The 144,179-nt window shown below is 40.9% G+C and overlaps 1 protein-coding gene and 1 non-coding gene across 4 annotated transcripts; both read left to right on the top strand.

Moving 5' to 3' along the window:
• Nucleotides 1–59,445: 59,445 nt before the first annotated feature.
• On the top strand, nt 59,446–59,553 carry LOC137163193 (U6 spliceosomal RNA). The gene has a single exon (XR_010922661.1). It is a non-coding gene; the product is annotated as a U6 spliceosomal RNA (small nuclear RNA).
• Nucleotides 59,554–73,806: 14,253 nt separating this feature from the next.
• On the top strand, nt 73,807–137,979 carry MME (membrane metalloendopeptidase). Of its 3 annotated transcripts, none has more exons than XM_067549690.1 (23): nt 73,807–73,946; nt 77,668–77,837; nt 78,893–78,928; nt 88,740–88,901; nt 90,135–90,215; nt 91,019–91,114; nt 91,216–91,334; nt 92,758–92,823; nt 96,199–96,333; nt 99,430–99,531; nt 103,531–103,667; nt 103,767–103,860; nt 106,946–107,074; nt 108,278–108,376; nt 111,452–111,532; nt 112,667–112,770; nt 118,581–118,639; nt 123,267–123,386; nt 123,934–124,067; nt 126,803–126,868; nt 130,270–130,365; nt 130,731–130,807; nt 135,150–137,979. In XM_067549690.1, exons 2-23 carry the CDS (start codon nt 77,678–77,680, stop codon nt 135,247–135,249), a joined length of 2,253 nt encoding a protein of 750 aa, XP_067405791.1. In that variant the 5' UTR covers nt 73,807–73,946; nt 77,668–77,677; the 3' UTR covers nt 135,250–137,979. The 3 variants fall into 3 exon arrangements, 2 of the variants coding, with proteins under 2 accessions (XP_067405791.1, XP_067405681.1); XM_067549580.1 differs by lacking the exon at nt 73,807–73,946 and adding an exon at nt 76,888–76,953; XR_010919906.1 differs by lacking the exons at nt 130,731–130,807; nt 135,150–137,979 and having other exon boundaries at nt 73,817–73,946; nt 125,818–126,868; nt 130,270–130,347.
• The last annotated feature ends 6,200 nt before the right edge of the window (nt 137,980–144,179 follow it).

Below are 144,179 nucleotides of genomic sequence, written 5' to 3'. Positions count from 1 at the left end.
TTCTGTAATGGTCTGAGCAACAGTATCGGAATATGGTTTAGTCTCTTATGTTATGCATGTCTCTAGTGTAGATAAAAACATCCTGGTTTAAAATATGGGGTTCTATAGTATGCAGTGTTGGTGCCTTTCAGAGAAAGGTCATGATGTATAGATATAGATGGGGAAGCTGCCTTATGTAGTGCCAGAACAAATTCAAAACTTATAGGGTCCCTTTGACTTGTAGCATGATATTCAGATAAAAGACATGCTTAGATTTTGATCCCATCTGCTGTTCATATGAGTGTTGACTTTGGGTCTAGATGAAGCATTTGAAAAAAATCTAAACTGTTCTAAAAATAAAACAATGGGTTGTTTTACTTATACCCACACAACATCAGTAAAATTTGGATCTGGATCTGGTACATTTTAAATCTCCATGGTTCCACTGAGAAAATCTGACCAGTTTTCCCAAAGTGGTTTAGCCATTTTTAACTGAGATTACTACATCTGAAGGACTGAAGTGATGAGGAAGAGTGAGACAGCAAGCTAAGTAAGTTATTATTAGAGCTTCATGCAGTTCAGTGGTTTTCCTTTGTAGGGTCACATGCAAAGATTACATTTGCTTCCACCGTCCATCTGGCTTTGCATCCCCTTCACATTCTACTCTGTGTTTCTGATTCAAAATGAACCTTAAAAACTCAAAGCAAAACTCAATTCAAACTGGGTTTCATGTCAAAAACCATGAAAAAAATGTCCATTTTGTTTGATTCTGATGCAAAACTGTAAACCAGCTTAGGTGTGGCACTTAAAACTGGGCTCAAGACCATGCAAAATGTTTGGGAATCTTAGTGACATTTTCAGCAAACATGGGCTGGGTATGGAGCTTGTGATGGAGCCTGAAAAGAGGGGAGTTTTGTGTGGTTTCACTGTAAACATTTTGCATAGTTTGAGCTATTCTTATTACTTCATTAGTCCTGGAAAGTCCTTCTTTATCTAGGAATAAGGTGCATTGGCAGAATTTTGTGAGAAAGCTTGTATAGTGCTCTCTGCACTGTAATTAGCTACTGCCATTAGTTCTCCATGTCTATGAAAACCAAATTTTTTTTCCAAGAAGGTGAGTATAAATAAGTTATTTATTTTATTTTTATTAATGTTAAACACATTCATAACAAAAACACTTTAGGGTCCAATCTTGCAAGCCCTCTAGGTGAGATTCACTATTAAACGGGAGCAGAATTAGGCTTACGAACCCTGAAATTCCAATAAACATGAGAATTTAGAATATGGACTGATTTACCACACAGCCTGGCAGACAGGACTAAAGAAGCAATCTTTATGCTGGCCTTCTGTGCCAGGGTGAATTTCACCCTCTCTGCATGAAATTCCCTTGTAGGTCCTTTAAATTCTGTCTGTAGAGGTGTAACAGGGTTTGTTACTCATTGCTAGGGTGCCTCCTCCTGGCTGCTCTGGGGATTAGCTCCACCCAATCTGATGCCCCTACCCCCTCTTTCATTCCTGCCCTGCAGCCTCTCTCTCTCTCTGTCTCTCTCTCTGTAACTCTGGGTGCTTGCTCTCTTCACATCTCAGCCCTCCAACCAAGTTGCTATATGTATGTCTACACTGCAATTAAACATCCTCAGCTGGCCAATGTCAGCTGACTTGGGCTGAGTCTATAGGGCTGTTTACCTGTGGTATAAACATTCAGGCTTGGAAAATATGGAAGGTTAAAATCAAACACTGACCAAACTTTAAATTAGCAATGCTGTGCATGCAAATATAGGTCACACATGATTGGTTCACTTCTTGGAAGCCTATGGGTTTAACAGACACGCAGATATACTGAACACAAATATCTTGAATATTTGAATCCTACTTGCCACTTCTGGCTATGTTTCTGCATGTAGATTCAAACAGTGAGGCAAAGATAAATCCCAGCGTGTTTTGGCAACTGAGAGGCAATATATTGCCTGCCTGCATAATTAGAGTATTGTATACTTGCCCTGTGTTGTAAATATGCAGCAAATGTTATTCTTGACTAGTTATCTCTACGTTATATACACTGTTTTTTTCTCTGATACCCTATCCCTAGATCATACAGGTCCTTGAGCTTCCCCAACACAAGCACATGCACGTGCATGCATGCACATACACACACGTGTAACTCCATGCTCTCTAACTCTACCTGCACATTCCCTTAGAAAGGACAAGGAAGGAGGTAAGGCTGTGGTCCACTCCCCTTCCCATGCTGGCCAGAAGAGCTGCTTTCCTAAGGGACCATATGTTGCATTCCCTAAAGGTGAGTAACAGCAGGCACTCTGCATGCCAGAGGTCTATGGGAAGCACAGTGGCTCTGGGAAACCCCACTGGGGCAGGTGGCTCCAGTCACAGCCCCCAGTGCAGGGCTGTGACTAACTCAAATAGAACCCTATGTCTGTTAAACACCTTAAGTGATGCATGCCACCAGACTGGGACTGAAATGAGTTTTCTGGGCCTCAGGCTGTCAGAACTATTGCCTTTCCTGTCTGACTGAGATAATGGGGCAGTGGAGGCAAAAAACCTAACTAGCTTCCAGACTGAGCTTTATACATTTATGGAGGAGATGGTATGATGAGGCTGCCTACAATGGCATGTAGCCAATCTGTGACTGCCAGCAGCAATATCTCCAATGACTGGTGAGGGGACACTAGCTGGGGCGGGCTCTGAGTCACTTTCCCAGAATTCTTTCCCAGGGGACTGGCTGGTGGTCTTACCCACATGCTCAGGGTCTAACTGATCACCGTATTGGAGGTCAGGAAGGAATTTTCCTCCAAGTCAGATTGGCAGAGACCCTGGAGGCTTTTTGTCTTCTTCTGCAGCATAGGGCACAGGTCAGTTACAGGTTTAAACTAGTGTAAATGGTGGATTCTCTGTAAGTTGAAGTCTTTAAATCATGACTTGAGGACTCCAGTAACTCAGCCAGAGGTTATGGGTCTATTACTGGAGTGAGTGGGTGAGGTTCTTTGGACTGCAATGTGCAGAAGGTCAGACTTGATGATCATGATAGTCCCTTCTGACCTTAAAGTGTATGAGTCTATGAAGTCCAGGCTCTAGGTCCCACTGGGCCTGAACATCTAAACCACAATTAAACAGCCCCGTAGCAGTAGCATGAACCCCATGAGACTGAGTCAGCTGACATGGGCCAGCGATGAGTGTTGAATTGCAGTGTAGACATACCCTATGTGTTTTCCCCTCTCAGGGGGTATCAAAGTACCACAGGACAAGCCATCCCAGGCAGTCTCCAACTCCACTGCCCAGACTGTGCCACTTCCCCAGTAGCTGGTAGGGGAACCCAGGTCCCAGCTCGGACCCTCTAATCAGCAGCCGAGGTCTGCAGCATTTCACCTTGCTGCCATGTCCCTGAGCCTTTTCCTACTCTGCCTCTCATTCCATCACCCTTCTGCATAAACCATTTTTTCAGAGACTGGATCCCCAGGGTTTCCACCTTTCCCTCGCTAATAGCCAGCGTGTGACTGCAGGCTTCCTCCCTATAGCCCTTTTCTGCTGCCAGCTGCCTGACTTTAACTAGCCCTGCTTGTTCCTTCTCAGCTGGGCTCCATCATCATTCAGAGGTCATTAGGCCACCTAACTCTCCTCAGCAGTGGACTATCTGGTTAATTGCCCCTTCTCAGTCTCATTAACCCCATATAGGCTAGTGTGGAGTGAACCCCCCATCACAAGAGGGCATGTAGGATCTTATCCTTTATGATATTAAAAATATAAATTTTGTTAAATAGGCTTAGTGTGAAATAAATGTTTATTAATACTATAATTTTTAATCTCTGGGAATGTGTTCACGTGTTTTTACTAAAGTGTTAATTTTATAAAAAGTTTGTTTTAATGAGCTAGTTCAGGGGATGATTGTCCCTAAAGTTATTGATTCTGATCTTAGATGCACTGGTGTAAATCAGGAATAACTCCACTGAAGTTACCAATTACAATGAGTATTAGAGAATCAGGCTGGTTGTTTTGTGGGTTCTTTTTTGGCCCCTAACAGGGAAATAGTAGTAAAATAACAACCAAGAATGCCTCCTTGGAACAGCTGGACTTGGGGTTAATTATGAACCTCAGAAATATATTGCAGAAAAATTGTGTGTGGAATGTTGTCTTCAAACAAACAAACAAACATAGGCCTAACCCTTCATTTCTTACATGTGCAAAACTTCCATTCACTTCAGTTAGGAGAGTAGGATCTAGCCCAAACTTATAATTTAAAAATATCATCCTGATTAAGCTTTAAAAATTACATAAATATAGTGCTTGCTTTTTGCCCCTCACATAAAGGCCCTTCATATGTACTGACAACCATGAGGGTAAACATGCCATATATAACAGGAATATGGAAAAGATGGAGTCTGAAAGCCTGTTATTTTATGGAGATGGGAAAGTTTAGCTCAAGAGAGCTAACGTTCTAGGAGTGTAAGAAACTAGCATTCAGATAAAGTAGAGGCAGGCATAGTGTGATGCCTCCCTACACTGTATGCCAATGATGTAAGTGATGACTTGGGGTGGCTACTCTTTCTGGGGGTTGTATGATAAGTCAGTACACACTGTAAGTCTTCTACTTAAAATACACTGCAAAATATGCCCATAAGTCTGTGTGTTTGTTTGTAGTCGAGGGAGAAGGGGGAAGGAAAAGTGTAGCAAGTTAGTACTCAAAAGAAAACAGTCCAAAAGATTTTAATGAAGTGAAACTTCTTCAGATTGGTTTCTAACTGTAGCCAGATGTAAATCAATGGCAAATGCACTATTTAATAAACAGGAAATTACCCATTCTGCCTTTACTGACTGCCTCGTACCTGTTTTCTGTGCTTCAGTAATTCTTGCAGCTGTGTCCAAGAAAACATCAGAACACAGAAAAGAAAATTAAAGAAAATATTACCCTAAGATGTTTTCTTGTGTGTGTGCACGCGTATGTAGTGTCATAACTAATCACTTTTACCCTTAAGAGTTAGTATGCTGGCTGACCTATTTTTTTTAACTTTTCTCCTATGTAGAAAATGCTTTTATTTTATTTATTTATTTTTAATGGAATTATGTTTGAAATCCCCAATGAAACACTGTCATTGTTCTAATTCCAAAAGAGCTTCACAAGATATCAGTTGTGTTCTGAGCCAGTACCTAGTATTCAGTGCAGAGAAAGAGTAAAACATGACCTAAGGGGGTGGGAAGAACACATGAAGAAAATTCTTAATTACCCATTCAGTTAAGTTATATATATTCACTTTACGCTCAGTGATATAAAAATATTGTTTTACAAAATAAATGGATCATTTGCTTTTCTTTTTTCCTATGAATAAAGGAATCCTGTATTATTCAAAGGATTTTTGTAATTAATTTTTAAAATAGCTCCTGATGGTAACAAAATTATTGTGTTGCCTTCCTTTTTATTATCAAGTGTTAGTGATTGTTTTCTCTTTCTAACACACAGGGCTAATGTCTGTTACTCCTTTCTCATGGTGAATAACATCTTGCTCTTCAGGGAGGCCCCTGATTTAAATTAAATAGGGGTGAAAAAAAATCAGGCCCAACATTCACAATCCCCTCATCAAAGGCCTTCTCCAAAGCTCCTTGAAATCTACAGAAGTTTCTCCACTGATTTCTAGGGGGTTTGGATCAGGTCTCAAAAAAATCACTAACCAAAAAAAGAACAAAGAAAAACCCTGATCCCTCAAGTACTGAGTACCATGGGAAGCCCCTTTAAAGTCAGTAGTGTTCGAAGAATTGCACCTAAGCCAATATACAAACAACAAATGACACAGACATACAAAATCCCTCTCCTCTTTAATTGTTAGTATGATGTCGCTTTGTAAGATGTCTTCTGAGACAACATGTACATCAGATGGTGCATTATGCAACCGTAAAATTAAACATTCAAAAGGGTTATTTTCTACAGTGGCTGGTTCTCTTAATTCATTTAGAAGCAATGTTCACCCAAGGTTCTCTTAGCAAACTAAATGGGGAAAACTGATGAAGCATTTTTCATGTGTGTTGACAAAGGTCCAGAATGAATGTACAATTACATTAGTTTAGCTGGGGCTTGTCCTGAACATCTCCAGTAGAAATATTTCCCTCTTTTATCATTTAAGGCCTATATTTCATTTAATATTTGATTTTGCAGAGAGAGTGTGAATTAAATACGAATTTAATTGTAGAGAAATCCAGTTTTCAATAACTTTAGTACCATGTGCTGCAAAACCATATTGGAAAATCATGAAAAATGAATCCAGTTCATCTGATGTTTCCTTTACACTTAAAATACATACAATTCTTTTGCTTGTTTGGAAGGATGAGGGAGAAAGAAGGAAGAACATTATGGTCTGCTGGTTACAGCAAAAGGTTAGAGAGGGTAAGGATCCTGGGCTTAAATCCAAGATATTCAAATTCACAACCTCTTTGTGACTCAATCAACCCAGTTGTAAATCTGGGTTAAAGGCGGATCGTACTGAAAAGCACATATTGTGTAGGAGTTGAAATATTCCAAAGGTGCAACACTCCCTTGTGATGCTGCCCCAGCTAGTGACCTGAACGGCAGCTGCTATGACTCACTGAATTCAGTATTGCCCCTAATCTGCTCTATGGCATATTACAGGCATGCTCCCAAAAGACAGCCATTTTACTGGACCACACCGTCCATAATCTCTTAGTGGCTAAAAATGTGCTCTAGTAAATCACAGCAGTGTTAGCCAAACAGTCAAGTTCTTAAGATAATCTAACATACTGTAGTATAATTTGTATAGATAGCAGGCGAACCAATTACTGCCACCAAGGTTTTACTTCTATATCCTGCTAGCAATACACTGCTAGTATCCACTGATATGAAGGACAAACCCCTTTTCACCAACTAGAATCCATGTGCCTTTTATCAGTGCCTACCACATTTTTTCATTACTCTACTAGCCATGACTTTCTGAATACCTCACTATGTTAGTGACCTTCAGTCCTTAAATCAGTACCAGTGTCTCTAGCGCCTTAATTTCTTCTGGAAAACTCACATGTTCTCCAATCTTTTATTATTCCTTTTAGTAGCCATTTATTACCTCCCCACCTAAGAAAATCATCCCAGAGCCCAGGCACTTGCAATTTCCCGCCCATCCCAGAGCCCAGACACTTGCAATATTTCAAGGCTCACCAGCCATTTTAGTTCCAACAGGGATGACTTCTCCAGCCCAAAATAAATTGTAAAACCTATTTTAAAACCTCTTTGCTTCAGTGCTACTCTAATCCTTTGCCATCTATGCATTGAAATCTTTAGCTGAGTGAATGGGAGTTTTGGGTATAGAAGGGTGGAGAAATCTCATCCTGTATAGGTATGTTCTGAACACAATGATTTGCTGCCCAGGCGGGATCAGGATACCAGGAACTCATGCAGGAGGTCCACATTTCCTATGAGCCATGGAGCAGAGTTCTGCAGAAACTCCCTGCATTCTAGTTTAGAGGCAAGGGACTAGCCAGTAGAGGGACAGCTCCAACGTTACTCTGTCTCCTGGGTGATGGATTCCTTTTGCATCCCACATTCTTGCAACACATCCCTTAACAAAGTCCAAATACTCCTGCTGTGCGCAAGTTGCAAGATTTTCCCCAGGTTGCAGAATCTAACTTAAGAGATTTACTGAGATAAACATTCAGAAGGGTAGTCATCATGTTTGTGGGGAAGTTGAATAGAATTCAATAGAGAATACTAACCTTTCTGTAGGATTTTAAACCAATGTATAGAATTCTATATATAGCAAGGATATAATTAACTCATGTTCAAAATTCAACAGAAAGATATATTCCTCTAATAAATTCTAGGGTATTTTAGAGTAGGTTAGAAGTTAGGGTTGGGAATGGTAGTGCAAGGCAGACGGGGTGTCAATAAGTGATGGCCATGGGTAAGTGGCTGGATCCCTTAATTGTTCGTCCCTGGTTTTCCCACTGTTGGGAATTTTTGTTGAGGTTTTAGAATTTTTCTAAAGGCAGTGTAATTGAGTGTAAGCCAGACTCCAACTAAACACACAGGTAACCTTAACCTTTTTATATAAGTGTTTGTTTATGAACTAATACCAGTGCAATATAGCTCTTGATTATGAACAGACTTTGTTAAAATGAACAACTTTAAATCATCTCTCCTAACAGACTGGTAATAAAGGATTTAAGGTTAAATGTAAAGAAAGGGAGAAGTCCATTCCGTTACAGCTAGCCTGAATAAAGTAATTATAATACAGAAATCATCCCATTCTCTGCTTTCTTATTTACTATTATTATCCCTCAGTATTACATCATGGGGATGTGTTTCTTCAAACAAATAGCCCTTCAGAAATATATAAGATCTTTAAACATATGGAAGGGGGAGCTTCTGTCTAAAATTTATCCCCACAAGTCACCAATACATCCAGACCATGGACAGACTCTGTAGGTTTGGGCAGTCAGGAGTTTTATTAAACCTTCCAGAGAATTCCTGTATTTCAGGTGCTCAAAGGCACTCATTCTCCTCTGACTTTCCTCGACATTCTCTCAGTGCCTGGAAGCATGGTCTTCTGGAGGTCGTTGTTTTACATTACACTTCCTGTGTCATGGTGAGTTCTGCAGTTACAGCCAAAGAAGAGAATGCCATGAGAGGGTAACTACAGATTGTTGAATACTTTTGAGGCCTTGAGTCAGTTCAGTAAAAACTGTGGATTCAGAAACAAGCTGGCATGGGGAAGCAGAGCAGGCAGATGGCTGGTCACTAGGGAAAGTCTTCCACTTTTTTATCATCCTCTTGTATTGTTTTCTTACTTACTGTTTATGACTCCTGACAATCAAGGGCCCAATCATACAGAGTGCTTGTATTCCTACTGAAGTCATTGGGAGTTGAAGTCACTCAGAACTTCCTAGAAGGGGAAATGGCAGGTTACAAGTTAGTGGTAGGGCAGAGAGGAGGGCAAATGGGCTCTGCTCAGGGGTCGTATAGACCATTCATCCCCCCCTCCACTGAAGATGTTGGAACAGGATCATGCTTTGCAGTGAAACTCAGCACTGAGGTGCTCTCTGTTGAAGTCACAGAGGGCAGCAACCGAGCTGTCTGAATTCTGCTGATACCCTCCCTGCTCAGCATCAAATAGAGCTGAAATCTCTGCAGCAGGGTTAAGTGGTGGAATCTTAGGGCTGGGATCAGCCAACACTTTACCTAGTGGCTGCAGACAGGCCTGCCCAAGTGCATTCTGGAGCTACACTAACCACTGACACCAACCAGGGGGAGGGAGTAGTTCAGCGGGAAGGTGGAAAGTGACATGTTAAAGGGGCATTTGCCTAACAGATGTTCATACTAGCTGGTGGGGAATTGAGGTAAAGGACAGCTCCCAAAGTAACTACTGGTGTGAGGGTTTTACTTATGGTTCCTATCAATACACTGCTGCTTTACTGTTGCTGTTTTCTCAAGTTAAGGCTGTGTCCTGTGTCCCTTAATAAAGCTTTTCTTGTTTCACACACAGACTCGGTGCTTCTGGAGTGAGGAAGTATTGCCTATTAAGGGTGCCGAGGGAAGGTATTTAGTTTCCTTGGGTATCTGGGTAGGGGCTTGAGCCAATGGTTTGTTAATTTTAAGAGGAATCCCTAGATATTTGAACCTGGACCCTGTTACTGCCAACACCTGGCAGAAGGGTTACACTGTATTATAATCCCATCGACAAATTAATTAATGCTGAATTAACGCTCTGTCTCTCTCACAGATGACCCTATCCTTCCCTTTCTTGTCCCCCACCAAGCTGCAGATCTCTAATCCTATAGAAGAAATTCAAGAGGGATGGGGCAAAGGGACAGCCCCCTATACACTTCCATTGTGTAGGTGGGATCTGCATATGCAGAAAGATGGGGGGCTCTTAACACTTGCAGACCATCTGACCCACAACTAAAGAGTCTACAGGTGATGTAAGAAATGGATTTTTTCAGAGAAAATTTAAGACAAACCCAAGATGTTACTATGGAAAGACAATTTGATGAGTTCCCTGTTTACAGAAGCTAAAGCAAAAGAGATTGCCAGCAAGATAACAGTAGCACATGCAAACCTTACAGAAATCTTCTGTCCATATAACTCCATCAACCATTAGTGTGTCATGGAAGATCATTTAATTCTGCACATAAAGCCACGCACATTGTGCTTCTTAGATTTTCCTTAATTGGATGCCTTAGTGCACAGTGACTGTAGTCCATCTAGCAGCAATTATCTTTATGCAATAACCTTCATCCTCCCGTTTTTCTTCTGTTCAAATGTTATGCTATTGACAACATCATGATAATAGTTATCTGTAAGAATAAAAAGAACAATAACATTCATACTAATGTGTTAAATGGAGTTTCACAATGAAACACTCATTTGAGGGAATCTGCCCTCAGTTACACCCATAATACCCCCACTGATGTGATGGGTTTGCACAGCTGTAACAGAGCAAAATTTGCCCCATTATCTTTACGGAACGCAACTGTCAAATGTGAGGTATTGATATAAATACTACTGTGTAGGCTGGTGGCATGGTCCAGCCGGAGGCGTTGTGACCCTTCCTTGGGCCAAGGCTCCGAGGAAGGCCACAGAACCTTTGTCGAGGAGAATAAGCTCCCTGTTTACAAGTCTGTAGCCCTCGGCCCTCAGGTGGGGCAGGCTGTGCTGGCAGTCTGTAGCCCCCTGGCCCTCATATAGGGAAAGGCTGGTAAGGAGTCCATGACTCCTGGCCTTCCAACAGGCAGGGTAGGGGAGCAGTCTATTGCCCCCAGCCCTCTGACAGAGTGGGGCACGCAAAAGAGTCTTTAGCTCCTGGCTCTCAAGCGGGGCTGGAAAGTACAAAGGTTCGATGGGCCCCGGCCCTCAAGCTAGGCGGGGCTGACAAGCAGTCTGGTGCCCCCAGCCCTCAAGTAGGCGGGGCAGGTACAATCTATAGCCCCCGGCCCTCAAGCTGGGCAGGGCTGGCGAAGTAGTCAATAGCCCCCGGCCCTCAAGCGGGTGGGACAGGTACAATGGTCTATAGCGCCCAACCTTACAGTCAGGCGGGGCTGGCAAAGCTTGGTGTCCTCTGGGAGCAGTGCAGAGAATGCCAAGCACTCCCAGGGTGGTTAGGGAAGCAGGGAGAGGGACACAGGCCTACCCAACTCCACTGAGTCCCAGCCCCGGGCCCTATCAATGGCAAAGTGTTTTTCCACTGAGTCAGCAGGGATCCAGCCGCAACATGCTGACTGGTCTGGCCATGCACTGAGCCACTCTCTAGTCAGCTGTCCCTGGGCTGCTTTCTCCCACCCAATCCCTGGGTACCTGCATCCATGTATCTCCCTCCAGGTCGTTGGGGGAGAAGGCGAGCGGGCATCTTGCAAGTCCCTCACCGTCAACCGGTGGCAGGTTCAGAAACTCCTCAGGGTTGTCCGCAGAGGGTAGCTCCTCCAGGTGACAGGGCCCCAGGGGTTCCTCCGGTCCATGAGGTTCAGTCCACTTCAGTGGGTCCTCCATGGTAGGCAGCTCCTCCAGGTCAGGGCCAGGCTCAGGGGGTTTCTCCCACCCAGCAGGCTCAGGTAGCTGCTCCCAGCTACTAGGGTCCAGCAGCCCTCTCCAGTCACTCAGGCCCGGCAATTCAGGCAGGCTTTGGAGGCTCCGGTCAGCAGGGCGGTTGCACCAAATAGCCGCAGGGCCTGGGTCAGGCCTAGGCTGCAGCCTCTGAGGAGAGACGTCTGCCTCTAGCAGCACCTTCCTCCTGACTGAGCTGCTGGGCCTGCCTTTTATACTTCCCTCCCTGGCCCTGGCTCTGCTCTGCTCCTCTGCTTCCAGGTTGCTTGGCCTGCAGGGCCTGGTTCTGTCCAGCAGGACGATTGTGACCCTTCCTCAGGTCCAGGCTCCGAGGAAGGCCACAGTGCCTTGTTACATACCCCAAGAGGCTGTATGATTTTGATTGTCATCTTATGTGTTACAGTATCTACCCATTAACGAGCAAGGCCCATTTCTTCCCTCTCTTACATGGGTGCAATTCCCATTGATATCAGGAAAGGCAGAATGAGGCCCTTGTAATAAAAAGTAAGCTTGAAGAGATCTTAGTACTTCATATCTGTAGGACACCAGGGTATGTACCCCTTATCTCCTTGGCACAAACTATATTCCCGTTAAGCAGAACATTTCTAGTACTCTTCTGACTGCTCTTCAGATGACATTGTCTATCATTACACTAACATGATTCCCTGAGAAACATTCCAGTAATATGTTGGTCCTGGCTAAGTATGTCTGGTTTACATGGCATACACCCTCTATGCAAAGCTAACAATTTACTGCTGATCAGAGAGACAACTCTTTTAGGTACAGTATTACTGGAGAAAGCATGTGTCAGCCTATTTTTACAAGCAGGTAAGCAGGTAAACAGGTGTAAACAGGTTTTATAGTAACTACTTCAGGTAGAAAATTTCTCTGCTTCCAAGAATTTATGTCATTTCACATTTCCAGAATGAAATCCCCAATGTTTCTCCAGCAGGATTCAGCCACAGCTGCTTTACTGCAAACCCAGCAAATTAAAATGGGTAATGAGGCAGTTTGGCTAAACAACACAAGGCTCTGTTTAATTTCCTTTGTCTGATCCAACTGCAGAAATAACATTAATGATTAGAAAGCTACAGCTCTTTTTCACAATGTGTAAATGGAGGGAAAGACTGGCCAGGGCAAAGGAAAGAAGCAGGGTGGCAATAAAGCAGCCCAAATGATTCGAGATAATAAGACTTGGTGGAGCCAAAGGGGAGAATTAGCGAACAGATAGAAATAAGGTCAATGAAGCCAAATAAAAGATAGGGAGAGTGAGAAGAAGCCCTATTCCTCCAAATAAATGTGATGGAGGAAGAAAGATCACATACAGCAGCCTGAGAGAGCCATAATAAGGAAAACACTAATGGAGCCACAGAAAGGAGAGAGGAGAGCTGGAAAAGAGAGTGTAAAGGAGACAGGGCTTCAAATGCTGAAGTCAATGTGGTTTCACTGGCAGCTGAGAAGAGAGTTGAGCTTAACCAGTCCAAGAAACAAACTACTGTAAGAGAAAAAGCTCAATAAGGCTTAAAAACAAACCAACCTATGGCATTGTAGTGCTTCCATGTCCAGCTATTACACAATTTAAATAAAATTCTTCTGAGGTGTCCTGCCTTCCCTCCCTCAAGGTGCTACTCCTGAATCCTACCTAGTCTATGTTACAAATTCTTCAGTTCCTAATGAAATGCTTTTCTAATGGGAGGTACGTGCACATCCTTTCCGCAAATAGTCTACACAGGATGGAATGTAGTTGCAATGCATTGCAGATCTTAGTACAGACTTACGTTGCTTGCAGCACCACTGAACTTCATTCCAACAACTATGGTTTGGGATTAATATTAAACCCAAAAGGAACATAGATGCACATGTCATGAGAACGGTTTCTTGTTCTTATACAACTAACCAAACTGGAAACTGGCCATTCAAAATAAAAAGCCCTAATACAAGAAAATCTATTGGGCTTATCTCTTCCTGGATAAATGCTAGACTCACACTGAATACATTTCTGGTTAATAACAGAAAAATAAATTGTTATTCCTGGTGAAAAATTTGTTTTCTCTTTCAGTGCAAACAACCAGATAGGAACTTAATGGTGAGCTGTCAAAGAAAGGAAGCAAGTCTATTACATTCTCAGCTGTCATGTGCATATTAATTTTGTATTAACAGTGACATGGGGTAATAAAGCTAACACAATTCATGAGTTGAATATATGTTGGTGTGAACTAATAATAACTTACAATTCCAATTTGTGAGCAAAATAGACTCCCTGTTCAGATAGCCCTGACAAGACTCTCTGATCTGCATGTGTGGGTCAATGGCTCTGGCATGAGTTTCACCACATCCCAATGAAATGCAGCCACTTCTGGGAGGGAAATATGGCAGTAACTCTGCCAGCAACACAGCAGAGCAGTAGGCCTGACTTTTAGAGATGCTGAGTACTCACAGCTCCTGTGGTCTTCAAAGCAAACTGTGGGTGCTTTGGTACCTCTAAGAATCTGATCCAGAATTTTTTCTAAGAATTGAGTAACCTCTTATATAAATGAAACTGCAGGGGGTGGGGAGTAGATGCGGGTAGCACAAAAATACAATTTTCCAAGACAATAAAGCCGTGGTGTCAGGGCTCAAACTCCTGTTTGTGCATTAAATGCCACAGGATCTATAATGAATGCAATGGGTAAGCTTTTCATCCATAACTCCACCCGTAAGTACAGCACCCCAAACATTATCTACTACAGCACCTGTGCTACTTAAAACCTCCAGCATTCCCTTTGTGGTTGTCCAACCAAACACTGATGACATTTACCTTCTTGCTTACCTACACAAACTGGAAAGCTCATAGCGCAGGATGCTCTTGCTGCTATTAGTTTTGATGTGCTAGTAAGACAAGATAAAAAAAGAAAAATGTAATGCACTTTTGCAAAATACAGTAGTCAACAGACATCCTCTGTTGGCCCTTTTTTGCCTATGGACAACTATTCGACTGTAATCCAATGAATAACACACACCACCTCAGAGTCAAACTGCTTCCCCAAACTCTTCTCTGCCATATGTTGCCTAAGTCAATGGGCTTTTTACAAGAGAATCTAAGAGGGGCTGGAGGTAAGGAATCCTCCCAGTCTGTGCAGCCACTCTCTTATAGTCCATAGTTTGAAACAGAAGGGTTCCTTGCTTGTGCTCTACATGGGGGAGTTAGGTCTGTGGATCCACATATTGATAGATGCACTGGTGACTTTCCAATCAGTCTTCCATGCTACCATGAAGAGAGCAGGGTGGGGGATGCATCAGAACCACTTGACCCTTAAATTTTATTATTTAGAAGTTTTGTTTTAAGAATTCTTGTTTAAGTTAAATATAATGAGCCAAGTTTTGCCCTTAGTTACACCCAATGGGAAGGGGAACATGTCCCTGTAACCTTTGGCTCCTTATTCCTGCCAGGCCTTGTATGCACCAGCTCTCCCTATGTCCCTGCTCATAGCAGTCAGTGTCTGGATGGCATATCTAGAGGCTTGCCTGAACTGTGTGCTCCAAGATAGGCACAGCTTTTCCCCCAGCTTCCTCTCCTAAGAGGTCAGAAGATCATCCTCACTTCAAGGACGTACCCTCAGTGATTTTTTATCTCAACACAATAAAAAGGTCTGATTTTTTTTAAAAAGAGCAAGATTTATTATGAATATACAGAGAAAATCTACCTAAACCAAAAGACACATACTACAGAACACACCCAGTATCATAGCTGGCTTGAACGAAGCTATAGGTAGCTACATCGCCTTTTCTCTTGCTGACACTTTCAGACATTCACCCTGTTGGAAGCACATATCTAATGGTTTCAGGTCTGCTCTCTTTCCCTCACACAGCCCTTTCAGGTTCCTCTGACGTAACTGGCATATTATAACACCAGTCAGCTCCCCACACCCTAGTGGCAAGTCCCCGGGTCTGTCCCCAGAACCATTCTTGGTTGTAATCTTTGCTGTGCCCAAACTGTTCAAATCCTGTGTTCCTGTTCCACCTTTGCATCTTATCAAAACACTGGTAAACAACTAAGTATACCGTGTTTACAACCTGTCTACTTTTTGCACAGCTCTTCATGGCCAGGCTTTGGTATATTTGTTGGATGTGTCACACTGACAAGCTCTCACTGCTTCTGAAGAAGCAAGGGAGTCTATTATTCATTCTTAACATGAATTCTACTGCATATCCAATATGAATCATGGACAAATTAATTGGCCTATCACAGTCCATAAGAAATGTTGATTATGTTAAGAAAGCTATACCAACCATAAACTCCCTGGGCCTGATTTTCGAGACCTCAGAAGCCCAGGGCTCTAAGGAAATGTGATGAACATGTGAAAATTAAGCATTTTTGTTTGGCGCCTTTGGCATCATTTATGGAAATTAATCCCACCGTACGCTAATTAAGAAATCTGTTTTTGTTCAGGCTGAATTAAATAAATATGACCTCCCCATACAGCCACCAGGAAATATGGTTTAACTAAAATACCTAGTAAACATTTATTGCCTTGAGCTCACATAAAGGTGTACCTTAGTGGAAGCCATTGAACAATGGTTGTGTATCGTTGAGGAGCCATGCTGAAATAGCTTAAACGGCAAAACTGCAAAGAATGGGTCAGGCAAACCCCTAATACTGGTGGTTTTTCTTCCATAAGATGTACCAAGCCAGCAACAAACAGCTTCTGATCACCTCACTGGTTATTCAGAAGATAAAAACACAGCTCCCTTAGAGCCAGCCAGCCCTTTGGCTAGCACCCAGACAGCCAGGTCAAATATGGTGGGGATTACTGAAAATCTTTATCCATCATATATAAAAAAAGTTCTACCGATCCCAAAGGATCGGACACAGTACCAAACAGATCAATGAATAGTTCAGATCTTATCCAAATACGTGCTTACAGCCGACGTTTATTAACTAAACTGATATTTAGAGTAGTGGTTAAAAGATCATTTTATATACACAGATGAAGATAAAGTTCTTAGGTCAGTTTCAAAATAGAGATGATAAACTGAATTGCAAAGTTCTTAATTTGCAAAGTCTCTGGAAATTCCCACACAGTTTGGGGGTCATCAGTCCTTGTTTAAAGCTTCCTTGTTAGAAATCCAGTCCAGAGAAGTGAAGCAGGAAATGAAGACCAAATAATCCATGTGCATAGGTTGTATAATTTCTTCCATGGGAAATAGCAGGGTGAATCAGAACAAGCTGGGATCCCAATCTTGAAATCCAAACTCCCCCTATTGAAGCTTGGACAGATTTGAGATAAAAAGGATCAGGCCCGAAGCTTCCTTTATAGTTGAAGCAAGAAGGGCGCTTGCAGGTAGCTCCATCAGGTGGGCTTTGATGAAAGCTTGCCAACAGTTTGATCTTTACTCAGTGGGTCCTTGCTCAGACAATACAGTCAGCAATAGCCATTTAAACTATACAGACAGTTCATACATATTTCCTTGAGTGGAGAAGAGTAATGCATATTGTCTTGAACATAAAACCTTCATTTCCTACGCACACGCACACACACACATCGGTAATTAGCTGCATTAGCACATTTAATAGACAGTTTACTTAAACCTCAAAGAGAAATACAGGCAAATGATGTCATTACACCAAAGGTTCATCTAGATGTTAATAATCCCTTTTGATCTCTTAATCAATAGAACAATAACAACAGACAGGAAAAGCAGTTTATCTACATTGTTAACCTCTAAGAAGATATATGTAAATAACATCAAATAACTACCAACACTACACTTGCTTATCAAAGCTCTCGTCAATTTATAAGGAATGGCCCTCGTTACCATTTGTATTTTCATTTAATATGTCTTTAAAGGTTGGATTTGGGCCACACAGCTTGTGAAGTTGCTTAGTCCTTTCTGGCCCAGTGTCACATTGTCTAAATTATTTTTAATCTGTCCAGATATAACAAGAGTATTGCTTTAAACATATAAAAGTAACTAATAGAATATGCTTAAATTTTAAGATGAATGACTCCAACTGATGAAAACAAGCTAATAATTTGACTTGAGACCCATCATCATTCAATCTGCAGCGCTAACCTGGATTCTTACAAGTGAACATAATAGAAGAAAGAAAATGAAGACACTATTATGGCAGAATGCAGACATATGTTCAAGTCAGAATGAGAGGGGTTGCAATTCCATACTGTGGTCTGTTTCCCACACCAGAGTGAATAGCATCACTGGTCCCATAGCTGTAACTTGATATTTTAGTGCCCCAGGCGAGCAGGCATATTTACGCTTTCAACCATTTTTTAACTCCATTTTTTCACCCCTGTGGCTTTGCGTCGTGGGTGGCTGCCCCACTTGCCCTGCCCTGGCTATGGCCCTAAGCAGTCCTGATTCAGAGAAAAGGTCTCAATTAAGTCACATAAGCCTGTTTACAATTGTGTTCTTTTATAACATTGACATATGAGAAAGACCCAAATGAGGGACACACAAAAATAATAATAATGCTTTTCTTTAAACGATGTAGGATTCATTCATTAATTTTTTCTACAGCTGAGTCTCATGGGTTTGCTTTCTGAAGAATGTACCTTGCAAGAACATATACTAATGACAATAGGGAACACCAGACTTGTGAGACACACAGGGAAATTTGGGTCTATAAAGAGTGACAGCTGCTTTAATGAAGGACAATGAACCCTTTTAAGCAGTGACAGATCAGAAGGGCTGGAATACAAACTATCAAAGAAAGCCAAGGGTAGGATTTTTTAAAGGCACTCACCTTGGCCAACTGTGCTCCCCACTAGAGTCAATGGGAGTTGTACCATTGACCTCTGTGGGAGCTGAGTTATGACAATGCTGAATACTTTTTAAACTATAAAGTATGAGGTAGATATACCCACAAAACAGATATTGTAAGAGTATTTTTGTTTAGCTCATTCAGGATTTTTTTATTTGTGAAGCATTTATAAAGCAGGCCTCTCGCTACAAATTGCATTTTGTCTAGCCCAACAAGACCTTCTTCTTAATTTCTTTGAAGGTAAATAGTTTAAATCTATTTAATTTTATGTTTTCAGGCATTAAGATCCTCCAGGAAAGCATCTTTATTGTAATTTCAGATTGGAATCACAGAAGAACCATCTAATAGCTTGCATCAACAGATACATTGAGGTGCTTCCTATTTACAAGTTAAGAATGTCTCATTGGATAAATCCACTCCAAAAATCAGATTTCCATTATCCCAGTACTTCATGGAGATTAGGTGGAACTGAAGATCCCTGGAGTTCCTCCCAATAAACATTAGTTTAAGTGAGTTTAGAATCAGGCTCCATGGCAGAAACCAAGATGTATATTAGTTCAGGATAAGATTTTTAGTAATAAGCTAACAGGAAGCACCCTTGTTGTTATTAAACAGAAAAAAGCATTTATATGCCTATTACATTATATATACTCTTTCTTTAATTTAGAATGAGAAATATTATGCTTCTGTCATCTAGACTAAATTAGAAGCTGATGAAACCTTTTTCGTAATAAGCATATGGATGCTGAGTTCTCAGAGCTGTAGGGAATCATGATATAGATATTTGCATGCTTACTTAAATCTGCCACAATTGTGAGTCAGTATCTATGTAGTATATTTTGGCTCTGATTGGCTGAAATCTCAGTATCATCTTAGAATTACTGGGTTGGAATAGACCTATAGAGAATCACCTACTCATCCAGTTGATGAAGCAGCATCTCATTCATATAAGATCATATGGTCCATGGTATATATCCTTTGCCCTTTCAAAACTACTTGGAGAGAGGCTCGAGATTACTTGATAACCATCAAAGGCTATTTTAATGGTCCTCTAAACCCTAAGGACAAAACTACTGGTAGCAAGGCTTTCTTTACTAAAATCTTATATCAATGGAGTGTTTGTAGTGAAAAATATCATGCACATCCTTTCTGCATTACCTAGATGTTGGTTCATGATCACAAAAATGTAAAGGGACATTTAGATACTATGGGCCTGTTTCAGATCTCACATACACCAGATTTATATTGGTATGATCAGTTGACTTCAATGGACTTACTCCTGATTCACAATGGTATAAATGTGATCAGAAAGAATAAGGATATATGTGTAGTACTGGATTTAGAGTGTATTGAGCTGTAGAAGTCCTAGCAAATCAAGTAGTCAATTTATAACTCCAGGAAGAGCTAGCTGGAAATATTACTCCAAGAAGACAGAACATTATTATCCCCCAGAAACAACTTTATTAACCTTAAATAACACCTGGTTCCAATGATCAATCTACAGCTTCCTGGCCATTTCAGAATAAGTCCCATACAGGTTTACATGCCAAGTACCATACATTTTTATAATATTTTCAAAAAACAAAAATGGTTTTCAAAAAGTCAGACAAACAATTATATGTCTAATTTACACATGCTGGTACCACTAATGCATAAGCAAATTAGGTGTCCACTTTTATAAATGGACATTTAGATTTGCCTATATAGTCATGATTAACTGTACATATAAATTAGCTGTGCAATTAATGAGCCTGAATTGTTGAAGACCAGACTAACTCTTCTAACCATCGGTGAAGTACAAAGCCATCTCAGTGTGGAAGACCTCTGAAAATCTTTTGCAATAAGTGAAGCAGTTCACTTTAAAATATATGCAATATTTCATGCAACTCACCAATGGCCCACAAAGCAGCACTGAATAATTTCCTTTCTGTTATACTCCCCCTTTTGTAAGGAAACCATTACTTGGATCCATGAGCAGAAGGGTTATTATCAATATCCCTGGAATAATTTTTTTAAGTCTCTGACAATAGGATTTTACAAGTCTCTAAATAGCATAGCAACTTGCAGACATTAATGCTTACATTTACTGGAGTCCTGAAAAGACCATTTTCTTCATGACTTTGAGTTATGTGAATCACAGCAGGAGCCGGAGCAGCAGCACTCTGGCAGTGCCAAGCTTGGTGATGGCATGGAACAAAGCTTGAAAACCTATATATGTTCAATGGAAATCCCAAGACTGCTGTTACTGCCATTGTGCAATACCCATGAAGCTCAATTTTTATTTTTTCCTCTTCCTCAATTGTCATTTTGAACCACGGGATTCTACTGTAAGGGGGGCTCATTTCCAGATAAGGGTGATGAATCTCTGGATATCTCTTAGACACCCAGGATCATTGTAACTTATTTCTGTTATGATTTGGAGCCAGTTTCTGTACAACTTATTAACTGTATGTGCAGTTATGAACTCTGTATTTATCTTTGTCAAGCTGCAAATTCCATTTTGAACGTGCAGTTGCTTTGCCTTTGCTCTTGTCCTTTACTTCCATGTTGGATTTGCAGTTCCAAAAGGTAGTGGATAGAGGGCTAAAATAGAGAATTAGGATAAATCTGGATGGTCCTCTATTCAAATAGAAGCCCTCAAGACAATAGTCTGTCTCCTACTCAGGGGAAATAATTTATCAGGGGAGAGGTTGCCTTGCAATAAAGTCACGTGGTAGGGGTCTGTGGTTACTTGGTGAGGCTGATTAGGGAGTCACCTGACAAAGCTAACTGGAGGTTACAAAAGAGAGGGTCTCTCAGCGGCCATTTTGAGAGAGAGAGAGAGAAGAGAGGGGGGAAGGACAAAGACAAACCAACACCCTGAGATTCTATATTCTGGATGAAAAACAACATGCAGGAGAGTAGGTGGGAGAGGAAGGATATGGACTCTTTCTAGGACTCTGGAATATGCCCAAAGAACTCTCCCAAGTGGTGAGGGATTTAAGTAGGGGAAATGTGTATCCTTGTGTTTATTATTTTGTACAGGTCTGTGTATTTCCTGTTCAACCTAAGTAAAGAATAATAATGTTTTAGAATCCTGTGCAAAGTCTGTATCTGTTAACTTTCACTGTCACATAACCCTGAAGAGGTATTCTGTGAAACAGAAGGTTCACACCTTCAATGGGATTCCAGGGAAGATGCTAGAGCTGACTGGGAGCCTTGTGGGAGACAAACACTAGTTTCAGCACCTATGCAATTGGACCAGGGAGTCCCTACTGCCAAGAGGGGTGTCAGACATTAGGTCTGTACCTGGAACATATGCCTAGAAACCCAAAGCCAGAACAGTGCCTAAACTGCCCAGCTCCAACAAGTTAATGGCATGTGGCATTCAGCATTGGGATCCAGTCACAATAGTCTGGGGAATGTCCAACAGAAGGAGTGCGACCAGATCTGTGACAATTTCTTCAATGGATGCAAAACAAATAATGAACTTTAAGATCCCACCCTCAGGTGGTGCAAACTGGGATAACTCCACTGATTTCGAACAACTGAGAATTTAGTCCAGAAATTCCAGTTCAAATACTGATCTTTACCACTATTTGATAGACAGTAGTATGAAATCATCCAAATTATAAACTAAAATCTCATACAAGGAAATAATTCATAATGTGATACAATCCTGCTCACTCAAGACAATGATATTTCATGAATTGTTCAACCAAAGGAGTTTTGCTATGTCTGGGTGTTTGTGCTCTCTGAGGCGTAGGCTGCCAACCACCTGCACTTGACCCAACTACATGTGCAAAAGAATCATTTGATTATGAGTCAAATCAGTTTGGTCAAGTGCCAAACACTTAGCAGCCAGCTGAGTACTAAGTGAAAAATGTCAGTGAAGATTCTGCTTCTCCCTCAATCACCGTTATGGTTTGTAGGCTTCTTCTTCACCTATAAAACTGCATGGCAAGTCTGAAAGATATGTAAATTAATTCAATACAATTCAAGATTTTCATATATTGTATATAAAGCCTTCCATAATCTGCGGTTTAAAGTCTTGAATCATGCCCTCTCCATAAGTCTCTACCCAGTAGTTAGTTAATCAATCAGTGGATGGGGGTCTTGGTCCCTAAATCCATTCAGAAACAGGACTAAGCCAGCAGCACAGCTTTCTTGTTCTGGGTCTTGCTTGTGGAATTCTCTCCCAGGGGAGAACTAGGAATCCCTTGATGCGGGGAATAATGGGGAGTCAACAATCCTGACTCTGTCATTGACGTCGTTGGGGTGAATGGCAGTGAATGTGATGTGACAGAATTAGACTTCTTCAATTTTGCTTTTCTTCAATATTTTGCATGTGAATTGAGCATTGTTGCATTTTATTTGACAAGATTGCTTGCCTGAGAACTACAGTATCTGCCCTTTGATTCTGCCTGTTTGACCTATTTGATTTTTTTATTATTATTATTATTGTCTTTTAAGTTGTTATCATCTGATTCTGCTGCACTTAGATGATAGGTGCCTTATAAATGTATTAAATAAATAGTATTTTTTAGAATTAGAACATCTCACCATCTTAAAAGCTTAAATGAAAAGCACCTAAAGACACCAATATTCTGACCCTTATGTTCTAATAGCTATGCAGGTATAGTTGATAGACTTTACCTGAGCAAAATGCCGGGTAAACAGGAAGGCTAGAAAAAACTTCAGAGTTGCCTTCTCAGGCTATGTTCCAACATGTTTACTTCAGTGATGCCACCAGGGATCAAGTGTAAAAGTTACTTAATAACTTAAGTTATTCCTTTCCTGTAGTGCAGCAGAAGCACTGGTTAGGCTGCTAGTCGTTTTTTGATTGTGCCCTTCAGCTTTGAAAATGCAGGTCAACCTGTTCTGCGCCTGTGGTACCAACAATATTTCCTCTTCTAATTTCACTCCAAAAAAGGGAGAGGTTGTGGTAGAATTGCTGCCGAAATGCAGTGCTCTGACACCCCGCTACATAAGTGTAATGATATTGTTGACCTCAGGGGGAGGTAGAGTGATCAAATAGCAAGTGTGAAAAATTGGGGTGGGGGTAGGGGTTAATAGGCGCCTATATAAGAAAAAGTGCTGAAGATCAGGATTGTCTCTATAAAATCAGGACATCTGGTCACCCTAGGGGGAGGATAAAAGTGGAGTGGAGGTGTGCACAGGTGTGTGAATACTGGCCTGTAGGACATCTCTGAAAATTGAAAGCCTTTCATTAAGCTCAGTTATTCTTCACAACAAGATGTCACAGCCACATCACACATTTTGACTCTTATCTGTCAAGCTTACTAGAGGGTTGCCTGCCTGTCACTTTCACCTTTTGATAGATTGATTCATCATCTGTGACTATTCTATGTCTGAAATTTAGGAAAATAGAACAGTTTACCTGAGGTGCTGAATGGAAATATAACATTAGTACATCCCTGAACATTTCTGGACAAGCTTCAGACTTAATTAAATTCTGTTGATGATAATAGAGAATGAAACTCTATTGCATCATTTTTGACATTAATACATTTCCTCTTTTTTTGTTCCTTGATAAATAACTTGGGTATGTATCCATAAGTAATGAATGCCTCATAGGCCCTTTATTGTCACTTGCACCACTCTGAAATTACACTGATTAATACAATACCTATAATTTATTGTTGAGGCAGAGGGGGAGAAGAGAGTTGGTCTGAGTGCCAGCTTTGACTGTTTTTTTTTTAAGGGTATTGGAACATAAGAGTTGCCATTTTGGATCAAACCCATGTAGGTAATTACAGAATAACCAGTCCATAAGGGAAGTTACTTTCTAACCTCCACAGTTAGAGGTTAGTTTATGCCCCTAATCATGAGACTTTATATCCCTTATGTTATTTTATTCTATCTAATATACCTACAGATTTTCTCATTACCCGTATAAATATTGAATCCCTTTTTTAATCTTTCTAAGCCTTTGACCTCAGTGAATTCCTATAGCAATAAGTTCCATGGGCATATTGTATTGCAGGAGAAAAGAGGGGAAATAAAGGTAACTGCCATCAAGATTTTATATTTTTAAAATAACTGCTGTCCTTAAAGATAGATATGGAAAATTCCCTTTACATCTGTGTTTTTGCCCACATAAATCTGAAGCATTGGAACAGATACCTCATTATCTTTTGGATTATAGAATTTCCAACTTCTGAGAGCACACTGGATTTTACCTCTTTTGTATAAAAAAGCATCTATCACTATATCAAAAGATAATGTTTTCAATATTTTCCTCTATCGCCAATAGTAATTATATTGATGGCAATTTTTGTCCTTTTAGCATTGTGCCGACAAAGAGAGTTTTTAAAATTCTGATTGACATTTTAATATGTTATTTGTAGTATATGGATGTTGGGGAGGGAGTGTTTTACATAGTGTATGTTTTTTCCTTTTGTATTTGCAAAAGACATATGTCATGTGTGATTTAATAAAATTGAATAGAAAATACCGGTAGTATTTTTAAAAGTATTTTCTTTCGTCAGTTTTAAATGTTTCCTTTAAATTTCATTCAGTGCTTCTTGTTCTTGAATATGAGACAGAGTAGATAGAGGACTGCCTGATTTACCTTCTTATGCCAGTCATTATCTTCTCTCTAAACAGTCCATTATTTTCAATATTTCTTTATACAGAAGTTTTTCCATGCCACTACTCATTTTTGTTATCCAACTATGAATCCCCTCTATTTCTTCTACAAATGACAGCTGGTAATGGGTGTGTGTGTGTGTTTGTGCGCGCGCGCCTCACCAATTACATCAACTGCCCTTTATTTCTTCAGACAAAAAATCTCTTTCCCCTCTTCTCTCCAGCAATATAATGGTGAGTACAGCAGGGAATGGGGTGGAGAATGCTGATGGTGGCATCTAGAACTTTCATTACCACAGCACCATTGAGATCCACCAGAGGCGGCTGATAATGAAGTCATAGATGAGAGTTTAGGCACTGGGGATAGAACGGATGGACTGGATTTGGGTGCTATTGTAGAGGCAGTAGTAACTGAAACTGGCAAGAGCCTGGGTGTGACTCAGTGACCCCTTGGTGCCAACTGGCAGAGGGCAATGGGGTGCATAGGGTTTTACAGACCCCCTGGGTCAGACATATGTGTAACAACTCACTTAAGGATGGCAGGTGAGGTCTCTACCAAGAGCCCGTAGCCCACTGGGCATCATAATCATTGTGATATGTATGAACAAGTTATGCATCTATATTGAAAATTGTGTTCTTAAGGTCACCAGGAAGTGACATACCTCGGAAATGTTCCTTTCAGGCAGGAGGTAACTGACGCCTATCTCCCTGTCTGTCCATTTGTGTAGTGTATGTTGGATGCCTCACACTGTATGCCTATATGCATACTGAGCCAGGTGCGGAATGAGAGATTGCAAATCTACAACAAAGGAAATTTACAAGATGAAACAAACAGCAGGGGGTGTCCTGCTTATGATTAAAAACAAAGGATTGTTCTGAGATAGCCCAGAATACAAGAAGACGCATGTTATCCTTCCCCTAGGAGGCAAAGTGACAGCGTGTTTGTTTCATGAAAGGAGGATCACCACCAGCCTGGCTACAAAGTGCTGCAAGGATTTTGGGTGATCAATACTCTACCCATGAGGGGCTCTTGTTAATTAAGTCTTGGCGCTAGAATGTGTGTTATGATTTTATTTTTTGTGTAACCATTTGTGTCCAATACTTCTTTATGAATCTTTATGCTTTGTGAAATAAACTTATACTTGTTTTCCCTATATACATATCTAAGTGCTGTGTGTTAAATGGAGCGATGATCTGATGTGGCAAACTGGGGTCCACGGCTTCTTTAGAAGCAGCAAACCTGTGAATACTGTAAGTGTCCAGTGGACCAGGGCCTGGAGACTCCAAGGGAAATGCTCAGAGGGCTGGAGGGTTGGTCTGTGCCAATCACTAACCTGTAAAGTAATAGGTGGGCCTCGAGGCCAAGAGGGGAGGGCTTGTGCTGTGTGTGGCTGGTGGAGGGGGGCAGCTGAGGCTTCCTCATGATAACGGCAGGAGGTAGTGAGGTGCCTCACAGCCCTGGTCACCCCCGGGAAGCGTTACACTAGGTGTGAAGAGAGAGGGGATGAGAGGAGTCAACAATGATCCCAAAGCTGAGTGTTGTGGGGAGGAGAAAGATGGGGCTGGAGAAAGGGAGAGAGAGGCCTGGATATAGGAGGGAAAATTAGAAATTCAGTTTATTAGAGGAAAGTGAGGGAACAAGGTAAAATTTCCCTCTTGCTCTGCTCTTCCAGTATGCTGGCTGCATTGTCAGAGATAGCGCTGTCAGAAAAGAAAGCTTTGCACATGTTTAAATGTTCATGGTTCAGTATTTCAGTTGCCATGTAAACGTTTTTTTAAAGCCAGAGGCCTAGATCTTCGACTAGTTTAAATGGAGCTATGACCATTTATACCAGGTGAAGATCTGCCCCAGAGATGCAACTAACTGTTTATATTTGAAAGGCATCCACCATTTACTGCAGTTAAAGGGCCAAACATTTTCCTATTCGATAGGCAGTGGCTATATGACTATGTTTACACGCACTTTGTTTTTTTAACAAGAAGGCCTGATGCATAAAGCTGCCAGAGCATTCCAGTGAATGGGGTCCAAGGAGTTATCTCATCAAGGAAGATCTTAAAGCTCTTTAAATGTTTCAAAGCTTGTTCTTTTAAGTTGAATATAGTGGTGTCCAGAGGAAGCACTCTGCAGATTGCAAAATATGTTTGTGGTGGTATCTTTAATTATTAAACTACATAGCCACAGTCACTTCACATCTGTTTAATTTAAACTACTTAAAAGAAACATACGCTCTACATATTTTAGAAGACCATTCAAATGTTTACAATCAATATCTCTGATATATTTTAATACCTGCCCATATATTGAATTATGCTAAGAAAATACTTGGGGCTCAGACATCCACCGGGGAAGATTAAGAAGCTGCAGCACACCCAAGAGAACTTGTGGAAATATTGGATTTTTACCAACAGGAAGGGGAGTGAGTGCACCTGCTGATACAACTTTCAAGGTGTTGCACGATAATCCCCCTGCATCTGCCCCACCCCTTTTTGGAGTCTTGTCCTCTGTTGGCTGCACAGGGAGAATAGTGCATAGCTGCTACACAGTGATCCGAGCTTCTGCACACTTACCCTCCCTCCTTGTGCACCTGCGCAGTAGCTGGGCACAGACTGGCCTTTAACTGTTAAATCCAAATGGCCTCAAATTTAGCTAATAAAAAAGCTGAGGGAGGAATAGACTTTTTTAAATTTTCCATTAAGAAAATCGCAGAGCATGTTAGCCCTCCTGCGTCCCTGAAGAGCATACTGAAATCCTCTGTCTGAAGTGCAAGTGTTCCTACTCTGCCAATAGGCTTCAACCCTGAATCGGAGGGGAGATAACTTGTAAAAAGAACAATTTATCCTTTGTTCCTATTCAGTCCTGGGCTTCTCTACTGACACTGCCCATGAGAGTGCCAATGGGTGTCCGTTCTGGCAGTGGGTCTTGTGATAGACACTGGTCCACAAGCAGTGGAGAGTACTCAGACCTAAAGAACTCATTTGACACAGGGCTCTGAACAGCTGGAGGGTGCCGGTTTGTCACTAGGACACGAGCCAAAGTTGTGCCAGACCATGTGATCCAAGGTTCTTTATCTAGGCTTTTTTACTCGCTATTACAATTCCCTAAGAGATCAAGGTTATTTGAGTCACTGACCAAAGTCAGCCATATCTAAACAAACAACTCCATCAACATCACATCCGAATGTGTCATCAAAGTCTATAACGGTTACCCACAAGTAGTACTTTCCGTTATGTTTTGGAAGACTGAATGACTCTGATATTTTCCCTTCTGCTTTCTTGTGCCCCTCAAAGTTAACAGTTTGCATGGTTTGCCCAGTGGTTGTATTGAATTCATGTACTTTGCCTTCAGGCCACTCACTTGATGGCTTGATTTGACTCCAAAATGATCTTTTACTTGGCAGCCACTGACCATTGATGCAGTAACCCCTAAATGTCCTCATGCTTAGGTTCACTCTCAAAGTCGTCAGATTTTACCTCTACCATAATATCTATGAAATCTTGAATAGTGGAACTTGTGTGATTCAGTTGTCTGCTCTTGATGCCCAGGTGGTGGCTATAGCAGAATGTTACTTATCATTTGTGTGTATCTATTTCTATCCAATTGCCATGATTAATCATGCATTTTTCACCTCAAGGCTGCATTATGTTCTACGTGGGGATGCATTGTGGGATCACTTGGAGACTGAAGCTGGTGCAGAATGCAGCTTCCTGCTGTTTAAGTGGAACTTCACTCAGAATACATAAAACCGATATCCTCTATAAGCTGCTATCGCTGTCTGGATGGAACTTAAGATGTTAACTTTAACCTATAAAGCTCTAAATGGTTTAGGATGCCGCTACCTAAGCGATCACCTTTCTCTCATACAATACATCCACAGTTGTGATCCTCAGGGGCATTCAGCACAGAGCTCCCTTGCTGGAAATGAGAGGAAGCTGCTGTCAGGATATTCTCCATCAAGGGCCTTGACTCAGGAATGTACTTCCCCTGGATCATCTGGAGACCAGATTTGTTACCATTCCATGCATACTGAAAAGACCATCTGTCTCTCAAGCATTTCAGAAGTGCTTTGACCTTAATCCACAGTCACTAGCTGGTCAGCATTGGAAATTGTTGTGGGGTTCTTGGCTACTGATGATTATATTTAACACTGGTTGTGACAGTATGGATGTGCCCACATCTATGTATGGCATCTTCTTCATCTAGAAAGAGAAATAAACCAATAAACTAAATAAAGCTAGAGTCCTTTTGTACCATGAGCTGAATTCTACAGATCAATGAGGGAGAGAGAAAAAAATATAGCTGACCAATTCTAAACACCTCTAAAAATAGGTTTTCTATTAATAAAAACATCACTATGCTAGGCTGGAGGATCATGATATATTTGACCTTAAACTTATCAGTGGTCCAGCACAAAATATTGGTACTTTGAGTTTCAAGTCAGTGTATTTTATGGAAGGAAATTCCATATTTGTGCAGACAAGAGGGAAATATTGGCATATTACACTCCCTGGGGAATGTTAGTAAAAGTCCCAGAGGTTTCTGGGTTATTATGCGCAGTGCAAGTGAGCTGGTCAGAAGTTCATGATAAATGTAATTTGATATAGCACTCTGTAATTTGTCACATGGATATCACCACCACATAGTTAGTGTGTATGTGTGTGCAGTATACATATATACTCACTGATTAATCAGTGTCAGAGGCCCACAGCAATTTGAATCCTGGATGCGTCCCCACTTATATCACAGACGCTACCTTAGCTGAAACAACAAAGACTGAACTAGGGACCTCCAGAACAAAAAACATGAACTATAGTTTGAGCTAAACAACCAAGCAGCTCGGGGGGAAGGTGGGGGTGGTTTGGAGCTGTAAGAGATTCCTATCCTCCGGGGATCCGGCATAGAGGGGGACAAGGAAAGCAGACTCACCCATGGATTAAATACACATGCTGCTTTTTTAATACAAGAAAACAATCTGATCTGCTTCTTTACATTTGCTTTAAAATAAAAACATTTCTTTAGTTCTATTTAGCAGACATTTAAAACATTTAAAATAAACTAAACACTGTGCTTTTACATTTATTTGTCTGAATTTTGTAAAACACCCTGGGCCAGGCTTCAGGTGCCTCTGTCACCAGTTTACACTAGAAAAATTATTACAAAACCAGAACAGCACCACCTTCCTCACTATTCATAACACTATCAGGCTGCAAAATATTGCCCTCCCTTCATAGACACAGACATTTTGGTTTGATGCTAATTGATATTAACTGCAAAATAAACAAAAATTTCTTCATACTGGGAAGACTCACATCAACAAGTGGAGACAATCCAGATTAACCAAGGTAATCACCCCATCTGACTCAAATGTGCTGAACAAGATTTCAACGGACACTATGCTGACTGAGGCAAAGGGTTAACAATCTTATCTCAATCTCTTTCCCTCTGATGAAAAACAGTGTGCAACTCATCATGTCCCAGACTCTGTCTTCTTTTCCCCATGAGCCTCAAAATTCTATAAGTCATTAATATCCTTCTAAAAAAAAAAGGTGCTGTGTATTTTTGTCTTGTATTCATGTAACAAATTTTTAGTGTTAAAATTAAATAGGTAGGGCCAGATATTTGGAACTAGGTCTGTTATTTATTTATATTTGTGTAGCATCTGGCATAATTTGGGGCCCAACCTGGTGGAAGCCTCCAGATGTTACCACAATGTATGTCTTAAACAAGCAACAGCAGTTTAGAGGAAGAGGAAGAGTTATTTTTCAGTGCCTCCAAGTGTACAAGGCATTTACTGGCCACTGAAGTCACTGGAGTCACTGTGGATTTAAAGTAAAGTCTCTTAGATCAGAATCTGTTCTGAAATTAATAAGAAATTAATATAAACCAAGACAAATGCTCCCCAGAAAAACTAAACTTATTAGAAGTGCTCTTTGGGCGGTTGAATACAGGGTTTCTTCTTCACAAATGTATCTAACGCTCAGATAAAAGCACTGACAGGATAATGGTTCTGTTGGGGCTTAATACATGCTTTCTCCTTTCTAAGTCTGTGTGATGTTCAAAAATTACACATCCACAAAAGTCATATTGAGAACTAGATCATAATGCGATGACCTGATTCTGACTAAAACTACCTCAAGGTTTTTAACAGCTCCATTGCCTCTTGCGCTTAGAATGGCGTGAAATGGTTGGGCACCTGATTTCACCCTAGTGTGACAGAGTTCAGGTCTCTGAAAAACAGGTCACTGCATTTTTATGGAGCTATTTTATGGAGTTTAACATGTAAAACAGAAACATAATACAGAAGAGTAACAAACCAAGTCCAGTATCAGTGTTAAAGAGGCTATGATGGGACGTCTCAGTGGGAAAAGTGTTTTATTTACAGATAAGTAAATAGTTTTATTTACATCAGGGCCATCGTTCACAGCAAGCTAATTTTGCTATATTAATTAAAAATATTTGCATAAATGATTTATAATCTTAATTAGTAAAAAAAAAAACTGTCACTATTCAAAATGCAATTATTTTATTAACTCTCACAGATTTCTCTGGGAACAGAACTGGACGTTTAAAGTAACTTCCAGAAATAAGAACTATTATATGCACTATATCTATTCAGTTAGACTGCTAACATGTGGTTATGAGAGCTGTGCCCAGTACAATTATCCCTGGGCTTATATACAATGCACACCTGCACACCAAAGTGTGAGCTGGGAAGAGAACTTGAGAGCCCTAAATCACACTACCGTGTGCTGACCTCTGCATCTCATAAGCATGCTGAAAGGTAGTTTTCTTTCATGGAATGTTTTGTTTCTAACACCAGTAGGACATACACCTATGCTGACTGCATTGTCAAAGACAGGAAAAACTGACAGGTAATCTAAATGGTTGAGGACTACGCATGATGGGAGCCTAACTGAGAGACAAAAAATAAGGCTAGCATCTGAGAGAACTCTAGTCCCTAATACAACATTGCACAACAAGGAAGAGCATGCAGGTGGGGAGAAAAGAAAGGGAAACCAAAGGTATTTCCCACTTCTCCATGCCTTCCAAAAGAAAAAGAAGTGAAATTCTGTGAAGGATTCAAGCCACAAAAGTTAACCTGAGAGATTAACTAATACAAATCCTCAGCACAAACTCAGGGTCTCTGCAATGCCAAGTGTTTCCCACAAGGTGCAGAACCCTTCTCAGCTCCCAGTAGAGCAGCTGAGAATGGAGGGCACTCTGCAGGAAGCACTTGTGTCTCACAGGACTGAGTCATGCATGGCAAAGCTTCTGCCTCTGTAAGAATCTCTCCCCCACACACACTCCTTTCCTTTGTTTCTTGTTTCCAACCACTCCAATGGAAAATGGAAACTGTCTGCTGTTGGGAGTCTGACATCCCTGACAAGGAATGTAGGTGGTGCCTTTATACTCTCTTGAATAGGGCTGCCTTTAAGCACAAGCAGAGCAAACAGATTTTAGTACTCTGTGTTCTGATGGCTCAACCACCCATGCAAGGTCTCCTATCTCAGAGTCCAGCCCTATATCTCTCTCCTACAATGGTTGGAAATGAATTATTTCCTGACACTCTTGTCTGCCACTAGGACCAGAGAGGAAGGAACCTTGTAAATCACAAAGACTGGCTGTGCTGAACACTGTGACCGGAGAGAGAGAGAGAAAACGGTGAGAGATTTCAGAATAAAAAACCAACTGGCCAGTTTAAGGATTTCAATTCTCCTGGCGTTCACATCCAATCTGGAGGTGTCAGTTGCTAACCAGTGCATGTGAGGCCATTCCCAGCTCCGAAGTGCCAGACATTCCACAGGCAGACCATGGGGAGCCATCCAAACCTACTTGTCATCCCAAATGCAAACAGCCTGTCATGCTCTACTGAAAAATAACCCAAGATAAGTGACAGACCGAGCATCGGGGCTGTCGGCGGAGAATTTGAACTTTTTGTAACAGCATCAAGTAAATCCCATTTGATATTAGATTTAAAAAACTTTAAGATTGACATTGCAATTGTTCCTGAAATCATCACAACCCAGCCCTGCTGTCAACAACATTCGAGTCTGCATCATTTGACTTCCTCATCTTCTTTTGTGGAAACCCGATATACCTATCGCAACATGCGTTTCAAGTATTTGCCGTGATGAGTACTCAGCTATACCGATGGCAAAAAGGATCCACACTTGCATGTAAACATTGCAGCATGAATAACACTTTGATTAACACGTCTATTATAAGACACTGGGTTTTGAACCAGGATATAGATTCTTTCATATCTAAGTCCCTGGCTAGAAACCAGTTCAGGTTGGTGGTGACCAAAAGCTGTTACTGTCTTATGGTTCTAAGTCTGGTCTTTTGTCAACACATGGAATGGGCTGGGTTTGTGCTTAACTAACCATTGAAGCAGGCATGGAAATCTTACTCACGCTTTTATCAATCAAGTGATTAACCTAATTTCAGTGGTTACTCATTTGAATTGCTCCAGGTCCTACAGCCAATAAGGAGCACTATCCTGAGAGTGATTTGAAGATAAGAGGAAGAGACAAGCACTTCATTTTCTGCAGGATAAACTTGCCCTAATGCTCAATGAGGTGCTGATATCTGACAGCTCATTGTCTTCACAGTGTGATGTGAAATCTGTTATCAGGAAAAAGGACTTCTTGTTCTCTTACAAAGAGGATTTGGAATTCTTTGATACGTGCCAGTATTTGGTTTTATTTTCTATATTGTATGCCATGATTGGGCAATATTAATATTGTGTTTAACTTTGATGTCATTTTACTATTTCTTAGTTTAAGAGCCTAAAATAATGAACTTCAATCTCCACTCTCCAAACTTAAGTGCTGGAGAAAAAATTGTATGGAAAATGATTATGATGGAAAGATGAGTGTAAGCACGTGAAAGAGAAAGACAATCTCCTGACACTAAACAATTAACTAAAGGCTCAGTATTCTAACCATTCAGTAGAACTACTTGTTGATATTCTTTCCATTACAGTAGAGTGAGAAAATGATGGCTATGCTGTGTCATTATTACTTAGCTCCTTAGATGGGTCCCTATATATATACACACACACACACACACACACACACACCTGAAATGGAGGCCTATTGGTGCAAGCTGCCTTAAAACCAGGACCCTTGAGTTGTCTATTGCAGTCTCATGCATGAGAATTTTAAATAAATGAAGATTTTAAAGTTGCCCTCTGATGATGGAATTCTTTGGAAAGGGCAATATCAATATAAGATTCACTGTAATCATCTAGCCTGATTTCCTGTATGTCACAAGATATAGTGCCTCCCTGAAGTAATTCTTGTTTAAATTAGAGCATATTTTTTAGAAATATATCCAATCTTGATTTAAAAGATTCCAGTGATGGAACATCCACCTCTACCCTGGGTAAATTCTTCCATTGGTTAATAATCTTCCCTGTTAAAAATTTATGCCTTATTTCCAGTTTGAATTTGAACTTCAACTTCCAGCGATTGGATATTGTTATATCTTTGTCTGATATCTTGAAAAACCTGTTATCAAATATTTGATCCCAATATAGTTACTTAGGGACTGTGATCAAATCACCCCTTAACTTTTTCTTGGTTAACCTAAACAAATTGAGCTCCTTGACTCTATCACAACGAGGCATGTTAGTCTTCAATTCTTTCACTAGTGTAATTACTTCCACACATGCACAGGGGGATGCAAATTGCACTCCCCTAGGCTCCATATCTGTAGAGTGAATCTTGCACATTATTGAGTGATGTCTCACAAAACTGCATAGAAGAATTATCCCTATTGCACATGGTGAAATTGAGCCATCCTGAAGTTAGAGCCAATATTTTCAAATGTGGTCAATGAAAACTGCACATAGCCAGACTACTGGGGTACTTCTTAGAACAAAGAAAATCTCAAGAATAGAGCAATCAGTCCATGGAACCTACATGCTCAAGCATTGCCTCTTTCTTAAGGTTCACTTTGGAACCCTACTCATTTGCCTTACCACCTGTGGCCCAGAGCCTGAGTTGCTGGACATATACAAGGCCCAGATTAAACCATAACTCCCCCTTTGGGTTTTTCTGCTTTAGATTTTTTTGTTCAACTAACAGTCTGTGGCCACATTCCCTTCATACATTCCCTGTAAACTCTGCAAACAATATAATACTAAACAAAACTAAAATGGGAGCACTCTTTTTCCTCCAGAGCTTCCAGGTCTAGCTTCTACTTAGCAAACATCTCATCTCTTCAGGCCAGCTGCTTTTCACCCCCTTTTAAGAGTCTGAGCTCAACTACACTCAGCTGCACCTGATTGCTTCAGCTCTGAGAGGCACAGCCAGCTGGGACTTTGGAAGCCCTGCTGCTATGTAAATCCCCAGCAAACCCGTCAGTGAGCCCCCTTCTGTGGCCACTAAATAGCACCCAATGACTTGTACACCTCACCTAATCTTCATGGCTTGGTGTCACTTACTGCTTCTTTCAAACTGTGAAACAGTGAAATGTTTGTGTATATAAACCTAATCTGAGTTCTTCATTTAACTGTTAGAAAGCCTGCTAATTCAAAGAGCTGGTGACCAGTATACTTCTTATTTATGGGAATCAGTTAGCAGTGAATGAGCTTTTATAGATAATGCTGAAGTTATTTAATGCAGACCAGATCAAGCTTTTCCTACATCTGCTATTGTACATAGTACAGTAGTATCAGACCGAAGTTTTTTCCTATTTTCTACCAAAAATAGAAGTATCTGTTACTTATCAATTACCTGTTCAAAATAGGTCACCATACTTTGATTTAATCTGATCTGTGCATTCCATTTACTTGTTTTTCTTCCAATTTGAACTACTGCAAATTGCATAATTTTTCTTAATTGTTTACATATCATAGTGAAATAAATTCTTAATATTCAGGATAAATGGGCATGAAATGTCAAGTTCAGATCCAGAATTTGTGGTAACTCTAAATTGTACCAGAATTCAGGGGTTTTTAGACCCAGTGTCCAGGCATGGCTCAATCTATAACACAGATTCCTATTTCCTCTGTCACGAGATTCCTAAATATAATTGCATGAGGCTTCCCAGCTATCTTGAATTCATTGCATATTTGAAAATACTATATAGTATTTTACATAATAGATGTCCATGATATGGATCTTTTAAATGTGACTACCTACAACAATAGCTCCATCAAACAAATTTAAACTAACAGATGGTAAATGTTTGTATTGCATGCTTATGTTTTAAGACCTCTACATAAATCACTTTGGCACAAACCATTTTGTTTTATTAGTCTTTATTTTGTTTCCAGATAAAGAAAATGACAAAATTCAAACATAATAACAAATACACTCTTCAAGGTCAGAGCCACAGCAGTACAATGCAAAGCCTTGCTCTGAAGATATTTCAGACATTAACATTAAACTAAACTATATCTGTGGTACATTTTCTTTAAGTAAATTAAATAGGTAAATGTGGAAGGGGCAAAGAATGAGACTTGAGTACATAGCCAAATTGTAAGAGTTTCATGTATTAGCATATTTAATTTTTAAAACATTATTCTACTGATGTCACTAAAATGTTATGCAAATAGGAAAAGTGATACTTATCTCTGAAAATAGTATTAAAACACATTGGAGAGCATGCAAGGATTTGTAAATAAAGATTGGGCTTTTTTTTTAAAGTGTTGTAACTCTTTGTGAGGCCATGTTAAAGACCCACGTCTGATTTCCAGACCAATCTTCTGGTTTTCTGTGCTTTAGAGGTGAGGCCCGTAGTGGTCAGAGTGAAAGGTGAGCCTCACATAACAACAACAGTGCTAACAACAATGGGGTTTGAAAACACCACTCTGTCTGCTGAAAGTTGGAAGCTGGACTTATAGAAGGAGAAACTGAACCTACGTCTCCCACATCATAAGTGAGTGCTCTAATCATTGGGCTAAACACGGTGAGGGCATCACCGCTTTCTGTGGCTGTTCTGTGTGGGTTTAGGGTAGCTCTGAGAACACCTATCAGCTCAGGCCCCGAAGGTGAGATAGGTGGGGGAAGGCTAGTCTGAGGCTCCTGCTGGGGCTTAGGCATGAGGTAGGAGTGTGGACACTAGACTGAGGTCGTTGTGGCAGAAATCTACGCACCCACAGAGCAAGGCATCCACTGAGTGGAGGTTTTGATGATTTCAGTGTTGCCTAAATGTTGGACTTAGGCACCCAAGATGGCAGTTAGGTACCAAAGTCTTTTTGTGGATCTAGTCCTAAATGACTAGCCTAAGGTCACTCAGAGAACCTGTGGCAGTGCTGAGAACGAATCTAAATCTCTGTATTTTCCCCACAAGACCACTTTGCCCATAAGAGAAAATAAAACGCAGAAGAGGTTTTCAGGAGAAATGTGAAGGACAGTAAGAACATTTGGCACACTGGAAAATGGGTCCAGCTCCGAACATATGCTGTTCCATTCTATTCAGGGCTTATACAGCCTTCATCACTGTAATAGCCGAGCACCGTCCAGAAATGCATTCAGTAACGTGTCTCGCATCTGTCATCCTTCTTTTGCTCTTCCTCGCCCTCAGGATAAACATAGGAAGATAAACAAGGTGCATATTAGTGGGAGAATGGGGGGAAAATGCATTAATAAGAAGGTTTAGGCAGATCCAAACCTTAGAACAAAAGTTATGGGACGTATTGGTCTTGTAAAAAAAACCCTGGAGAATCCTTAGGGAAAAAAATCCGAGACTCTGGACTGGGAAAAACTTGTTGATTTGAGACTGTTGTATGATTTTCATATCTGCAGGGCACTCTGATGGGAGTGGCAGGGGCACAGGACCTATTTAAACCAGGCCATTGATTTTTAATAAAACAATAATCTAGAAATCGAGGTGTGCTGGAGAAATGTAGACTGTTGCTAGCTGTTGAGACTAAATTCTGTTTCCACATCACTGGTGGTTTCATAAATAATTTGCCTTTCCTTTGCAGGTAATGGAGTATTCCTGCTTTATAGTCCCTTGTAAGGGAAGACTCTTGTGTTACTGAGGATTTTGACAGTTCTTACTGGAGCATGAAGAAAATTCCTAAAGTAGAATCATAAAAATGTAGGGCTGGAAGGGACCCCAAGAGGTTATCCAATCCAGCCCACTGCACTGAGGCAAGACAAGTACACCTAGACTATCCTTGAAAGGTATTTGTCTAACTTGTTCTTAATAACCTCCAATGATGGGGATTCTACAACCTCCCTTGGAAGTCTATTCCAGTGCTTAACTATCCTACTTAGAAAGATTTTTCTAATATCTAGCCTAAATCTCCCTTGCTGAAGATTAAGTCCATTACTTTTTGTCCTAACTTCAGTGGACATGGAGAACAATTGATCACAGTCCTCTTTATAACAGCCTATACCGTATTGGAAGACTGTTCTCAAGTCCCCCTCAGTCTTCTTTTCTTAAGAATAAACATGCCCAGTTTTTTTAACCTTTCCTTATAGGTCAGGTTTTCTCAACCTATTATCATTTTTGTTGCTGTCCTCTGGACCCTCTCCAATTTGTCCACATCTATCTTAAAGTGTGGCACCCAGAACTGGACATGATTCTCCAGTTGAGGCCTCAGCAGTGCGAAGTAGAGCTGGACAATTGTCTTTCATCACAGTATGTTGCATACAACACTTCTATTAATACATCTCAGAATATCAGCCTTTTTTGCAGCTGCATCATGTTGTCGACTCATATTCAACCTGCGATCCACTATAACACCCAGATATTTTTCAGCAGCACAACTGCCTATCCAGTTTTTCCCCATTTTGTAGTTGTTCATTTGATTTTTCCTTCCTAAGTATAGTACTTTGCACTTGTCTTTATTGAATTTCATCTTGTTGATTTCAAACCAATTCTCCAATTTGTCAAGGTCATTTTGAATTCTAATCCTGTCCTCCAAAGTGCTAGCAACCTCTCCCAACTTGGGTATAATTCATAAATTTTATAAGTAAACTCTCCATTTCATTATCCAAGTCATTAATGAAAATATTGAATAGTATTGAACCCAAGACAGACTTCTGTATGACCCCATTAGATATGTCCTCCTTTGCTGACAGCTAACCATTAATAACTACTCTTTGACTATGGTCTTTCACCAGTTTTGCATGCACCTTATAGTCATTTCATCTAGACCACATTTCCCTAGTTTGCTTATGAAAATGTCATGTGGGACTATGTCAAAAAGCCATACTAAAATTAAGATATATCATGTCTACTTATTCCCTTCATCCCCTAGGCCAACAACCCTGTCAAAGAAAGAAATTAGGTTGGTTTGGCACGATTTGTACTTGACAAATCCTTGCTGGCTATTAATTATAACCCTATTATCCTCTAGGTTCTTACAAATAGATTGTTTAACAATTTGTTATAGTATCTTTCCAAGTATTGAAGTTAGGCTAACTTGTCTACAAATTCTTCAGGTCCTCTTTATTCCCCTTTTTAAAGATAGGCAAATGTATTGCCTTTCTCCAGTCCTCCTGGACCTCACTCATCATTCTCAGGATAACTGCTAATGGTTCTGAGATTTCCTTAAAATGCCTCATTATTATTTCTAATAACCTGATTTACACGAAATTAAGGCTAGACCTCAGTTTGTGTAAATCATCCTTAAGTCATTAAGTTACTGTGGTGTGGAGATACATGACATACCCTCCTGTCCAAGGCCACTTTTACCATTGATGGCTTTTTTAATTTTACACTAAGTTAGAATGTTTCCACTGAAGCTATCCCAAACAGCTTTAGAATCAGCTTTTGATATAGTTTGGGCCTGCTTCTCAGTCCTTCTATTGTGTTGCTAAATGAATCTGACACTACTACAGGAAGATGCCCTTTCACAGATGTTCATGCACTGAGGCAGTGTCCCCTCTTTCAAAAGGCCCCTTTTCATTTCTGGAAATGTCCATGGAGAATTTCAAGGAATGTTTATATCAGTTCATTCTTTGATGTTCTTATGCAGCATCCATTCTATAGTAGCTGGGCATCTCACATGCAATTAAAACAAAACTGCTAAATACATTCCAAGAAACCACACAGTTAACTGAATGAAAACAAAGACAAACCCCTCATGATGGTGGTGGTTGACTGATTAATTAAGAGCCTGATCATACCATATTCTGAAGATAGCTGCACTCATATTCTAATAGACCATCAGAGAAAGCAGAATTTATAGGAGATGAGTGGAAAGCACTTAAGTGACCAAGGAAGTTCTATACAGGAGGTCAGACTAGATTATTGCAATGGTCCATTGTGTCTTTACAATCTATCGATGTAATCTATGCAGTCCCATTGAAACTCAGTGGGACTCCTGCTATAAGTGACTACAGCTGTTGAAAATCCCACCCAAGAGTTTTAAACTGAGAATGTCTTGCTACCTGTTCCTGTATAATTCCATTTCAGGAAACAGCAAGAATATCCCAGTTGTGACAGGAAACAGGGAAAAGGCAATCTCTCAGATACCTAAGTCCTAGACTTTAAAGGTTTATCAGTATCTTGAATTGCATCCAAAAACAAACAAGAAGCCATAGCAGGTCATAAAGTACTGGAGTCATATGTTCACAGGGACTTTCATCCCACTTAAGAGTTAAGCCACTGCAGATTTTCAGACCTTCTTGGATTGCTTTTCTATCCCATAGGAGACTACAGAAAAACTTCAGGGGTGAATATCTTGGAAAAAATTGGCACCATTAGGGAAACCTCCAGATGTATTAGTAGGAGCATTGCCAACAGATCACAGGAAATGATCATTCCCCTCTATTCGGCATTGGTGAGGCCGCATTTGGAGAATTGTGTCCAGTTTTGGGCCCCCCACTACAACAAGGATGTGGACAAGTTAGAGAGAGTCCAGCTGAGGGCAACAAAAATGATGAGGGGGCTGGAGCACAAGACTTATGAGGAGAGGCTGAAGGAACTAGGCTTGTTCAGTCTACAGAAGAGAAGAATGAGGGGGGATTTGATAGCAGCCTTTAACTACCTGAAAGGGGGTTCCAGGGAGGATGGAGCTAGGCTGTTCTCAGTGGTGGCAGATGACAGAACAAGGAGCAACTGTCTCAAGTTGCAGGGGGGGAGGTCTCGGTTGGACATTAGGAAAAAGTTTTTCACTAGGAGGGTGGTGAAGCACTGGAATGGGTTACCTAGGGAGGTGGTGGAATCTCCATCTTTAGAGGTTTTTAAGCTGCGGCTTGACAAAACCCTCGCTGGGATTATTTAGCTGAGGTTAGTCCTGCTCTGAGCAGGGGGTTGGACTAGATGACCTTCTGAGGTCCCTTCCAACTCTACGATTCTATGATTCTATGTAGTGATGGAGTTACAGAGATACCTCTACATATGTGTTATACTGGGGCTGAAAACCTTTGTGCCTAATATTTTCAAATGTGGGGATCTACTCTTCCAAGGTGTTGGGAAATCACAGCTCTCACTGACCTCAATGCCAGGTGCTCAGCACCTCTAAACATCCAACCCCTTATTTAGATATTTGGGTGCCTAGTGCTTAGCACCCACATTTGTAAATATTGTCCTGGTGTATCTTATGTTTCTGACAAACTGTCCCTGCAGACCTTCGCATGAACAGGGATGGAAGAGAATTCCCTTGAAGGTTATTAAAGAGAAGAATTTCAAGGAAAAAAAAAATAGCTGTGTTTCCAGAAGGCATGAGTTTCCACTCACTTCCATCCTGAATCCTATTTGGCTTTCATGAGAAAGGGAGACACTGTGTGTTTCAAAGGAACAAACGCCAACACTTTCCTCGATGTGGTATTTTAAAATGATTCCATTTAGTTAAATTGATTAGTCCCAGCATAATCATGATTTCACAGCAGGGCATTTAATGCAAGTTTTCATTAAAGCGTATATACAATGTATAAATTATGCTAAAGAAAGGAAGGGTACAATTCCAGTTGTAAGCCATGTTTATATTATAGTGGCAAACTTCCATACAGGTTTTTCCAGCTGCAATTAAAATATCATTTATTTATAATGAACAGCACATAATGTGATGGAATATTGTCCCACAACACAAAAGTGAAGCAGAAAAATGAACCAAGATCATATGTAAAGAGCTAAAGGGGGCATTAATTCACAAGAAATAAATAGTTAAAAACAACTAAAACACAAACTGAATTGACAGAGGTTGTTGAGAAGAAACACAAGGCAGTGGACAGGACATACTATTAGAACACCAAAAGTCAATTAAAAGACAACTGTAATTTTAAAATGAATGCAGATAAATGAAGGTTACAACAGAGCTCAAAGCTATTACTTAGTTCAAGTTGGAATTTTTCACAGTACTTTTTTATTTTCAGTTGTGTACTGTTAATTTCCTTTCCTTCTTTTTGTTTAAAGTTGATCATTTTCAAATTAAATTTCAGTTTGGTATTGCAACGATTGTGATTACTGCTGACATCTGCTGTTCAATATTCCCTGGTGACTTGGACAGATGACCTGAATCTTAAACTAATGCAGATGTGTCAATCTGATTTTTCATTTTGGCATCTAGTGAATTCTATGTTTCTTTGCGTGTGTCTTTATGAGGGTACAGGGTACTTTCAAGAACTAAGCTGGACACCAAACACAAAGTCAATCAATGTTCTCTCATTTTGGTTGATGGTTCACATTGAGTGCTTCCCACACTGTTCTTTCTGTTCCTTGATTGCCATATCCTACTTCAGCATTAAAGTCATCCATCACAAGGGGTAAGTCATGTTTAAGTATTCTGTCAACATACTTTGGAGGAAACTATAGAACTCATCTTTATCCTCATTGCTATGTTCCTTTGTTGAAGCATAGCATTACCACCTCTAGGAATCTGGTTTGGAGTCTGCCACATATTGGATATTAGGAAAATCTTTGGATATTAGGGAAAACTTTTTCACTAGGAGGGTGGTGAAGCACTGGAATGGGTTACTTAGGGAGCTAGTGGAATCTCCTCCCTTACAGGTTTTTAAGGCCTGGCTTGATAAAGCCCTGGCTGGGATGATTTAGTTTTCATTGGTCCTGATTTAAGCAGGGGGTTGGACTAGGTGACCTTGTGAGGTCCCTTCCAAACCTAATATTCCATGTTTCTATTATTCTATATGAGGCATTGGTTAATAGGTTCCTAGTTTTTGTGAAAACACTTGAAACCCACATGTCAAGCAATAACATCACATTAGAAGGCAAAAATATCATGAAAATAGAACAGTTTATCTACCTGGGCAGCACCGTACTAGCCAATGGAGACCTCAAGAAGGAAGTGACATCAAGGATAGGAAAGGCATGTACAGCACTTACTAAAGTCAACAATGTGTGGAAATCAAAGATATACAGTACCAGAATGAAACTGGGAATTTTCAATTCAACCATAATCTGGACAGTAACATATGGCTGTGAGATCTACTTACAAGGAGGACAGAAAACTAGATGCCTTCGAAAATAAGTGCCTAAGAAAAATTCTAGCCATTAGTTGGAAAGCCTTCATCACCAGTGAAGAGATCTAAGAAACCACCAACTAGTAGCTCATTTCCATCAGAAAGAATGCTGGACATATCTGGGTTATGTCCTCTGGATGCCAACACACAGACTTCCACATGATTCTGTCTAATGGAATCCAACTGAGGGTGAGGAAACGAAGGTGCCCAAGAGAAACCTTAAAAAGAAAGAACCCTTAGAAGGGAGGACAGTGTGATGCTGGCAGATCCAGTGCCCCCCTGCCTCACTGAAACTGACAAATGCATAGTTGGAAACCAGTCAGGCTTACCTGTATTGCAGTATTGTAAGATAGATATTGTAAGAACGTGTTTTGTGTTTAGACCTTATGAATAACTTGTAGGATGCTGCATGGATTAGTCTCACTTACCTGTACCTCATGATATAAAGCAATAGCAAATGTTTGCACTGTAAGCCTTTGTAACTGTGTAACTCATGAAACAGGACAGAAGCCTTCTCTAATGCAAATGCTAGCTTTCCACTGAAGATGCTAGGTCCTGCCCAACGAGAAGGCCTTTGAAACCAAATGAGCCAATGTGAGATATCAAAAGAACAAAGCCTTTGTTAATTGCACTCCTCACCCCCTCCAAGCCGAGGAGACCTGCATCTGAACTCATCCCATCATCTTGGGCTCAGAGGAGAAGGGGATAAATATCCTGAACAAGAAGAACCTTGGTTCTTTTTGCTGCTTTGACTCTAAAGGGACAAGAATCATTAAGCATAAGGAAAAGACCCCCAGCTGTTTTGCTGGGGTTAGCCCAAGAGGACAGATGGATTTGCTTACTATAGACGTTTCTATTCTCTTTTGCAATATAAGACTGTAACTCATTTGGGTGTGTATGTTACCTTCTTCAACTTTGTAAATAACTTTTATTTCTTTTTCCTAGTTAATAAATGTTAATTTGTTACAGGACTGGCTACAAACATTGTCTTTGGTTTGAGCCTGAATACAGCTGACCTGGGGTAAGTGACTGGTCCTTTGGGATTGGGAGTAACCTGACTATTGTTGTGATTTTTGGTATAAAGGACTATATATCACAAGAGCAGGCTTGCAAGGGGTGGGAAGATAGACCAGAGTGCCCAAGGGGATTGTCTGCGACTCCATGGGAAGGCTGTAATAGTGCTTGTGCAGTTCACAATTGTTACTTGGTTGGTAAAATCTAATTATAGAACAGAGAACCAATTTGTGGGTTGTGCCCTCACGGTCTTCTCTGAGTTTGGTACCCGCATTTATGAGTCACTTGACAGCATGACAGACAGAACAGTCAATCTCAACACCAGAGAGCAAACGGAAGCAGTAGCAGCAAATTACAGAGACGAATAGAAGAGAATGGCTTCAGCCCTGTGTGCCAACAGTGGCGTGAGAAGGGTATTTAAAAGCAAAGCAAAACAAAATACAAACAAACTAAAAACAGAGCTAGACAAAATATCCAGAGAAGAAATCAAACAGTAGTTCTTAAGGGAAGAGTATAAGCATAAAATGATCTGGCTAAAGATGACTGGGCAAGACTTAGGAAGGCAGTGCGCACATACGAAAAATTTAAATTTTCTGCTGATGATCTAAATTCTTAATGTGTAATGTTTATATATATAAGCAAGGCCTAGACTTCCACAGCCTGTGCCCAAGAGAGGGGTGGGGAAAACAGGTGAGAGGGAAAAAGCCACTACTGCTGTGCTTCCTCATCCCCTGCCCAGAAAGGGGACAGGAAGAGAAATAAGCCGCTGCTGGGCTTTCCCACGTGTTGTTCAGAAAATGAGGCATGTAGGGAAAGAAATGAAATATTTCTAGGCTTCCTCAGTCCCTGCTCATGAGAGTAGAAAAGAAAGGAGAAACAAATCCCTACTGGCTGAGGAGATGGCAGCAGGGATCCACAGCCAATATAGGCCCCGATTCAGGAAAGCATATAAGCACATGCTTAACTTTGACCAGGTGCTTAATTCCCACTTAATTCACTGGGACTTCAGTACTGGCTTTAGAGATGCTTTTCTGATTCAGAACCAGACTAGGAACCAAGAAGAACTGCTGTAGCCTGGAGCCACTGTGGTGGGAGCAAGGACAAGAAGAGTTCTCACAATGAATGCAAGCAGCAGCTACTTGAGAGTTATCTACATAACCAAAGAGAGAAGTGAAAATTAGAGGCAAGAGAAGTGAAATGGCCATGCTATGTAGGATGGAAGGAAACAACCTAGCCGAGTTGGTAGAACTTCCCATTCAATGTGATCAAAAGCTTTTTTTCATAATGAGTGAAAGTAAAAAGCCTAGGACCTCATGGGATTAGCAAAATATATTACATTAAACACTCCTGTCCAGATATTAGTATGGATACACATTGTGAATACCATTCCCTATAGTATTTCAGGGGGCTAGCTCATAAGTGGTGTATTGGCTTTGTGCTGGCTCTCTGCACATGGGTGAATTTCACCCCATGTGAGGATCTCAAACTTGACTTTTGACCAAACATCTGGGTGTTTGTAGCTGGACCACGAGAGGAAGATAGTATAGCTGCAGCTTCTTGTTAGTAATGAAAGCAGTAACAAGAATACAAAACCCATCAACTTCTGCTGAGACACTTCTCATGCAAAATGCTAGCCAAAACATTATTATATGCAGATGCCAGATAGATTCAATTTTTTTATATGTTGACAAATACAGTGTGAAGATAACTTTGCATAATAGAATAAGTGCTGTTACCTTATACATCAAAACAGAATGTTTTTCTGCTACACAAATTTCCATTTTGTTGTCAAGTATATGTTCATCCAAACTTCTCTAAATGCCAGCATTCAACCACAAATTTTTGGATACTTTGATGATGAATACTAAGCAGACATGTTCATTTATTCAGCTGCAGAAAAATAAACTGATTTAAAGTGGCGACAAACCACACACCCCAAAGATTTCTGCTTTACTGTTTTATAGACTTGTAAATTGCAGTCACAAATGTATTTCACCCATCTTTGCTGATGATCTTTTAACCACCATCTCATCCTCCAGAAACAGGACAGACATCATGGGGCTGATTCTCTTTTACATGCAGGGTATGTCTACACTGCAAAAAAAGGTTCTTTACTCAGGTTAGCTAACTTGGGCTAAAACAGCAGGGAAGTTATGGAAACTTGGCTTTTAATTTGAGTGAGCAGCTTGAGGCCACCCCAGGCTGCCCTATGGGCTTGAACTCAAGATGTTAACCCAGGTTTAAAGTGAAGTGGCCATATATTCACTGCTATTTTACCCTAGTTAGCTAACTCAGGTTTAACCCTAGTGTTTTAACATCTTTTTTGCAATGTACACTTACTCTAAAGCCCCTTTACTGCTCTCTGCAGTGTAAAGGTTACACCCCTTTACACTGCCAGAATGGTGTAAAGAAACTAGTGTAAATAAGAATTCTGCTCAATGAGATTTATGGTAACAGCCTTTAATAAACCTTTTTGAAGCTAAATGGTTGCATAAAGACTTATTGGTTAATGCTATTAAAACAGTCATGAGATAATCCGGATGACTAAATTTGGCAATAGTAAATTTTTAATGAGAACATTTATATAGTCTTCCAAGAATGAAAAAATCCAGTACAAATATTGTGCTTGTTTAGCCTTTCCTAGTGAGAGCAGTTAGGGAGTTTTGGGATGCAGGGTTCAATGCGTTTTCTTTCCTAGAACATTGTACTAGGCTAGTTTTCCATAAGTCTACTTAATAAACTATGAATGTTTAAGTTCAGAGACCGAAAAGCTTCTTGGCAACTTTTTGGAATCATTAGTAAAGGTTATTATGGCTAGCTACAAGCACTTAATACACTGGATGTAAGTATCCCAGCTGTATTCCTTTGAGTTTATTTTGATGGATTCCACTTTTGCTTCCTTTAAACTTCAGTGTCACAGAGAAAATTATTTCCTGTGAAATAAACTCATTAATTTTCTCCTAACTAAATATCTATTCATGGAAAGTCAGTTGCCTAATCTCCCTGGATGAGTTCTTGTTTAATCAAGGTGCCCTTTTTATATTGGTAAGTGAGCTCCCTTTCTATATTGGAATGCAAGCTCCCTTCCTAAATTTAGCAAATAGTGCGGTAATGCAAACTTAATGTTGGTCACAAGAACTGTTCTTTTTATATCCTCTCCATCACCTGCTTAGGTTATGAGATGGCATTACTCCTCTTTCTTTTTATGATGATAACTTTAAATCACCAAAATTGATCTGCTCACTCAGTCCACCTATATGTGCTTAAATTATAGTTTTGTTCATCCTGTTCCATTACTATGCATAGCATCTTGTTTAATATTTAATTTTAATTGTATTTGATGAGAAAAAGATGGAGTCCGATAAGAAATAGCAAACTGAATTAACATTCCTTAGCCAGCAGGTCAACTGAATTTGATATACTATGCGAAAAAGAAATGCATAAATATATTTTGTTGTCTGAAGAAGATAGATTGATGGGAAATTATACCTTAAATAAACCAGGTCTGTGGAGAACAATGTTTTGAATCAGCATGCTTGCAAATTCAAATCTAATATTAAAAATGTGGGTGCTGCCTCCCCCCCTATGTCTGTCACCATGCTTCCATTCTTCCTCATTAATTTAAATCCGACACATTCCTTTTTTGGTCATTCTATATCTGTGTTTATTGGTGTCTTTTGGACTATATGTTTCAAGCTAGCTGGGATGAATGAAAGAATCTTTATTATAGTCCTATCATACTTTCAGATTTCAGTCTCTTAAGCTATCTAAAATCTCATAGCCTAAAGGTCATTACAAACATTTTCTGAGCAGCACAATGGAACAGTGTTACAGTGAACACCAAACATCCAGATGAATGTTTTCTACATCATGATTTATATGGAAACTGGAAGTGTCGAAAGAAAATTTCTACATGCAGGAATTTAAAAAAAACCCAAAAACACGCTGGGAAAAAAGCCAACTATATTATTTTAGTAAAGGAACGAGCAATTCTGTATATAGTGAAGGCACTATTTAAAAATTGTATGATAATATAAGTGCACTTTGTCTTTTCTTCACTTTGAACATGTTCGATATGATAAAGTGAATATTTTGAAACATTTAACAGTGTAATAATACATTGCCCGTGGTGTTGTTATCGTAACCGAGTCTGAGTCCCTTTAAAAGTTATGCCTTTTAAATTCCATCTACATAATAAGATGCCAGGATTGTCACTCTGTCAGCATGTCACTCTGAAGTCTAGAATATCCGAGTCAGCGTGAAGTGAGGAAAAGATCTACAAGAAAGTTTAAGGGCTCTTTTTGTTTAGAATATCACAAGGTTCAGCCATCAATGGGATTTGCTGTCTACTGCCATCCAGTTTTAAGTTCTCAGCCATTTTGACTTTATGAATTATACCCATGCCATTTACAGCTATAGTAAGGCATGTATCTAAGGCCAAGAGTCATAGACCATTATGATATCAGAGGTAACTCAACCAATCACCACCCTCACTCTACAGCTAATTTGCATGTAACAGTTGCATTGGTTGCATGAGGGAGACTGCACAGATGGTAGGTTACTTGGCCCAAATGCCACACTTGTGCCACAGCATGGGCTTTCAGCTACTAGTAATACAAAGAATTTCTATATGGTGAATAGCCGTACGGTGCTTTCCTATCTAAAACATGAAGGTCAAACTTCTGAAAAATCTTCGGGACTTTGGGTTTCCTCAGTCCTGGGGTGTCTAACATGAAGAACCTATGGCAAAATTTTCAAAGCAGCCACCTATCTTGAGGTGCCTTTATTTTGTGTCTGAAGATGGGAACCCAAAGATGGAAGAGCCAAAATTAGTGGACACTTTTGCTAATGTTAGTCAAAATGGATATTGCAACCACAAAGATGGATTTGATTCTCTTCTGCAGCCGAGATCCACTAAGCACAGGGTCAAGGAAGTCCTCACAGATCTGACAGTGACTTCCTGATTCCATGGGTTAGTTTCTACTGGCCAGCCCCAACATGAGTTAGAATAGCTAAATATACTTAAATTGGTGACAGTTTGGCTGAGAGAAATACCCAAACATCACTAATATTCAGAGTTATTTAGCTAAATCATGATTGAGGGACAGGAAATATGATTCAGGAGAGCAGGATGCCTGGGACCTCCCCACCAGGCAGAGTGACAGGCTGATTGGTGTTTCTTCATACCCAGCTGGTGTCCACCTGACAGAGAGAGGCAAAGAAGCACAGATCTGCTCCTCACCCTGTAGCTCACAACAAGTATAAGCCCAGCAGTGGCTCATCTATACTTCTCCCCCTTCTCTGGCACACATCACATCTCCAAATCTCAGATACTTCAGTTACTGCTCTACTAGCTCCAGTGAAAAAAGAGTGACTATTCAAGTGGTCTGGCTCCTCTCTTTGGATGGAAAGGGAGTAAGATCCTGGCAAGCCAGATTCCTGACGCTGCAGGAGGTGAACATCCTCAGGCAGCTTGACCCTTCCTTCCTGAAGGCTGGAAAAGGGGAAACTGAGAAGTTTGCTCCAGCCTGGGTGGCCCCTTTTCCTGAGGAAAAGAGAGATAGGGAGTCCATGAGGAGAGATATGTGCAACCTAATAATTTCTTCCCCAAGGCTATAGGAAGGAGAAGGCAGATGAGCAGGACTGAGGGGTCTTCAGCCAAAGTGATTATTACCTGACTATTCTGATGAGATGAGGCTCAATATTTGACTAAATATTGACCAGCTGAAGACAGGACCCTCATACTTCCAGAGACCTAGATCCATATCCCATTAGCAGTCTCCTAACCATCCAGCCCAAGGTAAATTTGTTTCTGACTGAATATCTTTATGACATTATTCAAACCATGAGTCACAGCTTGTTAAGGGAAACTACTTTCAAAGCTGCTCAATTCCCACTTAACTTTACTGGGAATTGGGCTCCCAAGTCCTCTAGGAAGCTCTGAAAATCTCAGCCTAAATATATATATTGAATGTTAGCTAATTCATCTACATCCTGCAAAAGGGAAAATCACCTCATAAAATATAACAAATTCCTGACATTTTTATTTAAAAAAATGTTGCACTTATTTAAAAAAAATGCATCTCTCTGCCCAGGAATCTTCACAGCAAAGTAAGTAATAGGTCTCAGATTGAATTCTCACAGGGGAAGTCAAGTAGAAAATGGGGCAATAACTGACCCTATGAAAAACTGGGGTGACTATTTTGATAGCCAAATTATTGAATGACAAAGATCAAATCAAAAGCAGCAACTGGAGATGAAGAATGGATTGTCAGTATAGACGGAAAAAGCAACTTCTGGCTGAGACAAGTTGAGCTCAGGTCAGCTAGAGAGAGGTTCTATTTGGCTCGTCTGGTAGATCTATTGCACTGTTTGTGGACGTCTATAATAATGCTTATGGAATACTTTCCATTTTGAAATTACTGTACAAGCACTAAAGGTTTTTCTAGCCAAACTGTTAGCGCACAGCAAGCTAGAAGGTAAATCTACAGTGCTCTGGCATACCGTGCACTAACTGTCCATGTGGACCCTGCTGCCACGCACTAAAAATTCCCTAGTACATAATGACCTACTCCCACTTCAAAGCACAGGGAACCTCTAGTATGTGATAGCATGGTCTGCTTGGATAGTTAGGCCTGGTCAGTAGACACTTGTTTGCAGCAGCACCTTGTAAGGGCAACCGCTGCTTACAAGCAACATTTCCCCTGGGAACATTTTCCCTGCTATGGACTGTCAACACTCCCCATTACAGCAATAGTTGCTCAGAAGCAACATAGCCAAAGGGCACTGATATGTTGCTACAAATGAGCGTCTACTGTACTTAAAACTTAGCTAGACTGCTCAGTGGTGGGAAAAATCCACACCTGTGAGCATCATAGCCAGGCCAACCTAACCCCTGGCATAGACGCAGCTAGGTCAGTGGAAGAATGCTTCTGTTGACCAAAGCTGCTGTCGCTCAGGGAGGCGGAGTTCCTACAAAGACGGAAAACCCCATTCTGTCGCTGTAGGCTGTGTCTAGGTTACAAGGTTATGCTGGCATGGCAACAGTGCCCATAGCTATTCTACTACAGTCCCCATAATGTAGACATGTCTATTGTGCACAGCATGCTAGTGTGCTGTTGTAGATTTACAACCCAGCTTGCTGTGCGCTATTTGTCTAGAAAAGCCCTAAGGCCTAGTTCAGCAAGGTACTTAAGCACGAGCTTATCGTTAAGCATACAACTACTCAAATGCGTAATGCCAGGCACATACTTAAGTACCTTGCTCAATAATGGCCTAAATAACTAGCTAACTAACCCTTGTATCATCACTGTCAAGTAGATAATTTTTTTCTCCCTTTTACAGAAGAGTAAACAGATTCAGAAGTGCAGCTACTTCCCATGACTACACAGAAATTCAATAGCAGTAGTGGCAATAGAATTCAGAAGTTCTTGATTTTCATAACTGTATTCCACAAATGAGACCTCAGAGCGTCTTAGTCTATTGAGTCTCAGGTATGGTCATACGTGGGGTGAACATACAGCCTGGCCAGCAGCAGAGGAATCTTGCTATTTGGTTATGTTTGCTCTAGTGTAACTGACCACCAGCTGGCAGACATTATCTATCTGTGCATTTCCACCATGCTGTTCACCAAGGTAGCTGAGCAGCTGAACAGGCATATCTAAACTTCATTTGCATATATATTTTGAGTCCCTAATGCAGATGGAGTCTTCTTTTTAAAAGATCTGACAGAACACACCTGACAACAGTAATGCTCATCTCTGATTATATGAAGTGGCGTTAACATGTTATTCAGTCACATCAAGGGCAGATAGTCAAGACCAAAATATCACTTGCCAAAATTTTTAACATGCTTACTTCTGTGATCTCAAAATTAAGCTTTGCTCACCCATGAAGATTATAGCAACGGGATTGCAGCAATTCATATTTCGCACAGTCTATAATACTGTATTTAGGAATGGTTAATTTTTAGATTCCAAACCAATTTTGGTATTTATTGCCTTACTCTCTATTAGATCAGGCTCAAGATAAAGAGAAATGCTTTGTTTTGTCATAATCAGTAAAAACATTTCAGAGTATTTTTACCCTCAAAATTAATATGAAATTAAATGTTGACTAGTATATCAGCACTAATATTTGTAAACATATGAAAAGCTTGAGTCTTACCCCTCTAGTTCGAGTCTTTCTAGCAGTACCAGAGAACATTAGTAGCCATTTCCTTTCAACTGACATTATTTTTCCCTTTTTAATACATAATGCAATTTTGTCTTTCTCAATAACTGAGCGAAACATATTCAGAAGCGTTCAACGGATTCACTTTCCCATAGGGCCATAATCTTGTACAAAAGCTTTGATTACATCTGGAAGGCTACATAATTTCTCAACACATAGTGAAGAGTCAAATGTTGCCACTGTTTCTTCCAAAAGATTTTGCAAAGAAACAACAGCAATCATACCTCCCAATCCATTTTCCAAATCCAGGTATGAGGGGTAACAGCTCTTCATTTGTTTGCTAACATTTCTAACTCTTGGTGTAAGACAACTTTCTCTTGAACTCTAGTGATAGCTAATGTCTTGAAATTATTTAAATCAGCTTTCATTTGATCCTGGTCTTGTAAAAACTCTAAATATCCCTGTTGCATATCCTCAACCTTTTCCTACATTTTGTAATTTTAGGCATGACACGCAAAAGTTCCTCTAATGCCAATTGAATAACCCAGATGGAAAAATTCTCATGGTATTCAAAGAATCCACTGTGAATGTTCCAGATAAATGTGTATATAGAATCTGGCCAATTACAACTGCCCCTAAAGTTAAAGCTTTAGAAAACATTCTGCATTAATAAATGACTTAGCTGAGGGTTAGGTCCTTGAAGGGTAGCATGGCTGAAAGCCCAGCAGGCAAAAGGGAAGCTGCAGCTATTATCATTACTATTGTAGATTGTGCCTGTATTTATATAAAAGTCAGCCAGGTCTGGCACCCCTCTATGAAATATATATCAGATTGGAAAGATAAGAACCAAACCAGTTCCACACAAGTGTCTTATCCTTATCTTTAAGGCCTTTCACAGTTAAGTCCATGTTATCTAGCTAATCTTGTAATTCATCACAACAACCTCACAGCCTCTCCTCTGATGTCCCCAGCTGTATCACCCATGAGTCATCTTCTCTCAAACACCTCCACATTTTCTCCCTGTAACTGACTCGTCATCCCAGTGAATTCCCCTTGTGGTGTGACATGGCATTTCTACGACTCTGCCTTGGCTCTCCTTCAAGACTTCTGTGACATGGCATTGTGGTGTCTTGGCCTTCCGGTCAGGTCACATTCTAGTCCCACCTCTTCCAGGCTTCAACTGCTTAGCATCCCAAAAAATGTCCACCACAGCTGGTAAATCACATATACTCAACCCACATGTCTTTTGCTCCTCCTGGGATCTCTCTTCTATCCCAGTCTCTCCTCTGAGAAATAACAAACAAACAAATAAAAGTACCTCCAGACCACTCTGAGTCTTCCTGTTCCTCTCAGTTCACCATCCTATTCTCAGGATGCTGACTTACAAGGCCTCTCCCCTCAAATTTTGCCCTTTCATCACATCACATCCCTTTAATCCTGTCTCTTGCCACTCTTCTCACAGCAGAGGATCCAAGAGCTCCTCTCCCCAAGGCCTTCTCCCTTTGACTGCCCTGTACTCCACTCCGTGCTTTAACTTCCTCCCTCAGCCTACCACATACACCTCAAGTGCACTAAGTGAAACTAATAGAGCTCTCCATCTCTAGTTAACCACTCTGTGCCCTGTGTGGGGTTTACATACACCATCATACTCCAGGACAAAAATCTGTCCAGCCTCTACCTTATCTTCCTTGAATTTCCTCCTTATGAGTCATTTCAGCCGTGATGCCTCTGAAATCCAGATACATGATGGCTCAATAGGTGACCATCTGTGACTGTTCTTCCCCTTCTTTCTTTTTCCTATTCTCTTACTGCCTACTCCTACCCCAAGTTAAATACCACCACTACCGCATGTAATTAACAAAACTGTCATACTCATTTGTTCATGTGTCATGTTTCCATCCCCTGCCCTTTGTTTGTGGTTTTTCTATTGTAATCTTGCTGAGACAGGGATTGTGTTTTTTATGTGTTTATGTGGTGCACAGCACAATAGGACTACAGTCAGGATTGGGGGCTTTGGGCACTACCATAATATTTACTGATGTTACTTCGGCACATCTTCTTTCTAACTAGAACAAAAACTTGATGCGCCAAAATACTATGAGAAAGACTGTGGTATTTCCAGGCCATTCAACAGCATGAAGTAAAGAATCAAAGTGATTTTGATAGTTTGGATAAGCAGCCAGAAGTCAGTAGGGTTATCCTTACAAATACCAGAACCTTTTGAGGATCACCCATCAGCACCAGTGACTGTAGAAGGAGCTATAGGGCTTGATTCAGTGCTTTTACAATACTGATTCAGTCGCCCTTTTTAAAATGCAGCTCAGTACTCATTCATCTCTCCTGTGCAGTTTACTACCAATGAGCTATTCCTGAAATAGTTATTATTACAAGCTCTCATGCCACTCCTAGAATCATAGTCTATCCTTAGTTACTCTCTTGACTTCAGGGGACTTATTCCAGATTTACACCAGTGTAGCTGAGGGCAGAATTTGGCAGGATTCTGTTAGCAATTTACATGAATGATGTGTTATAAAATTAGGGTCTTTTTCTGTAGCCATTACTAGTATGAGCTACTGGATTTTCAAAAACACTGAGCTTTGGGCTAACTCTGTCAATGGGAATTTTATTAGTGACTTCAATGGGAGCAGAGCTAGGCCAATTCTAAGCATCTTTGAATTTCCTTCCTGAGTAGTCCCAGTGGAGTCAATGTCAAATGGTGAAAATAACAATATTTTAATCATGCGGAATCTTAAATGCTTGTGAAGACGTACGGAACTTAGACCAGCACAGTACTGTGTGTTAATTCCCACTATTTTCACAAAACTGACAGCAATTACCAGTGAAATCCACATAAAATTTGTGTGATTTTCACACTGTTCACTTAAAGCAGCCATTTCCTGCGGTTTAAAATTTGACTTTTCTATAGTTCCACAAAAGGTGAGAATTATTTTCATACACCCCAGGTAGTTAAGTATTATGATCCCCAATTTACAGGAGAAGAAACTGAAACACAGAGAGGTTTTAATAATATAAAAATAACATTGTTTGTTCTTACTGTTAACACTTAGCACTTTCCCCCCATAGACCTAAAAAAGCTTTGAAGAGGTCAGTACAGTGAGTACCATCATTCTCATTTTACAGATAAGGAAACCGAAGCACAGAGAGGTTTGTCCAAGCCTATATTGTGATTCAGAGCCAGATATAAAGCAGAAACTTCCACACAGCTATTTCTGTCCACAGGACTATTTTACAGTGACTTACTCAAGTCTACAGAGCTAATCAGTGTCAGAGGCAGAATTCAAACTGAGGAGGAGTTTCCTGGATTCCTGTACCATATTTGCTCCCTGTAATAATAGAAATAATGTATATCTGTTTCTTAGCCTCATATATGGTCTGGCATGATTTTATAATGTTTGTGTACTTCTGCTGCTCAAACTATACCAGCAGCACCACTGTAACACAATGTTTTATAACTTTGTTCTGCAATTTCTCTGTGTATAGGGATGGAGATTGTCTAACTGGTCCACAAGTATTCTTGACTGTATCTACTTGCTCCCTAGCCAGGAGGTTATTTTAATTTTAACATGGTATTGCCCCGGGTTATCTCACAGAGTAAGAGAGAATAACAACACACTTCTGGAAGTCTTAGGGCTCAAGCCAGATCCTCTACTCTCACTTCCGCCTAACTGAGTCACTCTCCGATCCCTTAGGTTTCTTCACAGCTGGGTGTCAGATTATTTTGGCTGGGAGTTATACTTGCACAGTTGGTACCACCTGCTGTAGATTCTTTAGTCCTTGTTATCTCAGCAGCAGCTCTTGGCCTTTCAAAAGCTAATTCAGTGAAGGAAGAGGAAGGGACAGTGTGTGCTTGATGTTCAAACAGCAATTTAATTTTCCAGAAACTCTTCGGATTTATAGTTCAAGCTACATTTTGGGAATTCACAGTGTGACAATGAACTATTAACTGCTGCTGCTACTACTATTTAAATAATAAGGGTCAAACGCTACTCCCAGTTATATGATTGTGAGTGTAAATCCAATATAACTCCAGGACTTCAATGGAATTTCTTCAGTTGCAGGTAATAGAGCAGCTCTGTAGTTTTACCTGTGTAAATGAGCACAGATTTTGGATCTATGCCTCAGCCTCATGTCACATTAAACATCCAAGGCATAGGCCAATAGCCAAGTGAAAAACCCTAATGTTTTCCTGTATACCACAATACCAGGCACAATAGTATTATATAGATAGATAGATAGATATATTAATGAACTATTAGGAGTGTTCACTTTCAGTACTACGGATGTCACCAGTCCTGTAATGGAGAAGCTGAGGGAGACACTGAGTAGCTACTGTAACAGAAGGGCTATTCGCTCTTAAATACACTCTTTTAGGATACAAAGCTATCTTAGATGACTCTGAGACACATGGTGGATTGAAGTACTGCTGCTAGTAGTTGAAGCGAAGCTTAGTGATTTCTCATTCATTTACATTCATTTCATTTCATTTACGAAGTCTGAGCTGTGAATTTAGTGGGAACGAACGCAGAGATCTTTCATCAGCAAGATGGTCTGGCTGGACAATAAAACTAGAGAATGACTCAGATCAGAACCCTTTGGGAAAGTTTGGATTTGGACCTGGATCTGAATTTTACAGCTCAAGCTCATATCTAATTAGAACACAGATTTGGACAGTTCAAACCTAAGTCCCACTCTGATACAGTTCTTTGCTGTGTAAGTTGGCCGTCTCTTATCTCTGTGACTTTGGTCTTTTAACAGGGCGTTGACCAGAAGTGAAGGAGGAAGAGCCCATTTGCAGTTTGGACCATGCCCAAATTGGAAGAAAAGGCGATGTCATGCTGCCTCAAACTCAACTATTCGCTCTACTTCTATCCCTTTATGCCAATACACATACGTTGTTATTTTCAACTAGCAGCACTGAGAAGTGGGCTACTCATTTAAGTCTCAGTTAAAGAACTTGGTTTGCCCTGTCTTCCTAGACAGGAAAGCTACAGTGGAGGTCTGGCCCTTGCAGTCAGGAAGAACATGACTGAGCTAATTACTCTTTAATGGTATTAATGGAGACTAATGCACATTGGAAAGCATAATCCCAACTATGCATACAAATGTTGGGTTCTAAATTAGCTGTTACCACTCAAGAAAGAGATCTTGGGGTCACCACTGATATTTCTGTGAAAACATCTGCTCAGTGTGCAGCAGCAGTCAAAAATGCTACCAGAATGTTAGGAACCAGTAGGAAAAAATAGCTAATAAGACAGAAAATATCATAATGCCACTATATAAATCCATGGTACATACACACCTTGAATACTGCATGCAGTTCTGGTAGCCCCATCTCAAAAAAAGATATATTTGAATTGGAAAAGGTATGGAGAAGGGCAACAAAAATGATTAGGGGTATGAAACAGCTTCCATGCAAAGAGAGATTAAAAAGACTGGGTTTGTTCATCTTAGAAAAGAGACAACTAGGTATTACGATAGAGGTCTATAAAATCATAAACAGTATGGAGGAAGTGAATAGGGAAAGTTTGTTATTTACCTCTTCACAGAACACAAGAACTAGTGGTCACCTGATGAAATTAATAGGCAACAGATTTAAAACTGATATAAGGAAGTACTTCTTCACACAATGCAGAGTCAACTTGTGGAACTTTTTGCCAGGGGATGTTGTGAAGGCCAAAAGTATAACTGGGTTCAAAAAAGAATTAGGTAAATTCATGGAGGATAGTTCGATCAGCAGCTAGTAGCCGAGATGGTAAGGGACACAACCCCTTGTTCCAGGTGTTTCTAAACCTCCAAGTGCCAGAAGCTTGTAATAGATGACTGAGGATGGATCACTTGATAGTTGCCCTGTTGTGTTCATTCCCTCTGAAGCATTTGTCACTGGCCGCTGTCTGAAGACAGGAAACTGAACTAGATGGATCATTGGTCTGACCCAGTATGGCTGTTCTTATGTTCTTGTTTTCATAATAAAAACACGATGTTTAACAGACACCTTACATCTTAGGATCTTATGAGAGTGAAGGTTTGGGGAGCGGGTCTCTTCCTGAGCTGGACAAACACTCACACCCATCTCAAACTGTCACCAGTGAAAAGGGAGTTTGTGAAATTCCACAAACACTGTATTTTAGTGAACTCAATAGTGTGAGGTGCAAGGTCTGAGCAGTGCATTTTAACTTGCACATTTTTATTCATATGCAAATTTGAATACTAACAGAAAAATCAGACTACTTTGAACCAAACCAGCAAAGTTTTGCCAAGCTGATTTTTGAAAGGCCCCTACAACTTTTACAGTTTTAAGACACCATTTTAAATGAAAAAATATTAAAACTCTTTCTCACTTTTATTTTCTTAAACTATCTTTCTATAAAATTAACCTCTTTATTTATTCCTTTAGGCTTTTGTGTGTAGTCTGAGGCAGGTTCGTTCAAAATCCTCTCTGGTCTCAGTGTGTGGTATCTTTGGAACTCCTTATGCTCAGCTGAGCTGAGTGGCATTTAAGAGGCCTGCACGTTGTTAGCAGGCTTCTAAATCCCCCTGCAAATTCTGGCAAATTCCAAGGCTGTCCTTTTCTCAGTATGGGGTGGGTGGGCTAATTACAAACCTATTTAAACATTGTGGGTTCAAGGGTTTGGTTTAACCTTGAACATTATTTGGTTCACTTCGTACTTAGGAGATGCCATCAAAAGAGGAGAAGAGAGGGTCAGAGAGGACATAACTAATGTGAAAACAGAGTGAAAATTGGAGCAGAGAGTGGGCAGATGGAAAACATAAGAGTAAGGTTGAACCCCCTCTGAAAGATTGGGGGGGGAGTGAAAACATTCTAATGACAAAATGAAGAATCTATGACACTGAATACCCATTTGTCATATCCTATCTTTATGTGGGGGAGGAGGAAGGGATTCTGGCTAGCTTTCATACATTGTACAGGCTCTCTTTTAGTTAGAATAACTTTTTTCATTGAATCACCCTTAGGAAATAACCCTGCTGGATTTACACCATAAAAGACGCTGTAATGCTACAGAGACAATTAGCATGGCCTCTGCACAAGCATGGCATGAATATTTGCAAAGCATTGCTTTTATTTTTGTAAAGGATTTAAATTGCAGGAATAAAAGGTTCATATACTAGACTAGAGCAAGTTCTGTGAACTCTGTTAACCCAAAAGAGTACTTCAAGCGGTTTGCCAAATCTCAAACTCCACAAGGTTCAACCATCTCTAATTCTCACTTCAGATGAGTGTCCACATAGGAAGTGCAAAAAAAGAGACAGGACAGGGAAGTATGCAGCCACCATCACTGCCCAAATATCTAGCATCCCCATCTGTGAAAAGGAAGTCATGTGGTAATCATTCCTCTCCACAACTCTACTTCCCCTCTTCTAAGTAGGGCACAATAGCAGCTTACTTCTGTCCCTCAATCCCCATGCATACCTGAGAAAGGAATTAATAAGTCCAGCAAAGATAGCAGAGGCCAATGGCATCTCCTTCTCTATCTAACAACTATATCATGAGAAAAGCACAGGAAAATCCACTGTCCTCCCAGTCCTCCAACCTGACCCACAGGTTGGGAAACCCAGCAGCTCTTCTTCTGCCCTCCTGTTGGACTGAGGTTGGGAAAACTTAGGGCATGTCTACACTAAACAGTTGAGTCGACATAAGGCAGCTTACATCGACCTAACTATGTAAGCATACACGCTACAATGTTCCTCTCGCTGCTGTAACTCGCCCTCTATGCCGACCTAGTAAATCCACCTCAACAAGAGGCGTAAGGCTTAGGTTGACATAGTTCAGGCGACGCTAGTGTCTGTATAGACACTGCCTTACTTGCCGTCCTGTTGGCTGTCAGGGTAGCTGACAAGAATGTCAATTTCACTGCTCCTAGGGTCCTTGTTTGGAAATTGAAGGGGAGAGAGGTGGTGTTCCTGCTGTGAGCCCCACAGTGCTGACAGCTGGAGCCTCGCTGCTGGCTGCTAAGAACCCAGGCTGTGGGTTCCTCACAGAGCTCCCAGCTGGAGCCCAGCTGCTGCTGGGACTTGGGGAGCTGAGAGCCTGGGCAGCAGCCAGGCTCCAGCTGAGAGCTCTACGGGGAATTGGGAGCTGAAAGCACGGGCTCTGAGCCCCCCACCCTGCCCCTCTTAAGTAGGTGCAAGCGCTCCTGGTGAGGACACACACCACCGAAAGAAGAAGGGCAGTGTGGACATGAAAAAAGCAGTAAATACAGTGGTGACTGTAAGACCCCCTAACATAGGTTGACTTAATTGTGTTGCGTAGACATGGCCTTAGTTTGATGCTAGGCCCAGTCATGGAGAGCCTGGGAGAAAATGGAGAGTGTTGCAGGGTTCCAGCAGTTATTAGTATGACTTTTGGGGCAGAGGGTGGGTGTCTCTACAGCCCCCGCTGCCTGATACACACACAGACTCCAATCTTCCACTGCATCTAATCGCAGGAGGTAAATATACTGATAAACTGGATATTTCTGCTAAAATGACCAGCAGTGAATAGTCAACATTGGCTTTTAAATTGTAATTACTGAACTTCAGCGCTTACCCCCGGTGAGATGAATGGAAAAGTTTACACCTCTTCTATTGTGTTTTTAGGGATGCAGTAGGCAGCAGCAGTGGCTCATATTTGAAAAGTTTCTCTGCCAACTAGAAGAGCCAGGAACTTACACCAAAAATTTCAATTGTCTGCAGTCAGGCGGTTGAATCCGCTACCTGGGGACGTAAGCAAGTGACTGGATTTTCAGAGTAATCGGTTAGGACACTTAGGCCTGCATCATGAAAGTCAATGTGAGCTTTGTCATGGACTTCAAAGAAGGTAAGATCAAGCCCTTACTTAGATGCCTCCATGTGGATTTAACTGTCTATTTTTAGGCACTCCAGTATGAAAATTTGGGCCTTTAAGTTTTTTTTAGAGATTCTGCAGAAACTAATGTGGGTTGTTCAGAATGGCCATTCTCTTCCTCTCCCCACATCTGTTGCTGAAAGTGATGTAAGAAGAATGATTTGGCCTTGTTTACACAAGAACTCTCACTGTGGTCTGACAGCCAGGAGATCCAAAGGGATAGGGATTTCTTTTCTCTTTTTCCCCCCATTTTTGTACAGGATTTATGCAATGCGAGCCTTGTATTTTGTCATCTGGGATTCAAAAGAGACATTTAAATAATGGATTTTGTTCAACTTATCTCATTGTCTGTGGAGCCAGCTAATCTGTGACATTGAAATAGAACTCATTTTTTCTTGCAGGCTATTTGCTTACATCATTGGAAAGGGGAAATAAGATATAGAGTTTAAACCAGGGGTGGGGAATCTTTTTTCTGCCAAGGGCCTGATGGTGGTACGCGGAAGACGGCTGAGTGTCCGCCGCCGAATTCCCCCCCGCCGCCGCCGCCATGAAACCGTGCTGCCGCCGAATTCCCCCCCACCGCCGAAAAGGGGAAAACGGCGGCAGGGTTTCAGCGGTGGGCACTGCCCCGTCATGGAACCCTGCCGCCGCCGTGAAACCTCGCTGCCTCCGAATTCCCCCCCGCCGCCAGGGCCAGACCAAATGATTTTGCGGGCCTTATACGGCCTGCGGGCCGGACGTTTCCCACCCCTGGTTTAAACACAGCGTGAAGGGTGGGGGATAAAATTTTATAGTTGCATTGATTTGTTGCTGCCACGGGTGAAGTTCAGTGAATGGGAGGCCAGTTTGTTATTTTATAGAAATATTTGTCCAGTGCTCTAGATGTTATTCTGAAACAATTTATATTTTTCTTTTCCTTCCTATATTTAGGCCAGATTCGGCCTCCATTACTCACATCAAGCAATGCCATACTTCCTGAGTAGTACCATCGATTGCAATGGGACTTAGTTGTAAGAATGACACAATGTAGCCTTTAGCATTTCGCACACATATAAGTGTGCAATCAGTCCAGGGCTCGTTGTATAACAATGAGAACTCTACCCAGTATTCTTAGATTCTATAAGGCTATGTCTACATTTATTGCAGCATGTAGAATACATGCACTGTATGCCACTCAGCAGGGGTATCCATAGCAATTTAGACAGAGAGGCACTGCTTATGCGAGTAAAGACATGCCGGACGTTAGGGTATGTATCCTACGCAGCCCTCTACATGCCCAACCAGTGCCTCCCCCACTGCAGCGGAGAAAGGTGCTGGCTGGGGGAGGCAGCAGAGAAAGGCTCCAGCAGCAAAACATTGATAACTATTCTTTGAGTATGGTCTTTCAGTTTTTGACAGTCTGTCCCTCTTTCTGCTGTCAGTAAGAAAAATCTCAGTCTTTTGTCCTCTCTTCTCACTTTCTATCATATTTTCTTCTTTTCCTTTATAGGTTAATATTTACTGAATTTACTGCAGTTATGCATCCATAATACTGAACTACTAAACTATCCCTTATAATGTGTTGATCCTGATCCTTAGACTGTGATCAACTTTTTTTGATTTACCAAAATCATAGTTCACACTCTGTTGTGTTTATTTTTGTTTTCATTGAGCTCCATATTAGATTATCCTGATATATGTAGCAGGATAATCTATTACTTTTCCTATCTTTATTAGAAGCCATTGTGCAAACTCTACTAAGTAGGGTAAAGCCGCATTGTGGATCTCAAAAATGTTTTTAACAAAATTTTGGAAAGATAGTTTGTGACTATGAGTGGACAATAATATGATTGCACCATAGTAATTTAGGAGTAATTCTACTGATGTGAATGAGTTACTTCAGATTTATTCTGGAGTAACAGAGTAGAATGTACTTGGGCCAGATTTTATTCTGAGCCAAACTGAATTTTCTGAGCATGTTCTTTGAATTCAGTTATTCAGCCATTCAATGCAGCACAAGAGAATACATTTTTTCTACATCATCATAGCCCAAATGGATCATCGCCACATTCCTGCATTAAAAAAAAAAAAAAAAGAAGGCATTTTTCCGTGGGTACCATTTAACAAGGCAGCAGTAGGGTAACCTATTCCTGCACCTAGATTTTGTTGTTATTTATTGGTAGTCTGATTCAAAATGTAGCAAGCAGAAGCAGATCTGGCCCTAAACAGTGCAAGGTCAAAGAAAGTGGCACATCCTGTCTATGGATGGCATGCAGCTCTGAACACTTAAAATTGCTAGGTCTTGAATAGTGATAAGCATTACAAAAAGTGAACATGATATTCAGTAGGTTTAGAGAATCCACAGGGATTAGGAGCCATACAAATGAGAACTACACTTTATATGCAGTAAAAATATCAAAGAGGAATTTTTTACTTTGAAATGTACCAGATTGCATGAAATGACAGGTATTACCCCCAAAAAGGAAAACAGGAGGGAAAATGTACACATACAATCTTTCAAGACGGCTAAAGTATAATTTAAATAGATTATCTCATAGCTTTCAATTCAGAATAGAATCCAAACATTAAAATAACAGTGGCCTCTGTGTGCAAGGGGGAGAGGAGCAGGAAGACAATATAAAAGTTCAGTCAACCATTGCATAACTCGGAAGGAACAAACGCAATTTGATCACCATATGTGGGTTTGGAAAAAACAAATTTCCCCCAGGTCAGATTGGCAGTGACTTTGGGTGAGTGGGTGCCTTTCTCTGTAATGTGTGGGTGCTGGTCACATGCCAGGATTACCTGGGCATATCTCACTTAATAATTTCTCTGCCACTGTGGGGGCCTTGAGCACTGTCTCCCTGTGGGACATAATAATTTAGTCTCTTGTACTCTGTAAAGTTGGTCTCGTTTTGTTTGCTGAGTAGAGCGTATGGGTACTGATTGGTGTTGGTGGCCTGTGATACACAACAGGTGAAGCTAGGTGATCTGGGGGTCCCTTCTGGCCTTAAACTCTATGATTCTAACTTTAATATGGCAAACACTGTGAGTACAAAGTGAAGCTCTGCGTGTCCCTCTGAGCTAGAATACAGCAGTTAAGCACATAAAAGCCAGTTAATATAAAACAACAGAGAGTTCAAAACAACCTCTCTCCCTCCCTGCAATGTTGATATGCCAGAAACTGTTAATGTAACAAAATAAGACACTGCCATTGCTCCAGGTCTGCTATTATATATGCACATATTTAAGTTTAAAAGTTAGGGATAGTAAAACAAATTAAAAGAGTTCAAACCAAGAGCAAATAAAACATTGAAGTGCTGTTCATTTTTCATACAAACAATGTATAATACCACCGGAATGGCACAGAAAAATACTAAGCACATGCCTGTGAATACCAAGCAGCAAAACCAAAAATATTGATTAAAATCACATCAAACTACACTCCTCATTCAAACATATAGCATACGATGTTGCACATTATGAAGTCTAACCATGCAAGTCCTCTGTGCCTGAGTCAAGGTAACCTTCTAGGCTTTAATCTCTTCTAGGACTTTTTAGAAATAATCCCTTAGCAAGCAGTTTCTTCATTATACACAGTTTTAGCTTCATTTGCCAGCCTATACTGTAAATCCTCCTCAGTAGAAAACTCCTTGAGAGACATCAACTTCTTCCTTCTCAACTAGGCTAATGCAACTGAGACCAAGATAGAACTGATTCTTTTATATTCCACTATCAGTTCATTTTCTTGTCTAGCAGGTACCTAGTACGTATGACCCGGAATTGATTTGTATTGATATGGATACATGTGTTTCCCTGAATAATTGAAGTTGCAGGCATGAAGTCAGCATACATGGTGCAAGAAGCTGACAGAGTTTGCAGTTTACACCCTTGAATAAAGTCTCATTTCAAAGATTTGCCATTCCCTCTGCATGTATATCACACTTCACAGTCTCTAAAAATCAACCCTCAACTACAAGAAGTGTTATAATCCCAAGATACTGTATAACTAAAATATTTCCAATGATTCAGGTCCAGATCCCTCAACTCACATTCTAAAACTAGGAAGGCCCATTTTCACTATAATCTTCCTCACTTGATGAGAGCAAACTGGTTTCTTTCTTAAACTCCCCAACTAGTGGCTACAAAAAAGCAGAGCTATGCAACACATTTGTTTGAAAATTAAACACAGACACATACAAATGACCTTTTGATGCAATCCAACCTTCATTTAGAAACTAGCAATGATTTGCGAGAGTCTTTGAATGCTCCATCCCGCCTTGCTTTATTCTTTAATGAGTCATTTGGAGAAAACTGTCTTCTTAAATGAATAATTTACCAAGTAAAATAGTCAAACCACAGACTTGTTTAGCTACAGTAAAGGAGATATTACAATGGTATAGTGTTTGAGAAGAATGCAACATTGCTAGTCAGGAGCTGAATTAAAGTTTGGGAAAGAAGACAGAAATTCTAGAAATAAATAAATAAATAAACCTCAAGCAAAACAAGCTGGAGTACTGGGGACAGCAGGGAAAGAACAATCTGAGTGAGTTAACAGCTTCTTACTGAGAAAATGTGTCCCTAAATTTGGGTGTGGAGAGCAATCATTTAGGAAGCATGGCTAAAAAAGAGGACATGAAAGTCGTGAGATGAAAGTTCAATTCCCAATTCTTTTACAGACTTGCTGTGTGACCTTAGACAAGTAATCTAACCTGTCTGTGTCTGTTTCCACATCTGTAAAATGGCGATAATATTGTAATAACAATAATCATATCTCCCTGGGAGGATTTATTTATTAACAGTCACAACATTTTTTGAAAGGTTCAAATGAAAAATGCTAGATGAGTGCAGAGAATTATTACGATAGGCACCGCAGCCAGTAATGGCTATTGTTGCCTGACACTTTCCATAATGAGATCCTATTTTCAGTTGTTTATAACTTTGCCAAACTTGAACCATTTCAGCTGAAGTTTTCCATGCCAGGTGACTACGTCAGGCTAACTTTTATTTTATTTATTTTATTTTCTTCATATACCAGTTAAAATGGTTCAGCCATTTCTGAGAATGAAGTTAAGAAAAATATGTTGTTTTGTGCATGTTAAAAAAATTCTTACAACCGTTTTGTAGAGAAGCTCTATTACCTCCATACTGTGGAGCAAAGATTTATAATTTTACCAGTGGTGGATGGGAGGAGTTGACATGGTGCCAGGGTTGTGACTTTTGCTGTTCCTGTGAAAATTCACACAAATTTGGACAGGTTATAAGCCTCTGAAAAATCTGTTAACACACGGTCAGTAGAGACTTGTTGGAGATTAGCAGCCAAATTCTCTGAAAATTCCATGTGCTCTGAGCATGCTCCATCCTGGGAATGCAGGGACTGAGCAGGACTATCCTTGCAATAACTGCTCCTGGGTGATGCGGATCGCCGTGGCACTGCGCACAGGATCTGAGAGGAGGTAGACTGTCTTATAATTAATGACTATACCATAATGCATACAAACAAAGGGGTGGAGTCCAGGCAACCCGAATTCTGGCCTTTCCTAATTTTTGAATGCTTGTCTTTTCAACCTAATGTTCTTTTAATGTAGTTTTTTGTAATGTAATTTATATGCTAAGGGTGGACATTAGATCTCATCAAAATGACCAGCATCCAAAGGCAATGTATGAATTTTTCTCAATGTTATCTCATAGTCATTTTAAATGGTTACTGAATTTGTAAAAATGTCTTTGAGAGCACCTTGACAACGAAATGCCTCATTGTTGCTGGACTAGTCATATGAGACAAAAACAATATTGAATGAGGCTATTCTTCAATTGATTGCATGTGACTGCAAGTTGAGCTGTTGTGATGCAACTTGTTCCAAGTATACAGTAAAGTGCATCTTTCTATTATAGATAGTGCTGGATTATCTGTAGGGACATTACTGTGAGTAGTGTTAAATGAAATGAAAGTAGACAAAATGTAGAACACAAGCTTAAATGATAAGCAATGAGCCCAAAAGAGTCTTCCTCCAGTGGGGCCCCTTTCAGATCCAGTACTGCAAACCCTAGCACTGGGGATGGCTCACAAGAGGCTGCAGTTCAGTATTGAGGGAGTATCAGTGGTGAAAAGAGATAGCGACCTCACCTAGCTACAAATCTTGTAGAACATGGAATCTTGCTTCAGGAGATGCAATTGATCACTGACATGCAACTTTCAGTTCCAGTCAATGCTGTAATGGCTCATCAACGTAACAAGCAGTATGGGATGGCATCTTACGTTAGGAAAGGATTGTCCACTATCACTATATTGACATCTGGTCCAAATGACATTAGAGAATGGCAGACAATAAAAGAGAATGAGTTTACATTGATTAGTGTCTACATGCCTCTGTCAGTTAACCGGCCAACCCCAGGTATACCCACCTTTCCAGATGCTTCCATCTACTGTGATGTCTTCAGTTGCTGACCTATAACTCCTCTACAACCCAAAGCAAATGCTAAGTTTTCACAGTAGCAAATGGACAACACCCAACATTGTCTTTTCATCTTCTGGGCAACTGCTGCCAGGGGTCATAAAGCGAAAGGTGCTTGAAGCTTTCCCAAAGTCTCAGCATCGGCCATCTTTGATCACCTGTGTCTGTCAATATCAATAAGAAACAGCTTACAGAAGGCCCAGTGAAATTTTTGGAAAGCTTAGTGGGAGGTCTTTCAAGCAGAACTAGAGAGGTCTTTCAGTGAACTGGGTGAGTTGGACTTCACAAATCCAACCAATATAAATAATTCCTACCAAATTTTCTGTGAATTAGTTCAGCCAGCTGCTATGAAATCAATCCCTAAAGGCTATTGCTGACAATATATTCCTGGGTGGTTGTCAGAGGCAATTAAGGTCGACCAGGAATTCAATATGCTGATAACAAATGTGATGCTGTTAATAAGAACAGGGAATCCATTCAACTGCTGGATGAAACTAGGTGCAATAGATGAAGAGAGACAAATGGACTTTATTCATTCTAGCCAGAAAGCCTGGCAGACCATCAAAATACATTTTGGAGATTCCAGCATCAGCAAAATGGAGTTTCCAGTCTCCGCAAATTCTATCACAACCCAACTAGTAGGTAATGACACTACACTGAACTTGGATAAGTCTTTCTGCTGTGTGGTCAAAGCAGAGGTTATGAAGAGGTGACAGGCTCTGAGTGTGGATTCAAACCTGATGGTTCCTTTTTCAGACAAAGAGATAAACCAGGCCATAAATCGTATGAAAACAGGAAAGGCTCCAGGCCTGGGTTATATCCATATAGAGTTCCTACTTCACCGAGGCCTGACAGCCAAAATCTGGCTACTTCAGTTTTTCAACCTATGTTTCCAGGACAACAGCATCCCAAAAATCTGATGCAGGGTAAAAATCGTAGACATTCTGAAACCAGAAAAACTGGTGGCAGATCCCAAAAGCTATCAAGCCATCCTTCTCCTTTGTGCCACACATAAGCTTATGGAGAGACAAATTCTGATGTGCATCAGTGAGGTTATCAAATCACAACTGCCTTCAAATGAAGATAGTGTACCCAAGATCAAATCATTTCCCTAATACAAGACGTTGCAGATGCCTTTGAGAAGGGCAAGAAAGTTGGTTCCATTCTGGTGGATATGTTAGCTTCATCTAAGTCTCTGGCATACAGGGCTGACCACCAAGTTGTCCCAGACTATTCCTTGTAAGCCCATGGTAAAGTTTATAATGGAAATCATAATGAATCAGTGCTTCATCTTACCAGCTGGAAACAAAGTCAGCTACCTTAGGCATCTCTATATCAGACTTCCACAACAATCCATTCTAGATCTTCTCTTTTTCAATATATATACACTTACAACTACCAACACCTAAGCCGGTAAGTATGTGGATGACATCCTTCCCACTGATGTAGGTAACACTTTACACAATATCGAAGGATTATTCTTCCAAGACACGAGTGCTCTGGCCACTTACCTTTGTCAGTGTGACACCAGAGCAACCCCATTTTGAAGTCTCCAGACTCCATTTTGTATCCCTAGTCTCCATTTTGAACGTGCAAGAGTCATTCCACCGTTAGATGAAAGCAGCAAAAGCAGGGGTGAGGCAGTTGTTTATCAAGAGGCTGGTTACATACGGGGTACTTTAGGAACTATGTTGCAATATGAGAAGCTGTCGGCAAGCCCTCAGAGTTCGAGGATGATTGTCTTCCAATATAATGATAGCCGGTTATAGCTGGTGGATCCACAGACTTTGTCACAGTTGTGGCACACTTTTTCAAGGTAACAAGTGGAGTCTAAGACAGTGGCCACAATCTACCATCTGAATGATCACCTGGCCAATCTACTCCTCTCAGTCTCTGCTGAAGATTGTCACTCCCTTTCCTGCCAGTTGTCACTGATTTAGGAATCAAACTGGACTGTAGTCTATCTTACCAGTCCCATGTAGAACATTTAAAGAAAAAGATCACTTCCTGCACTGCATTGATCCAAAAGCTAGCAGTAACCTCCTAGGAAGCAGAGGTAAATGTTCTATGAACCTCAGTTCTGGTCCAGGTATTTGCTCCAAAAGAATTCTGTGCAGTAGTGTGGGGCAGAAGATGGCATAGCATTGATTTGGAGCTGAATACAGTCACTTATGTCATTAGTGGTTGCCTTAGCCACATATTAACATCTAATTTCTGTGTGTTGGCTCACATAGCTCCCCAAAACCTTGATGAGATGCCATCACCCTTAAAACTGAATGGAGGGATAGGATAGATGAAACAACCTGCTGCATACGAGGCCTGACAATGGTTCCAATATGTACAAATAAGCAACACACTCACAAGAAGATCTGCCCACCGCCAGAAGAAAACAACTGCATCTGCAGTTCCTGCAGACTTATCACAACTGACTTTGCAGTAGCTTTTTGTGGTGGCAATTCATGCATTCATGTCCAATGCTGCCGGTCCAGTACCAGTCTCAGATGAACAACAACATATCAGGGTCAGCAGCTATAACCTTATGGTGTGGCAGCAACTCTGGGGTAGACAGACAGGCATGCTGATGAACTTCAGAAACCCTCATTTACTATCTGGGGTGCATATCCTGGATTAGTCTTAACAGACTGATGATTAGAATGGACATAATGACTGCCACAGTGCATAAATTTGGCTTAGTGTGACTGCAGGGCAGTGATGCAGATGGTCAAACTTGGTGGAGTGCACAATTAGAAGACTGGATGGTGGATTGCAACACCTTACTACCCTCAATGATGCAGCAGTTAGATGGCTGAACAATTGATTCACTGACTTGTAGTGAATGTGAAGAAAAAGAAAAAAAAAGAACCTGGAATCAAAGTTTCAGGAGAAGCAGATTTCTTTAACCTCTTCTTTTGAAGAGATCATGTCACTGGTGTCAAGGACTGCCATCAGATCTCCTCCTCTTAGACAAACACTAGCACAGAGACCTGTATTTTTCAAGCCAGATACACTGATCCAATGGCAATGTGCCATTCCATTTACACTATTTCCATTCTGTAAGTGGTATGCTTGCTCTCTTCTCTTTGACTACCAATTTACCACTTTTAAATGTATCAGCTTCAGCTCAGTATTCATCTGTCAGAAGTACAGAAAGTTATCAGGGAGTAACCCCAGATTCCATTAAAGTTACCACTTAATGCCTGATCCTGACCACCCTTCCTCCTGTGGTTATTTTCACTAAAATCAATAGGACTCAAGGGAGTAAGTGTTACTTACATGAATACAAATTGACAGGACTGGCCATTTATTATAGCGCTAAAATGTCTGGGATTATAAATTTGTATAAACTATTATAAAATGTAGAGATAACTTATTTCTGTTTCTTTTCTGTGTTTGTTATTTGAAATAACAAGAACAAATTGAATGGCAGTAAGAAATCAGATCATGCACACAAATGTTCTGAGAGAACATCACAAGAGTTAAAGCATGTTGTTGTTGTCTCTTCTGTTTAGTTCAGAGAGTCATATCTAATAAATATATTTAATTTTCCCACAAATGGAATGAGGCTATATTGACTTTTTTGTTATTTATAAAAATGTGGTGCATAAAAACATTAGAAAATACATTCCTGCAGTCTTCTTAGCTATCCATTCATATTGGTACCCTTTACTGCACTGGTCAGATCCTTAGCTGGTGAAAATGGATGTAGCTCTACTGACGTAAATGGAGCTGTGCAAATTGACACTAGCTGAAGATCAGGCCCACTGAGCCCAAACTGTTACCTCTTCACTCACCTCTTAAACAGGATACCACACCATTGACTTGTATGGGCTTCTTGCCTGAACAGAGACTGAGAAAACTTCAGAACTTGACCCACAGATTATACAGCTGATTAACCCCCTATATGTGCCAGTTTGAAAGATGGTCTCTTTTTTTCCTCTTCTTCAGTCTAGAAGCTCTACAACAAAGTGACAACGGAAGCAGAGTCAGGCATGTTAGCCCCCTTTGAATTGTTTACAGATTTCAAAGTTATGAATTCTGTCCTCCCTCTGTAATGTGCAGCAGGTATTGGCAGTTCTTTTGTTCACCTAAGAACATTTTTGAAAAATGAAACACTGAGATTGCATGCAAACTCTTCCGGCTCATTTTAACTCAGACAGCTCCGATTTCCCTCTACTTCTAGAACTTTGCTGCACTTTAAATAGCAGGCTGTTCGGGGGAACTATTAAACACACAATTAGACTCATTTTAAAATGTTTTTAAATGAGCGTCGGCCATCACCATTTGTGAGAAAGATAATGGGTAGAAGGGTTGGGATTATGATTGTGGAAGGGGTGATTTTAAGGCAGTAGAAAGATGGATAGCTGTGGAAGCAGATGGCTTGCTGTAATAACTGAAGTGGCAGGAATGAAAGACTAATGCATGAGTGGTTGAAATTGAGACGTTTGAATGAATAAATCTCTGGAAAAGATGAAAATAGCAATGTTATTACTCTTCATTTAGATTTGCACTGGAAGAAAATGGAATATCTGTTCTGTTAACTTTTTAAATGTGCCCTTTTCTTGCCTTCAATGGATGCTTCTCTGCCTTTCTGCTCGGTCTATAAAAACGTGTATTCGTTTTTATCCCTTTAACAGGCTGCCCTACTTAATTGTAGCCTGTACATCTTTCTGCTGGGTGTTTGGGGCCATTTGTTGTGCAGGTCGGGGAGGAAATTAGTTCTTAATATTCACTCTTCTCCATTAAAGAAAGATTGCATCTCGGAGCTGGTAATATCAGACATGAGACATTTCAGTTGGCACTTGCACCCCTGAAACAATATAGGCGCTTCTAGGAAAGGGGGTGGGGAAAAGAGTAACACAAATCTATCAGTTGCATGTCTGGCACTTTAGTAATAGCCATCAAACTACTGCCGTTACCTGTACATGTAGTAGTTTGATCATGACTAATAAGGGGCCAGTCATGCACCTACGTATCTTTAGTTTGCCAGAGACTCGAGAAAAGTACAGTTCCGGGCCATGTCTGTACCCAGCTCCCTTCTGAAGGCAAAAGTCTCTCCTGTCTGTCTCCCCCGCGTCAGAAGTAATCATTAAGTGCACGTGGAGATAGAAAGCTGGCAGAGACGCGATGTGGCTGCTTTAAACTGGACAAAAGCAACGAGCCTGCACGAAACGCATTTTGCACGGCAGAACTCCCGCTGCGGCCCCCTTTTGCATCCCCCTCTTCCTCTCTTCCCCCCCTTGCACGGAGACTGGAAAGAGCCGAAAACCCCGGGCAGGAAGGTGCAGGCTGAGCTCCCACTCCAGCCCCGCGGTCACTTGGCAGACGGCCTGTGTGTATTTCGCACGTGCGGGGGAGCGAGCGAGCGAGCAGCAGACCCAAAGTCTGCCCCAAGTCAGGAAATGGAGCACCTCCATGGGACCGATGCTCCCCCGCGCTGAGTGTCACCAGCAGGCGCCTCCTTCCCTTGCGATCCCCCCCCCCCCCAAGCTGGTGTGGGAGTGCTGGGCAAAGCCCCCCCGGTGGGGGCAGCGAGGTGACGAGGGTTTTTTCCTGCCCCCATCCCATTCATTGCACGCTCGCCCAGGGCAGCTCCCCCAGGGAACGGTTCGGCCGGGAGACGAGGGCTGGCTTATTGCCGCCAGCGAAGCCCGGCTCTGCAGCAGCCGCCGCCGCCAAACTCCCACCGCAGCCCGTGCGGGAAGGCGCAGCGCTCTGCGGGGCTTTGATGTCTTGGAGAGGCCGCGGCTCCTCGCCCCGGGCCGGGCCGTGCCGCAGCCGGAGTCTGAGCCCAGGAGCAGCTGAGTCCGTGCCGCTCGCTACCACCCCCAGCCGCTTGCCCGCCGGCGGCCGGCCACTGCCCAGCCGGGGGCTCCCCAGGCTGCCTTCGCTTTTTCATTGGTCGGTGATGTGTCTGTTGACATCAGCCGCGAACTTCTCCGAACATCAGCTGGTGAGTCCCGGGAGAAGGAGCGGGGCAGGGAGGGGAGACAAGGGAGCGGGGGCAGGCAGACGGGGACTGGAAAAGGCGAGGGAGATTCGGAGTGGGGACTGGGAAAGAGGGGAAGAAAGTGAGCGCGGGGTCGGCCAGCCGGAGGTTCTGGGCGTGGAAGAGGAGGACGCGGAGAGGAAGACGCACGAGGCGAGAGATGGAGATGGGAGAGGCACAGAGAGCAGGCAGGTTTCTAAACTCCGTGTGCCCAGGTACTGAGCTGCCCTTCTCTTCCACAAAAAATGCCCTGGAGCTTGTTGCTGCAGAGCCTCATTTAATGTTGTGGATATTGATGTTTCCTGGCCAAGCCTGCCTTCAACGGTGATTTTTAATTATATACAGCGCGCCCTTAGCGCTGCCTAGATGTATGTTATTAAGCGCTCGTTCTGCTACTTTTGTCATCATGAAGTCATACATCTAGATCTTATTTTCAAATTTCATGTTTCCCTCCGTTGGACTCACATGTAATGTACAGTGACACCGATTAGACTTCAGTGTCATTTGATTACTTTTTCCACGCTGTCTTTTACATAAAAGTTAATGTTACAGCATTTCATAAAACTTCTGCATTAAATCACTGTGGATTCGAACCGGCAAGAAGTTTAGTGTTGCTAATAAAATGCTGGGCATATTCCGCTCCTAGCTAAGCACCCTGCGGGATTGAGCCTGACTGTTCCTGCAGCCTTTACTACTGGAAGTCATCCTACTGACATGATCACAAGTGACTCTGGCTTTGTACCTTTGGTAACTTTGGTTTTACATCTCATCCAAAGAATGGAGATTTCTAGCAGTAGAATACATGCTGAGGTATGGATGCCATAACCAATAGACATGCCATCTACTGAATAATAATAGTGTCAATAGGATTCTGATATTCCTCTACTTGACCAAAGCCACTACTTAGCTTTTAGGAGCTGACAAAATCATAGCACAAAGTGGTTTGGCTGTAACGAATACTTTGTGTTCACTTTTTAATTAAAAACAAATTACATTTGTAAATGGTGAAGGCTATCGCAGATATATGTAGTTACTCCAAGATGATATTCATATGTCTGATAAAGTGTAGACGTGATAGTAGCCCAAGAGTTCATTCTGATCTGAGTCATGGCTGATGTCATTCGTTAGTCATTTCTGTCAATCCTTTCCTACACTTACTAAAATACCCCAGGTGTCTCTAGTCCTCAGTTCCTGAGGACATAACATTCAACTCATATGGATGTGTGTGGTACTAGTGGGACATGTATACATTTCTGCAGAGATTTGATAGAGAACATGTAGCTCATTTCACATGTGACCTACTGGAAGTCAGTTTTAAACATAAGTATCCAGAAATGAAAAGCTACTGCATTAACTCACTGTGTCACCTAGGTTAGTCAGTCAAAATAATTACGGTTGTCTGTTTTGTCTAAGCTTTAGTGGGCAGCTGGTAGAGGATCACAGGAGCACTGAGAGGAACATAATGAAACTATAACACCTAAGCTCATATTTGCTTAAATTATTCCTAGGCTTTTGTTGTGTCTGCAATTAACGCATAAAGAGGCTTTTACTAGATGTTCTTTAATGCAGACTTTATAGATTTTTACAAAGAACTAAAAGTAAAAATGAATCAGTGGGGTACCTTTAAATAAGAGGAACACTCCAGCAGCAACAGAAAGACTAGCTCACTCGGAAAAAGTTAGCTGACTGCAAGAAGCACATTTGCACATGAAAGATCCAGTAGCTCCTGTAGCTCTGAAAAGCTGCATTTCCAGAGCATTAAAAACACTTGCAAAATCAGAAGAGTGAGCCATATTCTAATTTAGGATGAGAGTGTTCAGGAGGTTTTGAGCATTGGTCAGCTCTTAATATAAATAAAGCGCTATTCTTAAAGCTTGCTGTGTGTGGAGATGGAAAGATATAACTTTTATATTTTTATCTGTGAATTTAGATTTCGCAGTTTAATATAGGCCCCAGTTCTAACCCCATGGGCAGTTCTCACTCCTGTGTACACATTCCCATGGGATTCCACTCTTGTGTGTGCCAGGCTTGGTGAAAAGCCTGCAATTCACAGCAAAATGTGGAAGGGAGGTAGGGCTCTGGAAGTCTCTATAGGTTTGGAGAGGTGGAGGCTGGACAAGCTATACAGGATCCCAGTCTCCTATGGACCTATAGAAGACCTATGCCTCACAGCTCTGTGGTTCCAGACCTATCCCTTAAGGGAACAGCTGTGAGTCAGTGGAGCCTGTAAACATGGTGACTGCAAGTAGAGCTGGGAGACAGTGGGAGGTTGTATGTCATTCTATTAACTTATTTGTTATTATTATTATTACCACAGTCCCCAAAGGTCTGTCAGGCTCAGGGCCCCAGGCCCCACTGACCTCAGTGCTGCACAAACATACACCGTCCCTGCCCAGAAGAGCCTATAGTCTAAAAAAGATGCAGAGTTGGGAACAGTCACACAAAGTGATCAGGGTGATGGGACAGGTGCACATCAAGTTAGCTCCAGGTTGTTGAATTCTTTTACATTTTTTATATTTATAAACTTGTAAATATTAGTTATAGAGGGTTAGTTTTGGGGGGGCGGAGATCTTGAAATTGACGAGAAGGGAGGAAGAGATCTTTGGTATAATAGAGTGGGAATGAGTGAGAATCCCAGTGTGCATGCGGAAGGAAGTGAGTGGCTGTGGTGGTAGGAGAGGATAGGGATGAAGCAGGATCAACAACCAATAGAGCAAATTAAAAAAAATATCTAGAATGCGAGCCTCAGAGCTGATTGAATGATAACCTGAGAAGGTCCCCAGCAGCTACTGTTCCTTGTGTGGATGATGGGAAGGCGGGTCACTGGGCCAGATGCCCCAGGTGGGTCACTCTGGGTCTGATGAAGGAGGCAGGAGGACTTGAAGGCCCTGACTTACCACTGTGCCTTTGGTTGGTTACTTTGGGGAATGAGCCCAAAGAGTTTGAGGATTTCCATTGTTCGCGCTGGTGGAAATCCAATATTCTTCCCTGCAGAGGGAAAGGTTAGGAGGTGAACTCCACCCCCTGATAAAAGAATCTCAAGGAAACTCTGTGATTTGAAACTGTCAGAGTTCCCATTCTGTGGCAGGGAGAATTACCTGCATCAAGAAGAATTTGACCAAGTATGCAGAAGCAGAAAGAATGAACTGGCCCCAAGTGAATGACAATACACAAATGAGGAGGCAATGAATGGATAGAAGAACATCAGCGGTACCGTAAGAGGTAAACCAAAAACAAAAGGACTGTCACACAATCATATTCTACTACCTGCACTTACTCTGATCTCACCTCCACTAGTTTTATATGTCTTTATTGGAGTTATGCAATTTACACCCGACTAACGTTAGATCAGGGGTCCTAATCCTACGCCCATTAAAATTAATGTAAAGACATCCATTAACTTCAGAATGAGTGGGATTGATCCCAGAACAAAGCCCATTTTTCTTGCTTCTATTTAGTCATAACCTTAATTTCTTAAATGATTTTTTTAAAATGCCATTGAGGCAAAAACAACAGATTTGACCTTTGGCATTAGATCAAAGATTGGGAGGTTAAGTTAATTTTTATTCAGATAGTAAGGGTTGCCTTTTGCTCGCCTGTGAACTCTTGTACCAGGATGTATGATTAAATCATGTGGGTAAGTGTTAAAACCAAGCATGGGTTTGTGTTCTTTCCTTTTCAGGGGCTTGTATACGTGAAAGAAAAACTGTCCTGTGAACTGTGAGTGGCAAAACAGCTGTGTGGTTATAGTCACTTTAATTTCATGACTAACATGCAACTCAGTTTTGTCAGCAAACCAACCTTTTTTTCTCTCTCCCTATTTTGCTAAAGATCACAATGGAAAACATCCTTGTAGCCGACGAGCTAAATGGCTAGATGTCTATGGGAAATATGATCCAATTAGGATCTCAGTGACTTTGGCTTTTTCCTTTTCAGAGTTTGGGTTATGGGCAAATCAGAAAGCCAGATGGATATAACTGAAATGAACACTCCAAAACCAAAGAAAAGACTACGATGGAGCTCACTCGAAATAGGGCTAGCTGTTGTAGTGATTCTCCTAACTATTATATCTATCACAATGATAGCTCTGTATGCAACATATGATGGTAAGTGGATGTTCATCTAACTGTCATTTGAATGTTAACGTTCCTATTCTACAAAAAATGTTTTCAAGAATAGAATGAAGGTGATAGGATAAGATATAAAAGATAATAGCACTGAAGTGAGGTAAGTGCAAATGCTATATTTAAAAAGTTTCAGAATGTTCCTGTGCATATATATTGCTAACTAAACTACTATTTAGTTAGTAAAAGAAAAACCATTTTATGTTTGACCTAGAGGAACTCAGCTCAGAATTTAATTGCCTGTCACTACTATGTTATATTTTTTGTAATCACGGGGAGTATAGTACAAAATTAGCTGATTAATAGATACTGTTTATTGGCAGCTAATCATAAAGTGTCATTAGACAGCATTCCCTAAAATTTAAATGACATATTATATTTGGATGAATTTTAAAAGTTCTGATTTACTATAAACATTCCTTTTTCAACAAGTAATTTTTATCTCAAGAAACAGAATGTGACAAATAATATATTTTTTAAACAAAAACATTTGTTTATTCCAATATACGAACTCTGTAGTTTAAAGTTTCTACTTTGCTGTGCAATTAAATTATAGAGTATACAATAAACTGGTGAAGAGATAAATGAAATGGGAAAAGTTTCTGTACATTCTTACTGTAGCCAGCATAAAAACTCCATTCTTCCTAACTAAGGCTCTTGATTTGCATTGTTGTCAATGGGAATTCCAGCTGAAGGATCAAAAGCAATGCATGGCCCTACATAAATGAAGACGTTAGTAATCAGGGCCTGATCCTGCAAACACTTACTTACCAATTGAAGTACTAACTATTGTGAGTATCCCATTGATGCCCATAACTAATAGTAGTTAGCTCTATATTCAATTGTATAGGTCTTTGCACGGATCAGGCCCTTGATGAACTAAAATTTTAGATGGTGTTCAGTCTCCGCATTGCCTTTAAATTCAATTCTGAAATGATGGTAGCAGTGAAATTACAATTTAAATTAGCATACATTAAATAGACTTTCAAATGGAAATTAATTAAGGATTTGAATTTTTATCCCATAACTTCTTTCAGATGGTGTTTGCAAGTCTTCAGATTGTATAAAATCAGGTAAGAATATAAAGCTTTTCAACCGATTCCAATACTTTTGCCTATATTAGTTCCTTTATTAAATTCATTATACACTGTCACCCTCTTCTCAAATCTATCCTTTATTTAGTAACGTTAGCTGTCTGAGGAAATCAAAGGCACTGAAAGAATACTGATTTCATTTGGTCTTTACATGTTTGTAGTAATTGTTTCAAGGTAGTTTTACAATATCAGTTTTATGTAAGTTTAATTAAAATGTTAGGTAAATTAAAAAATTGATTTAATTGTATAGCATACTTTTAATTCATGAAATATTGCAACAATGGGTTCATTTGCTTTTTTAAAGCACATTAAAGCCTCAATCCTAATCTCAAAGCACAGGCCCTTATTGTTGGACCTCTGCAAAATCAGCTTCTCTGCATGTCTATCAGGATCAAGCCTTCAAGCTCTCTAGCATGATAGTGATTTATCTTTTATTGGTGAAATCCCAGCCCCATTGAAGTCAATTGCAAAACTCTCATTGATTACAGTGAGGCCAGGATTTTACCCTATACCTTTTCAATTGTGCTCTGCCCTGTGTGGGCACATGAAGGAGAATGGGGGTGAAGAGGAAGCAAGGAACCTTGTACCCTACTTGACTTCTCTAAGTTGGCCTATTAGAGTAAAAGGACAGGGGCACTATACTATACTGCTAAGAGGAGCAAAAGAATGTCATCATTCCTTCATCGCTGGCTGGCACGGTAAAGAGGGAAACACATACTGCACTATGAAAGTAGCAAATGCTCTTGCTGTGGGCACTCACCCAGTGCTTCTGGAAACATCATATTGCCACAGGCACAATGAATAAAATACTGGCCCTGCTGAAGTCAATGGGAGTTTTGCCACTGACTCCAATAGTGTCAGGGTTTCACCCAGTGTCTCTGGGAGCTATCACCAACTCAGTCCAGCAGCTTACAGCCACAGTCTAGGCTTTGCTTGGTTTTCATGGGGGTACAAAAATATACTTATCTCTACATCTGCTCGTCCTTGAACTGTTGTCCATATATCACATTTGTGTGACTTGGACTCTAAATTCTTTGGGGAAGAGACCCAGAGAACATCCCATGCATTCTATATGCTATGTATATGCTTTCAGTGCTATGTAAATAAATAATTATAGATAAAATGTTTTAAAATTATTAGTATGAATTTGAGATGCCACCTTATGAATAATGCAGCTCATCTCGACCAAGCACTCATAAAACCTTTATATCACATAACCCATCATGTATTCTGCATTCTTCTTCATCCAGGAAAGTGCTATGATCTATTTTATGTAGGAGGTCAGATCTATAATCTATGAATATGCCACATACCTTACAGAAAAACTATTTTTGAAAGGTTTTATAGAGTTTATAACTTTTTCACTGATACTCTTCCTTCACGTATAAAGTCAGATGATTTAGTTACCACATGTCCAACTGTACAGACCTCAGAGGGACAATACAATTTGGAATCCTCTGAAAATACCTTCATAATTTTATTATTTATGATTTTGAAATCTGATATTTTGGTACCTTGCACAACCCTCATCAAGTGCTTTGTATCCCCTCTGAAAGCAGGAAATTTCCCCTTTCCAGTGGTTTAAAGCTCTCATATAATCCTTCTGGGTTATGTAATATCAAACCATAAACCTGTTCCTAGACAGTATTTCCTTTGCCGGGCCTCAGAGCAGGGTAATTCTAGGGGAGAAATTTCATATTCTGTGGAGATTCCCTTAAATAGGAATTCTATATGCAAAACTTTCTGAAGTGGAAGATTAAAAAGCTGGTAATATTTGTACAGTGCTGTATCTTGCAGGCAAGCATGACCCATTCGAGGCATCTGATCTAATTACTTAGCATATTTCTGCAACTGTAATGCCTTGTGATATGATGTCTTGTGAGTTCACAAGCTCATCAGAGCCAAGCTTGGTGAATACTGGGCTGTAAAATCTCCAAGGAACACCTACAGCTGCAGAAAGCAATGTTAGTGATTCAGAAGGTGGCTATTGCTCCTCTTGAGTCAGTGTTGAACCAATGCCCTAGCATGGTGCTAAGAAACACTATGCTGCTGGATAAGAGGAAATGTAAAACCAAGGTCTTTACCATTAACAAACATTAAAGATCCCATGGCACATTTTGTAAGAGAAGCAGTATTAACCTTTGTGTACTGGACAATTTCCAGCTTCTATACTCTGTCAACCTAATTTCACCCTACAGTATCATAATTCATGTCCACTCCCTGTCCTAACTTTTGTGTCAGAATGATGAAAACTGTTAGCTGCTGCATTTAGCCAAGGTATTCTCTTTCCAGGTTGCCTCCAACTCAGTTGTGGCCCCCTTGCTCCGCCAGTTCAATTAACAACAGCCCCTTCATTCCCCCAAATCAATTAATGTTGGCCTCCTTCCCCAGTATAATTTAAAATCTCCCCACTATCTTCTCAATGCAACGAATGGGATGCACACACACCCAATTTGATAAGTGCAGGCTGGCCTCCCTCCTAGGCTTTGCTTGTGGCTGCTACCACCTGGCCCCAGAAGATCCTCCACAGCTCCCCCTCCAGCGGCAGCTCCAACACCCTTATTCCTCAGTCTTTCTCCAAGGCACAGAAGCCTGTGAGAGAAGGAGCAGAACTGACCAGGATGATTCATGGTAATGTCTGGGGAGGGAAGGAGCAGGCTGGGCAGATGCCTACTTCAAAGGGAGGGGAAGGAGAAATTAGCCCAGCAGCTCTGCTCCCTTTTTCCACATTCCCCTCCTGTGAAAATGGTGGTGACCACTGCTGTTCCCCCCACCCCCCCCATTCCCTACCCAAACTATTGTCATCTCCTCCTTTCCTCACAGCTGCCTGTATGGAGGGCAGGGGCAGAGAGGAGCAGGGGACCTTCTCCTCTTCCACACCTGTTAATTCTTTCTGGGTCTCCTTTTTGATTCTCCTGCTTTTCAAGGCCAGGCAGCCCCTCAAACACCCAAGAGAGGGCACCTGAAATCAGTCCTGAGGCCTTGCACTTTGGCAGACACCCTCACTTTACTTCCCCTTCCCTGTAATATTGGTAGCAGCAGGGGTTCCCTCTTCATCACATGTAGTTGCTCAGCAAAACAGGGTGTAGACTCTGCAGCCCAGAGACCAGAGAAGCTGGAAGCCCTCCACAGAGCAAAGAGCTCTTCCCAGCACCTGTGCCATGGGGAGGAGGGAGGAGACAGTCCCCCCTTCAGAGCTTATGGGAAGAAATACTTCAGCCCCAGGGAGACAGGGAAACTCCAGGGTCGAGATGGAAGTAATAGGGAGAGAGAGGAATATGGGATCGAGTTCAAGGAGGGAACTGATAGATTTGATGGTGTGCAGGGAAAAATGGATGGATTTGATAGTAGGGGTTTATGCAAATGCAGTGAGGCATATTCATCAAGTATACATATTGGGGCATTCATTTACTGCATTACGTCTCCCAGCATACCTGCCACCCAGGGCTGAACTAAGTGGCCTTAGGCAACCCACAGCATGGGCCTTTCTCCTGGTTCTCACCCTGCAGACTTTCCTCTCACTGGGACAGATGGAGACACGACGGCTTCCCGCTCTTTCACAGAGGCTGGGGCTGTGACATGGGGCCTCCTCCTGCTAGGAGCACTAGCGGGGGTGCCCCTTGAAGAGTAGCATGGGTAGCAGCAGGAGTTCCCTCTTCATCCTAGAGAGTCAGGGGCCTCCCAAGACTTATCCCAGAAGAGAGAGCACTCTCCTGTTGACATAATAAAACCACCCACTCCCCAAGAGGCAGTAGCTATGTTGGTGGGACAGCTCCTCCCACCAACACAACGCTGTCCACACCAGCGCTTAGATTGGTGTAACTTGTGTCGCTGAAGGGGGTGGTTTACTCACACCTCTGAGCAAAGTAAGTTATACTGACATAACCTGTAGTGTAGACAAGTCCTTCAACAGTATTGGTGGGTCCCCACTGAACGGCTGGTTGTGGAGTTAGCAGCCAATTGAGATGAATGGGGCTGTTCACACTTAGTTATTTTTTCAAGCTGCCTACAGTCTCATCCAGATAGAGTAGTCATTATTACAGAACACCGATTTAGTTCCAAATGCTGCATCCAGCTATAAGTGATTAGGAGAGCTCAAAGAGAAGGTGGGAAGGACCATGCTATGTTTCAATGTTATGCAGTACTTTTTAATTGAGCCTGGAACATCCCTATTCCGGGTCTCTGCTTTTAGGGTGGATTTCAAAGGCCTTATAGAATTAGTTCTTGGGTATGTACTACATTACACTGGAGTGTGGTCCTATCCTGTGAATTGCTGAGTCCTCTGGGGTCTCAAAATAGCCACTGAGGTAACTATAATTGTCAGATGCAATACCTTGAACCTAAGGTACAGATTGTGGAGTCCTTGCTCATGTCTGTGAACACGTACTCACTGACTCGCTCATGGGACTACTGTGTTTAAATGCGCGCTACTGTGAATGGGATTCCACTCTCCCGCCCTAAACTAGGGTTCTGTAATGGCTAGTCAGTAGGCGTTGAGGGCACGTGGAACCTCAGAAGATTTGGCAATACAGTGTTTTACATGGGTTTGCCACAATTATGAAGTCACTTAATGGCACGATAAATTAACGCTGTTGTGAAAGACTGACATAATACAAAAAAGCCCTTAAATCAGAGAAATAGTTGTTGACCTCTAGTAGTTGCCATTTTATTAATGTTTCCCCAGGGATTGAACCATAAATCCACGAGTTCAATATTTAGGTTAATAGTTAGTGGCCATTCAATATCTCATTGGACTTTGGTATCAAGGCTAGATAGTTTATCCTATTTGGGTAACTTTCTATAGTACCATGGCAGCATGATGCACATAGAAAGAAAGTGATAAAATTACTAACCCAAGGAAATTATACTGAGGTCCCAAAAGAAATTGAATCGGGGCAGTTTCATTCAGGATCAAAATTAAACAGACTGGGAATGCCTTGAACTTACATCAGATATGAACAATGTACTGGGGCAGTGTTCTGTGTTCAGTTTAAAAAAGTTTGCAATATGCACAAGCCGCTAAAAAGAGTTAAAATGAAGGTTTGTAGATGCCAATTGATCAAGCTCTGTGGACCTGCTCTTATAGTAGTTAATAGGAGTTTGGCCACTGATCTCGAAGGGAGCAGGATCAGGCCCTATAAAACCAAGAGATGAAGCATGGACAAATAAAGGAAAACAAGCTCAGTAGTGCTTTAGGGAAGTGATAACATTAAAACTTAACTGAGAGACAAATCCAGCCTTTCAAGCTGGGGAGACTTCCCATAGTGGTTCTGCTTTGCAAAGTAGGAGGCTGGATGTGAGTGAGCCAAACAGGAGGTTATGAACCATTTGCATGTCACAGAGTCTTGCTCCTAAAAGCAACTTTTGCAAAGCCATGCAGGGTCAAACAGGAGCAGCTCTTTGATTAACACATTGGCTAATGTGGGGTTTTCAACAGAAGTGTTGTAATGGATAATTAAGTATATATGTCAGTAGCAGGTAGTGGTTAAAACATGCAGATAGGAGTCTGATTGCAAGGGTGAAACAGGCTTTGATATTATGTAGCCTGTTAATGATTTACCTAATGCATGCCACATGTAGATTTGACTGCTTTTTGCAAAAGCGACAGATAGAAGATGTTTCATATCTACATTTTTCCATAGGAGATTTTTCCAGGACAAAATTATTTTTTCGCATGGCTGGTGTTTTGCTGTATCATGGAAGTCAACCAAATTTTGCGCACACTAGGATATTAAACTCTCTTGGTTCCTGGGCTAACCCTGGGTGAAGTGCCTGGTGAGTCTAGCATATCCCAGATTAATCCAGGGGAGAATACTGCCCTTTGCATGCAGCTGAAACTCATGAACTCCAGCTTAAAAAACAAGAATGTGGTAATTATTTACTGTCTTTAACTTATCTTAAAATACAAGCTGTCTAGCAGTGGAAGCCAATGAAATGTTGGACTGTGGTGGGCAAGGACAAAAAAGAGTGAGAGCAAGAGAAATTTTCCTGGGGCAGAACGGTGGACCACAAAAATGAAGGAAGAAATGGGCGAAATGGAACTGCAAGCTTGTGATAGTGCAGTACCAAACCTATTAATGCGAGCAACTGGAGCTGACACAAAATAAAACACACAATTCAAAACATTTACCATATCTTAGGGGGGAACTAGACAGTGACCAGGATATCAGAGACTACAGATAAAGTGGGCAACCCCTTGACTAAAAGATTTATCAGTAGGGCTGGGTTTTTGTATTCTACAACAACCTGAATAAACTTCCAAATCTTCAATCTCCCCATTCTGTGGGCACAATCCTGTATCCTTTAAAATCAAGGGGAGTGTTGCCATTGTCTTTAAAGGTACAAAGATCAGGTGCTGTATTTTATTTGTTTCCATGACTGTTATTACTGCTTATGGGAGCTATTTCTGGGGGACAAATAATGCAAGATTTGTTTTAGTCATGGTTTTTCTACCATCCAAGAATTGGAGCATTGTGAAAACACCAGGTATTGGCCTCAATATGTCTCTCTTAAGTCATTAAAAACCCAGGAAAACAGAAAATAAAACAACACGCACAAATAGTAGGCCCAGCATGCAGCTCTCATTGCCAACAGCATAAAACGGCATGAGCAGCAGGCAACAGCTGAGCACGTCTTGGAGAAAATGTGGGGTGGCCCTGCACGTCCTAGCAAAACTGAAATGCCCAGAAGACAACAGCTATAAGTATTTTTAGAACAATTGTTGCATATAAAGGGTGTGTAATTTTAATGATTTGATATAATGGAAAGATTTTCTTGACCAGATGTATAATTATGGGACTGAACCAGAATTTTATTAAAAGTAGGAGGACATTTGTTGTAGTTTGAGTGAAACCAAATGTGCATTATTCTTAGCCATTGCTTAAATTACATTAAAATAAAGAAGAGTCTCAAACACACATGGCCCTGGGTAGCCAAGGTTTTGGTCTGGACACTAAAAGCTGGGATGTAGTCGTTCAGTTTTTTACTTTATGTAATTCCTAGAATGTAACACACAACTTCTAGGTCAGATCAGACCTTTGTGTACTACTCCATGTGTCTATTGTTTTGTTTGTATCTAAGATCTATTGTGAGCGGACTGGAGTGAGCAGGAATCATGCCTTCTTAATTGTTTCCAAAGCACCAAGCCTGCTGTTGGCATTTTATTAATAATGTGTGGTGAATGTGACACAGGGGTGTTTAAAATTATCAGTTACAGTATCAATGCATGGCAAAGTGCTTTTTATTTGCATAATAAAATTTACAAAAAGTTATTAATAAAATTAATGAATTATACTCCCTACATTACATGTTACTGCTTTGGTCATGTATTAAAAGCATTTTGGAGTAATACACTTTAATGTTTTCAAAGACTGCAGACTGAATATTTGGCTAGAATAGGAGTGAGTGTGAGGAGGTTCTTATTTAAAACAAAACACTTTATAAAAATATTGTGACCAAGTTTAGACTCAAGATTATGGATGAAAGAATGGCAATCGATTACATCCACAGACAGAAAAGCACACAGGGTCAAAACCTACTAGTTTGGAGAACCAGCACGAGGCTTTCAGTTCCCCCTTTAAACTATGTTGTGTATTTTACTGTTGCCTAAATTTTCAAAGTTATTAATTATTTTGGTTGTCTTGATTTTTGGGTGACCAAACTGTGACATCTTAAAGGAGCCAGATTTTCAGATGCCCCAAGCACCACCCTTTGAAATAGGACTCCTTTAAAGTGTCTTAAATTGGGACCTCAGTGGACCTGTACTGTATAAATGTTTTTAGGATTGGGATTTTAATCATGGCCCTTTTAATATTTCACAGCAACATGCATGGTGTAAGTATCTGTATTTAGTCTTTTTAATGTTGGAAGTTTTATTTGTGTTTATCTTGGGCTGTTTTGAATGTCATAGGGATTTTCAGAGCATGTTGTTCATTCAAAAGAAATGTAATAATAATTTACAATGGAGAGAATGTTGAGTCTACAGTTTATGCCTCAAATGAAGATATATAAAAATAGTGGGTTGTTGTTTTTTTTTTTTTAAATTGGCAACAGCCTGTGCATGATACAAAGTCTGAAGTGTAAAAAAATACCTGCTAGTGGCATACAATTTTTTAAATTTATTTACCAACAATATCCATTTCTAAGGAACAGTACAGGAATGCAGTAATGATGTGTTTTGCTAACATTTTACTTTGAATCTCTTGGTGATGTGCTTTGACTTTTCATTTGCAGGGTCTTGTCTCCCTTTCTGCTTCAAGCATCTCTTTCTCTTCTTTTCCACACATTTTCTATATGGTTTCAACACGAACATTCACTATCTCTTTATTCCAGAGCCTCAAATCTTCATCTGTACTCAAAACCCCAGCTGTCTTCTCCTTCTACTGAAAGACCTGTGCTTTATGTCTTCTGCCGCAGGCTGTCTTTTATTCCTTCTAGCTTGGGTCCTGAGAGCCTTCCTACCAGTGTAACAGTGCAAGTGTAATATGCTTGAAGTTGCAGAGCATGTATCCTGTCTTGCTCTAGTGACTAGTTTACATAGAGGATAACAGCTCTTTCACTTAATGGTTACTCTTTTAGCGCAAGTGGTGGAGATCTATGCTTTGGTGCCGATGATCCTTTATTCAATCCCCAATAGCAACCTCTAGTGAGGTCATTGCAAACGCAGGCCCTCAACTCTCCTACTCTGCCAAAATATACTTTTAATTCTGTAGACTGAGTACTTCCCTTTCTAGGAGACTTGACTGCTAACACTCACCTCCAATCCCTAGATTCCTTCATTCTCCAACCTCCTCTAAAATGTCTCCCACTCCTTAAAGGGAAAATTTCAGTGTAATTTAAATGCTATTCTAACCACATTGTATTACAAAGAAGTGTAAATCAGTAAAGGAAACATAAGCACCTTATATCAAATTTAAAAACAATCAGTTATGGAGTCTTCTGGACAATTTGATGGTGCTAAACACACCTAGAATAATCAGTTTCTCCATTGGAAAAATTGGTAACTGAAAAGTATAAAAGTGATGGGATGTAATGCATTTTGTGGGCTCTTTAATAGTGCTTTGCTCCATATCTAGGCGCATTAAAATCAAATGGCAGATTTAGCTGAGTAAGGACTAAAATAAAATGAGAAAGTACTTCAGCATTTGGCTTAGTGAATGTTGATACTTAAAAAGAAACTAGGATTTTTAAAAGCTGCTTTGACATTTTTTAATAACATACCGTGTGCCTATTCCTACTAAAACAAAGATGTAGTTTGTTACCTAAAATATATTGGAAAAAAAACAATCGCTGGAGTTTTGCTTTTAGGCTGCCTACTCATCACTACATGTAGGTTCATCTCTATTGCCCTTTGAAGATGAAGCATCTTTCAGTGAACAATATCATGTTACAGTATGAACTAGAAAGGTGGTGGGCTCAGGAGAACGAGCACAGGGTTGGGGGTCAGGTGGTTCTAAATTCTAATCCTGATTTTCTCACTGACTCACCACTTTGCCTTGGGTAAATTATTTTACCTTATTGTCTCCGTGTCCCCATTGGTAAAATGGAGATAATGCGCACCCATCTCACAGGGTGGTCATGAGGATGAATTAGTAGAAGTCTGTGCAGGATTTTTAAGACATCAGAAAAATTATTTTAAATTAAGAAGATTATGTAGAATTTTTGGAGGGGGAAGCAGGAAGACGGAGTATCTTAAATTCAGGAATTGTATTTGTCCCTTTCCACATCAGAATTCCAGGTGTATTTATTTTCTCTAAGGTTTCCACATGTGTTGATCTGTCTTATATCACAGCAGCCCGAATTATTGAGAACATGGACACTACTGCAGAACCTTGTAAAGATTTTTACCAATATGCCTGTGGTGGATGGTTAAAGAAGAATGTCATTCCAGAGACCAGCTCCCGTTATAGCAACTTTGACATTTTAAGAGACGAACTAGAAGTTGTTTTGAAAGGTCAGTGGAGTTTATGTATGTGTTCTAGAAAGCTGGACCATATAAAGTTTCTTCTTTGGCTTATATGTAATCAGAATAAAACCCATTATCTAATAAAAGTTTGTATATGGTAGAACAGTCAAGATTCTTCTGTATTCCATTCTGCATAAGTCAACTCGGACTATTTGCTTGGATAATAATTTGAGTTTTGGTGGTTATGCTGTTGTAACTGAAAAAAAGTAGCTGACGAATGAAGCAGACTTGTCCAAACTTGACGCTGCTTATGACTTAATGTTTGTGCATGTGCATGCACACATCTGCATATTACAACAGCTGAATCCCAATCATTACCCTCATGACCTATAGGTGTCAGTTGTTCCAGGTGGAGGGAAAAAAGGAATTGCTCTCTGTGCAAGCCATTGGAACACTACTCCACATGCTGGCAGTTGCTGTGTGCCCGCTTTACATTCTGCAGGTCTTCACTCCTTCAGCTGCAGCCAAGCAGGCAGGCCCTTTCTAAATATTAAGTTCAAGATATATCAACATTTATTTCTGCCCTAAGATGTCACAAAGTGTTAAGACCAAATTCAGGATTGTGGCCCATATCATCCCTCTGAGGGGAAGTACATAGAAGAGATCCTATTGAGTTTCCACCCATGGGTGTGCTTCTAGTCATTCCATTGTGTGGTGAGTGGGGAGCTAGCACCCTTCCCAGCTGCCCCAAAATCATTTGGGGGACAAGACCTGCAAAACTCAGAGCATCTATGGAGGTCAGGGATGATTGCAGGGAAGCCCAGTATACCTGTTCTGTTCCCTAGGCTTCACCTCTTGCATGGCAACACAGCTCCGTCTACTCACAGCATTTCCCCCCTCTCGCTCCCCCCGGCCCCGCTCATTATCTGCAAACATTCCCTGTAAGGTTAGGGAGCTTTCATTCTGCAGAGGGGGGACCCCATAGAATGTTCACATGGCAAGCATTATTGGGAAACTTGTAGGCTTGAGGTGATAGCATGGAGAGTGGTTGTCTCAAGAATCTCACCATTTCTCATCCAGCCATGCCCCCTCCAGGGCTCTGTCCTCTCAGACTTTAAGAAGAGGGGCTTCCATGGAATTTGATATGAACAGGGAGCATGCTGCAGTTACTGCTCCCCCTTCCTTGTGTTCCCAGCTGATTCTCATAATGTTTTCCTCCAAACCCCTCCTGTTGCAGATAACATACTGTAATATTTTTCATGCATGTATTCTTTGTTTCAGATGTCCTAGACAAAGCAAACAGTAATGACATACTGGCAGTGCAGAAAGCAAAAACTCTGTACAGATCATGTACAAATGAAAGTAAGTTTCTCCACAAATTACTGTACATAAGATTTCTATATAAATATGGGCATAATCCATATAATCTACAGTGTACTGGAACTATTCTTAAATTCTACAAAAGCCCACGTTCTGGGGCAATCTGGGGATGCAGACTGGAAGTTCTGACTCAACTTCTTGTAAACTAGATTATGTAGGTTGTTAGAGAATTAAATATGAACATCATTCCAGGCAGTACAGTAGGCACTGTGTTATTAATTTTGATGTTAGTTTATATCATTCTACCCCTACATTTTCAATGTTCTCTGTGCTGCAGACTTTTTGTAGGCAACTTAGAACTGCACTGTAGAAGTTCTCAGGGGAAAGATGGATATGCTGAGTGCTGGGTAGCAGTCATTTGGGACTTCTGACATCAGCAAAGGCATGGGGAGACAGTTTTGGATTTGGGAGATAAGAACATTAGCCAGATGTTTCTGTTAAAATGATCAGCAGTAAAATAGCTGTAGCCATTTGAATTACCATTTTTAAGTTTTAGTGTTAACATGTCATTGTGATGAACAAACATCTTTCAGCGCTATTGTTTCAAGGTGACTGCAGACTCTACTGCAGTATACATTGGTTCACACATTAAAGTTTTTTGTTTGGTTGGTTTGTTTTACATCCATGAGAAAAAACAATATTTTTAAATGAAATCTCAGATTCTGCAACTGAAAAATTTTCCCCACAGAATCACTACCACCACTGCACTAGTCAATATAGTATTTGGATGTTTTAAAATATCTGGTCATATAACTCATACTGAATTAATTTCTTGTTTCCAAAAGCTACTATTGATAGTAGAGGTGGAAAACCTTTAATCAATATATTGCCACGTGTGTCTGAATGGCCTGTAGCAACAGATAACTGGGACTCTGCATATGGTAGGACAACCTTTGTTTATTTTTCTGTTAAAATTTATAAATTGCATTTTTTCTTTATTTACCAAAAATACTGAGACTAAGTTTATCTTTCATTTCCTTAGGTGCCACTTGGACAGCTGAAACAGCTATTGCACAACTGAATTCACAATATGGGAAAATGGTCCTTATTAATTTTTTTGTTGGCACAGATGATAAGAACTCCACAGTGCATATCATTCATGTGAGTCTGCTAGGATGGCATTGACTAAGTGATCCTTAGAGTGAAATAAAACAGCCATACATGTAAATGTTACCTATAAGAAGTTGGAGGGAAAATTTACAGATTTGAGTTTTGGCAGTTAAACAGTAGCAAATCTTATGAATGTTTGTAGCCTTTGTATTTAAAGGGTTTATCAGTATAGTTCAGATATGCCTTTCTATTCCCAGGGCAACCCCTTAATTTCCTCAATGAATGCATTGCTAATCTCAGCTACTGAGGGTTTTTTAATTACACTTGATAGGACTGTGACATAAATAACTGTATATGTATGAAAACAGCATGCATGCAGCGTACTTTCTTGCACTCACTGAACTGTGCTCAGCCAGCATAACCCAGGCAGGGTTGAAAGATCCTATGGCAAAAAAGGCCAAAAAAACCCCACCCCAATCAAGAAGGGAGTTGCAACTGTACAAGATGCTCCCACTCCTTCTCCATTCTGGGGCCTGCAGTCAGTCAGCAGAGCTCTGAAACTGTGTGAGGACAGCCAGGGAATGAATGTGGCCAGGTAAGGTGAACAGATGTCCTGATTTTATAGTGACAATCCCGATATTTGGGGCTTTGTGTTATATAGATGCCTATTACCCCAACCCCCATCTCGATTTTTCATACTTGCTATCTGGTCACCCTAGGCCACGGTGAACATACTATTTGTTGATTAAATAGTGCATTTCCCAGGCAGCTGCTGTGCATCCTGCCCTGGCCATAAATATAAAATAGTCTCCCTTAACAGAATATCTGGGGAAGGACAGTGGTGAATCCACTGGAACCCAGCTTTCTCTGCTCATGCAACCCTCAACAGAGCAGTGGTGAATCTAGTCTGTTTTACATGTTAGTATGGAGTATGCAAGAACCATGCTGCCTGTCTGTGTATTCCTTGTCCACCCATTGCACTTTCTGCTTACCTCTGAAGACAATGCCACAATAGACTGCTTTGTTCATAGGACAGTAGGAGGGGGAAAGAGCTAAGAAGAGATGATTCATCAATTAAGGCCAGAAGGTTCCACTGTGATTATCTAATCTGACCTCCTGCATGACACGGACCATAGGACTTCCCTGTATTAATCCCTATCCAGGTCCAATATCTGTGTTTCAACTACAGCATGTCTTTTAGGAAAACATCCAGTCTTGATTTAAAGTTTTCCTGTGTTAGGGAGAAAAAGGAGAAGGAAAACAAAAGAGGGGGTAGGAGGAGGGAGAGCTCTATATCAGTGAGCCTGTGGATGTGTGGGATCAGAAGGCAGTGATGCAATATTAAGGCGAGAATGAAATCTAACTGATCAGAATCAGAGAGCAATACTTTTGTTATTTCCAAAAAAAAAAAAGTTTTTGCTACAGGCTGCTACTATTTTGTCTGTAAGCTATTTTGTTAAATTTTTTTTTGTAGATTGATCAGCCTGGACTTGGTCTGCCTTCTCGTGACTACTACGAATGTGTTGGTGCATATAAGGAGGTAAGCCATGACTCACAGATAGAAGTGCACCTCCCCCGCCTCGCCCCTCCCCCCAAGAGTGAGGATGTGCACAGACAATACTGAAAGGAGAACCATCCCCCAAAGAGCTTGCAATCTAACTGCCATGGAAACATCAGTGGTCTGTGGGGAGATCCAGGAGGTTCATGGGTGTAGCGAGCTTTAAGAAGAGATTGATCTGATGGCAGGGAGTGTGCTTGGCAGAGAGAAGAGGGAGGCTCTTCTCATGAGGAAGAAGTATGAAGAAAGGCACAAAATCAGGAACAGAAAAAAGGAACAAACGGAATATTGAGGAATGAGGCAAGCAGGTGGGAAGGCAAAGAGATATAAATGAGGGGGTGGGGGGACAAGAGTGTGCAGGGCAATGATGGTGATGTGTGTATGATGCAGTAAAGATAGTGACTTAGTTCAGTTTCCCTGGATGCACTGTGAGTCAACTGTTCTCTATCCAAGGTCCAGTTCCCCATATGCACTAAGGCAGCAGGAATACAGGGTATTCTGTGCTGGATGAGAAGAATGCATGAAGTTGTGTGTCATCGCCAGCCTGCTGGCATCACAGTTCATGTTGTCTCACGGTCTCCCTAATGGTTGCACATTGACATCAAAGAAGAGTAATGATGAGGCTGAGCCTTGTGGGAGCATGCAAATTGGAGGGTTTATGGAGGAATAGCAACTACCCAGAACAGAAAGGAATAAATGTAGCCAGATTAGCATCATTCCTTCAACTTCTACCAGGACACAAAAACAAGCCAGGATATTTCAAACTGCTAGCGTCAGAAGAATCCACTTTGAAAATTTGGTATCAGTATCGGTGTTCCATCACCATGAGGAGGCTGTCTCATCTATTCAACCAATGCCATTTCTGTACTATCACCTGTTAGGTGAAGCTAGACTGGAAAGAGAGTCTAGTGTGTCAGTGAAGGCCAGGCTTTACAGATTTGTTGCCACCTTCTTGAGATCCTAGTCCTGGAGTGGGAGCTTATAGACCAGAATTCTAGTGGATTCACTGACATTGTCTGTGTCGACTTTTGAAAACAAGATTAAGACTGGAGATGACATTTGATCATTTTGAAAAAAAAGAGTTAAATTTTAGTTGCCACTGGTATGTGTAATGGGATAAAGAGTAGAAAACCTACAGTCAAAAAAGAACCTCCAGTCAGAACTATTATATTGCATGGCTTAGTGGTAAAGGTCTAAAATTATCTTAGCTCTTACCTTCAAGCTTAGCAGCCACCTTAGATCATGCCATTAGAATTAAAGCAGTTTTTAGTTCTAGCTGATCTTTTTAAAATTCATGTTCAATTCTGACAAATGTTGGAAAAACAAACCTCTTAGTGGTGCCAAGACCAAACAGTAGGAAGGCAGATTTTAAATATTCCCACCACTCTGAACACTTCAAGGGAATGAGAAAAGTCTCTCCCCAACAGAGTAGCCACCTGTATTCTGCTAGCGGCCTTTTCTTGGCTCTAGTTCCCACTGTGTCACTTTACTTTTATCCTTGAGCTGTATGTGGCAAACAGACAGATGGTCTCTCTCTTTACTTTAAACTATGCATTTGCAGCTTTATCAGGAGTGTTTCTCACCCCAAAGCCACATATGGAATCGGTGCATGAGTCTTTTTAAAAACTAAATCATCCCGCTGCTCATAGTTATTTTTGACCATGAATGCCCTTTAAGATTGCAATATATCTCTAGGACCTATTTACAAGCTATAGCTTGAGATCAGCTGAATTGTCCTCTTGGCTGTTCTGATTATTCCCAGGTGCCATGCAATGATCTTCACCTTAGACCTGATCCACAGTTTACTGAAGGCAATTAAAGGACTGCCATTAACTTAAGTGGGTTTTGGATTAGGCCCATAGAAAGCTTAAGATTTGTGTGTCTGTAGTTGGGTACGCTTAAATGGTGTTTGTGGGCTTGACAAGCATGTTCCATGGTACAATTTGTCATTTTAGCTGTCAGGAACTTTGTGTCATTTCCTCCCTGTTGAAGTGTTCTTTTGTAACTCATGACAAGTATCACTGAGGGCCAAATGCAGTGCGGGGCAGTAAGCCATCAACTCCCAATGAAGTCAACTTCATTTTCAGGAGGAGCTCAGTGCTTCGCAGGTTGAAGCCCTATGTCCATACAGACTGCTACCAACACTGCATCTAAACACATAAGGGGCTAACTGCAGATGGATGGCATTGGTGGTAATCACTAAAATGTCCATCTAAATGAGTCATTTCAGGACACAGATTCTGCCAACTTGTGAGGAGACATAAAAAACATTTCAATATATTTCCTTAAATGCACTTAAATACACATATCCTTTTAAAATCATATTGTCTTTCTATTTAAATTTATATTTGTATTACATGAATCCTGTTTTCAACATGCTCCCATCAGGGAGAAGGTAAAACAAAATGAGTGGGAATTATAAAGAGGCATTGTAATGATATTCCTACCCTACTTTCCTTTATGGAAAAATCCCATAGAATTTAACAGATGACACCAAGAGGTTTGTATGGAAGTTTAATTTTATAAAACTTAATAGTAAATTATATCCTTTTTACATTTTAACCACCTTATAGATATTCATAGCAGGGATATAATTTTTTATTAATTTGTATATGATGATCTGAAAAAACATACAGAAAAGTTATTAACAGAAAATAAATTTTAGAGGAGCTGCAAAAATGTCCCTGATATAAACTATGTTGACTAAGTAGTTTGTAAGAAGCTGTATATGGAACACTTTCCCTAAGCCTTTGATGAAATCGATGTGCATATAAGAGGGGCACAGCTGTTAGCCAGAGCTCAGGAAGGTCTGAATCACTGCAGACTGAGGAAATCGCCCAGCACAGAGATTCCTATAGACTCACATGAAAGATATAGTAGGTACTTGACTAAAAATGAATCATTGTTTTGGGGAATTATGTTTCCAAAATGCTAATTTCGCTCTAGCCCATCAGCATTTCTCTCATATTAATATTTCTGCTTCTGTTGCCTAGAGGAACTATTTTCAGAAATTGTAATTAAAGTAAGCTGGTTAGGAAACAGAGGAATTCCCACACAGACATGAGGAGTGGGTTTTCAGTATGGACTAGTAAACATCTAATTTTAAATAATGAATGCATAGCACAATAGATTGCAATGTTTAGTCTTGATTACTGGTGCAACCATATAGCAATTTGTCATGTAGACATTTTTAAAGTTATATAACATGGAAATTAACAGCATTCAGAATGTAGTATTAGATTTTCTTCTTTATAAATGTAGCTAAGAAGCATCAAGGACAAGAATTCATAAAAATCAAAATTTAGACTAAGATACTTTGAAGAGGTTTGTCTTGAAATGGTTTGTTTCTTTTTGCAGGCATGCTCAGCATATGTGTCTTTCATGATTTCTGTGGCTAAGCTAATTCTCCAGGAAAAAAATCTCACCATCAATGAAAGCCAGATTTCTAAAGAAATGGAAAGAGTTATGGATCTGGAGAAAGAGATTGCCAATGTAAGGAAACTTTTCTTTGTGTGTTTTAAATAACTGACTTTATTCTGGGCTGAAAGAGATCAGAGGTGTAAATGTCTTGGACAGAACATTCTAAGCAGTTTTGAAGTTCCCTTAAATATGAATACTAAGAGGATATGGAGCCATATTCTGGCCCAAGATACATACATTCCTATTGACTTCACTGGAAGCGGTATTCAAGACACAGTGGGGCCCATATTACATTTGTATAATAACCTCCATCTTAAAGGATCCCAAAACATTTTACAGTCTTAAACGGATATACCAAGTGCAGAAATTAGAGCAGAAGTCTCAGACTTTTTCAAAGTGAAGATCCGAGAGACTATTTGATGGGCACCTTCCCTCCCATTCACAATCCAGTGGACCACTTCCGCTACCATTTAGAAATCCATAACCTCCTTGGGGCAACTACATCAATTGCTTACCTGGCAAATAATATTAGCAAAATGATGAGTGTATTTTAGCTGTCTTTTAATTTGATTAAGCAGCTGGAAATTAGGAGGAGAATGCTACATGTAATGCACCAGCCTTCTGCAGACAACTTGAAGTAATCTGTGTACACAGAGGTTCTCCACTTAAACACAGCAACTCTATACAACACTTTAGGTTCCAAATCCTTAGACTGGCTTAGATGGCATTATGGTGTCTAAAAGACACAGTGGACTGTGTAAATGGGATGTGCACCAGGCCAACCAATCCCGGTGCACAAAATAGGGATTAAAGGGCACATGCATCTGAAGGTGCCTACTGATGATGAAGGGAAAATATTGACATTAGCTGTCTCCTCCCACGCAGCAGTATCTTGACCCTCTGTGCATTGTTTACTTCGGCCCTACACAGCTCCAGTGGGGGGGGGCCGGCGGGGGGCACGCTATGGGGAAGAAGACAGGAGAGATTTGGATCACATACCATCTGTTTAAGAAAAGGCACTTTATGGGGGGCATTTAGGGGTCTCTTTCCTCCCTACCCTTCTTGATTTCTGCGGGGTTGGTTGGAGCAGTGGGCTCCCAACTCTAGTCCCTGGAATATAACATGGAGTAATATTTGGCCCACATAGCCTTGTCAGTCTCTCCCTAGTCAGCTCTCCTAAATGCATTCTTAGCAAAGGGTTTTCCTCAACAATAGCATCCCTCACACAGGCAACCAGAATTTAAATGTGTCAGGGGAAAAACACACAGAAAAATTTAGCACTCACACACAAAAATATGTCATCAAAACATTCACACTGTGATAGATTCTGGACTGATTTTCTTCACCCTTGAGTTGTTTTTACTTCCTCAATGAGGAGCACTATAAAATAATCCAAATTTACATTTTCTAGTTTCAGGCATTTGAGTCACACTAAAAATAATGGCATATGTGCAGGCCCACCGACAGCAATTCCAAGCCCCAAGGCAGAACAGTCAGTAGCCTCCCCCCACCCTCCCAGTAAGGGATGACTGAGGTCCAAGTGGGCTTACACTGGAAGTTTTTACTGATTATACCATCTGTTTAAGAAAAGGCACTTTATGGGGGGCATTTAGGGGTCTCTTTCCTCCCTACCCTTCTCCTTGATTTTTGGGGAGTTGGTTGGAGCAGTGGGCTCCCAACTCTAGTCTCTGATATATAACATGGAGTAATATTTGGCCCACATAGCCTTGTCAGTCTCTCTGGGCGGCTGAGGGGGTGATATCTCCTACTCAGCTTCCTGGGTCCCTTGGACTCCCCTGGGAGATCACTGATGAACCTGGGAAGCTGAGCAGCAGATACTGCCTCCTCAGCCATATGGGAATCCGCATGGCACATAATAAATAAGCTCTGCTCAATGGAGGGGCAGAGAGCACAAGCGGCGGGGCCTCCGGGGAAGGGGGTGGTGGAGAAGAGGAGGCTACATTTCTATCTGCTTGAGGCCCTTTTAAATCACCGGGCCCCTGAGCAATTGCCAAACCCCCCCCCCCCCCCCACCCCCATCTCCCATCAGCAGGCCTGCATATGTGTCTGGGGCGGGGGAAGTGTAATTTCCACATTTGTATATCTCAAAACCAGCTCATTTTTATTTTCCTCAAACTCTCTTGGGAAGGTCACCTTTGGTTGAGATGTGGAAGGGATGTGATAGGGATGTGGAAGGGATGTGATATCTACATTCTTCTTCGAGAAGCCTGTAGGAAAAGGAGTGCAGAGAAAAATATATGATGAAGAAGCTGAATGAGGAATGGAGTAGGGAAGAGGGAATGAAAAATAAATAAAGAGGAAGTCTTAAGAAGTATTGGAGCTGGGGAGAGAGAATTTCTAAATTAAACATGAATGGAGTGGCAAAAGTTTGCTACCCCTACACCAGCAGAGTTGGCTGTGCCAATAAAGGTGTCACCCCAGGTGGAGGACAGGGGATTTGATAGACCACCCCTCCTTTGAGGCATCACTCCGCCCCCATTTGGATCCTTATGTTTTGTGTTCTCACCTCACCATCATGGGAGCCAAGGTAAGAGGGGAGATAAGGACCATATGCTGCCAGATGGTACTTCCTCCCCCTCTCTAGTGAGACAAGCTTCAATGGGAGGAGACAGAGGGGAAGCAGCAGCAGCAGCATGGCACCCAATGGCAAAAAGCCAGAGGAGCAGTATCTCCCTGCTCAGTGCTGCATCAGGTAGGTGCTTGCTTCCCTTCTGTCCTTAGAGGCAGATCTGGCTCAGGGAATACTGTACATGGGAAAGGACAGATGAGAAATTTCTTGGGGATATCTGTGCTGCATGAGAAAAGAGAAGGAGTATATCCTAGGCATTGAAAATGTCTTAGCAGATCAAGAGAGCTTTTTGCAAAAAGGCAGTAATACTGGCACTCTAATCCAAAACTAATCCAAAAAGTAAGACTTATAGAGTTAAGATATTTAGTCAGTGTAAATTGTCCTTTCTTTTGACTCAAACCTACAACATGCATGTACATGTTGTAGTGTAAGACTTTGAGCAATTATTCTATACTGTAGATATGTATCATTGTATCAAGCCATAAGACCATCAGTTCTGTCCTTTCACCATTTTCACTTCCTTTGCATGGTATTCCTATAAAACTTATATAGTCTTCTTCTGTAATTAAAATTTATAGGCTACAACTAAGCCTGAAGACAGAAACGATCCAATTCTGCTGTACAATAAAATGACACTAACAGAACTTCAAAACAACTTCTCTTTCGAGATCAATCATAAGGTGAGTGATTAATATCCCAATATTTTCAAGTCCTATTAATGCCTGATAGTTTCATTTATGTAACATTATAAAAGCTTGCTTTTAAAAATAATTCCATCTAGAACTGAGATATTTTAAAGTTGAACCATGTACATGAAGTGCTTGAAGATGATAGGGTATTACTGGCTGATTTGGTGTCACTAAATTAAAAACAAGAAGTGCTCTTTTAAAGCCACCACTCAGGACTGCTGGAATAGCATTGACTAGAGCCTGTCAAAAAATTTCAACCCAAACTTGTTTTTGTTTTTGTTTTTGTTTTTTTTTGGGGGGGGAGAGTAGGAGGAAGAGGGTGCAGATTTGAGTAAATCAAAATGTTTTGTGCATTTGTGTCGAATTCACTAAATCATTTCAATTGAAAATGAAAGAAAAAAAGAAGGCTTTGTTTCAACATTTTCTAAATGAAATCTTTTGATTTTTTTGATTCAAAGTTCAATTTTATTTAAAAAATGTAAGGACATCTAAAAAAAAAAGGAATAAACCTCTAGAAATTATTTCAGGTTGTTTTGTTCGACTCAAAGCAAGTTGAGTTTCAAAACAGCCAGTAGCCTGAAAAATAGTTATTCATACATCTCTACAGCTAAACACATCATTTTGAACCAGATTATGGCTGCACTTGCCCCTTCCACTGCCCTGTGGAAGGGTCAAGTAGGAGGAGAGAAAATTTTCTCATTAAAAATTAATTCCATGGGTTTGATTCACCCTCGGTGGTGCAGGAGGGTTAAATTTGCATCTTCTGTAAATAAATTCCTAGCTGCCGGTCACAAGAAGAGAACTTGGAATGATATGTAGGAATGTATTATTGAGTCTTTCGGTCCTAGTAATGTACTTTGAAATACAACTCCTGCCACTGCCTGTTTACAGAGAATCCTTCTTAATCTCAACGATTTTCAGTGACCTTAAATTGCTCAACCTAAGTATCAACTTAATTTACCTCAATTTATCACACTTCTGATTTCATAAAAGTCACTTCCACCCGCAGATCTTACCTAAACAATTACGATACATAAACAGTGGCATCAGCAATTTATTTCGTTTGCTCATAAAACATGACCCTGGTTATTTTTAATTCATGTGGAAATTAACTGCCACCTCTGTCCTGAAAAATCTATCCAAGAATGTCTCAAAGTACAAACAGAGAACAAATCACTTTTCAAAATAAGAGGCAATCCTTTCTGAGTGACAAACTTACTCAGGTGTCAAAGTACAAAGGTGCTGGTCCTAGATACAGTAACTTTCTTCAGCTATTTAAGGAGCAGATTTAACTGACCAGGGGGAAATATCAAATAGTTCTAGCAGCTCAGTTATAGTCTCCAATGACTTTTAGCTTCTTCTCTAATTCCCACCGCCCTGAGTCTTCATACTGGCCCACAGAGGCTCTGGCCCTCTTATAATCTTGAATACCAGCACAAAGGAACAGGGAGTTGTGTGTCATTATGAAGATTTTAACAGATCATGTGAACTTCTACACAAAGCAGTGTATATTCACAGTTTTCCTAATGGACGCTGCCATATCACCTACTCACACTGGAAGCTCTTTTGGTTAAGTGATGAATGGAGAAGGTTTCTGTTTGCTTGTTTCTTCATAGGATCCAACCCTGCAAGTTGTTGAGCACCCTCAACTTCCATTGAGGTTTCTGGGAGTTGAAGGAGTTAAGCATCTTCCATGTGGTGTTCAGAACCACACAGGATAAGGCCAGTAGGTGGTGTAATGCATGTGAAAAGTACCAACATCACTGGAAAATGTAATTATCTCTGGAAAAGGTAGTCATTGGGTAGCATCATCTCAAATTTTTCCCCATATTACCCTCTCAATATGCTTCAGTACTGACCGAGAGGGAGCATGTTTAAGTTGTAGAAATGTAGAAGTATATTCTCCATTCTCACTCAGACCTTGGACTTTGTTACGTCATGGGAAGGCGTTTGTACTATAAAACCCCATCAGCAACATGGCATCCTTGTGATAGTTTCAACAGAGTGAGACCAGTAGCTCATTCCTCATAATCCACGGAATGGTCTACAGTTGTCAACAACTTTTGATAGCTACTGCTTGCATGTGGGGCAAATTCAGCATCCAGTGACCTAGTAATGAAAGATTCTATCTCCTCTTACCAGTCCTTTCATTCATCTAGTTCCTTGAGCAATGAGCTATTAAACAGAAACCATAATGGTAAGCAATGTTAATCCTTATTCAAAGGCTGTTCACGATTACAAAGCAAAAAGATTGGGACCTATTTTATTGCACCTTCCTCCTGCCAGGCCAGGTTTTGCTCTTGCTGAGCCAGCTCACTCCCCAGGGTCATTCTGTCTGACGCTGTCTCACAGAATCCAGGGAAGCAGTTTTCCACAGGGCTAGTTGTTCTTTATTTCAAGTCTTCTTAATGCAAGAAATCAAAACCTCACAGACTCTTCCCTCAACATCTGTGCAGACTAAATCGTCCCTTCCTTACGTCTGCCCCTCTCACCAGTAAGTTCATCAACCCAAGATTTCCTGCCTCTTACCTCAGAACCTTAGTAACACAATTGCTCCAGCAGCAGGCCAGTCCCTGTTTGCAATGGACTATTGATTTTCTGGAAGATACTGCCAACTCCTCCCTCCATTTCCTGCTGCCTTCTTTTATGAGTCTCCACCAATTAAGTTCCAGCTCTTTTTCCCCAGGTGCAATAGGTGGGGCTAATCAGCCAGCCAGCTGCAGGCCTCTGATCCCTTTACACAGAGTTTCAAATTTAACACGTTCACATTTTAAATAACACACTGTGCAGACTGCATGGGCATTACTCAATAAGAATTTGCTTAATGGAAAATTACTTTGATAACTGTTGGCCCCAGGTCTGAAAACCTTGTAATAATGAACAGCAGCACAAAGGAATATGAGGTTGTAGGCCAGAAGAGGAGGAGAAAAGCCACTTTACTCTGACATTAGGGTATAACTCACCCAAATAAGCCATAGACTGTTTCAGTACATGTACTTTCTTTCTTCACATGTGAATAATGTGGAATTCTGAGATAATACATTTTTCACAAGCCAGAATGTGGGATGCCCGTGTTCTAGACTGCTCATCCAGAGATATGCCCAATAGTTTGCTTTGATGCGGGTGTGTACCTGCTATTCATATTTGCATTTTATTACCTTTGGCTTTTTTTTTTTATAGTAACCTGCTTTGATCTCATTGCACTCTCTCTGTGTAAATACAAAGGCATTGTTTAATTTACTGATATTATAATGTGGTCTCTAAAGAGAAGCACTGACCTTTGTCTGAGATTTAACTGCCTCACTACACTGCAAATGGTACTGCTATCAAACAGATCCTTTTCAAGTGTCTCATCTTAGTGAAAATATGGCAAACTGGGGAGCAAGAGTATTTAGGGTATGTTCCAAAGCCCATTGAAATAAATCAGATTGATTTCACTGTGCTGTGTATCAGGCCCTTAGTGCATATGAAAGTCTCAGGGCCAGATTCTCATCTATACCAAGGCCCCGTTACACTCCCAGAGCAGTACAGAGAGGCCTTAGAGTAAGTAAAAATAAGGTTCTCAGGGAATTTTTAATTTAAAAACTTTTTACTAGAAGTTCGCAAAAAACCTCCGAAATTGCCCAAAGTGTCATTTCCACTCTTCCAGATATTTTTAAAAAGTACAACTATTTAAATTACTGTACTTTAAAAAAAAACCAAAAACAATTCCATATCCTACATGCTAGTTGTGAGCCTGTGGTAATATCATTTCAAATATGATGTTTAAAATTGTTAACTTGTGCTCATATCATTTCAAATCCTCCAAGATCAAGTGTTACCATGATAGCTCTAGTTACAGTAGTGTCACTATTAGGAAAATTAAAGATTAGCTGACATATTTGTTTCATTCCAACACAGCTGAATCCCAAAAAGAAATGGGTAACAATCACATTATTTTATATCAAGTCTTATTTAACACTTATCCTTAAAATGCATGTTTTTTTCCAGCAATTCAACTGGTCAGAATTCATAAATAAAATAATGTCAACTGTGCAAATTAATGTTGAGAATGTAGAAGATGTGGTTGTTTATGCTCCAGAATATCTAACCAAACTAAAGTCTATTCTTAACAAATATACTTCCAGGTAGGTGTCAGGTATGTTTTTAAAATTTGTGTTTTATTGCCAATCAGTTCCAAAAGCCTAGAAACATCACCAGCTTATTATTGTTGTTTTATTACACAGAGAAATTCAAAATTACATGATTTGGCGATACGTAATGGATCTTGTAAACAGTCTAAGCCGTAACTACAAGGACACAAGGAATGCTTTTCGCAAGGTGCAGAAATTCATCTCTCTTTTTAAATTTTAAAGATGGCTTTTTAACACCCACCAAAGATAAATGTTTTCTGAGAACCAACTACACCATATAAATTTTTAAATACATTTTGAACTTTGCAACACACAAGCTGTAGATGTTTGCTGATGCTCCTGCTGGAGTGTGTTTATAATTTATATGATGTATCCCTGACAGTTGGAAAATGGGTTAGAAACGTATTGTTCTAAGATCTGTCTCTGCGTTATTCTGAATCTGAGTCAATCAAATGAATGCATGATCCGTGTTGCAAGCTTACAGTACCATGACCTATAGCCAAACATTGTGAGCCCAATATTGCTGTCACTAAATGGCCCAATCCTGCAAGATGCCGAGTGCTTTAGAAGAGGTGCTGAACACTCACCTCTCAACACTTAGGCTGTGTCTACACTTAAAATGCTGTAGCACTTCAGTGTAGTCACTCATTACAGTGACTGGAGGGGTTCTCCCATCATTGTAGTTAATCCACTTCCCCAAGAGGCAGTAGCTAAACTGACGGAGGAATTCTGCCATCGACCTGTTAGTCAATTACACTGTCTATTCTGGGGAATAGGTCAATTTAACAATGTCACTGATTTTGTGAGAGACGTAGCTATGCCGATGTAACTTTTCAGAGTAGACCAGCCCTTAGATGGGAGTTGAAGGCACTGAGCACCTTTCAGGCAGATTTTATCATCTTACAGGATTGAGCCCTATAAAAAAGGATGCAAAACCATTTTATTGTATCAATTTATTCATGACACTGTGGTTATGACTGAGGACGCATTTTCATTATAAGTCCTTAATTTCAGACAACTTTCTGGAAAAAATTCCCTTTGGGATAAAGCTTCTGTTTATTCTTAACCCAGAGATCAATTTTTTGGAAGAACTGGACAACATCCATTTTGACCAGTTTTTATAGCACTATGCATAATGTTTTCCACAAATTAAATTATTCAGCTACTTTTTCTTTTGTTGTACTCGTATAACTTAAAAATTGTTCCAGTATTAAACTTCACACTTGCTATAGTCTTAGCTATCACTGCAGAGAAGTATCTCTGATATCCCTGAAGAAATTTGCTTTAGAAATAATAATGTTCTAAAAAAAACCCCACAAATGATACTTCTACAAAAATATATGTTTTTCTACTAATTTGCTAACAGCAGATGTTGCAATGCTATACACACACACTCACAAATAAATATATCTGGCACCTCACATGCTCAATTACAGTTGAAGCTTGCCTCACCAGTGTGTCTTCAAACATAACCATGTTAGGCTAGCTATCCTTTCCCCTGACTAACCCCTAGCATCTTTCTTGGAAGGTCTGACCATTCCATCACTTACTGATTTAAAAATTCACATGTTCTGGGGCTGGGGCACAGAATGCTTCACATTTGCAGCTGAAGATGCCAGAGTCTTAGAAGAAAGGCCATCAAACCTGTTGTCACCACTTTTAGAGCCTCAGCAGAAGGAGCCTGGCAGATTGATAGATTGCACATTCAGATAAGTCTGCATCTGTTACAAAGGCAGTCCTATGACCCTAGCTCACTGGTGTTCCATTCTTTTCCCTGAGGCCAAATTGTTAGGCTGCACCAGTCACAGTTGCCTCCCCTCCAGTGGATCTGTTATTGAGAGGCTTGGAAAGACTGTGAAAATGGGATGCACAGTAGGTGATCCTAGTTAGCACTTGGAGTTGAAGTGACTGTACAGCTGTGGATATAGTTATTCCCTTCAAAGAAAAGCACTGGCAGTCACTATGCCCACCTGAGCCACTGCTGTAGCAACAACCCCTTTGGTTCGTGGGCAGCTGGTGTAAGATTTAGCAGCACTGGGCCACTTTCATGGTCTCCCACTGGACTTGTGCTGAGCACAGCTTGGCTAACCTCGTGACTCTAGACCCTTAATTTTTGCATATAAAGCCTCTGTCATAACATGGCATTAGTGTAATTTTTTTTGCATTTATTTTTGCTTTGTCTGCTGCTTTTTGTGATTGAAAGTGAATCAATGCCGGTACTGTGTTACAAGCATATTTCCCTTGATGCAGGGTGTATGTGTGTGTCTGTCTATCTCTGAAAAAGGAAGCAATATTAGAAATAGGGGGATTTTCCATTCTATTCAGCTATTTGGTGGCAGTGTTGAATCATAGAAGTATCATGGAAAAAATCCAACAATTCAAGGTCTTCAGGGAAGCCTGTTGTAGACCGTTCTGTGCTGTGTTCCACTGATAACATTTTCAGACCTTTTCTGTCCTCCTAATTCTTTATATATTGGTGTGAAAGGAAACGTAACAGCAGTTTTTCTTTTCAATATCATGAATTCAGTGCAAGGTGCAGTAATTATGTAGCTCTTAATACATGAAGTCTCTGGTCTACAATCTTGAAGAGAAGGATACCTGCTTCCTCAATAAACAGGGAGCTACCAAATAATCACTTTTTGTGTTAGGGTGTCACATCATCACATCAACATCTCTGCATCATCATTTATTAATGAACCATCATGACAAAATCTTTGCAATGTGTACATTGATGGTACAAGGTACCATCAGCCCCCCTCTTCAGTCAGGGCTGCCCCCAAAAATGGGTGGCTCTGGCTGGACAGGTGGTGTAGCCTGTGTATTTGGTGCACTGATTAGTTGCATTCCCTGCATTCTTATGGTGCTGCTGGCAGGGCTGTGGTGGAAAGCATCACCTTCGTCCTCTGGGAGTAAATCTGCCCTCTGGTCACTGTGGCCCTTATTGGAACAAGGGGTTGCAGTTCAAACCCAGGCACCAGAAGGAGGGATGTGCAGGGTCTCCTTCCTTATCTCTCCCCTTCATGGCTATCAGGGATTTTTTTCTTTTTTCCCCCTTTCATGGCTGCTGGAGGGGTAGGGAACATTGCCCGTGACTCCCATATGTTTGCTCAGATGAGTGTTCAATTTAGTGAGTGCACCTTATCCCCAGTAACACTAATGAGAATTAAATGCAGTCACGGAGGGTAGATTAGACTCCTCCAAAACTCACCATCTGGCAATCAGCCACCATTCTCCCAGGTGCCATTCCTTTGTCTAATGTTTATGTTTAACAGGCACTTTACGGCACAACATCAGAAACGGCTGTTTGGCGGCGTTGCGCCAACTACGTCAATGGCAATATGGAGAATGCGGTGGGGCGACTGTATGTGGAAGAAGCATTTGCTGGAGACAGTAAACATGTGGTAATGTTTTCAACTCACTTAACTTCTCTGCCATCTAAGTGAGTTTACTGGATGATGATTTAGTAGCAATTGTCTTCGTATTAGAGTTGTAGAAACCCAATTATTGCTGATGTCATTCGTGTCATGCCACTGCAAATGCCTAATTCTAGGGCAAATTCTTGCTTGCAGCTGCTCCAGTTGACATAAATGGGACCTGCAACACTCATTTATACAGTGTCAGAATTTGTTCCTTGAAAGTACAGGAGTTTTGTTTCATTCCTATGCTAATGGCTTACCAAGGGCTAAATAAGAAGAAGGAAGAGCTAGCTTGTCAGTTCAAGATAATCTTTCTGCGTTATCTGACAAACATTACACAGTATAGCACGTGCAGTGTTATTCTACTGCTGTTTCTAAGAAAAGATTTATTTCCCCATACAATATAGAGAGAACACTAGTTGCAAAAGCATAAAAAGTTATTTTCCACATTCAGTTGTTTTTAAGGTTAAGAACAGGAAAGAAAATACTCTTAAGCAATATTACTAAGCAATATGTTGGGAAGCACTCATGTCAGCAGTCTGTTGTGATGGGATTATGTACCTTCTCCAGGACAGTAAGACAAGCAATTAGCAAATGGCTAAGAGTGGATGTCAGTGAAGATTAGGAGAAGCCATTGCAAACTACAGTTGACGAAGTTATAAAGCAGAGAAGATTACAGAGCAAGGCACTGAATGTGATTGCCTTTTCTGAAAACAAACAGTTTTACATCAACTTAATTAAAGTAAATTGATTAAATAAATCTTTAAATAAAATGATTTTGAAAGATTTTTTTTTCAATGGAAGGAGGGCAAGTTTAATTATTTAAAATAGTATTATATTGCTGCTAATGCTGTGAAAATACATTATTTTTCCTTTATGGTTATCATTACAGGGTTATTATCTCATCATAAATTATTTAGGATCACTGACCATAACATCTTCACAAAAAATTATTGCTGCAGTAAATAATAGCCACTTAAAAATACTTAGGGTCAATTTTGTCAGAAAGCAGTTTCCAAGTGGAAAGTGTTAATCATAACAATTGCCTTTGTTATTTAAAGAATTAAAAGTTTTTGTTTGTTGCTCAATTAATATGCCATTTGAGTAACAATAAGATTGTACAAAACAGAATATGACTTAAGGAAAAATGACTGGGTGGCCTTACTGTATATTGATGGTTTCTTCTAGGTTCAAGAAATGATTACACAAATCCGTGAGGTTTTTATAAAAACATTAGATGAACTCTCCTGGATGGATGCAGAAACCAAAAAGAAAGCAGAACAAAAAGTAAGTGAAAAAACAAGTTGTGATTTGATTTATAACCCTGCTGTAAAAAAGTCTTGTAACTGTTAAATTGACCACAGTCATGCCATTGCATTTGTCTACTATGACTTCAGTTAGATCAGAATAACAACCACCAAATTAGTACAATATGGAGGTCCCTTGTGTACAAAATACATCAAACCCCATTTATTTATGAGGATCAGTTTCCAATCAACAGCTGATAAGACTCAGCCTATGCCACACAAAATTTTTCCAGACCTTAAAGCTGTACCAATCACACACACAATCATTATCGTTTTTAAAGCTCCACGCACCACATTAGCAGTTTTCAAATTGACTGGGCATGATTTACGAGGAAAGGTTAAAAGAGAGAAATATATATGGTTCGACTAATCCAAGGGCTCTTCATCTGACAGTCGCAGCCACCCTACCCTTCCCATATTTCTGAATAGAAGGGGGTCTCAGCTAAGTCCTGGCTACATGGAAGGGGACTCTGGGAGGATCCTGGAAGAGGTTATGGAAAAGGTTGAAAACCACTGGGCTAAACAATGACAAAGGGAGTAAATGATAACTGTCTACAAATATTGTATTTGAAGGGTGTAAAGACCAAGATGGAAAGGACTGATTAGGGTAATTTAATGGGCTAAAATGACTGTAGGAGTAATGTGATGGAATTAAGAAAGGAAACATTTAGGCTGAATAACATGAAAAACTGCTTGACAGTGAGATCTGTAGAACAGTCTTCTAAGGACAGAGATAAAGTCCTAGTGCTTTTGGGGATGCTGGAACTATTCTTAGAGTGGCGGTGCTGAGAGCCACTGAACCAAACTGTAAACCCTGTATATAATGGAAACCACTTCAAGCCAGGGGGTGCAGTAGCACCCCCCACACACCTAGTTCCAGCACCTATAATTGCTTTAGCCATCTGAAACTAGGTTGGATTAAACACTAGACAACAGGCTGTAGGCAGGGGAGACAACCAAATGGAATGATTTCTAACAAGAACATAAGAATGGCCATCGTGGGTCAGACCAGTGGTCCACCTCGCCCAGTATCTTGTCTTCCAACAGTGGCCAGTGCCAGATGCTTCAGAGGGAATGGACAGAACAGGGCAATTTATTGAGTGATCCATCCCCTGTTGTCTACTCCCAGTTTCTGGCAGTCAGAGTCTAAGGGACACCCAGAGCATGGGGTTGCATCCTTGGCCATTTTGGCATATAGCCACTGATGGACCTATCCTCCATGAACTTATCTAATTCTTTTTTGAGATCAGTTCTACTTTTGGCTTTCACAACATCCCCTGGCAATGAGTTCCACAGGTTAACTGTCCAGTGTGTGGAATAAGTACTTCCTTACTTTCATCTGACTGAGATGAGGGCAGTCTCACCTAATGGCCAGGGTCAGAGCCATAGACAGTCATTAGGGATCAAGGCAGAAACTGGGTCCAGGGGTCAAGCTGGAGTCCATAGTCACTGAAAAGCCAATATGCTGCTGTGGCTGCTGGCTTAAGAACCAGCCTTCTGGCCTCGGCAGCCAATCAGGTGGAGCGGCTAATCAGGCAGCCTGATGCAGGCCAGCTGTACTGATGAGGCTGCTTGGAGACTAGCTCTGCTGCAGGCCCCAATTCCTGACACTTATGCTGGTTTTAATTCTCCTGCCTATTAATTTCCTTAGGAGAGTCTGGTTCTTGTGTGATGTGAAGGGGCAAATAACACTTTCCTATTAATTTTCTCCACACCAGTCATGATTTCATAGACCCCTATCACAGCTTCACTTAGTCGTCTCTTTTCTAAGATGAACAGTCCCAGTCTTTTTAATCTCTCCTCATATGGAAGCTGTTCCAAACCCCTCATCATCTTTGTTATCCTTCTCTGTACCTTTTCCAGTTCTAATATCTCTTTTTTTAGATGGACTGACCAGAACTGTACACAGTATTCAAGGTGTGGGTGTACCATGGATGTATACAGTGATGTTCTGATAGTTTCTGTTTTATCTATCCCTTTCCTAATGATTCCCAACATTGTTAGCTTTTTTGACTGCTGCAGCATATTGAGCACCTGTTTTAAGAGAATTATCCACAATGATCCAAGATCTCTTTGAGTGGTAACAGCTAATTCAGACCCAATCATTTTGTATGCATAGTTGGGATTATGTTTTCTAATGTGCATTGCTTTGTTTTTATCAACAATATTCTAGAGCTGGTTGGAATTTTCTTAAGTATGAGTTTTTTAATTAAATTTTTAATCAAATTCTGTTTCCAATTTTTAAAAAAAGAAAATGCTGAGGATGTTGGGATTTTTCTACCTACTATAGAGCTGGTCAATTTTTTTGACAACTGTAAAATTGTCAAAACGCTGACATTTTTCAAAATTTGGAAAAATCTAACTTTTTGGGTTTTTTGAAAAATTCCTGTATCACTGTTTTTTCAACAGACTCTAGATTCTGCAATATATAAAATAACAGTTATTGCAACATTAAAATCAGGAAGTTCAAAGTTAGCGTTTCCCAATGAGCTTACACATGCTCCCCTGCACATTGTGCTTTACGTTAGTGTCTTTCATTACATGCTCATATAATATAGATGCAATAATACCAAATGATATTTATGTACATCCAGGATCATAGAGAATAGTCAGTTACAATATATATCAACAGTTAATGCAGTAAGTTGGGTCCAAGAATGGTATTTTAAGCAAGGTAATATATTGAGCACCTTTACTGTACTCTGTACTGTAATTAAATAGTTTATGGATGTTATATGTGCTCAGCCTCTCCAACCTAAGAAATGTTTGCATGACTGTGCAGATTCAAATAGATAAGCCTCTGGAGCACTTGGCATTGGCTGCTGTCGGAAGACAGGATACTGGGCTAGATGGGCCATGGGTCTGACCCAGTGTGGCCGTTCTTATGTTCTAAAAACTATATACAATGAGATTGAGAGTTCCTACACAGGTATTTCCACACAGGTGCCTGTAAACATCTGGTATACATTACCAATATCTGATCATCTGTATGGTATAGCTGTATTTGGACTGGCATGTAACAGAGAACCGATTTAAACATTATCATGTCCTTTAGGCTACAGCAATTAGAGAGAGGATCGGCTATCCAGATGAGATCATAACTGATACCAATAAGCTGAATAATGAATACCAAGATGTAAGTATCCATAAAGTCATTGTGCAAACAGTGATTAAAAATGGCTCTTAAGAACTAGACTGTGATTATGCTACATGTCTGCAGGGATATAAGGCGTAAGATTTCACCTCCACATGGGCTACCTGGATCTTGAATTCAGGTGTGCAAGAGTCAGGGTGTGGGTGGAGTTTAGGCTTTCCACTTTCCACTCCCCACATGCAGGTGGCACAGGTGACTGATCCAGCATGGTGGAGCAGGGTGACGGGGGGCGTAATCTGCTGTCGGTATAGGCCAAGACATGCCAGGGGGATGGTGCATAAGTGCAGTTTCCAATGGAGTTATACCAGCATGGAATTGGAGTAGTACAATGGTGAATCAGGCCCAGTATTTCCACTGACTATGTGTGAATTAAACAGCCCTGCTTTAAGAGGCTGCAGTGTCATGGAATTCAGTGAAGTTGTGCCCATTTATATCAGGGTTGAATTTGACCCTTCATTTGTGACCTTGTGCAAGTCACTTAATCTAAACTGTATCTCAGTTTGTACACCTGCAAAGTGTGACTCATAATTATCTCCTACCTTGCAGGGATATTGTGAGGATAGCTTTAATTAAAGGAGGTAAAGCATGTGGAGATCCTCAGATAGAAGGTGGTGTAAGAGTGCAAAGTGCTGTTAATATTTTTAAAGCTAAAAAAGAATGGAGAGGCATAAAAAAATTCAGAATATCTTCTTAAAATAACCTAAAGGCCTGATTCTGACATGGGGAGCAGCACCTTACCAGACAGGTAACACCATTGATTTGAATTAGGTGATTTCCAGAGTAAGACACTACTCACTCCAAGTAATGGTGGCAGAATCTAGCCCTAAATCTACAAATAGGAAATAGTGGTGGCAAATAATGATCCTTTGGGTTACACTGCACCATTACATTGCATTAGCATGTGTCCTTGTGCTGTTGTAGCTGTGATACCCAATGGATGATGTTATAGAGCACTGAAAACCAAGATTTGCTTTTTGCAGTTTAGAAATGTTCATAGGAAATTCATCACTGTGAACACCATGCTCAAAAGTGGACTTTTTAAACCAGCCCCTCTTCTGTAGCAGTTGAATAACAAAACTGCAATATAATTTTTCTTTTCTTTCTCCTTTTTTTTAGTTGAACTACAAAGAGGAAGAGTACTTTGAGAACATCATTCAAAGTTTGCTATTTAGCCAAAAGAAGCGGCTGAAGAAGCTCAGAGAAAAAGTAGACAAGGAAGAGTATGTATTTTAAATGTCTGTGCATTGTGTATCAAGAGTGTTTAAAGTAACACATAACTGGTTTGCAGTTAAGCACCTATGATTGGCTACACTTCATCTGCCCCCCTGCTCTCCAGCACTTCCCTTTTCACCAGGGCTCAGTTCCATAAGGCCATAAAGGTTTGCTAGCATTGCTGAGCACCGGGCACATTTCTCCACACTATGCAAGCACTGTACTAAGATTTCCTGCACACACTGAAAGCTGAGCACTAGCACTTTGACGTGCTTGTCAAACCCTAAGTCAGCACAGATGTTACCAGGGAACTATGTTCTCCAGATGTTCTCTCATTAATTGGTGTCTAAAGATAGTGATGAATTCAGAAAAGAACAAGTGCCTGAATGTCTATCAAAATAACAAAGGTTATTACATTTATTTAGGTAATATAAAAAAAATGCATGCATGATACAGCATGTATATTGGTGAGTTTTTTGGGATCTTGTGAGGTACTGAGCTCAGCGTGATACCATAATAACAGTTTAGAGACACTGAAGCAAAACTCAGCTATATTACAAATGCAATCTATCATGTATACATTTATCTTATAAATATGATCTGTGAGGCACAGTGAAGTCAATGGGAGGTTTGTCTACCTAGCGACTCAGGATATGACTCTTAATGACTGTACACATTTAATACAGATCTTATAAGAAGTCACAAAAAAGAGTTAGGCAAAGACTTAGGTCTGGGCTATACCTAAAACTTAGGGGACCTAGCTATGTTGCTAAGGAGGGTATATTCACACCTCTGAGAGATGTAGTTAAGCTTATGTAAACCTCAGTATAGACATTACTAGGTCAAAGAAAGAATTCTTCCAGTGACGCTTAACTACTACCTCTCAAGGGGCTGGATTTGCTACAGCGATGGAACAAACCCTTTCATCACTCCAATAAGTGTCTACACAACAGTGCGACAAAGCTGCAGCGCTGCTGTTGTCCCACTGTCGCACTTGTAGAATGGACACACCCTTAGAGATAGAAAGCATTCAAATATAGAGACAAGAAACAGTGGATGGCCCTAAAAGATATGGGGGCCTCCTTCCAACCTGAACTATTACTATGATACTTCACTTAGGTCACTTAATTAAATTCCATAGCATGTAACTATTGCAGACTAAAAGCAGTTGATCTAAGTATTTACATCTGTGCAGCTCTATGAGTGCAGCTAGCTACTAAACTTGTGCATGTCCCTCTCTCCAGACAGAGCCCTTACGTTGCTCTATTACCCACTTCTCTTGTTTGAGTTTCATTTACACTCTGCTTTGACAATGCACTGCCCTGTTACCCAGTTCTCTTGTCTGGGCTCAGCTAAACTCTGCTTTCACTAGCATATCTTGAAACAACAGTTTCATTTTTCAGCCTGCAGACTGAAAAACTTCCTTTGTGCATGTTTTGAGAAAATGTCCAAAATGATCAGTATCAGAATGGAAAGAATTGACCTGCTGTGGACTGGGTTCAAGGCTATATGATTCACTGACTGATGCTTCTTTTTGTTTCAGACCAAAGCACAGTTTTTCAAGTTCTTTGTAAATTTTTCTTTCTGTTTCCTGGCTTAGAGAAAATGCCTCAATGCATCATCAAATTCTCTGTTTTCTCACCTGTTGTGAGATAATATACTTTGTGGCTATTTGACCAGATCTGCCCCCTGCTGCATATGAGGACTGTTCCACCACAGCCCAAAGCATAATGGGGTGAGGATTTAAAGAGCACAGCTTTACTTTCCAAGGGAAGGCTGAAACAAGCATGTACAGAATCAGCACATGCCCTGGTTGTCCTGACCACATCCTTGCCCTGCTAGCACTGCCTCCTTTTTTGGCTATTTTAGCCAACTTGCAGAGAGACGATTATGGCCAACATGGATCACCACAAATTCATGGGGACTGTTGTCATAAATAAGGGCTGCAGAACTGGATTTGTTTGGTTTATCTTTGTAGGTTTATAGTTTTTAGCTCAGTTTTGCCAGAATCCCAAAAGACTACAAGCAATCTTTTTCAGCCTGTCCCTTTACCACCTTATACTTGTTTTTTGTCCATGGTCATGAGGTATTCCCCATGCAGCCATCAGACTGCAGCTGTGCACGGGATGAATCTTCTTGGAGGGGACTCTAGTCTGTGCCCCTTTGACCAAGAAACCTGAGCTGCGTAGGCTCCAGGCACCCTTCTTTAACTACCTCTTGTTAAAGGTTGAAGGCTGTTTTATGTCTCTGGGATGGTCAGCAGGAAACTCCAAGTAGGGTAAGACTCAGGCAGAATTAAAAACACTATTAAGAATAGAGAGAAAATCATATTAAAACAAAAGCAGCAGCTTACACTGTAAGAGTTTACCTAGAGAGTTACACCTTAGGTTAGTTGCAACAGGAAAAATGAAGCCTGACATGCCGAGAAAATACATTCTCCTTTCACCCATCTCTCCACTCATCAGGTCAGCATGTCAGAGACCCCCTTGCTCTCTTTTCTTTGTTCCACTCATAGTCCTTATACTTTTCAGAGTATTTTTTGCTGTGCCTTGCTTATCTCACTCTTGTGGTGTCCCTTTTGTCAGTGCCTCTCCTGTCCAGTCTATTGTCTGTATCCCCTAGCAGTTCAGACCTGCATTCCTCACTTTAGATAAACAGTTGCAGTTCCTGTTTTTCTTGTTCTGTTTTCACATCTTATTACCCTAAAGACCTAGTCCCCACTGCAATGGCTGCCTATTTTCTGTCCTGTCTTCACTACCAGGTTTCTCCTGTTCTTTGTTCGGACTAGAATTATTAGGTTGAATCAAGTTTGGTCTGCCTTTATGCTCTCACAAAGGCCTGGTCTACACCTAACACTTAGGTCAGTGAGATAGGTAGGTCGCTTGGGGTGTGTGAAAAATTCAAACTCCTGAGAGACAGAGGAGAATTCTTCCATCCACTTAGCTATTGCTTCTCAAGGGTAAATTTACTACAATGGTGGAAAACCCCATCTACACTACAATGGTGTGGCTGTAGTGCTTGTAGTGTATTCACATCCGTAAGCCAGGTCTACACTAAAAAGTTAGGTCAGCCTAGCTATGATGTACAGGCGTGTGAAAAATCGATACCTCTGAGTAACATAGATAAGCTGATCTAACCCCACCCTAGATCGTGCTATGGCAACAGAAGAATTCTTCCGTCAACCTATCTACCGCCCCTCAGGGAGGTGGAATAACCATGACGACAGGAGAGCCCCTCTTGTCATTGTAGTGAGTGTCCACTCGACACTGAAGCTCTACAGCACTGCAGCTGCAGCATTTCTAATAAACACATAGTCTTACACTACTGTGTTAGGCAGGAGTAAATACACCAAAATCAGTGGAGTTACCTGATATAAAACAGGAGTAACTGAGAAGAGACTCAGGCCCAAATGATTTATTATATATTGCTTATTATTCATTCTTAATATTCATTTTACTTTATATCAGGTCTGAACCATGAACAGAGTAGCTGATCTTTCACACAGTCCACTTATTTATTGTCATTTAAATGATGGACACTATCACAATAACTTACTTATAGGCAATAAGTTATCCAATAGACCATTTAAACAACATCGAAGTCCAAAGTCTGCTTGGAAAACTTCAAGTGGAATATCAAAGCCTATTTTATAAGCATAATAAAACAATTAGGGTTATCTTCTGGCTTGGAAGATATGTGCGCAGCTTTTATTAATGTGAAGGAAAAAACCTATCTCCTTATCATACAAGAACATTAGGCCAGATCGTACACATTGCTGAGTTCTTCTTCTGTGGTCTCAGATCTCAACCTTCATTACATCAAGATACAGGGTTTGATTCTGACCTCTCTCTCACCATAATATAACTCCATTGACTGTAGTGGATGTATTCCTGAATTGCAAAAGTGTGAGACAAAGTCAGATCTACAGAGCCAAATTCAGCACTAATATAAGCAGGCTTAGCTCCAGTGTAGTCAGTGGAGTCCCATCAGGACTGTATTTGTCCCACATGCAGAACAGAACACAATAAACAACACAACACACTGGTTTATGGGTATGTGAAAGGTAGGCATAAGAAACTATTCTTACTAACCATTTTAAAAAATCCTCTCGGTGTGTTTTTTGCTTATATGTTGATTCTGTAGATTAAATTTACAGTCAGTGAAATCATAAAGTTGGCAGATGTTTTCATGACTTCCATGTCATGTACTATAAATACCAAGCTGACAGTAGACAGAAAATTTCTGCCAATTGTATCACCTTTCTTCACTAAGCACGTAGCCATTGCCCCCTAAAATGTCCTCTGTTGGAACTTTATCAACATGAGATTATTAGGGCAAAGGTATCTTCACAGGTACTTTTCTAAACTAATCACTTAGAATGAAATAAACCCCTGCGCAGTGGCCAGCAACAAGCCACGTGCACGATTTGTGTTCCTCTATTCTGGGGTCTTAAGTGAGACTTATCTGATATATAGGCCTCCTTCTGGCCCTCTGTGCAGGTGTGAATGTCACCCTTAGCTCCAACACTGCAAGTTGAAGGTCTAGTACTAGGTGTCAGCTTAGGAAAGCATCTTCAATTGAGTGCCAGATAAAGGCAGTAAAAAATGTCTGGCACTAAAAATGGCCAAGATTTTTCAAGTATTTTCCATACGGTCGGCCTGACCCTACAAGGGGAGAAAAGATTGTCTTGTGGTTAAGGCACAGGACTGGAAGCCAAGGCAGCCTGGCTCTGCAACAACCCTCCTATTTGACCCCGTGCCTAGATTTCCATTTCTGTTAAAGGGAGTAATAATAGTTTCCTACCTCACCGGCATAGCTCAGTTGTGATGTCCCAAGATACGGTGATGAGCAACACTGAAATGCTTATAAAGCAAATTGCATGCTGAGCACCTTTAAATTTCAGTTTAAAGGAATTCAAGGTGCTCAGAACTCTGCAGACTCAACCCCCTTTAAATAAGAGTACATTTGATAGTAAATGAGAGCTCAGTGCTGCAGTTTTACTGAGGTACAATTCTCATCAGTTTGACTGGAATATTTTCCCTGTCAGGATCCCAAAAAAGGCAATCAGGACCCAGGATCAGAACAGGATAAAACCCAAGGCTGGGAGTGGCAGAGGAGTACATAGTCAGGTCCAGATCAGGGTCAATACCAAGAATCAGAGTCCGAGTCAAGACCTGAAGTCCAAATCAAGCTGAGGTCAAGCCAGGAATTCAAGAACAGAAAAAGTCAGGCAGCCACAGACGAGCCACAATGTTGCCTGGACACTTCCTGGAACACCCCTTGGGTTTATATAGGTCAGGGAGCCAATCAGGAGCCCTGGGGCTGCTGTCTGTCAAAACCTTAAGGCGGAAATTCCCAGGGTCTGTGTCCACCATGGGTCATGGAAAACGGAGCACAACTTGGTTACAGCTTTCTCTGCCAAGTGCCTAGTAGCTCTATAGGCCTGGGTTCTAGACCTGTGGGGGCCTTACATGTATGTGTAATGATCACAGGATGAAGTCCCCAATCCAGAGTTTTGGATTTATAGCTGATGCTGGATTCTGAAAATATTGACATACAAGACCATAAACAAAATTTTAATGAATCATAATAACCTACTCTCGGTATATCACTACTTGATCATATGCAATCTGGATTCATGATAATTTTTTGTGTTTGAAATTTTGGCAGTGAAATCTTCTAGTACTAGTAAAGGGAAATCTAACTATTGTCAGTAACTGGTGAAGAAGAGGTCACTTCCTTGGTTTGTTCCCGTGCCCAGTTGAGCTTGCTGTTAAGAATTTTATTTCTAACTAGACTTCTTGTATGTTTTCTGTAGGTGGATAAGTGGGGCTGCTGTCGTCAATGCCTTTTATTCTGCAAGCAGGAATCAGATAGGTAAGGTTTACTAGTGCCCGTAAGGTATAATTCTTTAATGGTCTGGTTATTTGTTTTTAAGCCCTGAAAGTGAAGTGCACCAGTAGCATAGGGACTGCAGAAGGCCCTGAGTTGTGGTGGAACCATGAAGGTTTCATTACTTCGGTAGTAGGTGATTGTGGAGCTTACACATGCGGATGAGAACTCCACATCTTCTGTACGTGGCAGAAGTGTGCCACCTATATTAGCCAGCAAGGATGGGAGTTTTCAGGTCAACTGTCGAAGGGATAGATGTGTGGCCAGTGGGTCAAAGATTACATAGGTCTAATGGCCACAAAACCTTGTCTGGGGATGCAAAGGTATTGTAGTACCTGTACCAGCCTGAGAGAGGCAGCAGTGGCCAGAGCTGCTCAGGGTTCTGTCTGTAGATTAGGGGCAAAGTCTGCTCCTTACAGCCCATTCAAGGCTCTCTTGCACAAAACCTATTTCCTCTGGCTTTGGTTGGGACAGTGAACTTCATCCAATTGAATAATGGAAGCATGAATTTACTGAACGTATTCCTTACAATCCCTTAACATCCCTTTTCATGTCCTCGTTATGGACCACAAATCTCCTGCCATTACTCACATGAAGAGGTACTGTCCCCTGTGAATATTCTCAACTAAATCAACAGGGCTGCTCTCAGAGAAATGTCCTTTTGTCAAGGTAACATTCTGCCCCATTCTGCTCCCTTTATACTATTCAAGAAACTATTTATACGTCCCCTACTGGAGATGCACCCTGGCAAGGAAGAGGCTGCAGTGGGCGCAGAGGTGGTGTAGCCAGCACCTCTGCATTCCTTCCACAACCCCTGGTGCAAGAGAGCTAGGGCATGTCAGGGGCAGAGTACTGGGAAGGGGATGGGTGGGACACCCTGGGGCCATAACCAACTGGCACAAGTTAAAGCAGCCCCAGCCTGCTCTAACCTGTGTCGGGGCTGGGGCGCATATTAGTATCTCCCTAATAATCCCTTCACCCTGCTATGCCTAAGTGCATGCAGCAGTGGACCTGGCCCCTTGTATCTATTTCAGTTCAAGTATCTGTCATTTCTGCTTTTTTCATCTTGGTGCCCCTGGGCAGTATCTTGCTTCATATGGGACATCAAAGACTTTGGCCTTTATAACCCCTTACAGAGACACCCCCCGCTGCAGCCAGCTGTCTCTGCTGGTAAGTGTGTGGGAAGTAGGTGGACCAACCCATGTTCCTGTTGTCTTTGTGGTATCATTCACCCTAGGAGTGCCTGGAGGAAGTGCTTCAGTCCTTGTGCTTCAGGGACAAGAGCTGTGTTGTGTAGGTGTGACAGGGTGCGTGTGGCGACGTTCCTAGTGCATACGGAGTAGCATGGCACAGTCTGGCTCTCCATGCTCAGGAGGAGTTGCACATAGGTTCTTTTAAAAGCTCTACTCTGAATGTACCCCATAACTCTACCTGAGTCTAGATTTTGTTATGTGACAGGAGTCAGGGAATCAATGACTCTTAGAGAAGGGTGCGTCAAAATCCATGAATCCTGACATTTTAGCATGTGAGTGGACTGGTGGCAGTTTGTTAAACAAACTGAACTGAGCGCCCTGGAGGCAATGAAGTTAAGTCCCAGGCTGTCCAGGAATATGACAGAGCTTGAACTCAGCAACAACATTAAGGACCAAACCAACAGTGAGAGCTTTGTGCTGAGCTTTCCTTGTCCAGCCCCAATATATAAATGTTATTTGAGAAAGGGAGGATGTTCTTGTGGTTCACACGTGGGATGACCTGAGACTCAAGAGATCTGGGTCCTATTCCTGGCCCTGACTAAGTGAGGACATTACAGCTGTCATTCTCTAGTTACCGGTGCTGTTATATGTGGGTTTGAGCAAATACTTAGCTAGCACTAGCTTCCTGTGACATATCAGGGTGTTATCCTGACCAGTGGGGAGGCTGGGCCATCCTTGCCCTGTAACCTGGTGTGCCTCGCAATGCCTTACTGTTGTAGCTCCCAACCTGGACCACTCACGAACAGCTTGCCAGCGTGCAGGTCACTCCAAGATATGTTTGTGTAACTGCTGCCTACCAGTCTCACCCTGGCTCTCACCAGCCTTCATTATACTTCAGGGTGACCCCAAAACACTCCCAGTCTAAGATTTTCCCCCAGAAATGTATGTCTTATATTGCCCCGCCCTCTCCTAGACAGTCCAATCTACTAAGTCTATTATTACTTTAAGGGCATAATATACAGCAACTTGCCACCTTAAATGGAGTTACCCAGACATTTCAGCTTAAACACACTGGGTTAGATAAAACAATAAAACAAGTTTATTAACTCCAATGAAATAGATTTTAAGTGAGTACAAGTGATGAGACATAAAAATAAGAAATAGTTACAAGAAAAATAAAGATAAAATACTTTCTAGTGCCTAACTCAGTGTTTCTCAATTGGTGTTCCGTGGAACCCTGAGGTTCCGCGGGAACACTGTTAGGGTTCCGCGAGAAAGTGACATTGCGTCGCCGAGAGCAGCTGTTCTCCACACCGCCGAAAAAAGGAAGATGTCCCGGATTTTTCGGCGGAGGGTATCGAGTATGAATGTAATTTCCCCACGGAGCCTAAAGGGTTCCGCGGGGAAATTTAATTGAGAAATGCTGACCTAGTTGTTTGTATATAATTTGCTTATTTCGACATTTTTTTTGGCCCAATATGTAAAAAATACTATTAAGAGTTTGGGGGGTTCCGCAATTATTTATCAAGTTCAAAAGGGTTCGTGGCCAAATTTAATTGAGAAACACTGGCCTAACTTAACAATCTATATTAGATTCAAGCAAAGCTTCTCAAAACATGCTTCCAGCAGTATTACTAACCAACCTCTAGGTCAGGACCGCTCTCCCCAGAGTCCATCATCTGCTTCTTTTGACCTCTCAGGTGCAAAGAGTGAGATTGACAGGGAAATAGAAGAGAGGTGCCTTTGGGGTGTTTGCCCCTCCTTTTTATAATTTCAGCCCTCCTCTTGAAAAGCATTTCCAGTTGAGAACTAGGAAATTAAGAGTCTGTGTGGAAGGATGTTCCCTGCTGGGTTATTTCACCTGTGTACGATCACATGCACGTTTCCTTTTGTTTCCTCCCTTTCTGCTTGATGACTCTGTTTACAGCTTAAATGCAAATTAAGACAAACATACACTCCTTTGTTCAAGACAAGTCTGTTTGGTGCTAAATGAGTCTGAACATGTATTTTTAATATCATACAGGGGGAAATTTATAACTTTACACATAATGCTACTACACATATTTTACCATGATATTACTGATCAACAAGTTATGAGTTTTCAAATGATACAAGGCATACCTTGTACAATGATTATTACAGTAGTGTGTGGGGTATGAATACAGGGGTGCATTCTGTCACACCTCCATAGGAATATAATTAGCTTATGTTTTGTTTGATATTGCCCCGTTTTGCCGGTACATTAAATTGCCACAAAAGTAGCAGCAATGTCATTAATTTCTCGTCATTGCATTTCCTAAAAATAATTAACATCAAAACATTTGGATAGTAGTTCTACAGTACAAATTGTGGTGATTAATTAAGTTGCTAATTATTCTCAGTAAGCAGCATGCATGGATAATTGCTGTTTTTTATTTTGCCTTTTTAATATTTTCTTATTCCCCCTCTCTTAATATTTGGAACCCAACTTGGATTTATAGCAAAATACTGAATGTATCTATTTTCTTTTGTCTCCCTCTGGGTAAATTGTCATCTAATTCCTCACTCCTGCTGTATTGTAGTTCCACAACCATACCATTCAGAATGAGAATTAATAACTTGCATTCTAGGGAACCCCCTGATGAGTGTAGAACAAGAACATACAGGGGATACAAAATAAAAGAGAATTCTCTAATTCATATTTGAGGAAAAAAGTTTTTAAACATTTAATTCTTCATCTTTAAAGAAAAATATCACAATTGAAACATGCATTTCATTTAATTTATTTATGTATTCTTGTCCTTGCTTTTCTGTTAATGGCCTAGAGAAATAAACACAGAACTGGGTGAAAGGAACCCCTCTGGCCCAAATCTTTGACTACTGCATATAACTTACTCCTACTGGTTCTCATGGAATCAATTAATATCCTCTGCTGGGTGCATAAGGTCTTATCTCTGACAATGACTCTTTGTGTGACCTTGGTCAAATAATTTAATCACTCCGCTGTTGCAGCCTCTGACCTCACTGGGTGGGGTGAGGATTGATTGCCATTGGTAGAGTAGTCGGAGAGTGCCAAATGCTATGAAGCAGCAGCAAAGGTCCAAAGTAAAAGCCAGTTGTGAGTTTCTGAGCAAATGTTTGAAGGGATGCTTTATTTTGCTCTATGTTAGTTTCTTTAGGGTTTTTTTTGTTTTTTGCTTTTTTTGTTTTTGTTTTTTGATGATTTATCTTCACTCCCCACAGACCCTTCCATACGTAAATACATTTACCTTTGCTGTTGTATTTGAGGCCCAACAGCTTGGCTTTCTCACTGAAGTTCATGTAAATGATTCTGTAATAAAGTACATTTCTTGTAAGTGATCCCATATGAATGAATTACTTATTAAAGTTGATGTGTGAAACAATGAATCAGTATCTTATTGTGTTTTCTTTCTTTGCAGTCTTCCCCGCAGGCATTTTGCAACCACCTTTCTTCAGCGCCTCCCAGTCCAAATCACTGAATTATGGTGGCATTGGTATGGTCATTGGCCACGAAATCACTCATGGGTTTGATGACAATGGTAAGGTTCAGGGTTCTTATAGGATAACCCTTTTTGCAGACATTACTTTTTGACTGCATACTTTGCAGTCTAATCATTCAAGGTAGCAGATAAAAGCTGGTGCTTCTAGAGCCAAATCCTGTTTTTTTTGTGCTTTGCCCTGGTGTGTTCTGTAATGATTTCCGACAGCAACAGGCAAAGTGCTACAGAGACATGAGGATAGCCTCAGGGCTGCAGCAGTAGCACAACATACGCTCTCCCTCCATCAGGGCTTTTTGACCAGTGGATCTCCTGCTTTTCCCCCAGGCTATTCCAAAAGCCCCTTATATGCTGGTGTGGAGATAGCCTTATATTGTCGGCAATCATACCTTTCCTTCCTGGCTGGAACACAGGCTTGTTCTGAAAGAAGGAAATCATTTATGTGATTGCTTCTTTACAGAAACACCCAATTGCATGGATAATTATGTCGTAATATGTTTTCTTCTGAGAAAGTAACTTTTATTGTCCTTCCTTACTGCATCATCAGTTTGTTTCTTACAGACATCATTCTGTACATATATCATTACAGGTAGAAATTTTAATGAGAATGGGGACCTCATAGATTGGTGGACTCAAGAATCAGCACAAAATTTTAAGGATCAGTCCCAGTGCATGGTATATCAGTATGGAAACTTTACGTGGGACCTAGCAGGTGGACAACAGGTAGGTCATTCATAATTTCTGTCTATACAATGTCATTTTAAATGAGATAAGATGAACATTTAGGGCCCAATTCCACAAATTCTTATTCATGTGAGCAGTTCCACTGTGGTATACAGCCCAGATTAGCCCCTCTCCATAAAACCTGGGGAAAGAGACTTTGGTGTATGAAATCTCCAAGAGGATCACCACATAGAAATCCCCACCATACACACACACACACACACACACACACACACACTGTCCCAGCAGGAATCAGGGTCCCTCCGCCCCCAGTGTAAGACCATGGTTTGAGCCCCCAAATCTGCAGGCTTTGGTTCTGAAGGCCCCCGTTCAACTTCCAGGCAGAACAGGAAAGATCACCTACTATATTTTTGGTTTCATTTCCTTGGAGCTGGGGATAATGTACATCCCAGTCTTAACTCATCCTTCCTGCTACTTTCCTGACCCAGTCAGTCTCTCCCTCTGCCTCCCAGGCAGCACAGATTCTGAACAACATAGATAACCATAGTGATGAATACCACAGCTCCCTCCAGACCCCTTGGAGACCTGTCTCTGAGTCCTGAATAAGGACAGGCTTGCAGGATCAAGCCCGTAGTCTCTTTGTGTAAATTGAACATTCCATTAATTCACAAAAGCAGGTGACAATAATATCTGTCTTATTTTTACTACTGATGGATACTCAGTCATATCAATGTATTTCCATTTCTCTTATAAATGGAGACTTACATTAGCACATTTTCCTTCCATTTCTGAAGGCTCCTTTACCCCTTTAGTCTGGAATTTATTTAGAGTCTAAGCAGAGCTGTGAACCCTTCAAGGTCATTTTGAACATTTTCATTAATTTATTTGTCAGAACCATGTTGCATATATTCACAGGCCATGAAGTTAAGCAAAGTTGGCCTTCAAACAGTCATGGCTGTCTCATAGAGGAAGGGTTTTATGGTTAATGGCCTGGATTAAGACTCAGGATTATATGGGTTCTATTCTTGGATCTGCTGATTTCCTGTGTAATCTTGGGCAAATCATATATGCTCTCTCTGCCTCCAGTCCCCAACTCTAAAATGGGGATAACAGCCCTTCCCTACCGCATCATGATGTTGTGAGAATGAATTCTTTAATGTGTGTGAGGCACTCAGATATCACCGTAGAAAATCCAATAGATAAATAACTGTTAAATCTCATGTATCTACAATCCAGGTTTGGAATGTATACATTTGCATGGGTTTGTATGAAGTTTGCAGGAGCACCAGAACAGCAGCCATATCCTGTGACTTGTCCCAAGCAACTTCTCCCAGTGAACCGCCTTCAAACTAAAAATGCACTGAAAAAAGCATCCTCCTAACCACAGGAGCAAAGAAATGTTGACGCAGAAAGAGCCCTGATAATCTAGACTCGTTGAGAAAGGCATATAAAACTAGACAGAGCTGAGGCAGACTCTGAGTGTCTTTGCAGTTCCAAATGTGCATTTCTCACATTTCAAAGTCTGAGTTTCAATGCCCTGTCACTTGAAGTTTCTGCTGAGCTGATGGCATTCTCTATGAACAGCTTGTAAAGGCTGGTATGGCACTAATGTGGCTTTCAGTTTGAGTTCCTATGCCTTTCACAGAGAAGGTCACGCAGCAAATGAGTCTGAGCCCCTGAAACACTGTTGCACAGTAAATGGGTGGAAGGTGTTTACAATAGCACCCAATTCCATTGTGAAAGGCCAGTTACTTACAACATCTGTCTTGTTTATTTTGGACTTCTCCAGATAACCCCATGCCGTGTTCAGCAGTGCCAAAAGCTGTTTGTACAAAAACCAGAGTTTCCTGCTGCAAGTGGTGAAGGAGGAGTTTCTCTCAGTTGTAACTTTGACTCTTATTGTCTCTTTGTTGACAGCTGACAAGTTGAGGAGTTTTCAATCTAATAGCTATATCAATAAAGATCACCAGAATCCTTTTCAAATCATTTAGGAAATAACAAGTGCATCTTTCTTCCTGATGTTTATCCACCCGCAGAATTAAATCTAATGATAAGTCGCAGTTTTATGGCTTCAGATGACATGCAATTTTGGATTAAGGACTGGCAAAGTTGTTCAATAAAAATAGTCAGGTTCTCCACCAGCATAGCTCCATTATCTTTAGTGTTACTATACTGATTTACACCAGATGAGGATCTGTCCGAAATAGAACATGAAGCTAAGGTGTGTTTGCTACCAAGGGGCCACCCAGCTTGCCTTATAGCCAGCAAAGTATGGCTCCAGCAGATTTGGTCGGATTAATTGATGACTTCCAACACCATGAAGTTTGGATCTTCCCTGTTTCATGGGTTTCCAGTGTATTCTGGCCATCACTAGCCTGGAGACCATGAGCAATGATGACAAAAGCCATCCTAAGCCAAACAAAATCAGCCACAGTTGGAATTGTAGCAAAAGTAAAGGGGATTGGTTTGAGAAAAGTAAGAAACTGGAGATTAAGGACACATAGAAGAACAAGAAAGAGAATTAATGAGCTTGCATCGATCAAAAGGGCTGGACAAGAAAGATAGGACAGCCATAAAACCCTGAGTGTATCAGGAGGGAGGGAATTAGGATTTGGAGACAAGGAAACAAGATGTTTTAGCATCTGAGACCTCCAGCCAAGCCCAAAGTGGGTAAATAAACAATAGATATTCAGAAGGTTAGCACTGTAATTCCCAGGATAGAGAAGCTTTTTCCTGGAAGAAAACTTGCAACTTTTTCATTTCTCTCTTTGCAGCTGAGTGGAATCAATACTCTGGGAGAAAACATTGCTGATAACGGGGGCATTAGACAAGCTTATAAGGTGAGAAAGATCCATTTTCTCTCTCTCCTCACAGTTAAGATCATTACTGTTGAAACAAATTTATTGAAGTGCCTTTGGGGGAAAAAAGCAGTTTGTATGTGGAAACACAGGACCCCACTTTACTGTAGTTCTGTTACCTAGTCAGCTCCTAAAACAACTGAAACCTTGTTATATTTTGTTCAGTTATTACTCACTTTGGGGAAAGGATTCTCTATTCCTAGAACTCTTTCGTTTATTATTGTTCGTTACAGCTCTCTAGCTCTCTCTTACTATCACCCATTGGGCATAAAGAATTTGTAGAATGAAAACAAATAATGCCACACAAACATTAACCTGACTGAATTGATCATATTGACCTGTTGTGTACATCTTTTCACCAGCAGTCTGTTTACGACAGGTGAGGAAAGGTAATGCTAGTCTTCCAAGCTCCACCCACAAAATAGATCCTGCCCACATGAGATGCCATTCACAGTAGATTGCTCAGATGTTTAAAATATGATCCTGCTTGCTTTCAGGCGTGGCTACCCCTTACTGAGGTCCAAATACACCCATCATCTCTGTGGGCTCCTTGTGCTAGACTATTGCTGGGTGGCAGCCCAGATGTCTAGCTAGGCTCTTCTAGGCTTCTTGGGTTTGGGTCCTTTGTTTGGGGGTAGTGGGAAAGTGACAGAACTTTCCCAATTCCACTCTTGTGGCATCAAAGTGAGCTATCTCTCACAGCAGATGATGCAGATCCTCATAATATGACCCTCCCTCCCCTTTTCTACTTTGATCAGAGTGAAATATTTCACAACGTTGACACATAAAGTATCATCACTACACACTAGTGCACCCATAGGGACAAATGGGACAGCTCAGACCTCTCAGCACTATTGTTTCAGGTTCTGCAAACACAGATATCACTGCATCAGTTACATTCAGTTAATGAGAGAGTTCCTGAGAAATTTAGATTTTGGAGAACAAGGCAGCAGCTGGAAAAAGAAGCTGGTTTGCCCTACCACTACATACTAGCTCAGTCCAAGCCCTGGTTTACTGGAATATGAAACAGCACAAATACACAGGACCTTATCCTGTCTGAAGTCAATGGGAGCAAGAGCAATCCTAGCACTGGGAATACTAGCAAGTCAGCAGTATTACTAAGAAGGAACTGGGTCTTCAGAGTTATTGTGATATCACAATTATGGTCTGTATTAGAAACGTGTGAAAGGTACAATTTTCATTTGAAGACAGATTTTTTTAATTAGATTTTGCAAGAATTTAATTCAGGGGAAAGTTTCACCATTTCTGCCAATGAATACTTTTTCTTCTTTTCAAAATAAAAAGATACACAAACAAAGAAACTTAATTCCAGCCTGAAAAATAGCCTACATTTTTATGAAAGTACCCCTGGGGAAAATTTCCTTTTTCATGAAGAAATGTTAGCATTTGTCACCACAAAATCAGTTTTACACCAGAAGTAGGTATGAGTCAGATTCTGATTACTCCATATTTACATTGTAGGCAATAGCTGTGAAGTGACTGCACATTTACACCATGTGAGCCAGACCAGATTTTGATCCAATAGGTCTTTTAATTGAAGAATTTGTCAGAATTCCTGTGGCAATAGTCTATGGAGTTAATTATATAAAACTTGAAATTACTTCTATTCATGGAGAAAACAGAGAATTTGGGAACAGTATAACAGTTGTGTGCGGTGTGAAACCAGAGAAAATGATTTTTGCTGCAACTGAAACTTGTTACCCCAATTGTAGTATCATAGAAAGGATCAGGCTAGGAGTGTTAGCTGATTAAACAGGGAAATAAAGCCTCTGTTTATATACCAATCATTTTGGAGACAGATTGTGCCCCCGTGAGACCAGGCACAGAGAAGTCCTTCATGTGCAGAAGGGGGTCAGTCCATTCCGCACTCCTGTCCACACAGAGTTACTCTGCATAGTGCAGAGTCCAGGTGGTCTGAGAGGACGAGTGGGTGGGGCAAGATGAACATTATCCCACTAGTTTGGTCTCATGCACTTGTGGCAAACAGCCAGCTCCACCCTAGTGGGTCTCACGTTTCTACCCCTTGTAGTGGGCCAGGGAGTCACCGGTTACCCCATCTCCCCAGGCTGAACAAGTCTTTTGTCCTTTCTCCTCAGCATGCCCCCAGGGCCAGGGGAGGTACCTTACTGTGGCTTCCTCCTGCCGGCTGGGGCAAGGGTTGTCTCCTTCTCTGCCCCTCTGGCTGCAAAGAAGCACCATCTCCTAGCCTGGGGGAAAGCTTCTCCTCCAGCTACCACAAATCTTCTGGCAGATTCCTTCTCCTGTGCTTCCACCTCCCCTCCCCCCTTCAGGGAAGGCAGGATTTAAGTACACCTGGACTAGCCCTTCATTGGGTCTAGGTGTCTCTAATTGCCCTGCAATCATCTCGCCTCTGCTTACAGGAAAAAGGGCTTTTGGCATTCTTGGGCTTACATACTGGCCCTGGTATGCCCTTTTGAGGCCCTCTGGCCTGACTTTATCACACACTGTACTTTAGGAAAACAGCACAGCACCAGGCTCCATTAACTTTTCTACATAGCCCTTTTGGGGGCCCTAGTGGGATAGTCCCCCCTGTTAGGATGGCTCCAAAGGAACATGCAGGCCTCCGAGCTGCTGAGGATGAGAGCCTACATGGCATTGGCTCTCTGGGCCCTGACGGATTTGGAAGTTGACCCTTCACTCTTTTCTGTGGGAGGTTCGATCCCCCTGCCTGCATGGAGATGATATGAGGGAATCTCCCAGAAGCCCCCTGCCATGGTTTATACCATGAAGGGGACAATTTAGCCTTCAGTGGTTAGTAATGCTGGGAAAGGAAATGCAGGGAGAGTACATGACAGTTAAATGGGATCTGATAAAATATTAATTATGGTAAAGCTTGCTGAAATGGGGAGGTTATTATCTAGAGTGTCTGTCTATAGCTGCTACCATTATTGTCATACATGCACGATTCTTCTCCTGTGCGTTATCTTTCCTATGAAAAGGTGCATGACATCTGGATATGACCAGCTATCACATCTTTCCTATTAAGACAATGGTATCACTGTTTTCTTTTTTATCAGTAAATAGCATTCCTTGGGCCTATTTCTCCTCCAATTACCTCAGTATAAATCAGGAGTAACTACCTAAACTCAATGGAGCTACGCCACTCTAAAACTGATCTGAGAGGAGAATCAGGCCCTGGGTTAATCAGGCCATTGAATTTCTTTCCTATGATGGCAAATGGGCCCCTCTTTTTTTTGCACATGGGTGGTATTCAGCCAGAGAGGATGCCAAGGGTAGTCTTGCTGTAGTATGTCAAAGAACCCATGTTCCGTCTCATTATAGTTCCATTTTGATCATTGAAATAGGAAACCATAACATTTTTGCTCCATACTTTTTGCCAGGCCTATGAAAACTTTGTTAAAAAAAACGGAAAAGAAAAACTGCTTCCCGGGCTTGACATGAACCATAAGCAGCTGTTCTTCCTGAACTTTGCACAGGTATTGTATCATTTTTTGACTGAAAGTTATGAAAATCATTTTGAGTTACAATTTCACAGTAAGCTGGAGCAGCAGGTTGACTTTTCTCATTCTAACAAGAGCTGGCAGGATTGCTAAATTGAGCAGTGTCCATGGCAGAGCAGAGAGGATGTTAATCCTAGCCATACACGTGAATTCATGCAGGAGTAAGTCTGCTAGTCACAGTCTGCTAGGCTCAAATGCCTTTGAAAGTGCACTACAATATGTGGGGTTATTTCACTGTGGTCCAATTTGAAATGTCGTCTCCCAGCATTAAATGTTTCGTAATAAAACTTCTCCTGAAAAATCTTATTCACAACAAATCATTTTTTGTCTATTGTTTCTAGATATGGTGTGGTACATACCGTCCAGAATATGCTGTCAACTCCATTAAAACTGATGTGCATAGCCCAGGCAAATTCAGGTCAGTGTTTATAATCCTCCTCCTCCGCTGTAACATAGCTTTTCATTGTAGATATCAAAGCACTCTACAAAGAAGAGACACGACTATCTCAAGGTTAGACAGCAGTTCAGTGGCACAGCTGGGAATAGATTGCAGACTTCTAGGCCAGTGTCCTTTCCACATTGCCTCCTATGATCATGCTCATTTAAGTTAGAGCTAGCTTGTGCTGAGGTTCTGCGCAAGATGGCTGACAGATAGACAGGGAAATTACTTAAGAGTCTGTGTGGCTTGAAGGCTATGGGTGAAATCCTGGCTCCGCTAAAATTTATGGCAAAACTCCTACTGATTTCATCAGGGCAAGAATTTCACCCAGTATGTCCCTCTTGACAGCTCAACTAAAGGGAGAAGGCTTAGTCAGGGAAAAATGAAGAAATCAAATGGTCTCACCACAAACAGGGATCATGGAAGGGAGAATGATGGGCCTCTTTCTGTTCTGGGAGCTCATTGTCCAAAGATATGTGGGCATCACACCAAACTGGAAACAGGAGATCCCACCAGAACTCAAGGGGCATTTTTGTTTTGTTTTTTATTGTCTGGATTGGGTCTCTTCCTTCACTGGTATTGCACAGACTGTGTGACGGCATCCCTACAGCTACATTATTATTACTTAATTGTACTGTGGCAGCATCTAAGGACCACAAACGGGCTTGAGGCTTGGGCACTGTACAAACACAAGGAAGACAAGGTCACAGTTTCCTACCTAGCCCTTGCAAGGAGGTAGGGGGAAGTCTGGTAACCAAGATTCTCCACTCCTTGACCAACAACAGACTCACACACTGTGGCATGATGGAGAGTTTATTTACTCTTCCCCCTGTCAGGGAACTGAGTCATAGGTGGTCAGGCCTAATGGTCAAAGTCCAAATGCCAGACCGAGGGGCAAGACAGGGTCAGAACCAGGAACCAGGGCCAAAGGTCACAACTGAAGTCAGAGTCCAAATGCCAGAACCAAGTGTTGAGACAGAGTGAGAGCCAGGAATCAGAGCCGAGAGTCAGAACTGAATTACCAGGAGTCATGGAAGGCAGGAATAGGGCTGATTCAGAGGCAGGAGTAAGGCAGGGACAGGACTGGAACAAGGCTGAGTGCAGGGCAGGGTCTAGGCTGGAGCAGTGGAGGAGCAGGGCTTGGAGAGACAAGTACAGGGAGGCAGAGAATTTGTGGGCATGGTTGCTGGGGAACCACAGAGCTACTGCTGCTGCTGAGCTTAAGAACCGGCCTGTTAGCTTCCTCAGCCAGTGATACAGGATGGTCCATCAGGCAGCCTAGCTGACGCGTTAGGCTGTCAGGAGTACTGAGCAGGTGCAGCTGTAGGGCCTTCCTCCTGATATCCCCTCGCACACTGAGTCAGCTTTCCCCGAAAGAGGTCAGCTTGGTACGAGTGACAATACATGGTCTTCTGAGGCTTCGGTGCTGTAGGCCGCGGAAGATGTTTGTGATGTGTGGGATAGAGATAGGGCTTGACGGGTCTGGTCAGGACCGGTTTGATAAGCGGCGCTACTCGGCCTGGTAAGCAGGCTGTGCAAGGCCATGTGAATTTGTCTGTGGTGCCAAAAGAGGAGGAAAGTTAGGAAGCATGGTCACGTGCTGTGAATTTGCCAATGCTAGCTGTACCTTAGGGTTGATATGTTATGCTGCAGATAAAAGCTTGAAATGCAAACTGCGTAATGAGACTCGGCCATGAATCCACTTGGATTGCAAGGCAAAATCCCCCAGCAGCCCGCTTCGCCGCGCGCCCTAGAGTCTCCCATGGCTGTTTGGAGCGTAAGCCGTGATTAAAGATAAATGTACCTACCTGGTGTGGGCGTGTTTTTATTCCTCACCTGGTATCCACAACCTGCAGGCAGCTGCGATCAGCGGTGCCTGGCATAATAGGTGCCCAGAAGCTGCAGATGTGGTCTGATTAGGGCCCTTAAATTTTAACCTAAGCTAGCACAACATTCAGTTTGAACAACATAAAAATACTGCGTTTGTTCTTATAAATCTGATTGGCTAAGTCCCGCTAGGGTGGTAGATGCCACAATACCTGTGCTAGCCACAAAAATCGTTGTGAAGCCTACAGCACTTGCACTCCTGCTGATCAAATTATCTTCTGATACAATTCAGCACATTACTTCCAAAGAGCTTTCTTTCTTAACCCCCTCTCTTTACCAGAAAATTATTGCTTATCCCACATATTCAAATCTTTGGTGAAAGCAGTGGCTGTTCCTGCGGTTGTCAAACTGGGATTTTGGTGTGGGTGTTCCTGCTCAATCTGCAAATCTCTCCCACATGCATTTATATTTAAAACTCCTTGCAATCAGGTGAATCCAGACAAAATGTTCATGGGGGTCTGCTGCAGTTCTTTATATTTTGCCTCACATTTGTGTTATTAATTTGTACAGTTAATTAGTTCTTGGAAATTAATTGGCTTGATCTCTTTGTGCGTTTATATTTGGATGGACTTTGTTTCAATGTCATATGTTAAATTTGACTACTATTTTTATATCTATATAGGTGGCTACAAAGAAAGCATGTGCCTAGTCTTGCAAACCTTTACTCAGACAAGCCATCTTACATGAGAAATCTCATTGACATTACTGGGACACCTTGCCTAAGTAATGATTTGCAGGATCAGGCCCAACATAGAGCTCTAAAATACAAAGCATCTTTGTACATATTAGAATCATTCATAAAACTACAATATATTTAACTTAAATATATAAAACTACAAGTACATTACATTCGTATCAAAAAGTCATATGGTCTCAAAATGCATAGGTTTATTTTATGCCTATTGTATTTGCTGGAGATTGTTTATTTCTCTGTCAGGATGAGATGGGCAGTTCTTTATATTGCATTGTTATTTGCATTATATGTTTTTAATGTCTGGATTGGGTGTTCTGAGCACTGGATGAGGATTGACAGAATCTTGTCTGCACCTGTTGTGGTTGACAAAATTACATTTGTTACATTATGAATAAACGTAACAATAGAATACAATACCTAACTATGATAAAGTAAATGTGAAAGGAAGTCTTAGATTTAGTGGTCACTAAAGGAGGAAAAAGAAGAAGTCAAGTCATTTTTCACATGATTTGCCTTTGATTGTTTTTCCATATTAAAACATATCAGATATTATAACAGGTATAAGTCAAATTCTGCTCATGTGACTCATCCCATTGGCACTAGCGACGTAACTAAAGCAAGCAGGATTTGCTCTGCACTGCCAATAGATCAAAAAATAATGACAGCTGTATGTAAGGTTTTATTACACACAGAATATATTTGGCTTTGTTTTTGGCAAAATCCCATTTCGATGGCTCCAGCCCTGGGATTGCTCAAGGCTTTGCTGAATCATTTACTAGAAAGCCATCTTTATTTTCTTTTATCTCTTCTGTGTGGTCCCATGTGCTGCTGCTGGCTCCTGAGAATACTTACCAAATATTCCCCTTTCGATTTTACAGGGCCAATCCAGTAGCTTGTAACAAATGTAATCTGATAAACAGCTTCACCTCTATTACTGCTCACCATTTCCACAGACAGTTCTTGATTATATTTAACTTAATTGTTATTGAAATTAGTCAGAGAATAATTTCTGCAAATCATTCTTGGTTCACAATCAATTCAGTGGCAGGATTTGTTATCTGATATTAAATACTGGAGTTGTTTTGCCTAGATGTATAGGTCACAGGTTATATTTCTACACTAGGAGGGGTGTAATTCTTTGAATCAGGTTTCACAATACAAATCTGCTTTTGACTAGCATTTCCCAAAATTCACTTAAAATCCATAGTTTGTGTCAACATTTCTTCCAGGAAACTTGTTCACTAGAATATTTGTGGACAATAACCAGAAAAGGGAGCATGACTCTAGTCAAATGGAATTTGTCTGAAAATGTGAATGAATACTTATAAAAAACTTCTTCAATATTCCTCTAGTTCTAGGTCTTACATACCTTTTCCATAGGACTTAAAGCACAAGTGGAGCTGTCTGAAAAACTCTCACCCAAACTAGCGAAAGGCCATAACCCTGCTCCTATGATGTCAATGAGTGTTTGACTCCAATAGACATCAGTGGAAATAGTATCAGGCCTGTGTTTCTGTGGGTGGTCTTATTTTGTATGTGACAGGGAATGTGCAAACTGGAAAAATAAAAATTTAGTTGCACCACTACAATTCGGGGTGGAAGTAACCCGAAAAAGCTTGAAGTTATGCATGATTCTTGAAATATTTTGCATATTTTGCGTAGTTAGGAATTTTTTTTAAGTTGGGTCTTAAAGGGAATCAGTGGTGCCAACTTGTTTTTGTTTTTGTTTTTGTTTTAAAGGGTCATAGGATCATTGCAGAACTCTCTAGAGTTTACAGAGGCCTTTTCATGCACCAAGACAGAGTACATGGACCCTGCAAAGAAGTGTCGTGTGTGGTGACAGAGCTATAAACCATGCAACCCAAAGACAAACTTCCCAGGCAAACAGAAATTTGGAACCTAATGGGAGGACAGGGGAAAGGAAATATGCTACAAAAGTCATTTGTTAGCGGACAAAGAAAACCGTAACTGTGAGATCAGAGATTCAAAACAATCAATTCTTCAAATTAAGGTTTATCAGCAAGGCAGCAAATATAATATATAAACTGCTTTTTTTATGACTGAACCTTGCAAAATATAAATCACATAATTGTGTACCTACTGCTTCACTCTTAAACAACATTGTTATTATAGTTTAATTGTTTCCCATTTGGTCTACAGATTTTTTTTATTCTCACTGGGGAACACTTAATCACCTACTGCTCTGAGAATGTATACAGATATTTCTGATCAGATGGAAGAAGGAAATATTAAGTAACACATTATCTTGGACATCAGAGCATAATGAGAGAACAGCTCACATCAAAATGTTGGACTCCATACCCTCTTCTGTCATGATAAATGTGTTCTACCAAATGTTTGTTTTCATTTTTACTTGAAATGATTTATATGAGAAAAGTCCAAAGACCTGTGTCATTCACTTAAATAATTTCTCAGTAATTATTCCAATGCTTAAAGGCTGAATTCACTATTTTACTTGGTTTTATTTACTGCTTTCCAGCCAAAATGAAAACGTAGGTAATTTATTAATGTTTACGTTTATAATCAGTAATGTTGTGATCAAACACCCCTTCACAGTTTTCTAAGGGTTTTCTTGCTTTCTCTAAGCTTGGTCTTTTTAAAAGATTTGTAGTAATATATAAATCATAGTTTTTATATTTAATTCTGAACTACACTTAAGACTTGAAGTAATTGTTATATATTTTATCAGTGGCTGCATATAATTGGGAATTTTGAGTTGCATATAGTATGACAAAGCCTATAAAACAAATCTATAAAGGGATGCAGAAAAAAGCATCTTTTGAGACACACTTTTCAATTTTTGCGGCCTGATCCGGTAAATGCTTTGGTACATAACTTTGTTGATGTCAGTAGTCCATTTGAAGTCAGTAAGACTGTCACATCATTAAAGTTATGCAATTGTTTGAAAGATTGGACCCTTATCGGTATTAGCAAAAGGCTTTAAATACACTATGATATATATGAAATGCCCTTGTGCAGGTTGCCAAGAAATTTACTGCTTCTTGTATTCAAGCCAGTTAAGATTTCCAAAAATAAACACCAGATACCTCCAATGACTGCTATAATGGGTATACTGTATTTAAAAAACTATGTTCATTTTATCTTTCTGAGTTTGTCATCTGAGGAAAACCTTTTGATAATAAATTGAAATTATGAGCCAACTGCTCATTATTGTCTCCAATGACTGCAGTGTATGTGTGTTTTTTATGGGAGATGTGCAGTGACAAAGATGTGGCATCTGCAGTAGAGGTACAGAAATTACAAACTCTCAGGGTGCCTGCATTGACTAACATGGGAACTCAAATTATTTGACGTGAGTTTAAAAAAAGTAAATGGATAATTTGGAACTTGAGGAAATTACACCAAAATGGACTGCACTAGACTTTGTCTCACGTGCGTTCATCACACTAGTCTGGCAAAGAAAATACACCAAAACATTGAGCTCCAAGTCAACTTTCTGCACCCTGCCCAAATAGTCAGGCTCAGTGCAGGAGCATGAGGAAAAACCACTCTGTGGATGCTGCTGCAGCTCCACTCTACAAAGGGCAATAGCAGTGGGTCTGTATAGTCGCAGCCCCCCAGACCATCTGCCAGCTCTGAGCTCCCAAAGCCCATTGTATGAGGATACAGACAGAGCCCCATACAACATGACTCTGCAGTGTATTCACAGTGTAGACCCTTGAGCTGGCTTTCCAAATTCTCCCCACCTCTACCATCCCTTGCACAAGAGAACTCTAATCCCAGCTCCACTCCATCTGGGTCCCACTGTGGCCACAGCAAAGGGGATAGCAATGTGTGACTCAGGGAGCTCCTCAATGCCAGCTGGCAGAGGGCACACCATAACATAACTCATATCAGGCCTGGCACACTCATTGCTCCAACTCACTATTATCATAATTTGTACCTAAAAGGTGCCATATAAGGTATCATATGTAAACTGGTGATATGGTAGTCATTAATATTATTGTGTGGTGTATGTACAGGCGATATATGAAGAATTATAAATAAGTGCTGGAAATATGTTCTTAAAATGTGTTTGGCAAGCAGGGTGTGTGTCACCCCACCCTAGACCAAAGAATGTGTTTCTAATGTAAATTAAGCAAGGTGAGACAATGAAATTACATTTACATGAAAAGTAGACAAAGCCATCAGGCAAACCAGTGTGGGGATGGCCACATAACTCTCTCAATGGGAGATGGAAGCTGCAACTCCAGGAAACCTTCCTGCCTCCTGAAATAAAGTCACTGAACTTTGGAAGATAGAAGTTAGAAGATAGAAGCAAGGACCGAGAGCCATTTTGGTATCCATTACTGGACAGCTACAAGTGGCATGGACTCTGAAGAAAAAAAACAGATGTTTTCAACCAAGGGGATTGAAAGTCTTGGAAACTGAATATAAGTGAGAAACCTGCTTATACGAGGACTGTAACAATTGCAGTTAAATTTAGTCACTAGAAAGCATGATTTGTTTGTAACTTTTCATATCTCTTACTGGAAACCCACTTAATCCAACGTTTTTTATTAATAAACTTATTTTTAGTTTTACCACATACCCTCTCAGTGCTGTGTGTTTCAACTAAACTTGCAGGCTGAAGTGTATGCTCCCTCTTTGGAGGCAGCAAACTTAATAGCTTCTGTGAGGGCCCAGTGAGAAGGCCTGGATGCTACAGGGGAGACAGGTTTAGGGAGACCTAGGACTGGAAGGACTGTTGGTGCCCCCCCTACAAGGAGTAAGCAGGATGATGGAAGCCAGGGTGAGGCTAGCATGCGGGGAGTATGCTGCTGGCTTCGAGGCTCTGAGGCAAAGCTGCACAACAGAGAGGCACCCATGGTCACAGGGCAGGCAGTCACAGAGCACCTTAGTGGGCTGGGTTGACCCCTAAAGTGTCACACAATGACCCCAAAAGGAGGAGATTACAGGAGAGCAATAGGAAGGGAGAAAAAGACAACCCTGTATTGGGTTTCTGGCTCTACTGGATCCCTCTCTCAATCTATTATCTCAGGTACTTATATGGCTCGCATTATTGTAATGTCTGAATGCTTCACAATCTTTAATGTGTTTATCCTCACAACATCCCTGTGAGGTAGGGAAGTGCTATTATCCACATTTTACAGATGGAAACTGAGGCACAAAGAGGCTAGGTAATTCCCCCACTGATGTGACAGGAATGGCTACTGAAGATGGAGATGAGGCTGCTGGGCAGTGTTTCCAGGGAAACGGGGAGGAGGGAAGCAAATGCATAGGAAGAGGCAGACCAAGCAACAGGGAACCATGAAGGGGGGAAACCAAAAAGGGACAATGAGCCAGAGAATCATATGCAGAGAAGCAAGAAGAGATAGAGAGAAACAGACGAGAAAGGGAGGCAAAATGCAAAGCAAAAGTAGAAAAAAGTAGAGATTAACTTTTTTGAAGAAGGATACGCTCCCTATTCCACTAGAGACCACTGAAATATGGCAATACTTTCTTAATAGGGCTGTTCCATGTAAGCAATCACTGTAGTTGCCAGATGTATATTAGGAATCAACAATGGGAAAGTTTTTCCATGTGATCATGAATGGATGACAGGTAGTCTAAAGAAATAAGCATCCATGTGGGCTTCATAAACGGCAGGGGCATGCTTCAGAGGAAGGACGACTGCATGTGCCTTTGAAAATCACTTATGCCCACACCTTTCATTTGAATACTCAATTAGCCACCAACCTGGTGATTTAGGCACCTAGATGTTTTTGAAAATTCTGGCTTCAAGTTTTCAAGCAGAAGTGCTATTAATGTGCATGCTCTACTCTCATTGTTTTTAATAAACCTGTCTAGTAATTGAAACAACAACATATTTTGTTTTAGAAACAGCCAGTGATTATGATTCTCTCATGCAAAGGCCAAGATTCTGCCTTTCCATGAGAGAATCATAATCTTGCTGTACTCTCATTGTTTTTAATGAGCCCGTCTAGTAATTGAAACAACAAAATATTTCGTTTTAGAATCAGCCAGTGATTATGATTCTCTCATGCAAATGCAAAATCTTGGCCTTCTGAAAAAAATACCCATAACACTCATCATTCAGAGGTGACCTATTTGATATAGAACAAGCACTGAAGATTAAAACATACCTTTCATCACAGCTTGCAAACTAATTAACCACAATGAAGCTTATGCGTCTGTAAGCATGAATGTCAGAGAAATATTTATAGATATGACCTGTAAAACATATAAGATAGAAAGTGTTTACCAAAGACCTTTAAAAGAACATCAGGCCAAGAAAACGTCACTGACTGCTACATTTTACCAATTTTACCATTTCCTCAATCAAACATTTAAAAACCCGGAAAGATTTCACAGCAAGAATTCAACTGGAGGGTGAGTGCATTGGATCTCTTTAGAGTTTCCATGAATTCAGCACGAAGTAGCTCACTGTACAATAAACTTCCAGATTTACTGGCTGAAGTTATAAGCATGATTAAGGCCACGATTTTGGTACAGAAATTTTTAGTAAATTTCACAGCAGAAGTGTGGGGAAAAAACCCAGTGTCACAGAAGGGGGGAAGATTGGAGTGCAAACCCACCCCACATTCACCTCACAGCAACAGCTCCTTTCCCATATTGCTGGTCCCAGCTCCCTGCTCAAGGCTTTGTGACCTGGTACATGGGGTTTCAATGCCACTCAGGCTTGGCTTATCCGCCTCCTCCGTAGATGGAGACAGGAGGACAGGCCAAACTTGAGTGGTATTGCAACCCTGTACATTAGGTCGCAACACCACTCAGTTTTTACAGCAACTACCAACAAATTCATGGACTTTATTCAAATTCATTATTTCGATGATCACCATGGCCTCTGTGACAAAATCATAGCCTTAACCATAATGAATAGAGAGGTACCAATCATGGAAACAATGTGCTACTAAGTGCCTATATTTTCCATAAAGTGCATGTGGCTCCAGATGCTATAATGTCACCAATGAAAATGTGGGGGTTTATTTTGTTTTGTTGAATGAAAAATACATTTAGAATAAAACAGAGACGTGATGAAATTGTAATATCTGGGAGAAAAACTAATTGATGTCTGATAATGCATTGATCAACTGCTTCTTCTTCAATTCTTATATCAAAAGAGAACCTCACATTGATGTTACCAGGGTTTACATGAAAGACAAATATGCTAATCCCTGAGCATTTCAATTGCTCCTTATTAGTGAATGTCAAATGTGAATTTCCTCTCCTGCTAAACCCCTCTACATTGTTTTTCCATGAAGGTTCCATCCATCGCTTCCATCTCCTTTGGTCACCTCTCTTTCCCATTCATTGCAGCCTGAAGCCAATGTATGGAGGGGGAGGGGTGTCTCATGGCTTTCTCCAGGAGGTACTTCCTCAGTCGAAGCTCTCCTCCCTCCTTGGTTTGTGTCGGGAAAGCGCAGCAAATGCTGCACTCCAGAGAGATATGGCAGTAAAGGCAGAACTGTTGTTTGTCGTTGACCAAGAAGGAATAGAGGCAGGAGACACAATTAAACCCTGGGACAGTCTTAAACCCCGGGACTCCAGGCAGAGTCCTTCTCACAAGAGAAAGGGTCCCCAAGGCAGGGAGAAACTAAACTCTGCTAACTAGACTAAAAAACACAAACACTAAAAATACACAGAGGATTCCAACTCAGGCCATGTGGTGGGAACTGGAGAGGTGTTAGTCCCCCTGTGCCTTCAGTACAGCATACAAGGAAAGCAATTGTACAGGCACAGACCCACAGAAACTCCTAACTAGACACTCCCAAACCCCATCAAGACTAAAAACTAAAGCTTTCTATCCTCAACCTACCTTCCTCCACATGCAACTCACCCCATCAGAAAAAACCTGGGAAAATAGATGGGATTTGTAGTGTGTCCTGAATGTCAACCAGCTTGGACTCCGCTGAGCCAAGAGCGTTAAGAACTACATCCTTGAGTCAGGCTACACCCTTTCCTGAGAATACCTGGGATTATGACCTTGAGAATCCCAGCTGGCCTCAAGTGCTTGTGAAAATACAAAGGGCCAGACTGTGAAGCTCTTGCACAGAACGGTGTCTTACAGCACATGTATCAATGGAACTACTTATGCAGTAAGGGTACCACAACCCGGCCCAAAGGGAGAGGCAGTCTCTAAAGCACCCAAGACCCAAACTATAATAATCTTGTTTAACCGAGCCTCCAAACTGATTTAGATTGCAAGCAGTCCATATGCTGGTTTTATGTTTGCCCCAATAGAAACACACACGTGTTCCTTACTTGGGTCAATGTTAGACAACACCTTTCCAAACTCCAAAGAGAAAGAGGTAACAATCTACCTTCTTTGGCATAAGGGCTAGGGACCATCATCCCTCCCCCCTTCTCATGTGTAAGCTGAAGTTAAAGAAAGTTGACTTGGCCACCTTGAACCTATCCGTTCCCCTTCCTTCCTGGACACCAGAAAGCACAGAGAAGGTGTGGGGAGAGCTATAGAGATAAAGGGATCAAGGACAGGGCTCAGAACCATCAGCTAAGTGCCTTGGGTATGGGATCAAGGCTGTCTGTTGTACCTGAAGCAGCAGCCTTACTCTTTTCTTCACATCCTCTCTACCACCACGCCTGGGCTCCTTCACAGAGACAATATGGCTGAGGTACGAAGTTCAGCCAGCATCTGCAAGGACCAGCGTGAGGCCAGCAAGACATACTTCAGCCCTAGCTAAACATTGCAAGCCAAAGACCCAAAACAGGAGACTCCAGCAGGAATGGGCAGCTTGACTGCTTTTAGCTGGCATTTTGGAAAAGATAAATCAAGTCATATTTAGCTGGCTGAATGTTACCGGTGGGAATGGTGAACCATGAGGATAGTTCTGCCCTCACTTACAGCTGCAACTGCCACCGCAGTCTCATTGGACAACACTTAACTCAGTGCAAACTGCAGACACGTAAGCAAAGGTAGAAATGGGCCCTATGGATGTGAACAGTGCTGTTCTCTGAAAACTGAATTTATACAACAGGGAAAGAGCACAGCCATACAAGTTTCCCATCAGGTACTGCTACTTGCTAAGGCTAACAACTGTTTGTGCTTAATAGCCCATATACTGCTCATGTGATAAAAGCAAATTGAACATGTCCCCCTATGGCCTGGAGGTACAATGTATCACTCCAAATTCAGAGATGTGAGAGGCGTTGTTTTGCAACAGACTTTTGCTATTTCAGTGAATACTTTTGTGCAATTAAATTGGCCTACTTTTCCTATTTCCAGTGGCTATTTATTCATTCAGCACTTTAGTATTTAGCAAAAAATGACATTATAAATCTAACCTTCCTCAGGAAGATTCAGAAGTTCTTTGTTTCTTTCTCTTTAGCAGTTTTATGACAGCATTCATACAGCACTAATGTATTAGCTGAACTCAGTTTGGAAATGCTTTATGACTAGTACTAATGAGAACATCTGTCAGTATCTATTGTATCTATTTGCAGATTGTCCTGGAGTTCAAAAATGCACGTATCTGATAGAGTACTATATTTAATTAAAAGATGATTTACCATGCTGCAAGCGTTTATTGTGCAAGCAATTAATGTAATTAAAATATTTGGTTACATCTATCAACTTCATTTTCCAAGTATTATAAATGAAAAAATGTATTAAAATATATAAATGAATTAAATAAAATATCCCCTTTTCATTTTCATGTTGTGTTTTAGTCTTTCAAAGCAACTGGAGATTATATAATTTGCAGCTGCCCTCTCAGTGCAAATTAATAGTATTTGTCTTCGTGAAGGCTGCTGCGAGTTCAACAGGATTTACACTTATCCGTCAGTGGGCTAGAAGAGGCCGCTGAAGGAATATTATAGTCTCCCTGGGAAGTCTGGTCAGATTCTGCTTTGTTAGCTTCTTCCTATCCTTCTAAAATAAAGATGCAAAGTTCTTGCAAAGAGGAGCAAAACACAGAGGGAAAACAAGGAGGATACTTTCCTCGTGACATGGTAACTGACTTTACATTTCAACTGATATGTCAGACCTGGTTCTCCCCCACTGTAGTTCTATTAATGGCAATGAAATCTAGGGATAAAAAGCTCTTTACACGTGGTACAGAGAATTGTTATTCATTCCTGATTTACCCCAGTGTAAATGAAAACAGAACTGGGCCCAACACTGAATCTAATAGAACTTGAGATGACAAAGATATTTCCCTTCCTATTTGAAAAGATCCACTGTAAACTCATGGAAATGAAAAACTGTGAGAGAGGGAGGTGGTTTGGCAAAAACAAGCCCAGAGATGGTCTGGATCCAGATCCCAATTAACCAAATGCTCTTATAGTTTGGGGTAGTTCAAGTAAATGGGTTTGGGTTTGGTACAGCTCTGAACAAAATACAAAAAATACACACCCTACCCATCAACACAATATGAAAATGTCTTTTGCACTTACTTAACAGAGGGGACATGAGGCACAGCTAGGGGGAGGATCGTGCTTTGAAATTAGAGACACACTGAAGGCTGTTTCCTGCTCCATTGCTGCACAATGCCTCCCACTTCCAGAAGATATTTTAACAGGACTGGGCCAGCAGCCATTCTAGGCCACCAACCCTTCCCTGCAGGAAAAAAAAAGAGGAAAATGGAGGAAATGTCTCTCTAAAACTTCTGTTGGGACTGGGGAGAATAGGAGGAAGTTGTTCCCTCTCTAAGGACGTTGCAATGAGTGAGACATTTGAAAATCACTAGGCAGAGCACCTCCCCTCCCAAAGAATTCAAAGGTAAGGGGAGAATCCTTCAGCCAGTT

The sequence above is a fragment of the Emydura macquarii genome, unplaced genomic scaffold, assembly GCF_026122565.2.
Source record: "Emydura macquarii macquarii isolate MOO-44397 ecotype Brisbane River unplaced genomic scaffold, CSIRO-AGI_Emac_v2 contig_18, whole genome shotgun sequence".
Taxonomy (NCBI): Eukaryota; Metazoa; Chordata; order Testudines; family Chelidae; genus Emydura; species Emydura macquarii.
Note: the sequence above shows the minus strand (reverse complement) of the source record. Positions and strands in the feature narration are given on the sequence as shown.

Excerpts from the sequence above, each read along its gene's own strand:
- MME (XM_067549690.1), top strand. The coding sequence starts at position 77,678 with ATGGGCAAATCAGAAAGCCAGATGGATATAACTGAAATGAACACTCCA. Across the intron at positions 78,929-88,739 it reads TTCAGATTGTATAAAATCAG|CAGCCCGAATTATTGAGAAC; the intron begins GTAAGAATATAA and ends CTTATATCACAG. Across the intron at positions 130,808-135,149 it reads CATAGCCCAGGCAAATTCAG|GGTCATAGGATCATTGCAGA; the intron begins GTCAGTGTTTAT and ends TTTGTTTTAAAG.